At 46.0% G+C, this 115,871-nt stretch overlaps 2 protein-coding genes across 2 annotated transcripts; one reads left to right on the forward strand and one right to left on the reverse strand.

Annotated features, from left to right (window-relative positions):
• Positions 1-8,853: 8,853 nt before the first annotated feature.
• On the forward strand, positions 8,854-32,416 carry DOC2B (double C2 domain beta; the record flags this gene model as incomplete). Its single annotated transcript, XM_084238786.1, has 9 exons — positions 8,854-9,226; positions 17,150-17,229; positions 19,827-19,901; positions 21,463-21,572; positions 21,761-21,887; positions 24,375-24,532; positions 30,807-30,888; positions 31,638-31,734; positions 32,280-32,416. 9 exons carry the CDS (start codon positions 8,854-8,856, stop codon positions 32,414-32,416), a joined length of 1,239 nt encoding a protein of 412 aa, XP_084094912.1.
• A 15,803-nt stretch (positions 32,417-48,219) lies between these two features.
• On the reverse strand, positions 48,220-88,327 carry YWHAE (tyrosine 3-monooxygenase/tryptophan 5-monooxygenase activation protein epsilon; the record flags this gene model as incomplete). The annotated part of the gene is made up of 6 exons (XM_084236155.1): positions 48,220-48,564; positions 53,234-53,370; positions 57,927-58,133; positions 58,763-58,869; positions 61,793-61,992; positions 88,264-88,327. The coding sequence occupies 6 exons, from the start codon at positions 88,325-88,327 to the stop codon at positions 48,512-48,514; spliced, it is 768 nt and encodes a 255-aa protein (XP_084092281.1). The 3' UTR covers positions 48,220-48,511.
• Positions 88,328-115,871: the final 27,544 nt, after the last annotated feature.

Raw genomic sequence — 115,871 nt, forward strand, 5'->3', positions numbered from 1 at the left:
AGTGCTGAGACTTAATCCCTAGGCCACCAGAGAGGCCCGGAGGGCCTATTTTTGTAATGATTAATATATGTATGTATATTAGGCATGTAAAAATACACACAGCAGAAGTTTCTCTGTCCCCTAATTCCCTTCCCATGTGAACTATATCAATTTTCTGTTTGTTCTTTCAAATGTATCTTATGCATAAATAAAAATTGTGTACATAGTTGTTTTTTTGTATGCAAAGGGAATACACTGTTTTATGCCTTTCGCTTTTTTATTTAACAATACATCTACTAAAAAAATACATCTAAGATGAAAAGAGTTTTACTGCCTCAGAATATCAACACCTATTTCAGTGTGCACAGAGTTGCCTTGTCCTTTGTAAGGCTACGCAATATTCCATTGCACAGAAGAATCATGCTGCATTCAACCTTTTGATAGAAATTCTTCCAGTTTCCATTTGCTACATTTATCTATTACTAGCACATGTCTACCTGCCTTTAGGAGGCAAAATGCAACAGCATCTAGTTAGCAAGAAGAAAAAGTAAACAAAATGTGATGCCCTTCCTGGGTCAGGAAAAGCATCAGGCCAGCAAGACTTCAAGTCTGGCTATACACAGCTGGTGGGAATGGAAATGGTTATAATCTGGACTCCCTGGTAACTTAGGGGTTAAGTCTCAGCACTATCACCCCTACCATCTGAGTTGGATCCCTGGTCAGGGAGCTAACCCACATGGCGCAGCAGAGCTCTTCTGTCTCACCCACTGCTCCCCTCAGCAGTGTATTTCAGTACATCAGCCTGTTCTGTGCCCCACTCTGTCTCTGGTGAATCCTCTCACCTCCCACACTTCTGGCCTATACCCCAGTTCTATGAAAAAAAATTACTAAAAAAAAAAAAAAAAGAAATGGTTATAACCACTTTGGATAGCAGCTTGGCACTATCTGCTTAAACTAAAGATATGTATGTCCTTTGGTCCTGCAGATCCCACCCTCTGAGGCTATAAAAACCTTCCTCAAATGCAAATGGCCAACAGGCATATGAAAAAATGTTCAACATCACTTGTCATCAGGGAAATGCAAATCAAAACTACCATGAGATACCATCTCACACCAGTGAGAATGGCACATATTAAAAAAACTAGCAACAACAAATGTTGGCGAGGATGTGGAGAAAAAGGAACTCTCCTGCACTGCTGGTGGGAGTGCAAACTGGTCCAGCCACTATGGAGAGCTGTGTGGAGATTCCTCAACCTGCTAAAGATGGAGCTTCCATATGATCCAGCAATTCCACTCCTAGGTATTTACCCAAAGGACACAGAAACATCAATTCCAAAGAGCACCTGCACCCCTATGTTTATAGCAGCACTGTTTACAATAGCTAAGCTTTGGAAACAACCCAAATGCCCAAAAATAGATGACTGGATCAAGAAGACGTGGTACATATACACCATGGAATATTACTCAGCAATCAAAAAAGATAAACTCATGCAATTTGCAGCAACATGGATGGAGCTGGAAGGGATCATGTTCAGCGAAATAAGCCAGAAAGAAAAAGAAAAATCTCGGATGGTCTCACTCATAGCAGGAATTTAGAAAACCTAAATAAGGGACCAGGAAAAAGAATAAATGTAAGAAAGAAAATATTAAAATCAACAAACAACTATGAACCAGAGACACTCTATGGGGGTGGGGGGTGGGGAAAGGCGGGCTTGGGGTCAAAATAAGGGGGTTGTAATTGTAAGGGGAATATAAAAATAAAATTTAAATAATAAATAAATAAAAAGAAAAAAAAAAAACCTTCCTCATTTGGTGCAGGAGAGAGGAATATCCATGGCAATAGGTTTATATGATTTAGTATGGGAATCAACCTAAATGACTAATAGGAGACAGGAGAAATAAATTGTGGTGTTTTCACAGAATGGAATATTATACAATAATGAAAACAAGTAAAAAATTACAGCTGTATGCACAAACAGGACTATTTCTCACAAACAATGGGAAGTGAAAAAATTGGTTAAATAAGGATATGTACAGTATGATATTACTTATGTGAAGTTTTCAAATATGCAAAACAATACCATATGTAGTAAACATAAAAATGAATGTGTGGAGTGGTAATTATCAGTTTCCAGACAGTAATTGCCTCTAGAGAAAGCAATGGGATGGAGGAGGAATATCAGGGGATTTGAAATGCATTTGCAGTTTGTTTTAATTGTGGCAAAATATATGCAACACAAAATTTCCATTTTGATGTTTCTAAGTATATAATTCAGTGACAATAATATTCATGTTGTGTATTCTGACCACTATTTATTAAGCATTTTAAATCAACATTTTTCCCAAAGAGAAGTCTGTACCTATTAAGCAATTTAGCTCCCAATTCTCTCCTTCCCCCACACCCCAGTAACCTCTAATCCTCTAATCTCTAACCTCCAATCTCCATTCTGTCAATAAATTTGTCTATACTCAGTATTTCATGTAAATTGAATCACACAATTTTTGTGTTTTGTATCTGTCTTTTTTCACTTAACATACTTTCAAAGTTCATCCAGGTTGTAGCATAGATCAAATCTTCATTCTTTTTCAGGACTGAATAATATTCCATTATATGGATAGACCATATTTGTTTCTTCTTTTTTTTAAGATTTATTTATTTTATTTATTTATTTATACAAGCACTGGGTACAGTCAGAAGCGCGGGAGGGTGAGAGAATTCACCAGAGCCAGAGCAGGGAGGAGAACAGGCGGAAGGACCGAAGTACACTGCTGAGGGAAGCAACGGGCGGCAGCAGAGGTCTGCGCGCCATGTGGGACCCTCCTCTGGTGGCCGGGGAGCAGCCAGGGATTGAACCGGCGCTGCAGAGGCTGCGGGCAGCTTCGCAACCCTGCGCTCAACCGCTGCACCACTGGGGAGGTCCTCTTCTTTTTTTTTTAAAGATTTATTTTATTTATGCATGCAAGAACTGGGGTACAGGCCAGAGGTGTGTGGGGTGAGAGGATTCACCAGAGAGAGTGGGAGCAGAACAGGCAGATCTACTGAAATACACTGCCAAGGGAGCAACGGGTGAGACAAGAGAGGTCTGCAGCACCATGTAGGTTGCTCCCTGTCCAGCCAGGGATCGAACTTGTGCTGCAGTGGCTGGGAATAGCTTGATAGTGCTGTCTTTAACTACTGCACCACCAGGGAGGCCCCTGTTTCCTCTTTCTTCTGTCTGTGAACACTTGGGCTGTTTCCCTTTGAGCAGTTCATGGACTGTGAACGTTGATCCACAAGTATCTATGTGAGTGCATGCTTTCCATTCTCGAGGTATGTACTGTACACAGTAGTTTCTAAGTCATATGATAATTCTAGATTTAGCTTTTTTTTTAAGATTTATTTATACAAGAACCGGGGTACAGGCCAGATATGCGGGGGTCAGGGGGGTGAGAGGATTCACCAGAGACAGAGCAGGGAACAGAACAGGCAGACTGACTGAAACACACTGCTGAGGAAAGCAGCGGGTGAGACAGGAGAGGTCTGCTGCACCATGTGGGTAGCTCCCTGGCTAGTCAGGGATCGAATTCGTGCTGCAGAGGCTGCAGACAGCTTCATAATACTGTGCTTAACCCCTTGTGCCACCAGGGAGGCCCTATTTAGCTTTTTGAGGAACTTGTAATTTTTTGCTTTTAAGCTGCTGATGGGTACATGTAATCTTTACATTATACTCTAGACTTTTTTTATATGTCTGAAATATTTCACAAATTTTAAAAGTGAAATGTGTTAAAATTGGAAGTCACATTTACATTGTTAATTCTTTCAAAATTGCATGATTAATTCAAAGCTATCTGAGGGAACATTTGTAACAGTTGACTCTAGTTTTCCAAATGACCAGTTAGAATTCCTGCCCATTCTAACCTGTTCATACACTAAATTGTTCACTGCGTCCTGATGGCCTTGAACGAGATTAGTGGTCACAGATCTCTTGGGGGCCAGAATTGGGGGGAGGTGGCACTGCCTCATCTGAGCTATCGCCTAAGGCTCAGGCTATATACCTTGTCCTCCAACAGGTTATTTCTGGAGCTTCCCCTAAGGATTCAGCATTATCCCTCACTGGGATCTGATCTCCTGCCAGGGGCAGCCTGATCCCGGGCTAAGCCCCTCCTGGCAGGTGAGCCTCCTTCCATCTGCCTGCCTAGACCACAGCGGCCTGTGTGGACTGGGAGAGAGCCGGAGTCCTTCCAACAGCCCCAGTTGTGAGTCCAGGCCTACCTCACGTGAGCCAGAAATTCCACCTCTACAGGCCTCAGTTTCTCCCCCAGAATGAGAATGGGGGGGTGAGGTGAGGGGGTCCCAGATGTGTGTTCTGCAAACCCGAGATAGGCATCCCAGGAGGGAAAGAGACACATCTCTTTGAGCCACTGGCCCATCAAGGCAGCTCCGAGGGCATTTAACATCTGCAAAACAACATCATTAGGTAAGTGTTAACTCTTCCCCACTGGCAGGCCTAGTGCTAGTAAATGTGCTGTGACTAGTGTAATGTGTTTATGAGAATGTGCTTCATAAATCATCAGAAATAGCTGCATTTTTAATAGAGCTTAATACATCAAGTCTGCCCCTCAGTAGCTACAGGCTAGAGTGCACTGATGTGCTTACATTCCCATCCACCCCACCACCCGTGCCAAGGCCGGGAAGACCCAGGGGATAGCCCGAGTGGCTGACCCTATGTCCCTTACTGATTCTCCTCTGACATTTGACTCTAAGGGAAGTGGGACTTGGTTCCTCACCAGGCTCCCTAGAAAACACAGCTCAGGGCCAATCACAGGGTAGGTATTTGTTAAAGTAGATTCATAGATAAATGAATGGACAATAGCCCCTGGAAGGGCCTCCTCCGTGAAGTGCCTGGAATTCCCTTCTTCGGGTTAAAATTTCATATGTGTACAGAGAAGGTTCTGTCAGAACAGCAAGCCAAGATCTCAGGAATCAGGGAAGGGTGGAAGCCAGGATACATGTTAGGCCAGGGCCAGGGAGGCCCCTCCCCCCAGGGCATGCAGACACCAGCCAGAGACTCTGACCTAGCCAAGTGCAAGGGAGAAGTTATTTCCTCTAATACGCCTGTCCCTTACTGGGAGGAAAGACTTTAGCTGGTCATTCTCAACCAGAGAATCAGACTCCCCAGTGGGACTTTGCCAGCACAGGCTAGAAATTCCAACAACCTCCACCCCTACCCGTGAGTGTCACACATTGAGTGTGGAGGCAGCAAAACAGGTGAGAATCACTGTATTAAAACATTAGCACCTTCTAACCCAGCGATTCTCATAAAAATAATTGTGTATAAAAATAATTCAGGGGAGCTTGGTAAAACGCATCCTGAGTCTTCACGCACAGGGCTAAGTCAGTGGATGTGAAGACAGGGCCTGGAATCTGCATTCTTAGCAGACGTCCTGGTGGTACAGATACTTGGGCCGTCTTTCCAGGAACCCACTCCTATGTTACTGGACAGAGGCCTTTGAAGGGGGGGAGGGCAGACACCCACAGGGAGAAACAGGTGAGGGAGAAGCCAGGGCACAGGGCTCCTGCGGCATATGACCAAGAGCAGCCTACCCACTGTATTCTTCCAGGGGCCGACCCAGCTGCACAGCATCCGCCTCAGCATGGAGGACAGAAGTGACTTGGTTGCTGGGATCTGGACACATCCAGCTGTTGAAAGGTCCCCACATATGCCAGGCACCACACCAGGCACAGCATCAGGCACTTTTTTTTTTTTATATTTATTTATCTATGCATAACAAGAGCTGGGGCACAGGCCAGAGATGCGGGGGGTAAGAGGATCCACCAGAGACAGAGTGAGGAACAGAACAGGCAGGCTGACCAAAATACACTGCTGAGGGGAGCAGCAGGGGAGACAGGAGAGGTCTGCTGCACCATGTGGGTTTCTCCCTGGCCCGGCAGTGATCAAAGTCATGCTGCAGAAGCTGCAGATTGTTTCACAGTGCGGTGCTCAACCCCTTGCGCCACCAGGGAGACCCAGCCTCAGGCACTTTATAGCCATCCTCATCTTTGATTCTCAGAAGGTGTACGTGTGCTATTCCACAGATGAGACCAGGGGCCTAAGTTAAGCCATTTGCCCAAAGTCAGACACAGGAGGAAGGAGACCACTGGTTTTTGAATTCAGGTTGGCCTGACTCCCCATCCTCTTTCTAGAAACTAGACACCTGCCCCATTGTCCCACTATCTCCCTCCAAGGACCCCACCCCATCTCACCTGGGCTCATAACCAGACAAGCTCAGACCTCGGGGTAACTCTCAACTCCACCACCTGCCAGAGGTTAGCCCTACATACATATTTCTCCAGCAAGCATCCTGAGGTTCCCTGGCTCCATACTCTGGAGGCCCTTCACCCCATCTTTCCAGACTCTCCCTAGAGCCAAGAGGATCTAATGGATCCTCCAAAAAGCCAGAGCCACAGAGAGTCAAGATCAGAGGGGCACAGTCAGCCCCTTCTTTGTGGCCACCTCCACCAGTGAACACAGGGGCATAGCCTTGACATTGAAAGGGCACATTGGGGTCAGGTTGCCAGATATCCAGGATCTCATTCCCAGTCACCTGACCTCCTGAAGCTTTGGTTTCCCCATCTGTAAGAAGAGGACAACAGTTTCTTGCTCTTCAAGTGAAGGAATAAGGAAACAAGTTTCAGTGTCTGTATTTTAATACCTCGTGTAAGTATGTAATCACTTAGTGATGCAGCCACCTCTGGCACAGGAGTCACTCTGTGCCTATTTAACTATTAATCCCCTAAAACATTCATAGAAATGAGAGCCCACTGTGTTAGGCTTCCAGGCTCTTCCCTTGGTCTCTGACTCTTGGAAAGCTGGATTTTTCTCCCACCAGCATCTCAGATTGTCCTTAGGGAGACAATCCATTCCCACTGAAAACGCTTGGGCTCGTGGGCTCTCTGCTCTTTCCCTCCTTTGCCTCCTCAATTGGGCTGTCCCTGTTCCAGAAGCCTCAGGAAGAACTTTGGAGAAGATTTTACCTGTTTTCCTTTCTGTTCTGACCTGCCCAGCTCTGTAAGGGTTTGGAGGGAGAGAGGAAGGGGCAGCGGAAGCATCAAAAATGTCAGGACTCCTAGGTTCTAACCCCAGCTCTGCCTCCAGCCTGTCAGCCTGAGTGGGCTTTTATTACCCAGCAAAATGGACCAGGCAGCCTTGCCTACCCACTGGGGAGTGTGTGTGTGTGTGTGGGGGGTGTAATCAGAGCAGTTCCTGACACAGCACGTAGGGCTGTTCAAAGTGGGTGTGACTGTCACCACCCTGTTCTGAACTTAACCCATAACAGCATGTGGTTCCTTTCAATTCTTACCGGTGAGTCTTGCCTCCCAAGGGAAGGGAGAAGAGAGCCATTCCTGTCACCCCTTAGATGCCACACTCTGCACTGGAGGGCCTCGTACCTTGCTTGAGGATAGACTGGACCCCACTTCAGGAGATTTGGGGAGAGTTAATGATCTGCCAGAATGATGCAGCTGGAGGTGGGGAGGGCTGAGTCTCCTCTCTTGTCTCTGCTCCCCGCCCCTCCAGGGGTTAAGGTCAAGGGCAGGGCAGACTTGGAACCCCTCATTCAGACTTTACACAAAAGAGACTCAACCAAGAAGACAAGTGTTGCTTGTAGGTCAGTGGAAACCTGAGAGTAAACGGGATTCCAACGATGCCCAGGGCTTTCTGGGGACACAACTATGTATGCTGCAGCCATTCCCAACGGAGCTGATGCCAGAAAGGGCACAGCAGCGGGGCTGTCGTGGGTTTATTTAGTTATCCGACCATGTGGGAGGCTGAGCAGGCCTTGCCCACACCTCCACCTCTGCATGGCCACCGTTCACTGGCGACTTCTGCTCAGACCCCGCGGGTCCTGTGCCCTCCTGAACACAGCGTGTGGACAGGTTCTCACCAGACCTGCCCCGAAGGGGGGGGTGAGGAACTGAGTCCCTCAAACTACTCACCGCCCAAGTGAGGGACTGCCTTGATATTACAGTGTGTGTGTGTGTGTGTGTGTGCCCTGAGAGGAAGTGTGAATTGACTGTGCCAGCAATGACCTTGGGCTGCTGAAGATGTGCGTGTCCCGCTAGTGTGGGAGCAGTCTGTCCCCGCTTTCCTAAGAGTGTGTGTTCTGCTCAGTGGGGATGTGGGGAAGCTCCCCTGAGACTCCAGATCACTCCTGTGGGTGTGCGCTGGGGGTGCATAACGTCTGTGCCTGATCCTCCCATCCCCTCTGTGTGTGTGTCTTTTAAAGGGGGTGTGTATTGTGGGTGTGCTGTGCCAGAGCATCCTCATCCGACTCCGTGTGGATACATGTTTGTGTGTGTGTGTGTCCTCAGGTGTGAGCCAGTGTTCACACACGTTTGCGTGTGCCCCGTGTGTTCCGCGAGCGTCCTGGGAGGGGGACGGAGCCCAGCAGGTGCCGGCAGGGACAGGAATGTGCCGGAGTGGATCCCTGCTCGGCTCTCCGGCTGTCCAGCGAGCGGGCGCGCGCGGCAGGCTCCGGGGCGCTGCCGCGGGGTGTGCGCGCGCGGGGTCCCGGGCCGGCGTGCGCGCCGGGGTGAGTGCGAGTGAGTGCGGCGCCGCTCGGCTCGCTCCGCTCCGCGCCCGCCCGCGCAGCCCGCACCCTCGCACTGCTTGGCTGCTGCCGGGTGACGCGGGCTGGGCCCGCCCCCCGCCTGCCGGCCCCCGGCACTCACTCGCGCCGGCCGCCGCCGAGCAGGCAGCAGCGGCGTCAGGGCCGTCCGGGGGCGCCGCCGGCCATGCCCGCCGCCCCCGCCGCGCCCCGCCGGGCCTGCTGAGCCGCCCCCGGGCCGGGGCCGCGCCGGGCCGGGCCGCGCCCGGGCGGGGCCGCGCTGCCTGCATGACCCTCCGGCGGCGCGGGGAGAAGGCGACCATCAGCATCCAGGAGCATATGGCCATCGACGTGTGCCCCGGCCCCATCCGGCCCATCAAGCAGATCTCCGACTACTTCCCCCGCTTCCCGCGGGGCCTGCCCCCGGACGCCGGGCCCCGCGCCGCCGCGCCCCCGGCCGCCCCCGCGCGCCCCGCCGCGGCCAGCGCGGGCCGCCGCAGCCCCTCCGACGGCGCCCGCGACGACGAGGAGGATGTGGATCAGCTCTTCGGAGCCTACGGCGCCAGCCCGGGCCCCGGCCCCGGCCCCAGCCCGGCGCGGCCGCCCGCCAAGCCGCCGGAGGACGAGCCGGACGCCGACGGCTACGAGTCCGACGACTGCAGTAAGTTTCCAACTCGCCGGCTTCTCGCCGCCCCCCCTCGCGCAGGCTCCCGCGCGCCCCGCGGCCTCGCCCGGCCCCTCGGCGCCCCGCGGGCTCCGCTTGTCCCTCCGCAGACACCCCGCTCCGCGCGCGGCCCCCTCGCCGGCTCCGTGCGCCCTCGGCGCCCCGCTCCGACACCTCCCCCGGCCCGGACTGGAGAGGTGGGAAGTTTGGGGGCGCCCCCTGGGGGTGTCCCATTTCCGGGGCCCGGCCCCCCGGAGCCCGCGCCGCGCCCTCTCTCGGCCCGCCGGCCGGGAGCTCCGGCGCGGGCGGCCGCTTTTGTTCCTGGGAAGGGCGGAGCTGCGCCCGGGGAGACACCAGTTGCTGCCGCCGCGCGGCCGCTTCCCGCCCGGGAGCCGCCGCGGCTGACCTCGCGGCGGGAGGGCGGGAGGGCGGGGGCCGGGCCCGGCGGGCTCCCCGGGCGGGCCGGGCGGCGGGCGTAGCGCGGCGGCTTTGCTGGTGCGCGGCCCGAGAAGCAGAGGACCGCGGGGCCGCCTGTCCTTTGGAAAAACCTTGGTGGTTCCTCCCGCGTCGGTGCACACTCCCGCCGCGCTCGCCCAGGCGGGCGACCTTCTCCCACCTGTTACTCCCAGCCCCCCACCAGCCCCCGCCTCGCCAGCAAGCCCCCCCCATCCCGAGCCTGCGCTCCCCAGGGCCGAGCCCCCAGCCTCAGGGAGCAGGCGAGCGACCGGGTCGCCAGGGCCAGGCCGGGTGGGGCTGGGGGACGCTGTTGGTCCTTTCCGGTGTCGGAGGTGCCTGCCCTCCCCGGAACTGCAGGGGAAACCGAGGCTGAAGAGGTAGCGGCTCCATGCGCCACGGGCTTGCACGGGATGGGGGTGGAGATGGGGCGGGCGTGGGGAAGCGCCCCCTGCCCAGCTGTGGCACCAGCCTTGACTCTCTCAGACCTGGAAAACCAGGGTCAAATGAAAGCCCAGTCCAGGGAGGTGGACCTTTTGGAACAGGGGTCGCAGTAGGTCTGGCCAAGATCCCACCCTCCCCACCCGACTCGCGCGCGCAGGGCAGCTAGGGTTCCGGCAGGGACATTCACCCGGGCCCTGGACCAGCGTCTTGGTGATTCCTAAGCATAAAAACGTGCCTCTTAAAGACCAAGGTGTGGGCTACCAGCACCACTGGGTGTGGTTGGTGGGGGGCATACCTCTCAAGCCTGATCTAGGGAGGCCCAGGAGGAGTGAGCCTTAGGAGGCCCTTTAGCTGTGATAGGGAACTGCCTGCTGTGTGCTTTCTTGGGGCCTGGATCACAGCCCTCTGGCCAGAGCCTGGCATATTGAGGTCCTACCCCCAGGCATCAGGACTAGGGAGCAGTCCTCTCCCTCCACATTTTTCCTGCCAGCTTGGAGAAATTGGGTGGGGAGAATGTATTGCCCTCAGGGCTGTACCCTGGATCTTTCCTAGCCTGAGCTCTGGGCACCCCTGGTAAAATGCACCCCCTCACTAGCTGCACCTCCGGGCAGGCCCTGAGACTCAAGTCCTCCCTTTGGATACCCTGAATTCAAAGCCACCTCCAGAAGAAGGGGTGGGGAACCCCATTTCCAGTATCTTCTGGTATACTAGAGTGAGCACACAAAGCAAAGCTTCTGCCTGCAGCCCTTCTAGTGCCTCCACGGGCCTCTGGGCAACGTTCAGCCAGAAGGTGAGAAATCTGGTCATTTCTTTTGACTAGCCCTGAACCTACAGGCGAGGAGGGAGCCAGAAGGTCCAGAGCTTTGGCAGCAGCCCCACCCCTAGTCAATTCACAGAGCACAGTCCTAGCAGCAGAGAGGAAACAGGAGCCCCAACAGCTCACATGTCCTCACAGGGGACAGATTCACTGGGTTCAGCAAGACCAGGCAGCCTGGACGCAGCCTCTCCAGCCTGGACGGTGGGCTGACCACACTGTCACAGACCCCCTACTGGAAAGAACACAGGGGCAGGGTGTGTGCACCTGGGCTAGCGTGGGCCCCTCCCTGCCTTCAAGGGGCAGCTCAGCCCGGGCTTGGATCCCATCAGAGTCTGAGCGAACAGACCAGGTCTGGGACACAGAAATCTCGGCTCCTGCCTGTGTGGAGCCCTGGTTCTGGGGTGGAGCTGCTCTCCACCCGGTCCCTCGGCCGCTCCCTCCTCAGCTCTGACAAGCAATCTCTCTAGCAAGCCTAAATGAATGATTCAAGGCAGATGGTTCATTACAGCTTTAGCCAGGGTTATGCTATTTGCTGCCCTAATTATTGGATTATCTCTTCTGACAAAAAGAAATTAGGGCGGTTGCTCTGTTGTCCAAAGCTGAGAGTAATGTTTATTTATTTGGCCTTTATTTTTCCTTCTCTTTAAACCTCATTCTTTAAGTTACCTCAAGGGACAAGCACAAATTTTACATGGTGCGAGGGGTCTAAGAGGAGTGAGGATGGAGAGAAACGGGTGGCACTGGCATGAGCGCCGCCCTCCTTTGCCCGCCCTCCCTGCTGGGGCTCCCCCCTGGGGATTACCCACATGCGCCTGACTGAGCTGGACTCCACTCTCCTCCAGACCTGTGTCTGCCCACCCCCGCCTGAGAACCCCTTCCACCCACCGGGCTGTGGCAGCCCCTCAGAGCTGCCGTGACTAGAGTGCTTTGGGTCGCAAGCAACAGAAAACTCAAAGTGCTATAAACCATGAGGGTGGGCGGCAGCTCGGCAGCAACATCAATCACGAAGGTTCTGTCCATCTTTCCAGTTGACCATGCCCTTGCTGTCTTCGGCTGGCCTCCCTCAGGGTCCAAGATGCTGCTGCAGGTCCAAGCATCCCATGTTAATTGTGACATCTAGCTGAGATCCTAAATTTGATAAGGACCATTTTCCCCTCCCATGTATCAATTTAAGATCAGACCTTGCCCAGAGTCCCCAGCAAGCCTGGCCTTCTGTCTCATTGGCCAGTCCTGCATCACACACCCATCCTTAAACCTGCCCCTGCATGATTCATTCTGGGCTGGGTCAGGACGGACACCCAGTGAGGCTTGGAGCAAGAAGAAGTAGAGGGATCACAACCAAGCCTGCCCCAAAAGTCCTGAGCTGGGCCCACTTCCCAGTCCCCACAAAAATGTGATGCTCCCATTTTTGAACCTGTCATCCTCTTTTTATGCTCGACATTACAAGAGCAATTGTATAGCAATTGCTGTGTACAGCAATTGTACAATTGTACAGCGATCTCTGTGCTGGGCACAGAGATTCAAGAATGTCTGAGACCATCTCCGATTCCAGGGAGTTAATAGACATTGAGATGCAGTGAGGACAGCGAGACAGGACCCCAAACGGGTTGCCCAGAGTTCACCCAAGGAGAGGGTTCAGTTCAGAAACTGGGGGGAGAAGGAGCAGCCTGGCGGAGGAGGAGGAGGAAAGGAAAGTGCTCCTGGCAGACGGACTTCGGTGTACAGACGTACAGCGGTGGAGGAAACGCAGCTCAGTGGAGGCCACGTCAGTTCAAGTGGGTAACACAAGGGGAAAAGATGATGTGATGAAAGGGGTCCTGCCACAGAGGGTCTTGAACCTCACACCAAGGAGGCTGAACAAAGTCCAAGATACAGTGGCGAACCTTTGAACAATTTAAGGTGGGGGAGTGAATAGATGTAGAAATGTCCTAACCCTTTGCTTCTGCCCTCCTGGGATGTAGGGACATATGACTCATTTCTCTCTGTAGCCCCTGGAGTGCCTCAGTTTCCCCAACTCAGCTTTCAATTCAAACTTGATCATTTCCTGTGGTTCTTGCCATCATTTTTTAAAAATCTTTTTGAAAGGTTAACATTTTTCTTCAAAAAAAAAAGGGAGGGCCTCCCCTAGTGGCACAGGCAGTTGAGCGCCACGCCGTGAAGCTGTCCGCAGCCTCTGCAGTACCAGTTCGATCCCTGCCAGCCGGCGAGGGTCCCACATGGCGCGCAGACCTCTCCTGTCGTGCCCACCGCTCCCCTCAGCAGTGTATTTCATCAATCTGCCTGTTCTGCTCCCCACTCTGTCTCTGGTGAATCCTCTCACCCTCCCACACATCTGGCCTGTACCCCGGTTCTTGTATAAATAAATAAATCTTTAAAGAAAAAAAAAGGGAGGTTTCCTATTCCCAAGGGTGTATGGATGAGGAAAGTCCAGGTGCAGTCCAAGGTCAAAGTGATGCTGTCCGTCTCCACCAGCAGAGCAGAGGGAGGTGCAGCCTTACAGGAACCGACAGGAATTTGAGCTTAATTTTCTCTGAATTAGCCCCATTAAAGCTCTATAATTACCAACAAGCGGGTGACAATTCTCAAAGGCCCATTAGTGACCAACCGTCATTATTTTTCCAAAGATGTAAACTTTAGCCGGGGCATGTGATTTGAGTGGCAGGGCCAGGACCCTGTGGCTCACACAGACAAGCCTTCACCTGCCCTTGGGGACCCCTCGGCCATACCACAGGCCAGGGTGCCCGAGAGACTCTATTTTTCTGTCTTTTGTTTCTCCTTTACATCCTCCTAAGATTTCGGCTAAAAAAAGTGGCAGACAAGAACAATGTGTCGCCACTAGGCTTCAAGGCAGAAACTACCAGGATGGAAATGAGGAGCCTTCATTTCTGGGTCCTGCTCGGCTGTGCCGCCCTGAGCAGGACGCCTCCCCCTCTGAGCCTCATTGTTCCAAATGGGAAACGAAGACTTAGACTATCCGATAAGCTCCTAAGAGACCACCACCAAGCAAGTCTCTAAAATTGATGACCAACTGTAGGATCAATGGGAGTTGTCAGGTTTTCCCGCCCTCCCGCCATTAGCATCAATGACCCACACCTGTGCACTCACACGCGTGCCTGACGGCGGCCCCTGGAGCGGGGTGTGCGCATGCGTGAGTGGGCACACCTGAGCCGGGAGGCTGAGCCTGTAAGGCCGGCGTCACAGAGGGCGGCAGCAGAGGACGCCTGGGGGCAGACGACCGTGCGGCAGAGTAGCAGAGACCAGCGGAGAGACCGCGAGAGAAGGCCAGAGAGCCCAGAAAGAGTGAAGATTCGCCAGGGACTGGGAGGCCTGCCAGCCTCCCTGCCTGCCTCACTACAAGTGGTGTGGAAAGATCACTAAAAGCCTGAAAAAGCCATTGAGGGCTCCAGGACTCCTCCCTCACCCATCTGCCCGGATCATAGAAAACCTGCTCTGTGCCTTGCTGGCTCTACACCAAGGCTGTATTTGGAAACTGGCATTTCTTACAAAACTTCCATCGGAGTTCATAGAAATTCATCAGTCCCATCCTGGGGTGGCCCCAGGTTTCTGTTCTCCTTGGGAAGTGAGGACAGGTGTTGGTGTCACCACGCAGCATCCAGGCTCCTTAAACAGATGTCTATAGAGCCAGGGGAGGGGCTCCACACCCCTCTTGGATCTGAGTTCCCCAATGGGCAGCAAGTAGCCCCTCCACCTCCCTGCCTTGTCCTGTGATTAAGCAACAGACAGCGATCATGGAGTGTGTGTCTTACACGTGGCCTCGCACCCACTGCCCACTCCTGAGAGCAACTGGAGAGCTGGTTGCCTGACGGTCCCAGCCACCTGTTTTCTGCTGGTGTCACAGGTATGAGGCCTGGTCCCTGCCCAGGAAGCTAATGTCAGGAGTGAACGAGCCACAGTGGGCCTAAACTGGATCGATTGATAGTCCTGTGAAGTCAACAGCTTTGGAGACTTGTTAGAAAAGTATAGACCCAGAGAAGCTTGGGCCTGGGCTGTGTTGGTTGTTACGGGCACCTGGTGATCTCTACCTTGCTTTCTGCACCCCAGGTGCCTGCCCCCACCCCCAAAGTTGAGAGCTAGGAAACAGCAAAAGGCAGGACTACCTGCTCTACCCAGGGAAAAGGGCTTCAGCCACCATCTGAGGCCCATTGACTCTTGATTTGGACACAGTTCTAACAAGTATTTTCACCTGGTTTCATAGAAGAAGCGTTAACTATTGAATAGGAGGGAGAACTGTTTGTGCTACCAGAGGCAAGAACGCTAACGGCAGTTGCAAGTCAGGAGGTTTCAAGCTGATGGCAAAAGAGGAGGAGGCATTAAAATGAAGACCTCAAAAAGAGTGGCCACCTGGGAGTCATCGCACACCCGTTCCGTGTCTACGCTGTGCCCGTGACATACGGAACAATCACGTGGTTGCAGCAATGGTGCGGGTTTTTCGGAAAAGTAAGTGACCGTTTGTATATTCTATTCACAAAGGCTGTAAGATGTGACCCAGTTTGGAATAAGGCGTCTCAGAGGAGAAGTACAGCTTTCTAGCAAAATCACCTAAGTGAACCTGCTCCTTCTATAATCTGCTGAGCTCTTTCTGTACCCCATGTGCTGTGTGAAAGCACAGTGCTGAGGTGGGTGCTATTGTATCTCCATTTCGCAGATGAGAAAACTGAGGCACAGAGAGGCTAGGTAAGCTGTCTAAGGCCAGCAAGAAAGTGCAGTCAGGATTTGAACCCAGAGTCAGACATCTTGCTCCCCACACTGCCTCCCCCTGCCCCACTCCCAGCAAGGACAGACACTGAGCCATGTGCCTTGTGCTGTGTTACAACCTGGGGGGCAAGACAAGCTCAACTCTACACTCATGGGCCTGAATACATCCGTTTCTCTGCAGACCGCAAACTTTGCCATGCCTGGGCCCTACGCTGACCCAGGGATCTGCGGGCCACGTCGTCCCTGTAGTAGCCACTCAACTCTGACGTTGTGGCTCACAGGCAGCCGTGGATGAGATGTGAACAGATGGACCTGGCTGACTTGGCCAGAGGACCACAGCTGCTCTAGACCCATGTTGGGCACCCCTGGCCTGAAGAGTAGAACTCTGCCCTCCCCCCAGCATCATTCCAGGCACTCAGTACCCCAGGGGTCAGTTTGGCCTGTGACTGAAGTGTTTCCCCTCCCCCAGCCCCAATGTGCACTGGCCAACTCCTACTCATTCTTCATGGCTCACATAAAGTGTCACCTCCTCCAGGAAACCTTCCTTGATGGCTCTGTTTCACTGTGTTACCAAACACCCCTCCCCCCATTCCCCACTACTCCTGGCCCACCGGACGTTACTGTGGCAAATTCTTTTCGTCTGTTCCTCCCATTAAGCCGTGCTTTCCTGCAGAGCTTCATCCCTAGAGTCTGGTGTATTGTCAACACTTGGTAGAGAAAGGGAAGGGAGAATGAAGGGAAGGAAGGAAGGAAGCTGGATGGATGGGGAGGCAGGGAGACGCAGCTGGGCCTCTGAAGACATCCCGTGAATCATCTTGCTATCCTGAGACTTGCCCCGAGGCTGGCCCTGCCCACACCCCAGGTCTTTGTGCCAGGAGCCAAGTGTTCGTAGCAGGCACAGCTGCTGTGTGATTGCCCCTGCGGGTGGCAGCTGTGCCCAATAACGCCCCTGCTCTGCTCCGCCCTTGGGAATCGCCCGGTGCCTTTAAGAAGCTCTGGACCCGCATGAGGACCCAGCTGCTTGCTCCCCGCAGCCTGCACAGGTCCCGCCTAACAAAACCCATCACCTCTGCCTTCTCTCAATTCCTGTAACATTTAACAAATGAGAGAAACTGAGGCGTGGAGCTCAGACTCGCATGGGGCAGGGGGGCATGAACTTGGCTGGAGCTGAGGGGCCAGTGGACATGGCCACAGGCAGTACTGCCCCAGCGGGGTGAGGGGCCCTGCTGTGGGGCCAGCCTGGGTGACGGGGAACCAACCTAACCTCTCTGAACCTCAGCTCCTCCTCATTGGGAAAATGGGGACAGCCCGACTCGCTTCCCGGGGTTGCTGGGACTGGAAGGTGGATGCAGAGGCCGCGTGCGGTGGGTGCGCCATGGTGGCAGTCACCACAGGCTTGCCGCGGCTGACTGCACAGGGTTGGGTGGACCTTCTCCCCGGTCTGGCCACACGTCTGGCCACACGTGACCCGGGCCCTCCCTTGTCCACAGCTGCCCTGGGCACACTGGACTTCAGCCTGCTTTACGACCAGGAGAACAATGCCCTCCACTGCACCATCAGCAAGGCCAAGGTAGGCCCAGGGCCCTGGCTTGTGGAGGGGGCCGAGGGAGGTCAGGAAGGCCAGTTTCCTCTCCAGCCTTCATGGTGCGGGTGCGGGTGCAGAGCCAGGAGGGAATTTTGCCTCGGTCAACTCAGCTGAGAAAGTAAAACAAAGGGAAGGGCCTGGTGGGAGAGCCACGGGGCCTGTCCTGCAGGCTGAGGAAGGCCTGCATGTGGAAGCCTCAGTCCCAGGCTTGCAGTCCCTGGCGTGAGTGGGCACAGCTCTGGAGGCTGGCACCACGTGGGGAGGCTGACCCCTCTCCAGGCAGGGGATCCATCTCTAGTGTCAGGGCCTGAGCCTTGCTCTTGGGGGTGGAGTCAGGGGCATCTGTAAACCCCACTGTGGCCTGGCCCCTTGGGCCGACACGTGCCAGCTCTGTGTTCTCAGCTGCACTGTCCTCTGTCCCCACCTCAGTGTTCCGCCTGGAAGGTGCCAAAGTTGACGTCCTCTCGCAAGGTCAGGGCCACTGTGAGACCTGGTAGAGCCTCCTGGAGGGGTCTGGGCCCAGCTCAGAACTAAGAGCCTTCTGCCTGGGCCCAGAACCCTCCCTCCTACCCCAGCCCCTGACTCCTAGCCTGTGAGCTTTCCTGTTCCTTTCTCCTCCTCTGCCCTTGACTCTGTGCCACAGCTGGCACTGCCCAGCTGAGACCCTCAGCCTGGATCACTACACCTTGGCTGCCCTGGTCAGGGCTGAGTAGTGTCCACAATGGCTACCTAGAGGCCATCCCTGCCCTCTCCTTTGGCAGCTGTTGGACTAAGACGTGGGCCCCCCAGCCTTGCCATGAGAGAGCTGTCCACCTGCCCCAGGGACAGAGTTGAATATTTGGGGACCCCTCACTGCACCAAGGTGTGGGACTGGGCAGATCCCCTCTGCTCTCCCTCTACCCAGCCTTGTAGAGGTTGTCCAGGCTTAGGGACTCTGAGTGGACACTGGCCGTCAGACCACTGGCCAGAGTCATCCATTCCTTGTCAGAATCCCAGGCACCAGGACCCCTCCCTCTGCTGCATGCCCCCCCTTCCTCACCTGCGCTCCAGGTGTGTGCCCCTAGGGGTGTGTCAGTCAGGGCATTGGAAGTGGGGGATAGAAGGACCTTGAGCCATGGTTGCTCCCCCATTCCCCAGGTCATTCCCTGTTTACATCCAGTTCTGCCTGGGGAGAGCGGACGCAGGCATGGGCTTGGGATATGTGAGAAACCCCAGGGAGTAGGAAGGCTGAAGCAAGGCTGACAGTCGAGCCCCGGAAGTGGGAACAGTGGCCTCTGGGAGGAGACTAGAGGCCTGGGGCAGGCCCTCCTCCTTCTGGGTGGGCAGAGCAGCCTCAGTTTGCGCCCCTGGTAGTAGGCTTAATCATACCCACCTGTGTAGGGTAGCACTGGTGCCCCCACAGCTCCAGGCACAGCTCAGATGCCCCACCCCACCCTCAACCATTTCCACGACATCTTCCAAGGGGCCTGCAGTGTTGGGAAGGGAGAGCAAACCCCTGCCTGCCAGGCCCTGCATTGGTATTACCTCCTCAAGTCTCCAGCCTGAGAAGTGGGTACTTTATTGAGCCCCAGAAGCTTGTGGGCAAAGTAACTCATAGACTCCCCAGTAATTGCAATTGTTACCTCCAAAGTGCAGAAGCTGAATGAACCCAGGCCAGCCTGGCTCTAAAACCTGTGTCTCCCTTCCCAACACAGCAGTGGGTGATTGGAAGCCCTCACCTCAAATCTCAACCCCCTCCTGGGAGGACCTCCAAACGGGGTGGGGGGAGAGGCCCAGCACCCTTTGGAGGGGGACCTGGTGACAAGCAGCCAACTTGCAGCTCCTCTGCCAGTGCTGGCACCGGGTTGCTGCTCTACCCTAAACCAGCCACAGCCCCCTGCCAGCCACAGCCCCACGCCAGCCACAGCCCCACGCCAGCCACAGCCCCACGCCAGCCACAGCTATCCCTATATCCCCAGGCACCATCCCAGAAAAAAATGCAGTGATCAGAAATGAGCAGGCATGAGGTCAGCTAAGCCCCTGTCTGTTCTCACTTCCATTGGTTCCTGGGCATTGCACACTTGACTCTGCAGAGTTGGTGAGGGATGCCATCTTGTGGAGGGACCCTCCACGGCCAGCCAGCTTGTGTGGCCTGTGTGGACACAGACTGGCAGGCACTGTGGCGAATCAGGAGAAACTGAGCCTGGTCCCCAGGACATGGGGCATTTCCCTACCACCCCAAAGGGAAGCGCATGGATGACTGTGCAGGGCTATAGGGATTTGGGGCAAGTGAGGGAAGGACAGGCCTCCCCAAAGGGGCCACTGGCTTCATTCAAAGCACTGCAAGTCTCCTGGTCTCAGTGGTGAAGAAAGGCTGGCCTGGCAGGCACATGACACCTGCCCTGGGTCAGGACTTTTGGGTGGAGAGAACACTGCACCCCTCTGAGCCCTCTTCACTCCCCCACTAGGGGGAGAGTTCATGCCCCACTAGGGGGCTCCCCTAGTTCATGCCCCACTAGGGGGCTCCCCTGAAGAGGGTCGGGGCACAAGGACTGCCTGTGGCTCTGTGTCCCACTTCACACCCTTGGCTGTTCTCTGCTCAGGGCCTGAAGCCGATGGACCACAATGGGCTGGCGGACCCCTACGTCAAGCTCCACCTGCTGCCAGGAGCCAGTAAGGTGAGGCGTCCTCCTGGGACCTGCAATTAGCACTGCCCCCTGTGACTGGGACCCAGGCTGGACTTGAGGCACCAAGGAGACCCCCAGCTCCCCCATCCCCTCAGAGCCCAGTCAAACTGTGGAACCTCAACCCATGTGCTCCAGGCCTCCCAGGGACCTCCAGCTGGCATGTCTGCCCGGAAAGCAGCCTCAGTTTGCTCACTTATAAATAGGCTTCGGTTGAGTTAGGGGAACCCCAAGAGAATTTCCAGTCAGGGTTTTATAAAAAGTCGTCACCACTAGAAATTAATATTTCATGCTAATAAAGGGTCCCAGGCAGGTCTCCCTGGTGCAGTGTCCATATATGTCTTAGGCTGTTGAGATGCCTGAGACATCAGTGATCGCAGTTACCTCTTGGACCAAAATGGCAAATAAGCACCGTGTTTTTGGTTATTTCCTTCCATTGAATGTTAAATACTTCAGGCTTTTAATTAAAATATTTAACTTGGGAAAAAAAAAGGGTTCTGTGGCCAGATGACACTGGGAAACAGGTTTCTCTACTGCGAGACTTATCAGAGCCTTTAATGTGTAGATGGGCTGCTCTGTGAGGCTCACTGCGTACAGAGTGGGCAGTGTCTGCCCATTTATTTGACCACAAAATCCTGTTCCCATGGCAGAACACCCCCAGGCCGACCCTGCTCCATGTCCTCATGCTGCCAGGGGACCCCTATGGCTTTGCAGGCTCAGGAGATGTTCTCCACTCAGGCGTTCAATAACCGTGATTTCTTAGACACATGGAACCCAGCTGCTGGCTCATAGGGAGCCCCCATGGGATTTCCTGTATAAGGCGACATTTTACAAAGTGCAGTCCTTATAAAGAATTTATATGCAAGGCTCCTAAAAACTGCTGAGAGGTGTTTCCTGAACCACAGCGCTTATGTATGTGGTAGAGTGGGGATTCAAACCCAGGGCTTCCTGACCTCAAACCCTGAGCTGGTATAGCAGGTATCAAAAGGAATGGGGCAGAACTCAGAATCGGAGGGTATAAGGCCCATCAGGGCTCTGAGGACCAAGATTTCCAGAAGCACAGAGGAAGGAGTAGAGGGCAGACCTCCCCACAGGTATTCTCTAGGAGAAGTGATATTCCAGGCACACAGGGAACAGCCTGAGCAAAGGCAAAGAACTATGAGGGTGAGGATCCAGCCCCATAGCCCAGGCCCCAGCAGCTCCTGGAGAAAATGCACACACTGTGGGGCCTGGAGGCAGGGAGCCTCCTGGTTAGTTTCCTTGGGCTGCAGTAATAAGTTACCACCAGCCGCTGCCAGAAGCTGCCCACATTCCCTTGGCTCATGGCCCCTTCCATCGTCAAAGCCAGCCTTGCGTCTCGCTGACCTTCCCTCACTACATCTCTTCTGCACCCCCCTTCTGCTTGTACGCACCCTCGTGATTAATTCCATCTCCATCCAGAAAGCAAGCTGACAGACACAGCCACTGGTTCTAGGATCAGGCCCTGGCATCCTGGGGCCACTGCCCAGCTTGCCACACTCCTTCATGTTCACAGGCTCGTTTTTGCTTCCTCCAGGCAAATAAACTCAGAACAAAAACTCTCCGAAACACTTTGAACCCCACGTGGAACGAGACCCTCACTTACTACGGGATCACAGATGAAGACATGATCCGAAAGACCCTGCGGTGGGTGAGCGCCCCGGGGCCACAGGCTCCCTCCCACCCCCTACTCCCAGTCACAGGGCCGGCCCTGAGCATGCTGCGCGCGCCTCCACACACACAGCCACGCTCACGCCGTGCAGATCCTCCGTGACCGGGAAGCAAGTTGAGGGCACCCAGGGTCTGTAGAGCTGGCCGTGTTCCTTGCCCTCCAGGATCTCCGTGTGTGATGAGGACAAATTCCGCCACAACGAGTTCATCGGGGAGACGCGCGTGCCCCTGAAGAAGCTGAAACCCAACCACACCAAGACCTTCAGCATCTGCCTGGAGAAGCAGCTGCCGGTGAGTGGGCCGGGGGCTCCCTCCAGCGCTGGGCTCTGCAGGCGTCCTGGGCCAGCCCTCCCTGGGGAGCGCAGCACCTGAGGGCTGGTGCCCCTACTGGGCGCCTGACATGGTTGCATGTGCCCAGGGAAACAGACAAAAACCCCCGCCTTGGTGAAGCTTGGACAAAATGAGATAAATCCCCCAAACACAGCATGCGAGGCAGTGATCAGGGCCAAGAAGGCAGGACTGAGAAGCGGGGGGCGGGTGATGGGTCAGCTGGGTGCTCTGGGAAGGACTCGGGCGGGTGGAGACTGTCCCAGGGAGAGCAGCAGGTGCCAAGCCCCGTGTAGGCTGGAGGAGGCACAGGCATTAGCCCAGCTGGCGAAGAGAGGGCAGGGAGGTGTCCTGGCAGCTGAGATCAGAGGTTAGAGGGGTGGGGGTGGGGCAGGAAGGACTCGGGCCTTCGACCTTAGTGGGGCAGGCAGCAGGAGGCGCGGGCAGGGGCTCAGCGCATCTGACCCATTTTAACGGGCTCGTCAGGCCCAGAGCGGGATGGAGAGGAGGGAAAGCAGTGAGGTGAGCAGGCCCTGGCCTGGTGGGGCCACAAGGGAAGGGAGGCGTGCTGGACTGAGCTTCCCGGCCGTGGGACGGAGCGCTGGAGTGAAGGGTCATTAACTGTGAAGCTCGGGAGGAGCAGCTGGGGAACGCGGGAGCTCAGCTGGAACACGGTAGGCAGGTGATGCCTGTGACACACCCGGAGGAGACAGAAGATAATTATTTCCTACAAATCACTAATGTTTGGAAATGATATCAAAACCGATTTTGCCCCCGGCCATCTGCAGCACTGGCCTCCCAGAGCCTCAGTCCACTAGTCTCTCACCCGCCCTACCTTCCTCTTTCTTCCCTCTCTTGAGGCCTCAGCTGCTTCAGAAGGCCCAGAGGGCTTGGCCAGGAGACCCCAGGACCCCAGGGTCCCGAGAAACCTGGATCCTCTGGCAGGCAGCCCACTGTTCAGGGCCCAAACACAAGCCCCTTTGGGGATGTCTTGCCCCCCCGCCCCCTTCCTGGGCAAGGGAGACAGCTTGGAGCACGCTACCCGGCGACCCGGGCCTGGCCCAGACACTCAATGCAGCCTGGCCTGGGCCAGCCCTGGGAACTGGTCAACCTGCAAGTCCCGCTTCCTTCTGAGTCCCAGCTGTCTTTTTGCTCAGCTTCATCAAATTTGATTCTTTTGTCACATTCTCTCCCACTCATAGACATTTATGTGAAGGATATAACCTTTATTTTAGTATTAGTCACTAACCACAGGTGACCCAGTTTTCTCAAATGATCTATGTCAGTTATAAAAGGCAACACCGACGCCTACTTAGTGGTGCTCCACTGAGTTTTGATCCTTGGCATAAACAAACAACGGTGCGGGGTTGGCGGGGGTGGGGGGGTGAGCACTGTGCACGCGTGTGCTCACGTGTTCAGGCACAAGGCCCCATGTGTGTCCCTGCCTGTGTTGGGGGGCATGTCAGGTATTGCTGAGCCTTGCTTGAATCTGCCAGGAATCCACTTTGGGGGATGCAAAGTGACCCCCACAGTGCCACTTGGGATAGCTGCTCTGCCAGTCAAGATATTTGGTGTAGTAGATTTTATATCATCTGTAACCTTATCCATTCTCAGCAAGCACTGAACAATGTGCCTAGTTCCATGGTCTTCACAGGAAATGATCCAAAGGGTATCCCATATTTTTAGTTTTTGATTGATATTGTCTCATTCTTACATTATCACACCAAAGCCCCCATCCAGAGTGGCAGATAAATTCAGTCTCACGTTCCTTAGCCTGACCCATTGGCCGTGGCGGACCGAGCACTGTTGAGAAGGAAGCTGAGGCTGCCTTTGAAGTCAGGGCGGATGCTGTGCTCATCGATCACCGATCACCGTATCTGCTGCGGCCGCGGGAACTGGGGGAGGCGGCCCTTGCACGGGAGCCCCTTCGTTATGCGCAGCTGCTCAGGGCATGACTTCCCCACCAGGCAGAGGACAGTCGTGGGCAAAGGAATGCGGCCCAGACTGCATGAGAGAGGAGGCTGGGGTAACGCCTAAGGAGGGCCCTTGGGGGTCACGAGGCTCCAGCTGGGCGGTTGGACAGAAGGTAAAGGTCAGGGGGCGGTGGATGAGCAGCTGCCAGAAGGTGGAAACAGGTGGTCTCAGAAGGGTGAGGAATAGTCAAGCGTTCCGCTGGCTGGAGGGGAGGCCAGACGGTGAGGTCTAAAATTCAGGTACGACCCCAGAGTCAGAGCCTGGGCAGCTGCAGGGGCACAGAAGGGGTCCTTAATGACAACAGCCCCCCCCCCCCATCCAAGCTGGCGCTCAGCTCGGAATGTGGCTGCCCTGCTGTACCAGGAGAAGCTCTGGAGTTACTTCAGTGTGACACCTCACCATCTGGTCTGGGCCCGTGGACAGACTTGGGGGCCGGTAGCTGACGGGAGGACCATTGAGTGGCTTCCTGCCTCACAGGTGGACAAGACGGAAGACAAGTCCTTGGAGGAACGGGGCCGCATCCTCATCTCCCTCAAGTACAGCTCACAGAAGCAGGGCCTGCTGGTTGGCATCGTGAGGTGCGCTCACTTGGCTGCCATGGACGCCAATGGCTACTCAGACCCATACGTGAAAACGTGAGTGTGTGGCCCCAGGCCAGCCCCTCCATCCTCCTCCTCTCCTCGAGAGACAGGTCTGTGGGACGGAACAGTGGTGAGTGTGGTGGGCACTCAGTTTGTTGCTGAAGCTCGTCGGGCACTGTGTTCCCAGGAATGCATTCTCTTCCACGTTCCTTTGGCAACACCATCAGTAAAATCTAGCCAACCCCATTTGACAGGTGAGGAAACTGCGGCCCTTAGATGTTGAATGGCTTCCCAGGCCATGCTGACAGAGTAGCTCTCTCCTGATGTCCTGTTCAGGCCTTTCCATGATGGAAGGGACCAGGCAGGGCCATGGAGTAACCCCATAGAGGATTACTCTATGGGGAGGGGACAGGAAGGGACAGGGGCCATGCCAGCGGTGACCAAGAACCCAGGACTTAGTGCTGCTCATGTGCCCGGTCCAGCTGGCACCACAGGTGCCACCCAGCCCTGCCAATGGAGGCTCATGTTGACATTAGAGGCACTAATGCCAATGTGGGGGGTATGCCAGACCTGGGTTCTGAAGCTGTGACTGTGCCAGGAGAGGCTGTGATCTTCACTTCAAGGGCCAGGTGGGAGTTGGGGGGCCTTTGGAGAGGGAAAGGCAGGTGTCACAGTTGACTGTCAGTGTTTTGTGCTCTTCACTTACAAAAGACTTGGGGAGCAATTTGACTCAGCAGAAAGGAGGTGCTTCTACTGAGGCAGAGTCAGAGGGTTAAGGTACAGAGGTAGGGAAGGGACAGTGAGGAGGCCCAGGTGACAGAGTCTACGCGAAGGTCTTGACCCCACATGCAGGCCAGCACTGCTGCACCACACGACTCTGAGGTTGCCACTCCTACTGGCCACTATCGTATTTCTGTTGCTTTTAAAATCAGAGGACAAAATGGTGTAGCTACTTCAGAAAAGTCTGGCAGTTCCTCAAATGATTAAACATAGAATTACAATTTGATCCACTCCTAGGCATACACCCAAGAGAACTGAAGATGTTTGTTCACACAAAAACTTTTGCATGAACATACTCAGTCGTATTTAAGATGTTATGAACATCTTAAAATAGGCTCAATGCCCACCTACCAGGTTGACAGGTGGATTATTTGGTCATGAAAAGGAGCAAAATACTGATTTCTGCTACAACCATTTTTTTTAAAAAGATTTATTTACGCATACAAGAACTGGGGTACAGTCCAGAGGTGCAGTGGGTGAGACGATTCACCAGAGACAGAGTGGGGGGCAGAACAGGCAGATCTACTGAAACACACTGCTGAGGGGAGCAGCGGGCAAGATGGGAGAGGTCTGCAGTGCCATGTGGGTCACCTCCCTGGCTGGGGATCAAACTCATGCTGCAGTGGCTGGTGATAGCATGATAGCACTGACACTTTAACCCCTGCGCCACCAGGGAGGCCCTGCTACAACAAATCTTAACAACGCTATGCTAATCCACTCACGCAAGGCCATGCATCGTATGATTCCATTAATGAAAAGTCTGGAATGGGCAAATCCAGACAGGAAGTGGAGTAGTTGTCAGGCACTGGGGCAGGAGTGACTAATGGAGACTAGGTTTCTTTCTGGGGGCTGAAGATATTCTGCAATTTGTTGTGGTTGATGTTTGAGTCTGAGTATACTAAAATGCATGAAATTGTGTACTTTAAAAAAGGTGCATCACACAGCATGTTCATTATAGCTCAACAAAGCTGTTATTTTTAAAACCTAATGCCGCCAGGCCCCAGAAGCAGTGCCCAGACATAATGGCAATCTGACTAGGGCCCACTGCATTGCAGTGCAGATTCCCGGTAAATAGTACAGGAGTTACTGCTTTTCCAAATGAAAAATAAGGAATTGGCCCCCAGCTTCAACATGAGCAAAACAATGCTGCAAACATTTAGGAGCTAACCAGTCTGTCTGTATGGCTGGAGAGCAAATTGGCAGGAGCCAGTAAACTAGGAAAACGTGTGGGCACCGAGCCGCATTCTTTCCCTTCCAGGATTATAGCCCCGAAACCCACGCGTGGGTGGGCGGAGAGCTGTTGATGGCAGCATGGCTTGTCTAGCAACAAGCTGGGTAGCAGTCGTCAGCAAAGGAAAAGATGAATAGAATGTGGCATGTGCATATAATGGAGTACTATGCAGACAAAATGAATAAATGAGGACTGGCTGAATTAACTCGGACAGCTATGCTGAGCCCAGAAGCAAACCGCAGGAAGGTGCACGGGTGATACTGTTTCTGCACATTTCTTAACTCTTGCAGGGCTTTGCAAGGTGGTGGTGGTGGTGGTGGTGGTGAGGAAGGAGGAAAGTGCCTCTACCTGTACCCATCATGCTAGAGTTCTCCCATGGCAGGGCGCAAATGCAATCTGAAGCCAAATTGTTATGAACATCTTAAAATAGGGTCGATGCCCACCTGCCAGGTTGACAGGAATCCCAGGGTCCCATGCTTGTTTAGCCAGAAAGCAGGGTCTCACCCAGTAAAACGAACAGTTCTGCCAACCCCCACAGCCAGGCAGACCCTGTCCTCCGAGCCTGGGGCTCCTCCCTGTCAGTATGGGAACTGCTGGGCCCACGCAAGCCATGTCCACCTCCGCAGCTGGGTCAGCATGACCTTTTAAAAATGGGCAGATCTGTAGGTGGTTCCCTGTATCAGAGCCACACTTGCCCTGGGGGCCCCACCCTGGCCTCAAAACCCCCTTGTCTGATTATAATTCTCTGGGTGAGAAGAGGCCCTGTTTAGGCCGTTCAAGCCTCGCTGCCTCTGAAAGGCCCTTTCATGGACCATGGTCCTCTTCCTCACAGAAGGCAGACGAAATAAGGGCCCTGGTTAGATTCTGGGTGGTGTGGCCCTGAGAGTGTGTCCCTGGCAAGGACCCCAGAAGAGCGCCAGCTAGGGACACGCCATGGTGAATGCTAAAGGGCAGAGCTAGATAGAGCAAAGCCTTGGGTCAGTACCCTTGCTCTTTCTCGTTTTATTGAGAACCAGCAGAGGTTACTGTAACCACAGCATGATGCTTTGCCTCATTTACACCGAGAAGCGATGGCGCATCCATCTCCTCATAGAGATACAACAGAAAGGAAAAATTTGCTCCTTGTGAGAACGCTGAGGCTCTACTCTTTTTTTTTTTAAAGAGGCACGTATTTTATTTATTTGTTTGTTTGTTTATACAAGCACTGGGTACAGTCAGAAGCACGGGAGGGTGAGAGAATTCACCAGAGTCCGAGGCTCTACTCTTAACTCGCCTGCATATCATCAGCGGGGCTGCAGTCACCTCTGGCACAGCACCTCCTTAGGACTTTATCTCGTCACTTTTAACTACTTTCCTCCATCCCGCCCCACCTTTCTGTGGGACCCCCTTCCCTGGTTAACCACAAGTCTGATCTGAGCTTGGATCGCTTGTGTTTAAGATTTACCTCTGCACACAAGAACTGGAGTGTAGGCCAGAGGTGCGGGGGTGGGGTGAGAGGATTCAGCAGAGTGAGGAGCAGAGCAGGTGGAGCTACTGAAAACACTGTCTGGCTCTGAAACCGGACAATTAGATGGTTTCTGTATCTCAGCTGTTGTGAACAATGCGGTGAGGGACATGGGGGTGCAGATAGCTTTTTCCAGCTACTGTTATTTCCTTGGGATATATTCCCGGAAGTGGAATTGTTGGATACTGTAGTAGTTCTGTTTCTCCTTTTTTGAGACTCCTCCATACTGTTTTCACAGTGGCTCTACCAGCTAGATTCCCACCAGCAAATGCATGAGGGTTCCCCTTTCTCCACATGCACCCTCTTTTATAAACTTCTTCCTAGGTGACACCTGCCCCAGTTCCCCTTTTCCAGGCCAGAAATTGACCCCAAATCCAGCTATTCAGGGTATGATGGGGGAGAAGCAGTAGCATGCTGGTAATAGAATCACCAACTCATACAGAGTATCCCTCAGGGGCAGTGCTAGGCCTAGTGAGCCTCCCGCTGATGCTCTGCAGTCACTTCTGTTATAATCTCCATTTTATACCTAGAACTAAAGGAACTGGAGGCACCGTGCCGTGCTGTCCTGTACAACTCCCTCCCTCCAGCCACCTGGGCTCTGGCCTTCAACAAGCAGCAGTTACTGTGCAGAAGGGACCAGAGGGGCCACTGCTGGAGAGGGTCTGTGAGCCTGGGTGGCCAGAACAGAGCAAGGGGGAGCAAAAGGCCACGGGGGCTATGCCAGAGCGGGTCCCTTGCCTGCAAATGTCACACCTGCAAAGGGCACTGAGGCAGCTCACCCAGGATGGTGAGGAGAGGCAGAGAGGGTACTCCAGACAGAGAAACCAGCACGGACAAAGGCCTGGAAGCAGGACAGGAACAATGCCTAGTACCCTGCTGTGGGGGCCCAGTGACTGGGTGAGGGGTCACTCGATGAATGTGGGCCATGCAGTGTGCTGAGGATGTGGGGATCCCAGAAAACTCTCCTTCCCAAAGCAGGGGTAGGGAGACACTCCTACTGTGCAGGACCCACAGTCGCTCCCTTTGCAAACTGCCAAAGGGGAACAGGCCAAGAACAAGTTGAAGCGACAAAAAACAATAAATAGCAAAATGGTTGGCAAGCGTATGAAAGCTTTATAAGGAAATGAAATAAAAAAATTCACCATCTCTGGGTGGGAGCTTTAAGATAACACGCCCTTAGCCAAACTTGTTTTTAAAAGTCAAGTTTGAGGTTCTGACTTCAAATTTTGAAGTTTGACTGACATACAATCTTATTACTAACACCACAGTCAAGATGTAGAATGTTTTTAACCCCAGAAAGTTCCCCCAGCCCACCGTGGATTTGTTTTCTATACTAGACTCTCTCATAATGGCAACAACCACACAGTACGTGGCCTTTTGAATCTAGCTGCTCTCACATCACATAAGTGCATTAGTCATCCACGTGGCTGTGTGCGTCAGTAGTTTTGTTCGTCACTTCACTTGTTATCAAATTGCGTTTTCAATAATTGTAAGCAGCTGCTTAAAAATCAGGGCTTTAGGTGGCACAGGGGTTAAAGACAGTGCTATGAAGCTATCACCAGCTACTGTAGCAAGAGTTCAATCCTTGGCCAGCCAGGGAGCAACCCACATGGCGCAGCAGGCATCTCCTGCCTCAGCCCGCTGCTCCCCTCAGCAGTGTATTGCAGTACATCTGCCTGTTCTGTTCCCCACTCACTCTGGTGAATCCTCTCACCCCCACACCTCTAGCCTACATCCCAGGGCTTTGTGTGGACCTATGTCTTCATTTCTCTCCCAACACAACTTTTGTCAATACATATTTTCTAGTGTTTCTATCATGAACTTGTATAAATTGTTACAAAAATAATGCAAAGTCAACCAACAATGATACCACTTTCTCCTCCCAAACCAACAAGGATTTTCTAAGTAGTCAGCTTTGTGAGGACGTGTGTCAACCAGTCTTTTTGGAGGGCAGTTTGGCGAAATGATGCAAGAAGTTTGACATGTGTCTCTGGATGGTAAATTCACTTCTAGGAAAGTATCATTTGTTCAAAAGTTTATGGAGTTACCCAGGGCCAGGCAGTAAGCTGGGTCGGGAACCTGGTGGTGGATAAGAAAGATGTGGTCTGCACCCCCAGAGCACTCTCAAAAGAGGCAGGACAGCTGTCCTGTCATGAGGTCTACAACTGAAGAGGTGTTGTCCTGGCTTCTCACACCAGCCCTATGGGGACCAGCTGTGTGACCTTGAGCAATTCCCTTCACTTCCCTGATCCTCAGCTGAAGACAGCTGTTCTGCAGCTAAGACTAAGGAGCTAATGAAGAGGGAGGGAGAGCGCTTGAAAGTCCAACTTCTCTTCCATGTGGGAAGAACTGTTACTGCCCACAAGGCCTTCCTCAAAGCTCCAGTGATGTTGCACTTACTAAATTTATTAAACAGATGAATTTTATGTGATTCAATAAACCTACTTTAAAAAATCTCTAGCGAGGAGCCAACTCTGCTAAAAATGCTTTTCTGTTGGGGAGATAAGTTTTGTGAAAATGAGACCTCCAGGAACAAGGAAAAGTCCGCTTTCTAGGGGGATGGGGTGGGGGAAGGTCTGTGGTAAACCTCACAAGTGGGCATGTGACGAAGTCCAGTAGATGAAGAAACCACTTGTTTCTCACCACACTGACCACCCACCTTAGGCACAGTAGTGCCAGGGAATCCGAGAATTAGGATGAATGGGGTTGTCCAGGGAAAGTCCTGCAAGGATAAAAAGCTCTTCTAAGCCCTGCCGGCTCCCTCTGAACCTGGTTCTCTCTACCCTCACCCTGTCTGTGGGTTATAATTCCAGATACCTGAAGCCAGATGTGGACAAGAAATCCAAACATAAGACGGCGGTAAAGAAAAAGACCCTGAACCCAGAGTTCAATGAGGTAGGAGGGGGCTGGTGAAGATACTGGGAAGCTGCTCAGTCTCCCCCCAAACCCTGGAGTGTTGACAGAAGGTGGGCAGGGGTTGACAGGACAGCCCCTCGATGGAGGGGAGGGGTAGGAAAGGCCTGGCTGAACTAGGTCAAGGGGGTGGGATGGGGGAAGAAGAGAGGCCTGGGAAGCACTTCAGAGGATCTGAGTGAAAGAATGGTGGCCATGTTTGATGCGGAGGTGTGAGGAGAGCGAGATGGTGGGAGGACTGGAGCTGCTCCAGGCTGCAGGTGCAGAGCCAGATCCTTGGGCACCAGAGTGGGTGCCGGTGGAGAGGACCTCCAAGGAGAGGAGCCAAGAAGCCTCAGGCAGAACCTGAGCCATTAAAGGTGGCAGAAGAGATACTGCCAGAGAGTGAGGGAGACGGCAGATGTTAGAACACTCTGGAAGCTGTTGAGATAGATATCCACAAAAGGAGTGGTCAGCAGGGCCAGACCCAGGAGAGAGCAAGCACACTAAGGCCACCAAGTGTCTGTTGATTTGAAATAAAGAGCTTCTCTGGCATCTTGAGACACTAGCTTCAGTGGCAGAGAGGCGTGGACCCCAGCCCGGCTGTCAGAAATAGATGAGACTCCACCATCATCCACCACCGTGCCCTGACCACCCTCCCACTCACTCATCCTTCCTGAGTCATGCCCTCGCCACACCCGAGCCCTTCTAGTCATGTGGCATTGACCCTGATTATCCCTTCTGGCCACCAGGAGTTCTGTTACGAGATTAAGCATGGGGACCTAGCCAAGAAGACTCTGGAGGTCACCGTTTGGGATTATGACATTGGAAAATCCAATGATTTCATTGGTAAGAGGACGTGATGAGAATACCATTTAACCACGTGCGTTCAGCCAAGGGAAGTAGACTTGAATCAGGCCATAGCCTCTCCTGCAAAGCCTTTGGGGGAAAACTGGGTTCAGAGACCACCTACCGCAAGATGTGAGGGTCCTCACACGTTGTGCAGCCTGTACCTATGTGACAGAGGCAGAGACAGACCTAGAGAACTAAGGAGGCCTGGGAGGGTCATACCTTGGGATGGACTGAGGCCTTGTGGCTCTGAATTCCAGGTGGGCTTGGTGGCTGTGCGCAGAGGGGCTAGCCCTTTCTTCCCCCATCTCTTCCCCTTAACACTTACCACTGAGCTCCACCCCCAGCAGTGCTCTGGTCCTGGATAAAGGGCAGGACCAGGGCCCTGATCTGTGAAAGCCTAGAGTATGGCTTGGCGAGCAGGCCACTGTCCACCCTCAGAAGCCAGTGGGCAGGGCAGAGTCAGGCCTTGAAGCACAGAATTACAAGGTGCAGCAGGAGGTTGCTGTGTCCCTGACTGCCCCCCCCCCGTGCCCCTCTTGCAGGTGGTGTGGTTCTGGGCATCAATGCCAAGGGCGAGCGGCTGAAGCACTGGTTTGACTGCCTGAAGAACAAGGACAAGCGGATTGAGCGCTGGCACACTCTCACCAACGAACTCCCTGGGGCCGTGCTCAGCGACTGACAGGCCCCCTCCACCACCACAACCAGCCCAGTGTGGGCCTGGCCCTGGGCTTCCTCAACTGCCACCAATGGCCTCAGCTCCCACGTTGGGGAGGATCCAGGACATCTACTTGGACATAGAGCCTCTGCAGCCCTTGTTTGGTGGCCATGGAGGGCCCAGCCACAAAGTGACACTGAACTGCGTGGACAGGATTGTGGCCTCACCACCTACCTGGAGGAAGGGCCTAAGGCCATCCAGGGGGGCAAGAACCCTACTAGGTGTTGGCAGTCACAGGGGACCTCAGGCTGAAAGGAGTGCAGGGGTGCCAAGGCAGTAAGAATATGACTGGTAGGGGGAGATTAAGGGCAACAGAAGGACAGGACTCTGAAGAACATTTATTCCCAAAAGAAAACCCTGATTTACCCCTTCATCTTTGGTATTAATGGGCAGGTAGGGAAAAGGTGACGTTAGAGGCAGGACCGATTCCACAGTCCCCTGGGACGGAAAGATACCCAGGGCCTGCCGTCAGGGAGATCCCCATTTAGCTAGAAATAAAATATCACAATGGGGGGGGGGGGGTTGAGTAATGCCAAGGCCAGCCTGGCCTTCCTATAGGTGCTGTGGATTCTGCTGACTGCTAGGAGGGCAGGGAAGGCTTCCTGGAGGAGATAATGTTTCCGCAGGACCTTGAAGGGTGAGTCAAGTTTCTATGCAAACAAGGGGAAAACAGTGTAGGGAATCAGTTACAGGACCTAAAGGGGGAAAAGGTGATGTCAGGGACCCTTTGAGACCCAGGGTCCAAAGGGGTAGGTACAAGAAGCTCAGAAGCCAGATTTGTTACAACAGGAGGGGGGCCCAGTGGCAATGGCACCCGGCCTTGCCTAGACCCCACCCCTGGCTGTCAGAGCAGCTGAGCTTATGGTGGGGCCATAGGGTATGTGAAGTGTGATGGAGAAGCTAATGTTGGTACCGAGTCAAGTTTGGTCCTAGCCCTAGCTGCCCCACCTTTGAGCTCTCGTCCCGAAGAGGCTGGAGAATGGATTCTGCCTCCTTCCCAGCGAAAGCATCAGGTCAGCTGTAATAGAGAAAAGGGTCCCTTATACATGGAAACAAACAGCTCTCCTTGTCCTTCCTGACCTCCCTCTCTCCCGCCCTCCCCCTGCCTGGGCCCATCTGAGTTCAGGGCTAGGTATTAGGGGGACTCAGGTGGTTGCCCATGGTTACTGGACCACCGATGGCTTTTCAGGAGTACTTGGCAGCAGTCCGGGACCTTACTTCTGGGGAGGTATGTGAGCCTAGCTGAACCTCAGGTCAGTCTCTGGGAAGGGGTTAAGGACTTCAGAATCCTCGGACCAAGCATAAAGCCCCACACTTCAACTGCCGACCAAGCGGCCTTCGGGAAGGCTGAATGAACACATGCAGAACCTAGGAATTTCTGTGTTGACCCCAACACTTCACTGATGGAAAACAGAGCTCCAGAGAGGTAAAGTGACCTGCCCAAGGCCTTCCAGCCCTACTACAGTTGAGACAGACAAAGCTCCATGGCCCCTGCCCACCCCCAGCCCAGAGCTCTAGACACCTCACTTCCAGGGAAGTAGGGTGCTAAGCTCATACATCAGACATATGTGAGGTCCTGTTAGCTGTTTGGGGGTCACCCCTGTGTGGTTCCTACCCAAGCCAATGCTAGTAATAGTAGATGCACGGGGGAAAAGTTGGACCTTCTGCTGCAAACACAAAGCACATCACCATCTGAGGCCTGGGGTGATGACGCAAATCCCACCAAGTGCCCATCAGCCCTTTCCCAGTTTGCAGGAAAAACAAGACTCTAGCCCCCCACAATACCTGGTGACTTTCAGTGGTCATGGAGCCTTGGTTTTTCTCTTTAAGCCTTTGCAATTACATGTGGTGGCAATGAATCTTCACTACACTGTGAAGTGCGTTTGTCATCCCTATTTACAGATGAAGAAACTAAGATTAAAGCTGGAAGAGGTAAACCAAGACTCAAGCCCATGTCCTCTTAACTGCCACATCCACTGGTTGTCTAGGGGCTGAAACTTGCCCTCCCCCTCCCTCCAGCCAGGGGCTGAGCAGAGATACTCAGACGAGAGCTTGGTAAGCTTTGGTGCATGATGGAAGTGGGGTCTCTTCACTATCCTGCTGCCTCATCCTCTAGATGGCTTTGAAATCATTCATGCCACTTAGGACTCACCCAGAGGTGCGTGTGGCTCAGGCCTTGCCTTGATGGAGCTGGAATGGGAGAGCTTGTACAGACTTCAAGTGAAAAGAGGGAATATTTTTGCGCGACCTTGTGTCTGGGTGAGCTCTTGGTATCTTAGATTTGCCTTTTAGAGGCCATCTTTTGGAGAGGAGCTTCCATTCTATGAAGACATGGACATATTCCTGTGGCAAAGCTAGAAAGGGATGTGTGCCTCCCCCTGTACAACTTCCTTATTAGAGAAACTGAGCCCCAGCAAGTGATGGGGCCTATACAGGCCCAGCTGAGACAACCCAGGTTTCCTGGTACTTCCCTGGCACCCATTACAGGGTGCTCTACTGCCCAAGGCTGTGCAAAGTAGACTTGGTCCTAAAAGGTGGCCCAACCCAATCCCAAGGACAGAACGGGGAGAGGGTCTTTTAGACAGCCAGTCCACCCAACTGGAGGTTGTGCACACACAGCCCCAGTATAACAACCTTCACCAGGACCCTGGCACTGTTCCGTACACCTTGCAGATTGTCTCTGTTAAAAAAAAAAAAAAAAAAAGCTCTCTGATATCAGCTCTGCCTTTGACCCCAAACTGGCATCTTTTTTTGCTGACCCATCAATCCCACAAAGATGGGAAATTGGACACCAAGAAAAGAAGTTATTCCAAAGTCCGGTGCCAGAAACCAGGGGGTCATCCAATGCGCTGCATCCACCTTTCACCCTGCCCATCGCCACTAACTAGCCAACCCTGACGGGCCCGTCTTCCAAACCTGAAAGCGGTCACCTCCTGTCCTCTAGTGGCGAGAGCGAGGAACTGCACCTCCCGGCCCGTGCATGCCCCGCCCTTTGTTCCTTCTCCAACCGAGAGAACCTCCCAATGCATGGACTCTGGCTGTCGTTGACGCAGACTCGTGCACTGCTTAACACCGTTTTGCTACCATGTGATGGCTGCAGAAACTGTCCTTAAACTGCAGCTCCACACACAATTTTTGTACCCGAAAGTGTCATTTTTAAGTCTTACTTGTTAATATTTATAATGACATAATCCAAAGTAAATGCGTTCGTTGCGTTCATACTGGCTTGGGGGGCTTATTTTAACAAATTTGAGTGGGTGGATAGAAGAGAATGGCCACTAGGGCCTAGCACATTCTCTTATTTACTCTTTACTAAGAATCCATTTGAGGCAGGTTCCCCATTCTGGATGGTAAGACTGAAGCTAAGAGGCGTTATTTGTGCAGAATCACAAATAACTGTGACAAATAGGATTCAACTTACAGCGCTCCAAGATATTCTACACCAGGTTCAGCATGCACCCCTGCTATCCCCCACTCCTCCAAACTGTGGAGTATTAATACCAGGTAGACAGTATGTAGACAGTATTAATACCTGGTATTAATACTAGTAACTGGTATTAATACTAGGCCCCCTGGGGCGAATTCCTCCAACAAGACAAACAGTATGTTCAAAGATAACAAGGAGTAAAAAGGGCATAAGGATATCAGGTAAGTGGGAGACTGTGCTTACATAGGAAGGCTGAGGGGGCTTCCAGAGTGGGTCTGGCACAGGTAAGGAAGAGATCTGTGGGGATATCTGGGGAAGTGTTGCAGGTAAAGGAAACCGTGCTCCCAGAGGACCATGGGGGCAGGCTTGGCACAACTGAGGAATAGGAGTCAATGCAGCCATAGCAGGGTAGGACAAGGGAAGGGCAGTAGATGAAGGATTGGAAGAACAGAACATGTGGGGGATTACGGCTTTCACTCTGAGATGGGAGCAGACTTCAGTTCTAACAGGCAGAGAACAAACATGCAGCCCTGGGCAGACCAAGCCCAGTTTGGAGGCCCCTCTGGTGATAGTGTGCCAATGGGTTCAGGACTCATGGCACAAATGGTATCCAGTATCCAAAATAGTGGCTGGACACTAACAATGGTCTACTGTGGCATGACTCTCTGGCTAAGGTCTGGCTTCCAGCCTTCCTTAACAATTGCCTTTGTGCTGGCCTAATTTTCCAAGTCTCCTGCCCCTACTATCTAAACTACCGATGCCCTGCCCGTACATTCCTCTTCTGCTTACATTCACGAAAGTCAGATTTTATTTCTTGACAAAGACCCCACCTGCCTGCTGTTTTGGTGCTATCTGATCATCTAGGTTTTCACTTGTGTCTGCTATTTGTGAGAGCTATTCTGAAAACCTTAGTCACCTTTCTTTTCTTCACAGCACTTTATCATCAAAATCACCTTGTGTATTTGCTTATTCCTTTCTCCCCTCACTAACCTTCAGGAAGAGTAGAGGCCACATCTTATTTACCCCAGTAACCCGGGCCTAAACCTGAATAGAGTAAACCTGTGCTTACACTGTATTAATGAATGGATGAAATCTGCCAACATGGGCATTGTTTGAAAGGAACCAAATCTATGTGCCTTGAGCATATAATGATGCTGTGCACACTCATCCAAACCCAGATGACTGTGCACAAGACTCCTACATGCCAGAAAACTGATAGGGGACAGATGAGAAAGGCCCCCACACCCCCGACCCCAGGTACCATAGGGTTATCCTGTGTAAAGAAAGGAAGAAATGGGCCTCCCTGGTGGCAACCTATGAAGCGATCCCCAGCCGCTGCAGCACAAGTTTGATCCCCGGCTGGCCAAGGAGCAAACCATATGGTGCAGCAGACCTCTCCTGGCTTGCCCACTGCTCCCCTCAGCAGTGTATTTCAGTCAATCTGCCTGTTCGTTCCCCACTCTATCTTTGGTGAATCCTCTCATTCCCCCCCTACCTCTGGCCTGTACCCCAGTTCATGTATGCATAAATAAATCTTTAAAAAAAAGAAAGAACGGGGAGGGGTCAGGAAACAAACAGAAGGCAGGCTGAGAGAGGCTGAGAGAGACTGAGGAGAGGAATGAGGCCAGGGAAGAGACTGAAAGGCAATTAGGATGTCAGGAAGGCCAGTCACACACTGCTGCACAGAGCCCCAGCTGAAGTGGTAGCCCAGGATGACCAACCCAACACATCCACCACAAAGCAATGCACACAAGGGTAAAAAGAGATAATTTGGGCCTCTCTGGCGGTACAGGGGTTAAAGTCAGCACTATTAACACCAGCCACTGAGGCCTGAGTTTGATCCCTGACCAGGGAGCTGAACCATATGGCGCAACAGAACTCTCCTGTCTCACCCTCTGCTCCCCTCAGCAGTGTATTTCAGTAGGACCACCTATTCTGCTTCCCATTCTGTCTCTGGTGAGTCCTCTCACCCCCTGCACCTCTGGCCTAGACCCCAGTTCTTGTTTGCATAAATTGAAAAAAAAAATTAAAAAAAAAAAAAAGACATACAGACTGCTTTAAGTGCTGTATTCATCTAATTCTCATTAATTGGGATACCGGTTTACGTACCCATTTGACAGATGGGAAAACGGAGGACTATGTTCAAGGGTAATTAAGGGGCAGCGATGGGATTTGAACCCTAGTATTAATAGCTACAGAACTCCTTCCTTTTCACTGCTATACCATTATAGTGGAAGCAGATGGTGTTCCAGGCCTAATGGAAGACTCCAGATCCCTTGAAGGTTCAGTCCCATTCACCCCCAAGCACCCAGAACTAGCAGGATACCACTCTACCAGGAAAGATTTTCCAGGGCTCTCCTTTAGGGCCCCTGCTCTCATGTCTTCAACGAATATAGTGCTCATCTTTCCCCAACAGGCTTCCATCTGAAACACCACCAATGGGCCTCCCTGGTGGCGCAGCGGTTGAGCGCTAGGTTGCGAAGCTGCCCGCGGCCTCTGCGGCGCCGGTTCGATCCCCGGCTGCTCCCCGGCCACCAGAGGAGGATCCCACATGGCGCGCAGACCTCTCCTGCCGCCCGCTGCTCCCCTCAGCAGTGTACTTCGGTCCTTCTGCCTGCTCTGCTCCCCGCTCTGGCTCTGGTGAATTCTCTCACCCTCCCGCGCTTCTGACTGTACCCAGTGCATGTATAAACAAAACAAACAAACCAACCAGCAAAACAAATAAAGCATGCCTCTATAAAAAAAAAAAAAATTAAAATTGAAACACCACCAATACCGTGTCCCCTGGCCACAGACAACTTACCTGGAGATGTGGAACTGGGGCAAGCTTTATGGCTTCCCAGAACTAACTGAAACAATAAACTACATTATGGGAAAGACAAAAACAAATGAGATGCCAAGGTTTGTGTGTTTGGATTTTCCTGTCTACCACCATGTAAACCACACCCTCCCTGCCCCTCCTAGCACACTCACTTTCTCAGCTTATTCCCAAGCACATAAATGATCCAAAGTGGTAGCCTTGTAGCTAGGTGCTCCACCACTACCTAAGAACATTTTCTGACTCTTAGTTTAGCTTAGTTCATCTCTCAGGAGATGAATCAGTTCAGGTTGTAACTCTACACCTTGGGTCAAAAGCAAGGGTTCAGATGACATAGTAAAACCACAGCTTCGGGCAAGGCATACCGGGCCAACCATGTCTTACAAACCACCCTTTTCCATTGCCGACACCGCTGAGGTCACATGCATGAAGCCACTACACCAAGATGTGCCACCACCAAGATATGCTGTCACCTCCTACCTGCTGGCTGCCCTCAGGGGTGATGCCTCTTCTCAAGGCCAAGGACATCAAGATCCTAGACAGCATGGGCATCGTGGCTGATGACAAGTGGTTTAACAGTATTATCGGTGAGATTCTGAAAAAATACTTATTTGCTAGACGGGGGGTATTACAATGACAACAAAATTACATATGTGGGTCATCTAAGGGACAACCCCCATTGATCCTCATGGGTCTCTCAGTCTTGTTTCTTTATAGGCTGAGTAATTTTGGATTATATTTGGATTGTTATGAATGATGGCATTTGATGAGATGCCATATTTTGCTAAGTTCCTCTGAAGGTTGTAAAATTTTATCAGGCACTTGGGCCTCCCTGGTGGCACAGGGGTTCAAGTCTCAGCATTATCAAGCGATCACCTGCCACTGCAGCATGAGTATGACCTCAGGCCAGGGAGCTGACCCACATGGCACAACAGGCCTCTACTGTCTCACCCACTGCTCCCCTCAGCAGTGTATTTCAGTAGATCCACCTGTTCTGCTCCCCATTCTGTCTCTGGTGAATACTCTCACCCCCGTACTTTGAGCCTACACCCCAGATCTTGCATGCATAAATAAAATAAATTTAAAAGAAAAAACTTTTATCAGGCACTTACGTGGCTAAAATTAAGCTGAAAATTCTGTATCAATGGGAGTAGATGGCAGCTGAAATAGTTCAGTCTGCAAAGTTTACTATTATTGATTATATTATATAGTATATTGATATATTAATACATTATATATTGATATATTTTTAATACTTTAGTATTAAAAGTATTTCAAAGTATAACATGGTCTAATCTGCATGAATTCTTAAAGGATTCATTTGCAGTATTAACAAGGCTGAGAAAAGTTTACAGCCATCAAAATTCAAAAGTTCCCAACTATCAGAATTAGATCTTGCTGAGCTCCAAACTTCTCATTGAGATTGGCAGCACAGATACATTTAGCCTCCTCTGCCTTCCTGAATTGAACATTTTTCAGTCTTTCTACAGATTCTGGGTTATATCTCTTTGCATTGCTTTTATAGTGATTGCCCTAGATATAGCCGTTTCAAGGTCTATTTAGAATTAATGTTTTATCACATCAAATAAAATTTAAGAAACTTACAATTAAATGGATTCATGATGTGTCTATGAACTCGAGAGTCTGGTTATAATTTTTGCCTTAAACATTTTTAGATTTTTTAACTAATCTTTTATATTTACTGTTTTTTCCCACTCTTTCTTCAAGATTATGAATGATGTCAACTTCTCTATTTTGTCCTTTCGTATCACATGTTGAAGAAAACCTTTTGGTGCTATTAACCTTTCTTTCACTACCCACAACTTTCAGGCCTGGATTCATAATTGAATGCAAAATGAATAAATTGAAAACAAAGTCATAGCAAACCAAGTATTTTCAAAGGATAATACATAACTAGAGTTTATCCCAGGTATCCAGGAATAAACTCAAAAAGCAATCAACACACTTCACTGTATTAACAAGGTAAAAAAGAAAACCCCTATCATCTTAATAGATGTAGGAAAAGATTTGACAAATTCAACTTCCATTCCTGTCAAAAATTCTCAGCAAACTAGGATTAGAAGTAAACTCCTCAATCTGACATCAGGCATCTATAAAAATAACGTCATACTTAATGGTGAAAGATAGAATGCTTTTCCCCATATAAGATCAAGGATATCCACCCTTACCATTTCTATTCAACAATGTACTGGATGGGTTCTGTCAGAGCAATCAGACTAACAAAGTCTCCAGATGGGAGAAAAAAAGAAGACAAAGCTTAAATTCAGACATTAGTATTCATGAAGACAATCTGATGAAATCTACTAAAAAACAAAACTAGAATGAGTTTAGCAACGTTGCAGTATGTAAGGTCAATACACAAAAATCAACTGTATTTCTATATACTAGCAATAAGCAATCTGAACTTGAAATTAAAAAGCTAGTATTGACAAAAACATCAAAGATTATTAAATAATTAATAAATCTGACCCAAAAAAAGTGACAGATCTCTCACTGCACAGAACAAAATACTGCTGAAATCAAACAAGGCACAACCTATTTTACATACCTTGTTCATGGATTTCAAGACTCAATATTTAAAGGCACTTCCCCAGAGAAGATATACAGGAAGCAGATATACACATAAAAAGATGCTCAACATTAGTAGTCATTAGCAAAATACAAATTAAAAGCACTGAGATGCCACTATGTACCTATTAAATATTTAAAAAAATAGGCAGGCACAAATACAGAATATTTCTCCTGTTTTACTTATATGATTATGCACGTTCTCTTACTTTTCCCCTGTATAACAATGCATTTACTCATCTGTACTAGCAAAAAAGACTGATCATACCAAGTGCTGGTGAGGACTTGGAGGAACATTCCACTTAGCGTGGAATGTAAAACAGTACAAACACTTTGAAAGTTTGACCATTTCTTCGAAAGCTAAATACACACCTACTGTCCTATGCAACCACTCCATTCCTATGAAACAAAAAAAAAAGGTCATATATGCCCATATAAAGACTTGCGCACATTTATATCAGCTTTATTCATAACAAAAACTGGAAACCCAAATGTCCATCAATAGGTGAATTATGGTTTAGCATAACAAAGGAGTACTTCACAGTAATTAAGAAATTAACAAACTACTGATACAAGCAACACAGATGAATCTCAAAACTATGCTGGAAGAAGCCAGACACAACCCCTAAAAGAACATATACTTTGAAAATACCCTTTGAGGAATACCACGTACAGAAAACTCTAGAAAATGCAAACTAATGTAAAATAACAGAAAGCAGATTAGTGGTTGCTTGGGGATGGAGGAAGGAAATTACAAGCTAAAACAAAGGAAACTTTTGAGAGACTGTACTATCTTGATTTCACAGGTGCATACATATGCCAAAATTTATCAAACTATATAGTTTATATACAAATACTTAACTTTTACATAGCAATTGTACCGTAACAAAGCCTTTCATAAGTTTTACCTTTCAGAATTTTTCTAAAGATAAGCAGGTACAAACACAGCTTTTTCCTGTTTTACCCATATAAGATTATGCACGTTATCTTTTCTCCTTTAACACTGCATGCAGGAAATCTGTACTAGCCGAAAATTGTTAACTACAACCTTTTTTAACAGCAACACAGTATATGTAGTAAGGATGTGCCATGACGGAAGGGCATTTAGATTATTTCTAATTTGTCATTATGATGATGAAATGAACATATTTTACATATATTTGTGAGCACACACAAAAAGGATGCATAAAACTTTCATTTGTATCAACTGTCCTACAATCCACATCAAACTGTTAGAATAAATTAATTCAGCAAGGTCACAGAAAACAAGGTCAATATACAATAATCAATGTTTACTGTAAAACAATTTGGAAATGACAGTTTAAATACCCTCAAAATAACATGGGAAAAAAACCAAAACCTAGAAATACAATGAAAGATTCCAGGCCTCTATATAGAAAACTACAAACCATATTTTTTAAAGATATAAATAAATGGACAAATATACTATATCATGAATTAACAGACACAATGGTATAAAGATACTAATTTTCCCCAAGTTTATATTCAATAAAATTCTCAGGATTTTGTTTATGCCATTCTATTAAAATTGAAACTGACTATAAAATGTGTATGTAAATGCAAGGTCAAAAATAACACAATCATGAAAAGCAACAAGAAAATTGGACTTACACTACAAGATAAACAATTATCTTCAATCTACAGTGTTATACCAGCATTAGAACAAGTAGACCAATGGAACAATAAATGGGTTTGAGTCAATTTAATATCCATATGGAAAAGTGCTACTTCAAACATCTCCCCATTATCATGCACAAAATAGATTCGAGATATAAATATGACAGGTCAAACAATGCTTCCTTCTAGAAAATGAAACAAGAGATTAATGGTCTTGGGGTGAGCAAGTATTTCTTAAAATAGGACAGACACATAAACACTTACCTTAAAACATAGGAATAAATTGAACTTTACTAAAATTGACAATTCCTGTTCACCAAAAAAAAAAAAAAAAAAAAATTAAAAGGCAGGGCGCAGAATGGAAGAAAAGGGCAGTAACAATCATGAAAACACTCTACTCCCTATACCCTATAAAGGCTTCCAATAAATCCAGAAAATGACAATCCAATAGAAACACAGGCGAAAGTGGGTATTTAACGAGAGGCTACCCAAATGTCAATAAACATGTTTTATAGTGCTCAATTTCAGTTGTCATCAGAAGATACAAATCCAGAGAGACACCACTACATGCCCACCAGGAGACAACTAAAATGAGTGACCAATACCAAACATGCCACTAAGAATGCAGAAAACTAAAAGTACCACTTCTAAAACTGAATGTTTTCCCTATGACTAACTCCATTCTTATATATGCAACATTTTAAAGCACACATGCATATACCAAACGACAATAATTTACAACATCCAAAAATTGAAAATAGTTTACATCCACCCACTGACTATATAATGGCACACTAATGTGACAAAGTACCATACTGCCATGAAAACAGGAAATTATACGTACTCTCGCAAACATAAGGGAAAATAAGGTACATTTATGATTCCATTTATACCAAATTCAAAAACAGGCGAAACGGATCAATGGCATCAAGATACTGGTTTCAGTTTCAAGAGTAAGAGTAATTAATGACCAAGGGGCCATGATGTACTCTTCTAGGATACTGATCCTATTCTCGTGGCTAATTTGTGGAAATTATGCTGTACACGTTTGAATTATGTATTACCTTTATACCCAAATGGTAACACTGGATCTCTTCAATGTTTTTGGCTTTTATTTCCTTCATAAACAAGGTTGACTGTATAAAAAAAAATTTTTGTTTCTAGAATTTTGTTGAAAGCAAATTCTGAGCGAATTCAGCTCTTGTGGTCTGTTACTACAGCTTCACCATGCCATCAATGGACAAATGCCTTAGATGTTAAAATAGGCCGTACCACAACCATATTGCACCAAAACTTTAAATGCCAAAAACGGGTCTTGACTGAAGACTCAAAATATAATAGAAGCAAGAAAGCTGATAGTTTCAGCACAATTGAAAAGACAGCTTTAGACTGGGAAAGTCTGTGGAAATGATTCATACCACCTAGGTTGGACAGTTGTATTTTTAATTTCAATTATGTAAGGGAAGAAAGTCTGAAAAGCAAAGGTCTTTTCAACTATTTTCTACCTTACACACACCGGGATTGTTCCTACAGCATGGCACAGTAAATTAATGCCACAAGAGTACCAAAGCAGTAATTGATAGTACAGGCACGTTTCTTTACAAGCAGTAAATATATTTTAGAAATAATGTTCCCCCACAAATGGGGGAATAAGTTAGACCTTAAAGTATCAAGACTTAGACTCTCCTAGAAATTAAGTCACAGTACTAAGGCAACTTGACAATAATCATCACCAGTTACCTATGTGGTTTTTGGCTCTACTTGCCCAAGCTAAACTCTTTAACAGTGGAAATGGTGCGCCAATGTTTAAAGAAAAAAAAAAGTTACTTTCAAAGTGCTAGTTTAGTAAGCTAGCGATTTTTAAAAAAATTGCCGTAACTATTTAAACAGTAAGACATTCTCTTTTCAAACAGCAACCCAAGTACCCTAAATATATCATAATTTCCTCTATATTATGAATAATAGCTTTTGAAGACATCAATTATAAAACATGCTAATCTCAGAAATATCCGAATATATTTCTAAACCATCACTTTAAAAGAGAAAAATATTTTAATTAAGACTTAATAAGGGCTTCCCCGGTGGCACAGCGGTTGAGCGCTGGGTTGGGAAGCTGCCCGCAGCCTCTGCAGCGCCGGTTCGATTCCCGGCTGCTCCCCGGCCACCGGAGGAGGGTCCCACATGGCGCGTAGACCTCTCCTGCCGCCCGCTGCTCCCCTCAGCAGTGTGCTTCGGTCCTTCTGCCTGATCTGCTCCCCGCTCTGGCTCTGGTGAATTCTCTCACCCTCCCGCGATTCTGACTGTACCCAGTGCTTGTATAAATAAATAAAAATAAATCTTTAAAAAAAAAAATAAATGGACTTACTTTCTAAAAAAAAAAAAAACTTAATAAATAGTAAAGACAGGAAACATAGCAGTTTTGAGTATGCTGACTTCAGTCATAAAAACTTTTGAATCCTGTTTGGATATTACTAGACATTAACTTTGCACAAGCTCCTCAATTTCCCATATCCCAGTTTTCCTATTTGCAAAATACAAGTGAAAACTCACCTAATTATTGGGAACCTTTGCATTAGATTGCAAATACTGTTTAGTGAACAGAGCCTGGTATATAGTTGATACTAAACATTAGGTAAATATTAATTACTATCAACAATTAGAAGTCTTTGTAATGCAAAAAAAAAACAAGAATAGGGATTGATTTTGGTGTTCGGGGGGTAGATTCAGTATAACCACTTTTTCTAAAAACCAAGATCCCTTGCTCCATCTTAGAATTTTACCAGTGATTCCTGTGAACTATGGTTACAATTTTCAAAACAAAGATTCACCTTTATCTCAACTTTTTAGCATGCTCACTCTCTACTGTCCAATCACATAGACTCTCAAGTGGTAATCAATGCATTTGCATTTGTTCCATCAACTTCCCCTTAGAATCCAATTCAATTCATGCTCCTCTTCCTAGCAAGATTTAGGTGACTTGCATTTCTGGTCATCCAACCCAGAACCCACAAATGGATATATACCAGTTTACTGGTGGCCCATAACATTTTAGAAATCCTTTGGACTTACAACTTTTTTAAAGCAAGTATGCGTAAGTGTAATTAAAACATAAACTGCATTTAAGTTGTAGTGGTAGCTCATTCCTATTGAAATCAACTGACTTAAAGCAAGAGCTGAAAAGGATTAACTCCACCTCTCATACCCACAGATACAGGACTAGGAATGAAAAGTCCTTACAGGTTGTCACATTTCTGTTTTGCCTGTCGTACACGCTTTGGTAAGGATCTCACGACCTGTACCAATCTTCACTCCCATAAGTGCCTCCATTGTTTTCAAGCAGTAATTTTTCCTCCACACCAAGACTGACTCATCCTTGAAAATAAATGCTCAAGCCTCTAGTCTCCTGAACACATCTAAGAAAGTAATCTACACATCAAACTAACGAACCTTTCAACAAAAAACTCAGTAGACAACCTAACTTACAGAATCACCTCAAATCAGACAATTTTGGGAAAACATTAGCACCTACTTTGTGTTTGTGTATTATCAAATCCAGCCATACATGATTTAGTGTGGGAACAGCCTATAAAACTCTATATCCCATTAGCGGTTTTCCTAAACCACTTAGAACCACCACAATTTTATAAATTCCTTCAGCTTTGGATCACTATGCTGCAAACACCTGAACAATTTGTTGTGGGGAAAAAAATTGAACTTTAGATCTCTTGCAGGTGGTTCCATGTGGAGAGAGGATGATTTATATACAATCATCTCCAACTACCCATATATTTATAAATGTTAACAACATATACTACAAGGACTTAATTTTCTAAATCTTCACTATCAAGACCAAGAGCACAGAATATACTTTTGGTGTCAACATTTAGCAACAAGTTTAAAGTGGTGATAAAGTTGGTATTCTCATACACTGCTGATGAAGCTATAAAGTATAACCACCCTTATGGAGAAGACCGTATTTACCAGTTGAAAATGTTTTCTGACACAAGAAATCTAGAAATGTAACACACAGATACACAAGTAGGCATTTAAGTAGAGACCACTACAGAGTATTACTGTAGCACCACAGCAAGGCTTAAACAATCTGAAAGTCCAAATGCAGTCAACTGGTTTAAAAATCTAAGTACATTAATGTTAGGCAGTCATAAATACCTGCCACAGAATGGTCTTTATTAACTAAATGTCTACACACATAACTATATAGACTATCTAAACACACTGTTTCTGGTAACCACTGTACTATTATTTTACTCTGTGTACATGTATTACTGAGAATGAATTTAATTATTATTCTCTGCCCCTGCTAGTGATAGTAGGGGTGGGGGGGTAACCTCAGCCAAAGAACAATTATTCTGACACATTCAGCTTATACAACTCAAAATTCCATGCTAGAAAATAATCCATAATTACACTTTGTATTAAATTAAATGCATGTTGTACTTTAATGATTAAAATAACATGTTGTTACCTGGTTTAGAGGACAAGCTACGAAATGCATTGACTTGGACCACTGAAGAGTTCTTCACAAGCAGGTTACAGTAAACTTCTCCCCCCAAAAAATACATCATCTTTGAAAAACAAATGATTTATGGAAGGAAAAAAGATCTTTTCACATTCAGGCAAACAGTATCATCAATGTTTTTGGACTAGAGATTTTATTTTAGGATAAAGGATGGAGGCGCAATAATGTTTGGCATTTTTAATTTAGGTTTGTTTTATTTAAGTTTAATGTTAATTCCATGCTGTGTTTCAGTAAGAACAATACAGATTCTGTATCTGTGGCTCCAGTCAGATATCCAGTAGTACAAATTAGCTTCAAGTTACACATACTGAACAAAAGAGGTTGAGCGAGCGAAGGAGGGGAGGGGAGGACCCTAGGGGAGAGGGAAGGAGAAGAAACAAAGAATTGAACACGCATGCAGGCTTTTCCATACCACCTTCAATGCTAACCTGCTTCAGAGGGAGAGTAAAAGTAGGCAAGAATGAGCAGCCACGGATTGTTGAACTGTTACCAGCACCATGCTTTTCAGCAACATTTCAGCAGAGTTTGAAACACTTTTTACAGGAAAACCATTACAACAAACTCCCCAAACAACCTTTAAGCTAAGACCCAATTAATTTTAAACATTGGTATAAAACTCGATTTAAACAATTAGAAAAAGGAAAAATGATACCACATATGCCTCTATAGTGTGATTAACCTCTCTTAGATGCTTATATCACTTAGAAGTCTAATGGCTTTCAAATGTAATTCCCATTTCTATGTGATCTTGCCACATCTGGCAGGAGACAATACAGTAATGCTGAAAAAGCCTCTATGCAGTCCTGTTAGTGTCTTAAAGAACCTAAAAGCTGGGACCAGTAAAATCCACAGAAATTCACTCTTGCCTTTAAGAACTTTTGAAAACTGTTTTTAAAAAAAAACCAACAGGGTGGGAACCTAAATTCTGAGACCAAATGTAAAAGTCAGATTTGGTGGTTCTCAGTGACAATGGGGGAATTTCCAAGGGGAATGGGATGGGAAGGAGTGGGGTGGTCAGAGATGGTTTCTCTTGTTGGCTTTTATGTCTCACTGATTTTCATCTTCCACATCCTGCAGCGCTTCTTTATTCTGCTCTTCACCTGCAAAGAAGAATGACATAAATTATTTCTTACCAACTAAATTAAATGTTGTGATCAAAAAGGTATCAATCCAAGCATAAGGATTCCTTATGTTGCTACAATAGGTATTAATAAACACAGACAGGCAATGGACTTCTATTGTTCTTGACACCAAAGATGTCTAAATCAAGAGGTGCTGCTGAATCCAGGTCCTGAATGGTCAATAGTAAGGATGGGGAAAAAAAAACAACACTGATGCATAGTAAAAACTTTTTTAAGCTAAGTAAGCTCTTAGACAGCCAAAGTAACAATACTATTAAAATGCCTGTCAAGCTTTCATGTGTACCTTGGGTCAAAATACTCTTCTCAATAACCTCATCTCTTCAAGAAACAAGTATATTTTCCCATAGGCTTAATATCAGAAACGTGCCATAAAGAGAACTGAGCAATAAAATGCTCCAAAGAAGTTACACCATTTTGAAGGAAGCTGAGTTTTGGCGTTTGCAAATGAGTATTTACATTTTACCTTGGCAAGTCACACCAAAGCACATGCAAAATTCTCACTCCAGAGTGAGAAATGATACTCAAAGTAAAGCAGACCACTGAGGTTATTAAAAAAGGGCATTTAGACCAGTTCTCTCATGCCATTTTTCTTTACCCTTTGAACATGATTAGCCTGAGGAGTGTCAACTGCATTATGACATGCAACAGAAAGCCAGCCTATTCATTGAAATAACTTTTATTAAGCATTAAATAAGTCAGCCATAATAAGAAACATGCAAGCTTTTGCTAAAAAATAAAAATGTAAGTTACAATCTTTTCTGCCTTAATAAACCACTTATATAAAAATTCCTAGTTATAATTTTAAATCAATATTTAATTAATCCAACAATCACCATTTGACAGTTCAAGACCATCCTTTAATATTACTTATAAAATTACTTAGGATGGACAAAATTGGCTACCTACCGACAAAGCATTTATCCTGAGGAATGCTTTTAAAGTCTTAAAGACCTTGGTATCAAAGATGATAAATGCTGCCATGGCAATAACAGTTAAATAAAGATGACCTTAGTCATTGAAAAATTTTCTTTAGTGAAAAAATACTTGACATTAAAATGTGACTATCAGGTACATAAAGATTTTGACTTGTATACTGAAAAAGACATCCAAAGAAAGACAAGAATAACCACTTACTGAGGAAAGAATTGATAGACCACCAAATTGTTTCCCAAAGAACAAAGTGTTCAAACTTAGAAAATGATAGGAACATTCACTCTCATTTTTAAGAGCAATACACTGCCAAAATATAATTAACAGAGCACACACTAATCCACTCAGAAGCAACCATTAAATTTGCCAAAAGTTCCAAGTAACTTTGGCACAAAAATATCAGCTATACGTCACACCCAAACAGAGGTAGACAGGGGTAGCAGCAGATCATACATATTATGTCTTAGAATGTTTCACATCCTGGAATGTTGAACAAGCACTTTTGTAAGCAACAGGATGATGATATGCAGGCATGATTAGTGAAGAACCAAAACTAAATGCAGAATTCACTGTGCCATGATAATGACTTACAAAGTAGAATTTTTAGGAAAGAGTTGGATTTTCCTTTAGGAATCTATATTGCAGCGAGAAAGGGAGGGAGAACAATCATATGAAAGCAACATCACAAGAAAAATAAACCAAGAAAGCAGGACAAAGGAAAACATCAATGATTTGGAGGAGTCAAGATTATGGTTATTTTACTTTCTACAAGTCTCACTCTAAGAAATCTGTTCTTTTCTCCTTATAGAGGATGAAATAAAATCCTCTCAAAAGGTATAGAGAAGGGAAAAAAAGATTTCCTTGGATATGTATTTCTTTGTCCAATGTTTAGAGATTTGGGGGAGAAGGGGAGCATGTTAGAGAAGACATACTTCCTCTCTCTATGGGCTTGTGTAAGAAAACAGTCATAGGTAAAGAGAAAAACAGCAAGAATGTGATAAGAAAAAGTGCCAATCCCTTTAAAGAATTACATTTCAACTTACTGGGCCAAACAATAACATAGTTCCCAGTTAAAAGCACAAATGTATGTCAATAAAAGCTGGTGAACCACGTATTTCTTCTTTTCGAAACCCCCCATTGAAATGTTCTGTGACACCATTTTTGGTAGTAAAATAAAAAAGACAATTACCAATTAACTCTTTAAATGCAGGTAACATCCTAGAAAACTGTCAATTCCATGACAGCAAACCTTCTGTATGAGCATTAATTCCAAGTCATAAAAACCAATTTAATTAAACATGTAATACTATACTTTTAAGCAAAACTTTTAAGGCCCCACCAACAATATATAAATCTAGATTTTTTACTTTTACTAAAATGGCAAGAAACTGGAATTTTCACTGTTAAATTGTATCCTAATTGCAAATATTTTATGACAAAGATCTTAAATGAAAATTAGTGTTTCAGCTCAAACCATTCAACTTACAAAGTGATTAAAGAATTGGATTTCACTGAGAAATCTATATTAAAGTTATAAAAACATCTTTATACAGAGAACCTACGCAAATATGAGACCCTAAATAATTAAAAAATATCCCATTTTCAGGGGGCCTCCCTGGTAACTCAAGGGGTTAAGTCTCAGCACTATAAAGCTATATATGCAGCCACTGTAGCACAAGTTCCATCCCCGGCCAGGGAGCTGACCCACATGGCACAGCAGACCTCCCCTATCTCACCAGCTGCTCCCCTCAGCAGTGTATTTCAGTAGATCTGCCTGTTCCACTCCCCATTCTGTCTCTGGTGACTTCTCTCACCCCCTGCACCCCAGGCCTATACATACCCAGTTCCTCGAGGCAAAATAAGTAACGATAAAGGAATAATTCTTTTAAAAGGGGTCAAAAAGGGGTTAGAGGGGCAAGGGGAGGCATCTCAACCTAGGTCACTTTCTCAGTTATTTTCACCTCAAAAAAAAATGTACCCAGAGGTCAGATACAGCTTACTTAGGTCAATACCGCTTACCAACTCTCCACATGCTTTCCTTTTATCTCCCTCAAACAGGCAGAGATATTAGTCTTCTCTGTGTTGGGGGGACTGTGAAGAGACCACAGCTGTTTGGTGATTCTTCTTAGTAGTAATTGTTAGAAAACAAAAGTATTTTAAAACTAGAAGGAACCTTAAGTCATTAGTTCAGAGATGATAAATTGGTTTTGAGTCTCACTAACTGGTAGTACTTGCCAGGGATACTATCGTTAAAAAGTATTTTGTAGCTCCAACTGGCTTTGTTGGGAAAGTGTACAAGCAGATCACATGTGCTACATATCTTATGCCACTCCTGGTCAAATATCCAAATACTTCAGGGAACTAGTGAATTTTAAACCTAGTCACTTAATTCTCACTTTAATACAAAACCCAAGAAAAGTAAAAAATCTGACTCCCTCTAGAGTAAGAAACTGACAACATATATGTCCTATTACTCATTTTGTGAAACACTTTCATATAATGCCTCCAAAACCAGTACAGCATGTTGGTTTGACCAACAGAATACAAAGCTAGCCTCAAACACTGCAACATATGCTTTAGCTGGGTATACCACTGAAATGGTCGCCAGCTGAAACTGACATTTTGTTTCCATTCTCCACAGCATCCTCTCCACCAATCAAAACATCAAGCAAGCTTATACTCCCCCTTTTCAATGACCTTGTGGAATGGACAGTCTAAAAATCTCCTTGAAAAAAAAATCAGGGCCTCCCTGGGAGCACAAGGGGTTAAAATGCTATCTGTGAAGCTATCCCCGGCCGGCTAGGGAGCTACCCACATGGCGCGGCAGACCTCTACTGACTCGCCCTCTGCTCCCCCTCAGCAGTGTACTTCAGCTGATCTGCCTGTCCTGTTCCCCACTGTCTCTGGTGAATCCTCTCCCCCATCCCCACACCTCCGGCCTGTACCCCAGCTCTTGTATGCCTAAAGAAACAAATCTTAAAAAAAAAAAGAAGAAAAGGAAAAAAATCAACAAAAATGAGACATATTTGGGCTTTAACATTTTGAACATTAAAAATGTCCCTCCTCTATTATAAGACTAAGTTTTATAAAATACTCTGGCAACTGTTTAAAACTGAAGCTCTAAAAAATAAATTGCATGTGTTCTAAAGCAGGACATTCCATTTGTTCTACAGAATCCAAAGATAAACAACTTCCTTTTTTAGAAGTTGTTAGAAGTCATCTTTCCTTACAAAGATGATACTTTATAAAAATCTATTGCTATCATCTAATTTTAACATTAGGATACACTCAACCAAAGCCATGATTATGACATTCAAATACAATTAACCTCAGACTCCTACAATTTAATATGAAGATAAAATGAATTGTTTTGCTCTCCCTTCTATTTTTCTTGTTCCCAACCTTCAAAACGCTGTAAGAGGTATACTCAGCTTAGCAAATAATATAAATTAGAGGCAAAACTTTAAAATCTTGGAATAGTAAGAGATTTTCTTTTTCCAAACAGGTCTTTTATCATCTCATAGTTCAAAATACCAAACTGTACTGTTAGTACCATTTTCTATAAAGACAGTAGTTAAAATTCTAGGACAGATTGTGAGTCCAAACTTGAAGCTTAATGTAAAGATATATCAAGGAATTTCTACAAATAAAAAGATCCAACGATGGAAAAAGAAATAGTTAATTGCAGTTTACTTACCATCACCCTGCATGTCTGAAGTCCATAGTGTCAGATTATCACGTAACAACTGCATGATAAGTGTAGAGTCCTTATAGCTTTCTTCACTCAGCGTATCCAGTTCTGCAATTGCATCATCAAAAGCTGCTTTTGCCAACCTGTATTTTTAAAAATCAAACCCAAAAACAGTAAGATATATCACAAAGTAGATATCAATCTTTTCTTCAATATGCAATAATGACAATAAATAACTAGTAGTAAGCACTACTATAAAGGAAAAGCAAATATGTAACTAATGGAAATGAACTTTCCAATTAACTCTGTAATTTAGCAACTTTGGTGCTAAAGGAACTTTTAAAGTAGTACACTTCTTTATGCTTTCAAACAAGCCTATCGGTAAATAAAATACACAGACCAAACTCTACCCTAAATCACCAACAAAATATACACATAATTAAAGTATTTCCATGTTTGTTCAGGTCATTCATTTAAAGTTTTATTGCCAAAAAAAATCTTTAGGCAATGTCTTAACATAAAACCCCTGTCAATATGACCATATAAGCCATTTACCATAATTAACAAGAAATAAAATATACATTTATTAACTACACACAAATCGCTGCTGGACACTTATGGTAAGAAACATGAGTTCACAATCAACTTAAAACATCAAGATAGAGAAATGACATGTAAATAACTTATAAAAGTAGAAGACAGTGGTATTTAAGATGGCAAATAGGGAAATAAAATCTTAACAGATGGAAAAAGAGCACAACATGGGTTCATTTAAGACTAAATTCAAAAGTAAATTGGGGGCCCCCCGAGTGGCACAGTGGTTGAGCGCTGGGTTGCGAAGCTGCCTGCAGCCTCTGCAGCGCCGGTTTGATCCCCGGCTGCTCCCCGGCCACCGGAGGAGGGTCTCACATGGCGGGCAGACCTCTCCTGCCGCCTGCTGCTCCCCTCAGCAGTGCGCCTCAGTCACTCTGCCTGCTCTGCTCCCCGCTCTGGCTCTGGTGAATTCTCTCACCCTCCCGCATTTCTGACTGTACCCAGTGCTTGTATAAATAAATAAATATTTTTAAAAAAGGTAAATTGGCCTGGAAAACAATGAAATATTTAACCATTACAAGGCACAGCAGGCCTCTACTGTCTCTACCACCGCTTCCTTAGCAGTGAATTTCAATGAATTTTCTGTTCTCCACTGTGTCTCAGGTAAAAACTGTCACCAGAGCCTCTAGCCTACACTCCTATTCTTCCCCACAACTTGAATTACAGTTTGTGGATTTTCTGTCTGTAACTATAAATTAACAATAAATTAGTCATTAAAAAAGAAATATTTAGAGCCTCCCTGGTGGTCTAGGGGTTAAGTCTCAGCGCTATCAGCGCTGCAGCCACCACTGCTGCAGACTGAGTTTGATCCCCAGCCAGGGAGTTAACCCACATGGCACAGCAGACCTCTCCTATCTCACCTGCTGCTCCACTCAGCAGTTTATTTCAGTAGATCCGTTTGTTCTGGCCCCCATTCTGTCTCTGGTGACTCTTCTCACCACTCCCCACCCGCACCTCTGGCCTGCACCCCAGTTCTATGCAAAAATAAATAATTTAGCAAGAAATATTTAACCAATACCATCAGCTGCTAGCCATTTAAAATGTTTATAGCTGAATTAAAGCTGTTTGCATTTAAATAAAACACAGAATACCTGGTTCTTACATACTCAAGAATAATCAGCTTACAAAAGCTAAGCTTCCTACAACCTACAAACATTTTGATTTAAAACTCCTTTTAGGGTCGGAGGGAAGGAATTGGGGTCAGAATGGGGGGGTTGCAACTGTATGGGGAATATAAAAATAAAATTTATTTTTTTAAAGATTTTTTTTATTTATGCATAGTCTTTAAAAATAAATAATTAAAAAAATCTCTTGTGCAACAATTGAAGAGAGGGGCCTCCCTGATGGCACAAGGGGTTTAAGAGTCAGCACTAAGAAGCAATCTGCAGCTTCTGTAGTACAAGTTCGATCCCTGGCCAGGGAGCTAACCTACATGGCGCAGCAGACCTCTCCTGTCGCACACACTGGCCCCCTCAGCAGGGTATTTCGGTCAATCCACCTATTCTGCTCCCCACTCTGTCTCTGGTGAATCTTCACCACCACCCCCACCACTGGCCTACACTTCAGTTCTTCTATTAAAATTAAAAAAGTGAAAAGACTGAAAGGGAGATAGTATTTGCAAACTATATATCTGATTAAGTGATTAATATCCAGGATACGTATCCTAACAATGAAAGAAAGCCTAATTCAAAAATTGAGAAACAACTTTGAATACCAATAATCAACAAGCATATGAAGATATGCCTAATCACACTAGTCATGAAAATCAATACCACAATGAGATTCCAGTTCACCTTCATAATGATGTTATTACAGCCCCCCAGCAGGGGGTGGGGACATTTTGGCATGGATTTAGGATAAAGGAACCCTACTGCACTGCTGATGAGAACATAAAATTGTTGTGGGAAGAGGATATCCTGAAGAACTCCACAAACACAGGTTTTATGCACTCCACCTCCACACCAGACCAAAGAGATCCAAGACACCGAAGACTACAAATCCCATAATGTTATCTCCATTGAAGGGAAGACTGCTGGGAACTGAGGGTGTAGCTAAGCAGCCAGGGTTGGTACATAACCAGACATGTGGGCCTTGGTGTTGCTTTGTTTTTCATCAGCTTTCAGCGTGCTATTGGGGTTCAGTTCAGCGGAACTGGTAGGATGCATTCACCAATTATCTTTCCTTCTCCCTGAGTTATTAATTTCTTCATTTCCCCTTTTTGTAAATAAACCCTTTATGTGTGTGCCCGCGGTTGAGCCTCATTATAAGTCCATTAGAAGCATGTGAATGAGGACCCACAGTCGGGCCAACCCATTTCATATTGGGGTTGCCTTGTAACAAAATCATTCAGTTGCTCTGGAAAAAAGTTTAGATAGTTCCCCAAAAAAGTTAGAATTACCGTGTTCCGGTAATTCTACTCCTAAATGGAATTGAAAACAGAATCACAGATACTTGTATGCCATTATCCAAAGCAGCATTATTTACAATAGCCAAGAGTAAACAAACTCAAGTAACCAGTAAAAGATGAATGGATAAACATATTGTAGTAATACAAAAATGGATTACTCTGGCATAAAATGAAGTTCTGATACATGAATTTGAATACATTATCCCAAGTAAAACAAGTCAAATACAAAAAGAAAAATGTACGATTCCAATTAAGAGTTATCTAGAGTAGGGGGCCTCCCTGGTGGCACAAGCTACTGATTAATGGTTAGTTTCAGATGATGAAAAAGACAGTGGTGACAGCTGCACAATATTGTGGATTTAGGGCCTTCCCTGGTGGCACAGCAGTTGAGTGCTGGGCTGCAAAGCTGCCCGCAGCCTCTGCAGCACCGGTTCGATCCCTGGGCCGCCGGCGAGGGTCCCACATGGTGCAACAGACCTCTCCTGCCACGCCCACTGCTCCCCTCAGGAGTGCATTTCGTCAGTCTGCCTGTTCTGTTCCCCCGCTCTGGTGAATTCTCTCATCCTCCCGCGCTTCTACACCCAATGCTTGTATAAATAAATAAATAAATCTTTTTTTTTTTAATTGTGGATTTAGTGAACGCCACTAAATTATACACTTGAAATAGGTAAAATGATAAATTTCATGTTATTTATCTTTTACCACAATTTTTAAAGTTAAAGTACAGCTATTCCTTAAATTAATATATTAAAAAAAGTAGGAATGATCTGAAATATGAGAAAATAGTTTAACATACATCAATGGGATGGAAAATAGAAAACATTTACACACTGGGGCATCCCTGCACTATCAAGCTATCTGCAGTCACTGCAACCCGAGTTCAATCCCCATCAAGGGAGCTGACCCCCATGGCACAAACCTCTCCTCCCCTCAGGAGCAGACCACTGCTCCCCTCAGCAGTGTATTTCAGTGGATCTGCCTATTCTGCTCCCCTCTGTCTCTGGTGACTCCTCTCAGCACCCCATTACCCGCCCCCCACCTCTGGCCTACACCCCTGCTCTTACATGCATTAATAAATCTTTTAAAAAAAAAAAAACGTATACACTAAGAGCATAAGTCATAAAAATATGATTACAGGGCCTCTCTGGTGGTGCAGGGATTAAAGACAGCGCTATCAAGCTGTCGCCAGCCACTGCAGCACAAGTTCAATCCCCAGCTAGCCAGGGAGCTAACCCACATGGCGCAGCAGACCTCTGTCTTGCCCTCTGTTCCCCTCAGCGGTGGGGATCTACCTGTTCTGCTTCCCAGGTCTGTCTCTAATGAATCCTCTCACCTCCCCCACACCTCTGGGCCTACACCCCAGTTCTTGTATGCATAAATAAATAAATCTTTAAAAATAAATAAAAACATGACTACAAAGACTGAAAACAATACAAAACTGAATTTCAAAATTCACTTCCTTCCTCTACTCTCTAACAAGCTGTATTCTTTTCAACTGACCAACAAAATTTTCCCCATCAACATAATTATCCTAACTGCTATCCTAGTTTAACCAAGAATGATGTAGCTTTGTACCATCCAGAGCAGTTTCATTAAGAGCCAAAAGAATTCGTAACATGACAAAAGCCAATGCCAGATAACAATACAGAAACACAAGTAGCTCTTCTCCTTTGTAACCTGTTCTCTTTCATGACTTACCTGCAGGCACGGTCAGGGGAATTAAGAATTTCATAGTAGAATACGGAAAAATTGAGAGCAAGACCTAAGCGAATGGGATGCGTTGGTGGAAGTTCTGTCATTGCAATATCACTAGCAGCTTTATAAGCCACTAGGCTGTTCTCCGCAGCTTCCTTCCTGTCATTTCCTGTGGCAAATTCAGCCAGATACCTGTGGTAGTCCCCTTTCCTAAAACAAAAAACAAAACACAGGGAATTAGGAATGCTTTTTAAATGAAAATAAAGTAATAAAATTTCTGTTACATAAAATGAGATATATGACAAAAACATTTAATAGGTATATGTGAAAAAGCCTCCTTCAGGATGACAGACTCCTTGATTTCTTCCTAAAAGATGTCATATTGCTACACACAAGTAAAATCCTAGAGCAATTAACTGGAATGTCTTCTAAAAAAAAATCAACCAAGCTATCACATGATTAGAATTAAACAAGAAAAGTAATTCCAAAGAATGGCACAACAGGTTACTTAAAGTTTCTCTATAAAATATTAAGACTGAATTCTATAATGCACTGCTGGCTACGACTGGGGGGCAAACCCCACACAAACTGATGTTAAATAGGTAAAGGAAAGCCTAAAACATTTTTACAGTAATAGTCTGACCATCATAAATGCAACAATATTAATTCTTCATTAATGATGACTTTGCAAATGAGTATTCAAAAATTAAGTTTTGAGACCCACTCCTTCAATGTTAAAGTCATTCTTAAGTGAAAGCTAAAAACTACAAAGAAAAAAATGTAATTCTAAAGAGGTCAATTATTTAATTTTACATTTTCCCTTATAGTATAGAACCTACATTTTATAATAGAAAACCTTGGACTCGCCAGTGTTAGCTGCTGGAATGAGGTGTTTGTCCAGTACATCCAGAATGTCACAACAGATTAACTTTAGTTCAGTCTCAACCTGAAAAAGAATCAAAAATTGGTTTTGTGTCTAAAATAAATATTTGAGATCCATAAATTGATTTTTGAAGGAAAAAAAGTCTAAGAAATTACATAAATTAGTACACATTCTACCCCTGGTTTTGAGAAAGAGCATATTAAACAGAATTTATTGATACATCTCTTTTCCCCTCCCCCTCTCAATACAAAGCCAAGAAAAATTAACTCCAGGTTATGGAAATTCTTTTTTTTTTTACACCTATTCAGTGTTGGTTTTTTTGAAAGTTCCTAGCTAAGCTTTTAAAAGTAGTCTGACTACTTACTAAATGCTGCACATTTATGCTAATTTATTTGATAAAGTAGCGACTATTGTCTCCTTTTACAATGGAAAAAAAGGTATTTGCCCAAAGATCTTCAATTTAAAGCTGAGCTAAGATTCAAACCCAAGAAGACTGCTTGTCTAAAGTCAAGGCATTGCATAAAAATTCAAACTCAGGCAGTTTGTCTCCAGTGCTCACATTCCTAACCACTACTATGCTGAACACTTTAGTAGTGGACAATCCATAGCCAGTTTTGGCACCAAAATCTCTATACCAAAGGAAATACTGCCACTCATCTCTATAGGTTTATAATGCTGAAAATGCACACATACCCCTCTACCCCCTCTCAACATGCCTCTTGCTCTTTGTTTTCTTCATTAATTCAGCGACATTACTGAACCTTTCTAAATTCTCATGTGCTCTGGGCACCTCCTTTCCAATGTAGATAATTTCCCCATTCTCTTTTCTCAAATATCATTATGATCCTAAGTAAAACTAATTTTTTCCAAGGAAAGAATGCTCTAAAATTCTGTTCATTCCTCACTGACCGGGTATCAACTGCTCCATTACTCCAAACCCCTTCTCCTCTTTAGAATCATCTTATACTTTGTAATATCTTTTTTTTTAAAGATTTATTGATTGATTGATACATACAAGCACTGGGTACAGTCAGAAGCGCGGGAGGGTGAGAGTATTCACCAGAGCCAGAGCAGGGAGCAGAGCAGGCAGAAGGACAGAAGTACACTGCTGAGGGGAGCAGCAGGCGGCAGGAGAGGTCTGCGCGCCATGTGGGATCCTCCTCCAGAGGCCGGGAAGCAGCCGGGGATCAAACCGGCACTGCAGAGGCTGCGGGCAGCTTCACAACCCAGCGCTCAACCGCTGCGCCACCAGGGAGGCCCTACTTTGTAATATCTTAACTTGTCATCAACAGATCTTCCTGAGCCCTCCATCCACGCTGAGTACCTACAGCCTACACCTCCAATTCCTGTATCACACCAAGTTATTGATATTATCCACATTTGTTTCAATACAGTTCACTGGATCCCAAGTCCACGAACTTCACTGTCAATATCATTAACTATGCTGCTCTAGTCTAGAAGTTTTAAATTCTAATATTTCACTACTAGACTAAATTCTTGTTTTAGTTCCTTTACTCCTATTATTTCTACTTCAAGGACATATCAAGATCTCCAGCCTATTAAATCTTTAACCATCCAATTTATCAGTCCTACTTTGCACACAAATTTCTCTAGCACTTTTAACTTTCTCATTTCTTCATTGTTCTGACACCAAACTTGTCTACTGACAATCCATGTTCTTTATTTCAACATATTTAATAGCAAAGGTTATACTCATCAGCCTTCCAAGTAACCCCAAGTATGTTAATCACTCAGACCCTCAACTTTCCAGTCAATGAAATGGACTAATATCTACCCTTTACAGGGTAATTAAAGATTGAATAAACATATATATTATAAATACCTTTCCACTCAGAAGAGTGCCAAACACACCTAGAGATAGTCAATAAATATGGTTTCCTCTTTCCTTCACCCTACCAAGTTAGTTCCTCATACTACTCTGTGCCTGGCTTCTGTAATCTCCCTCACTATACTCTGTTAATATGCCTCTCTTCAACCAGGATCACTTTCTCAACAGAACCACTAGTGACATTTGGAACTGTCTCTATTGTGGAGGGGCTATGCTATGTACAGTAGGATGTGGATATTTAACAGCATCCCCATCTCTACCCATTAGACAGGGATCAGCAGCACCCTCCAAGTTGTGACAACCAAAAATGTCTATAGACATTGCCGAATGTCCTGAAGAGCAAAATCACATCTGACTGAGAACCACTACACAAGATCAACAGGTTTCAAACTTTTCTGATCAAAACCTACAGAAATAAAACTTGTATTTATGTACAGATATATAATGCCTAAAATAACTTCATGAGGGCCTCCCCTGGTGGTGCAGCGTTGAGCGCTGGGCTGCGAAGCTGCCTGCAGCCTCTGCAGCGCTGCTTTGATCCCTGGCCACCAGCGAGGGTCCCGCATGGCGCGCAGACCTCTCCTGCCACCCGCTGCTCCCCTCAGCAGTGTACTTCGTCACTCTGCCTGCTCTGCTCTCTGCTCTGGCTCTGGTGAATTCTCTCACCCTCCCGCGCTTCTGACTGTACCCAATGCTTGTATAAATAAATAAATCTTTAAAAAAAAAAAAACTTCATGAAATAATACCCAATGTCCTGGCACTTTCTACTCTTTAATAAAAAAGTGAATGAGAAGGCTGAGCCTCTAAAAAGATATGTTTTATCTTTGCATAGTTAATTACATCATACATAGGAGACACACAAATATGTGCTAAATTGCCCGGAGTGGCAATTTCAAGTCACTCAATGAAGTATTTTGTGGTCACTGCAATAACAAAAAAGATTAAATTAGTTCTCCACTTGTATGGTTCTTTATCTTAAAATATCATATAGACTGTAATTCCTAATGTAGAGGTAAGCTAATTAGTGCAAAATGTAAAAAGCATATTGCACATGGATACACGTGTTTTAGGATAAAATCTAAAATGCCCGACATTCCTAAGGCATTTTTTATGATGTCTAGAATACAACAATCTCACCATTTGCCGATATTCCCGAATCATTTTTAATTTCTCATCTCCTCCCTTGTTTTCTTCTTTCTGTTCAATGCTGCTGATTATTCTCCAGGAGGCTCTTCTAGCGCCAATCACATTTTTATATGCAACAGATAGGAGGTTTCTTTCTTCAACTGTCAACTCCACATCCATACCTGCTACTTTCTTCATTGATTCCACCATTTCTGTAAGGAAAAAGTAAAGCAAGACCTTAAAATTAAGTTTCAATAACATGTACCTTCAAGTTAGTGTAAAATAAAGTACTTTTAACAAAAAATAAATTCACAATCATCAAAATTTATGTGAGAAACAAAAACATGCAAAAAAAGTAAACAAAGAACACAGAACAAGAGAATCTAGAATTTAAGTTGAATGGAATCAGAACTTCAGAGTATCCAGATTATAAATTTAATATGGTTTGGAGGCATCCCTCTTAATAAAAGAACTAAGAATGCACACTTACCCATTAGCTAGTAAAGGCAACCAAACTGGAGCCTCCCTGGTGGCGCAAGGGGTTAAGACGCAGCCTATGACGCTGTCCACAGCCACTGCAGCATGAGGTCGATCCCTAGCCAGGGAGCTACCCACATGGCACAGCAGACCTCCCCTAACCTGCCTGCTGCTCCACTCAGCAGAGATTTCAGTCAATCCACCTGTTCTGTTCCCCACTGTCTCTGGTGAATCCTCTCACCACCACTCCCCACCTCTGGCCTGTACCCCAGTTCTTTTATGCATAAATAAATAAATTTTAAAATAAATAAAAGGAACCAAGCTGACAGTTTAATAACAGTTCAAAATTTAGAGGCTCAGCCAGCGGTATTACCGCTCATGTTTCCTAGTGTTATGGAGACCTTCGTATGCCTCTGTTTCCTGGGAAGTTAGGCAGCATTGCCAGCCCAAGCAGAGGTGATGGAGCTGCTAGCTCTCAGCACCCTGGCCCTGTTAGTTACCACTGTCAATGGGCACTCACAGCTTGGCGTCCCATTCATACACTTTTTCCGTCTCCAAGTTTCAGTAAAACAGTTACTTTGTTAAAATGTAAAGATTCTAAAGTGCATTGAATGACTTTCAAAAAGTGAAAAATCCAGAACAAAGATATATAATTCCACTTAAGTTATAGAAATTTAATTACAATAATACTTCCCAAAAACCAATCATGGAAAGACAGTAAATTCATTCTTATAGCAAACATAAGCTAAGTGTAGACTAGTCACAAAAACAAACTTGTATTTGGATGTTTCCATCATTCATCATTTAAAAGGGCACTTTGAATTTATTCATTCATTGGTACAATTTGCTATGGTTCTATTTTCCACCACTAGGTGGCGAGCAAAGAATGGGACCCAGATAAACTTTGGGAAATCCCCTATATAGGAAATAGGTACTACAATGGAATGTGCATACAAAGGAAGAAGAATCAAACACAGCTCAATAAACACTGAATATACATAGTAATTACACGTTAATGAAGTTTTTTTTACATAAAAGGACTAAATGCCATGTTACTACAGAGTTCTACACATTTACTGATTCCAACGTTTGTTTGAAGTGACCCAAGGAATCGCATTTTAACAACCCTTATTAACACAATCATAAGCATACCTGACATCGTATGACAAGTATAATTTATTGAAATACTGTTTAATAGTATGCTAAACTGTCTGTAATTACAGGAAAATAAAGATTTAAAAATTATTTTCAGGAGGGCCTCCCCTGGTGGTGCAGCGGTTGAGCGCTGGGCTGCGAAGCTTGCCCAAAGCCCCTGTGGTGCTGGTTCGATCCCCAGCCAAAGGCGAGGGTCCCACATGGCACACAGACTTCTCCTGCCGCACCTGCTGCTGCTCCCCTCAGCAGTGTACTTCATCAGTCTGCCTGTTCTGTTCCCCACTCTGGCTCTGGTGAATTCTCTCACCCTCCCGCACTTCTGACAGTACCCAGTGGTTGTATTAAAAAAAAATTATTTTCCAGAATATCAGGATATTAATAGAAATACTAAGATAGTAACTTCGGCCATTTCTTTCTTTTTTTTTAAGATTTATTGATTTATGCATACAACAACTGGGGTGTAAGCCAGAGGTGCAGAGGGGTAAGAGGATTCACCCGAGACAGAGTGGGGAGCAGAACAAGCAGACCTAGTAAAACACACTGCTGGGGGAGCAGTGGGCAAAGGGGAGGTCTGCTGCACCATGTGGATTGCTCCCTGGCCAGCCAGGAATTGAACTCGTGCTGCAGTGGCTGGCAACAGCTTGATAGCGCTGTCTTTAATCCCTGCGCCACCAGGAAGGCCCAGCTTTGGCCATTTCTTACACAGTAAAACATAAGACTTACCAGTAATCCCACTCTTAGGCACCAACCAAGAGAAATGAAAATGTATCTTCACAAACTTTGTAAACAAGTGTTCACAGCAAGTTGGGTTTTTTTTACAATAGACAAAAAAGTGAACACAGACCAAATGCCTATCAAGAGAAGAATGAATAAACAAATGGTGGTATAACTACACAATATTCAAAAATAAAAATGAATTAACTAACAATGATACAAGGTACACTGAATGACTTCAAAAACTGAAAAATCCATAACAAAGATGATGTTTGATTCCATTTAAATCAAGTTATCAAAAATGCAAAACTACAAAGACAGAAATCAAGTAAGTGGGTTCCAAGGTCGGGGTAAAGTGAAGGGCTTGTGTTACAAACAAGTACACTGGAAATGGGGGAGGGGGGGACGGAGGATTGATAGAACTGTTCTACTTGTATATTTCATCAAAACTCCCTAAATTACACATGTGAAAGTGGTATATTTTATGATAAATTATACCTCAACAAATCTGACTTTTTAAAAATTTTTTAAAAGATTATTTATTTATACAAGCACTGGGTACAGTCAGAAATGCAGGAGGGTGAGAGAATTTACCAGAACCAGAGCAGGGAGCAGAACAGGCAGAAGGACTGAAGTACACTGCTGAGGGAAGCAGCGGGTGGCAGGAGAGGTCTGCGCGCCTTGTGGGACCCTCACCTGGCGGCGGCCGGGATTGAACCAGAGCTGCAGACTGTGGGCAGCTTCTCGACCCAGCACTCAACCGCTGCGCCACCGGGGCGGCCCAACAAATCTGACTTTTAAAGCTTCAATTCTGAAGCATTAAAAATCAGAAATAGAAAGGAAAACCTGAAAGCATTTAGTAGAAAAGTCCAGTTATTTAAACCAGTCGTGAAAAAAGTTTAACTTTTTGGGGTGGGCGGGAGAGTAGCAACAGGGCCTCCCTGGTGGCACAAAGGGTTAAGACGCAACCTATGAAGATGTCCTCAGCCACTGCAGCACGAGTTCAATCCCCAGCCAGCCAGGGAGCTACCCACATGGTGATAGCATGACTCTACCACTGTGCCCCTCAGCAGTGTATTTCAAAATCTGCCTGTTCTGTTCCCCACTTAGTCTCTGGTGAATCCTCTCATCCCCCACACCGCTAGCCTGTACCCCGGTTCTTGTATGCATAAATAAATAAACCTTTTTTTTTTTAAAAAAAAAAAAAGGCAACAAATGAGACATGCCACAAAAGTGAACGAGTAATTCAGATTTTCTAAATTGGCCAAACAGTGCAATTTTAGAAGTAATTGAGGTAACTACAAGGAAAAGACCATGAATTCCTTTAAAGGGCATTGCAGCAACATTATGTATGGAAAAATCAGGTGTAATTTAAATATCTATAATACCATCAAACTGTTAGAAAATAAAAGTCTCTGGGGTACTATTCCAGGTCATTTAGGCTTTCCTCACTTTTTATATTTTACAAATTTCAACAATGAACATTTAATAGTTTTTCAATGAGGTGCCAAATATATTTAAAACACTGATATTCTACCATCCCAGGTTCAATAAGGTATGTGTGCCCCCTCAGAAAGCCATAGCACAATACACAAAAGACTGTGGAAAAACACAGAGGCAGCAATTATCTGCTTTCATTAAACAACAGTTTTATTGATCTATAATTCACATACCATATAATTCACCCATTTAGAATGCACAAGTCAATTGTTTTTAGGTATATTCACAGGACTGGGCAACCATCAATAGTCAATTTTATAATGCTTCATCACATTAAAAAGAAAAACTCCATAGCCATTAGCAGTCACACCCCAACTAACCCCAACACCCTCCTCAATCCTATGCAATCACCAATCTACTTTCCCTCTCTAACATTTACAAATTCTGGACATTCCATATAAACGGAACCATATGTTGCTTTTTGTGACTGGTTTCTTTCACAGCATGTTTCAGTGCTCCTCCACAGTGTAGTACCTATCAATACTTTAGGAATATACCCTATTTTATTTATCCATTCATTAATTGACTTTTGTGTTAAATTTTCATTTATAACTAATGCTGTTAGGAAAATTCATATAAGCATGCTTTAAAATCTCAACTATACCTAGAATTGCAGGAACAGTAACTTTTTGGAGGAAAAGAACTGCCAAACTATTTTTCACAGGGGTTGACCATTTTTACATCCACCAGCAATGTAAGAGGATCCTATTATATCTATATCCTTGTCAACACCTGTACTCTCCCTTTTCCTTACATCCTAGTGCGTTTGAAGAGGCATCTCATGATTTTCATTTATATTTCTTTGATGACTGACTATGCTGAGCAACTTTTTCTGTGCTTATTGATCATTTGTATGCCCTTTTTTTTTTTTAAAGATTTATTTATTCATTTTTTTAATTCATTTATTTAATTATACAAGCACTAGGTATAGTCAGAAGCGCGGGAGGGTGAGAGAATTCTCCAGAGCCAGAGCAGGGAGCAGAGCAGGCAGAAGGACCGAAGTACACTGCTGAGGGGAGCAGCGGGCGGCAGGAGAGGTCTGCGCGCCATGTGGGACCCTCCTCTGGTGGCCAGGGAGCAGCTGGGGATCGAACCGGCGCTGCAGAGGCTGCGGGCAACTTCGCAACCCAGCGCTCAACCGCTGCGCCACCGGGGAGGCCCTTGTATGCCCTTTAGAAAATACCTCTTTAGATACTGTCAATTTATTATTTGAGTTATTTGTCTTATTACTGTGTTGTAGTAGTTATTTACTTTTGAAATCCCCAATTATTGCCTTTAGCTCCCATCTTTAGGTATTTCTCCATTCCTTAGGTAGATTAAGGGAAAATAGCAGGAGTCAGAAGTACAAAACCCTGAAAGTTCTATAACCAGTGCTTTGTACAAATTACAAGTACAATGAAGGGTTCTCACAACACCAGTATCATCCTTTTCCTTTTTTAACATCAGCAACAGAAACATGAAAGCTTACCTATTCAAAACTCTAGACTGGCATTCAGCAAGAGTAAGACCGATAATATTCACGCAAATTTCTTAACACTAACTTTTTAGGAAATCATCATTATAGCAATTATTTTATCAATGTTATCTGAGCATTTTAGGGATAAGGATAGGCTGTCAAAATTTAACCATGAGACTCATGGTTAAATTGCTATTTGTGTGGGCCTCCCCGGTGGCACAAGGGGTTAAGATGCAAACTATGAAGCTATCTGCAGCCACTTCAGCACAAGTTCAATCCCCAGGCCAGGGAGCTACCCACATGGCGCAGCAGACCTCTCCTCACTCGCCCACTGCTCCCCTCAGCAGTGTATTTCAGTCAATCTGCCTGTTCTGTTCCCCACTCTGTCTCTGGTGAATCCTCTCACCCTCTGCACCTCTGGCCTGTACCCCAGCTCTGGTATGCATAAATAAGTAAATTTTTAAAAAAGAAATCTTACAATAAAGGGATTATTTAAAAAAAAATTGTCCTAAATTGCAACTGAAATTTTGTATTCCCAAAGGATAGGATAGTTGTGTTCGGGAATCAAATTGCTCCCCAGATTTCAGAGGCTGACACAATAAAGATTTATTTCTTGCTCAAATGTGAGAGTCCGCCATCTTGAAGGGTCTATCATCCAGTATTTAAGGCTTCCCAAGTCAATGAAACAAGGGGAGAGAGGAATCACTGCCTACACACACAGTTTTTGCTCATATTTCACTGACCTAAACATCTTACATAAGTACAAAAGATTTTGTACTTGCTCCCGAAGCACATAAGATTGGGGGGTGGGGGACAGTAGGAAAAGCAGTACATATATCCAAAACCAAACACATGCCAATAAAACTACACTAACATTAAAAATGCTGTCATGTGGGGCCTCTCTGGTGGCAGAGGGATTAAAGTCGCAGTGCTATCAAATTAGCACCAGCCACTGCAGTATGAGGCATTGAGTTCAATCCCTGGCCAGGGAGCTAACCCACATGGTGCAGGTTTCACCCTCTGCTCCCTCCCTCAGCAGTGTATTTCAGTAGATCTGCCTGTTCTGCTCCCTACTCTGTCTCTGGTGAATCCTCTCACCACCCCCACATCTCTGGTCTATACCCCAGTTCTTGTATGCATAAACAAATCCTTTTTTAAAAATGCTGTTATCAATAAATCAGACTTTCTAAAAAAAAGATCAGATAACACTTATAAATTATAGACAATTCATGCAGATCACAAATTAACCGTGATCAATAGCAACTGAAGCAACAGTTTAAGTATTGCAAGTTAAAATGTTTTTATTCTAGTCAGTAAAAAGCAAGTATATAAGCTTGACTTGGAAAATTTCTCCAAGGTACTAAACTTAAGAGTTTACCCATACAGGGCCTCCCTGGTGGCGCAGGCGGTTGAGCGCAGCGCTGTACAGCTGTCCACAACATCTGCAGTGCAGGGTGGATCCCCACCTGCCACAGAGCAACCCACATGGCATGGCAGACCTCTCCTGTCTCGCCCACTGCTCCCCTCAGCAATGTTATTTCAGTCAGTCTGCCTGTTGTTCCCAGCTGTCTCTAGTGAATCTTTTCACCCTCCCACACATCTGGCCTGTACCCGGGTTTTTATATAAATAAATAAATCTTTAAAAAAAAAAGTTTACCCATACCACTCTACACCCTCCTGCAAACATGGGGTACAGAACGTCAAGGAGGAAGCCACCTACAAGGAAGTAGATGATGGGCACCTAGGGACGTGGTTTACCTACCCCATGTGCAATCACAGGACTTATGATGTGAAAATGAACTCTGCCCATAACACCAGAGTCATTTCTTGTACCTTACTTATGACAACAAAAGTCCAGACACCCATCACAAATCTGTAAGAACCAGTGGATGTATAAAGGGATTAGAAAGACAGCCAATCAGCAACTAAGAACTCACTCACCATAAACCAACGCACAGGATACCAATCCAGAGATTTTGGGATCCAGAATATAGATCCAGGTCCTGTCTGTGTGGTTATGTGAGTAATTACAAGTGAGGCCCTGGGGAAGTGTTTTTGGCCGCCAAGTAGAAATGAGGGGTTACTGAGTCCTGGGGCCTGAATTGCCTCCCTTGGCTCCAAAACCATTTTTTCCCCATAAAGATGTATTTATGTATATAAGAACTGGGGTACAGGCCAGAGGTGCAGGGGGTAGGAGGGTGTTGAGAGGATTCACCAGAGACAGTGGGGAGAACAGGCAGATCGACTGAAATATAATGCTGAGGGGAGCAGCAGGCGAGTCAGGAGAGGTCCACTGTGCCATGTGGGGGTGATGGGGATTGGACTCTGGCTGCAGAGGCTGCTGATACTTCACAGTGTGGTCCCTAATCCTTTGTGCCACCAGGGAGGCCCACAAAACCTTTTGACTTGATCCCTGACATTTTGGGCAAGCCAAATGGACTGCCCACCTCCCCAGCAGCTTGCCCATTTATACTGATTTCCAGCCCTTCTTCCCCACCTTACAAGGCCTAGGGTTCAAAAGGCTACAAGTCCCCTGGCTGGAACTTGGCAAAGGAGCCCAGTTCATTTTAGCAGACTTTGTAGAGGGAAGGAGGAACTGGGTCAGGCTCAGTTCTGTTACAAACCCTTAAATAAAGCAATCAGCGCGGGTAGCAGGTAGGCCACTAATAGAAAATGTCTGACCAGAATACTCTAGACTCTGTATCTTCAAACAGACACTTCTGATCTCAAAAAACAGTGAAGGCATTTCTATAGAAAGTTACATGTGTTGCCTTCTGACTACCTTGACACAATAAGGAATGAGCAAGAGTATTCAGTAAAATTTGGACAACCAGGGCCTCCCTGGTGGCACAAGGGGTTAAGACGCAACCTATGCAGCACAAGTTCGATCCCCGGTGAGGGAGTTACCCATATGGCGCAGCAGAACTCTCCTGTCTTGCCCGCTGCTCCCCTCAGCAGTGTATTTCAGTCAGTCCACCTGTTCTGTTCCCCACTGTCTCTGGTGAATCCTCTCACCCCCCACACACACACCTCTGGCCTACACCCTAGTTCTTGTATGCATAAGTAAATAAATCTTTAAAAAAATGTAAAATTAAGTGGACAGGATTAATAATTTTAGCACTCTGTAGTGAAACAAACAGGATGTAAGAAATAGGAAATACAAGGCCTGGGAAGTCTCCCTAAAAGGGGCCTGGTTCTAACACATTCACTATTGTCCTACCTATATAACCACTTACACTTTTTTACATGGACCAAAAGACACTCTTTAAGGAAAAAACAAAGCATAGTGGGAAAATACCACTTTTATAGTCAGGAGGACTCAGATCAGATTTTTCATTCTGGCTTGTTATTTATGTTCATGCTATCTGATCTATCTCACTTAACCTCTAAGAGCTTGTTTCCTCACCCACAACTTGGGAGATACCCACCTCTCACTGAGTTATGAGCTTTCAAAGGATATCACATAATGAATTGTCTGGCACATAACAGGAACTTAACAATACATTGAAAACCTTATCTTTGCTTGCCTCTATTCCAAGATGGGGGGAGGAGGGAGAGGCAGGAGGATGTAAGCACTTAAGAGTGCTTGATGCATACAGTAACAGGCTAAATAGAAAACAGGCTAAATAGAAAACAGAATTTCAGGCTAATAATGAAACTTTTTCTGTAATCTGGTTCCATTTTTTCTTTCTAACCCAAATATTAAACTCTTAGACCTCATATGCCTAATCCCTTACCTGTACCTTCAATAATGTTTCTTTTTTAAGAAGATTTTTTTATTGGGGGCCTCCCCGGTGGCGCAGCGGTTGAGCGCTGAGTTGCGAAGTTGCCTGCGGCCTCTGCAGCGACGGTTCAATTCCCCGGCCACCGGAGGAGGGTCAAGGAGGGTCCCACATGGCGCGCAGACCTCTCCTGCCGCCCGCTGCTCCCCTCAGCAGTGTACTCGGTCCTTCTGCCTGCTCTGCTCCCCGCTCTGGCTCTGGTGAATTCTCTCACCCTCCCACGCTTCTGACTGTACCCAGTGCATGTACAAACAAACAAGCAAATAAATAAAGCATGCCTCTATTAAAAAAAAAAAAAGATTTTTTTATTTATGCATACAAGAGCTGGGGTGCAGGCCATAGATATGGGAGGATGAAAGGATTCACCAGAGACAGTGGTGAACAGAAAAGGCAGATCTACTGAAATACACTGCTGAGGGGAACAGGGCAAGACAGGAGAGGTCTGCTGTGCCATGTGGGTCACCTCCCTGGCTAGGGATTGAGCTCGTGCTGCAGTGGGTGCTGATGCTTAACCCCTTGTGCCACCAGGGAGGCCCCACGACAGTATGTTTTAAAAGAACCTCCCTCTCCAACCATCTAGATCTTATACACCCCAATGAATATCACACCTACTATTTAAATTTTTCCTAGCTGCAGTCCATAACAACACTGATTCCCCTTCTCTATTTCTATTACAAAAGTTGGCAATAATCTTTTTTTTTTTTTGGCAACAGTTCTAAACTAGACTGTAAACAACTGTACATTAGGTAGTAATTTTTTACCCAAGGAGAAACTGATTCCCAAGACATGCAAAATAAATATGCAGCCTTAAAAAGTTCAAGAGAGGGCCTCCCTGGTGGTGCAGCGGTTGAGCACTGGGCTGCAAAGCTGCCCGCAGCCTCCGCGACGCCGGTTTGATCCCCGGCTGCCGGTGAGGATCCCACATGGCTTGCAGACCTCTCCTGCCATGCCCACTGCTCCCCTCAGCAGTGTACTTCGGTCCTTCTGCCTGCTCTGCTCCCCGCTCTGGCTCTGGTGAATTCTCTCACCCTCCTGTGCTTCTGACTGTACCCAGTACTTGTATAAATAAATAAATAAATCCTTAAATATATATATATATGTAAAACAAAACATATCTATAAATGTAAAAACAGTACAGGTGAAATCCTTGGAACACTTTTGAAGGAAAACTCCTGATTTTATTAACTAATCAAAGTGTTATATAAAAATAAAGACAAAACTATCAAAGTATAACATAAAAATACACAGATACAGAGAGAAATGATAGAAATCAAGGAAATAAAAGAAACATTAAGTTCACAGGTATGCAATGCAACCCTAACAATAATGCAACGCTAAACCAGTAGCTGACATTTTTAAAATGATGTTAAGGTATTACCATTTATAGCTAAAATTTTAAGCCTACAGTTACATTAAGTATCATCATCTGCACCAACAGTTATAACCTTTAATAACACACTTGGGAAATATATACCCATAACCATTAGTCACTGTCTGCTAAAAGCTTTGACAGACAAAAGACTTTATGGTACTATTGCCATAAAGCTTCCAAAATTCTTAAACTCAGGATTTTTTGGCAATTACTTAACTGCTTTAAAAAAAAAAAAAAAAGGCCAAGCTGAGACAGCCTCTAAAACAAGCTTCAAACGGTCATCTAGTCAGGCTCAGGTATATATGGGGAGAGCTAGGCATTAAATTTGAATACATATCGAAAACCTAAATGTTTAACAAGCATCCCCACTGACTCTAATTCAAGCGGTAGTAGTTCCCAACCCTGGTTATACACTAAAATTCCCTGGGAAGGTTGTCCTACTTTAAAGGAAGAGTTATCTACGTGAACAAACCAGACATTTTTAGTTTTCACTTTACTCTGGCTAAAACCGTCAATTTTCCTTTTAAAGTGTCTCTATTTTTTAAATTTTCTTTTAAGATTTATTTATTTCTATACAAGAGCTGGGGTACAGGCCAGAGGCGCAGGAGGGTAAGAGGATTCACCAGAGACAGAGCAGAGAGCAGAACAGGTAGACGACTGAAATACACTGCTGAAGGGAGCAGCGGGTGCGACAGGAGAGGTCTGCCTTGCCATGTGGGACTCTCCCTGGCCAGCCGGGAATTGAACCCTCACTGCAGAGGCTGCAGACAACTTCACAGTGCTGCGCTTAACCCGCTGCACCACTGGGAGGCCCTAAAGGATCTTTTTATTTTTTTTAAGATTTACTTATTTATTTATTTATACATACAAGCACTGGGAACAGTCAGAAGCTCGGGAGGGTGAGAGCCAGAGCAGGGAACAGAACAGGCAGACCGAGGAAATGCACTGCTGAGGGGAGCAGCGGGCGCGGCAGGAGAGGTCTGCACACCACTCGCCAACGGCCGGGGATGGAACAGGCACTGCAGAGGCTGCGAGCAGCTTCGCAGCCCAGCACTCAACCGGTGCACCACTGGGGAGGCCCTAACGTATCTTTTTATATTCACAAAGCTTTAAAGGAAAAAAGGCAAGTTGTTGAATGATATGTTCAAAGTTATTTATAATCTAATCTTAGGAAACTTTCTTACATTGCCTCTGAAATCCAGAATTTTCTTAGTCAACTGTATCATATTGCAACTGTAACATATATTTGTTACTATTATATAAAATGATGTACATTACATCCCTGTATATTGATATGTACTGGCATTTGAGCAAAGAGAAACTTCTTAAATATTCAGATAATCTGGGCCTGGTGGTTGTGGCATGGCGGGTTGACAGGCACAGCCTGTGAAGCTGTTTGCAGCCTCTGCAGCGCCAATTCAATCCCTGGCCTGCTGGGGAGATTACCACATGGTGAGGCAAACCTCTCCTGTCTCGTCCACTGCTCCCCTCAGCAATGTACTTCCATCCTTCTGCCTGTTCTGCTCCCGGCTCTTTCTCTGGTGAATTCTCTCACCCTCTCGCGCTTCTGGCCTGTACCCCAGTGCTTGTATAAATAAATAAATCTTGTTTTTTTTTTTAATGGGAGACTGATCCTCTTTTTTTTTTTTCTTTTTAAAGATTTATTTATTTATTTATACAAGCACTGGGTACAGTCAGAAGCGCAGGAGGGTGAGAGAATTCGCCAGAGCCAGAGCGGGGAGCAGAGCAGGCAGAAGGACCGAAAGACACTGCTGAGGGGAGCAGCGGGCGGCAGGAGAGGTCTGCGCACCATGTGGGACCCTCCTCTGGTGGCCGGGGAGCAGCCGGGGATCGAACCGGCGCCGCCGAGGCTGCGGGCAGCTTCGCAACCCAGCGCTCAACCGCTGCGCCACCAGGGGAAGCCCAATAAATAAATCTTTACGAGAAAAAGAAGACTACTCGGATACTAATAATTACTTCTGGTAGAATGGAATAGTATTTACTTTATATGGTTGTGCCTTCTGTAGGAAAATTGCATTTCACATTTTAACTGTTTAAAATTGTTAAATGCATGATTTTTTGTAATGAAAAAATTATGTAATGTGCAGTAAGTTGGTGGTACTATAAATTTTGCTCTCCTTTCAGAGAAGTGTGCAAAGCAGACAAAGCTTTGTGTTTATTAACTCTGACCAGTAAACTCTAGTTCTTAGAATGTCTTAAAATAACACAAATAACAGAAAATCAGACAAGTATTTCATTAGTGTTACTAACAACATAGTCAGAAACTCCAAACAACTTACTTTTGGATAATCAATGAAAATATTTACAAACAGTCCATGACAGAATATTAAAACCAAATATAGGGCCTCCCTGGTGACGCAAGGGGTTACGACACAACCTATGGGGCTATCATCAGCCACTGCAGCACGAGTTCAATCCCAGGGAGCTACCCACATGGGTAGGGAGTTCAATCCCACATGGGTAGGGAGTTCAATCCCAGGGAGCTACCCACATGGCGCAGCAGACCTCTCCTGGCTCACCCGCTGCTCCCCTCAACAGTGTATTTACATCAATCTGCTGTTCTGTTCCCCACTGTCTCTGGTGAATCCTCTCAACCCCCCCCCCCAATACCTCTGGCCCTTGCCACAGTACTTGTATGCATAAATAAATGTATCTTTTAAAAAGATCAAATATACATATAAAACATAATGAAATGGTGAAGGAAAAAAAAGTTTCCATACAGGAAATACCAATACAAGTCTTCTTTATACCCCTTTTTTCTATTTTCCATTAATGTTTTCCATGTAGGGGCCTCCCTGGTGGCACAAGGGGTTGCCTCAGCACTATGAAGCTACTGGCAGCCACTGAAGTCCAAGTGAGATCCCCAGACAGGGAGCTAACCCACAGGGCACAGGAGGCCTCTCCTATCTTGCCCACTGTTGTCCTTAGCAGTGTATTTCAATGAATCCATCCACCTGTTCTGCTCCCCACTGAATCTCTGGTGAATCCTCCCACCCCCTGCACCTCTGGCCTACACCCCAGTTCTTCTATTCATTAATAAACACACCTTTTTAAAAAATCCTATTGCTGTTGTAATATTGTATAACATTGTATAACATTAAAATGCAAACATCTTACAAGTGCACATTACCGCCTTTGAAATACAGCACTGAAATTAATTCTTTTCTGGAAAGAACACAAGGGCCTTTTCTATTCTCTTTATCCTGACAACTAGCAAAAAAGGTCTCACTTGTTATTTTATGTGAGAATAGTGTATTACTTTACATAGTGACTTTCTCCAAAATGATGGCTATACCTGGGGTGCCCTATAGTTACACATTCCAGGAGAAATTATACTATAAAGTGGCCCTGACAGAACTGCATTAAAAGAATTGCAAACAGCAAATTTGATTCATTATTCTGAGAGAATAAGCAGGAGACAGACCTAAAGTAAAAATAGGTAAAATCAATTTTGTTAACTACAGAAAGCAACACCAATCAACATGAAGAAGAAAGTACACACAGTCCCAGAATAAATCTGGTGCTTACTAAATCTTGATGCTTTTTTGGGCATGTGAGCTTAGCCACCATGTGAAATGACTTTGGTGGGGGCCTCCCTGGTGGCGCAAGGGGTTAAGCGCCAGCACTATGTAGCAATCTGCAGCCACTGCAGCACGAATTCAATCCCAGGCCAGGGAGGAGACCCACACAGCGCGGGGGACCTCTCCTGTCTTGCCCTCCGGTCTTGCTGCTGCTCCCCTCAGCAGTGTACCTCAGTAGATCTGCCTGTTCTGCTCTTCACTGTCTCTGGTGACTGCTCCCACACCCCCCATACCTCTGGCCTACGCCCCAGTTCTTCCATGCAGAATAAAAATCTTTTTTTAATAAAAAAAGGAAAAAAGTTTCAACCTGCAAATTCATCACATAAAAACTACATATCACAAAAGAAAGCTCATTATACAAAAAGCTTGGAATTGAAGGGACAACAGTCGAGATAAAACCCAGACTAGGGCCTCCCCGGTGGCACAGTGGGTTGAGCAACGCGCTGTGAAGCTGTCTGCAGCCTCTGCAGCACGGGTTCAATTCCCAGCCAGCAAGGGAGATACCCACATGGTGCAGCAGACCTTTCCTGTCTTACCCACTGCTCCCCTAGCAGTGTTTTCAGTCGTCTGCCTCTCTGCTCCCCACTGTCTCTGGTGAATTCTTTCACCCTCCCATGCCTCTGGCCTGTACCCCAGTTCTTGTATAAAATAAATCAATCTTTTTTTTAAAAAAAAAAAAAGATTGATTGATTGATTTATACAAGCACTGGGTACAGTCAAAAGTGCAGGAGGGTGAGAGAATTCACCAGAGCCAGAGTGGGGAACAGAACAGGCAGACCAACGAAACACACTGCTGAGGGGAGCAGCAGGTGTCAGGAGAGGTCTGCGCGCCATGTGGGACCCGCACCATGTGGGACCCTCGCTGATGGCCAGGGATCGAAGTAGCGCTGCAGAGGCTGGGCGCTGCACCACCAGGTGAGGCCCAAAATAAATAAATCTTAAAAAAAAAAAAAAAAACCTAGACTAGGCAGATCTCTGCTAAATTTAATGACCTCTGGCCCACTACTTAATCTACTATCTTCTTGTTACCTCACCACTAGAAAATATACTCAACCTAAATAAATACCATTCTGTCCTCATATGTAAAAGGTGATAATAATACTATAAAGAGAAATTAAGCCAACGTCGATCAAAGTTAACTTTTAAAATGTTATAAAATTAAAATCTATACTGATACAACAATCGAAAAATATCAGCTTCATAATGAAACAGACTGAGCTGTCTCCTAGGGGAATTTACTCAGTATCTGTTGTCACCTTACCTAAGGGTCTTCATTTATACCCTACTTTGTAGGGTTGTTACTGAAGATTTAAAGATTTATTTTTATACAAGAACCGGGGTACAGGCTAGATACGTGGGAGGGTGAGAGGATTCACTGGAGACAGAGTGGGGAACAGAACAGGCAGACTGAAAAAATACACTGCTGAGGGGAGCAGCAGGCAAGACAGGAGAGGTCTGTTTCACCATGTGGGATTCTCGCCAGCCGACCGGGATCGAACCCATGCTGCAGAGGCTGCGGACAGCTTCACAGTGTGGGGCTCAACCACCTGCGCCACCAGGGAAGCCCTGTTACTGAAGATTTAAAGAATGTTGAAAAGTACATGGCATAGTGGTCAAAGAGACTGCATTATATTGTAGAATTCTATTATCAGAATCAGCGAAAACTTTTTCACTGTATTTTTCAATTTGCTAGCACCACTTGACACCATTAGTCAATGAAGAAATCATGTAACTTTCTACTGTATTGGATATGAGAGAGGGACCATCTACCATACTGCCCAATGTTATAGCATATCAATATCCACCAATTCAAGCGAATTCTTAATTACCCTTAATTAAAACATAGTAACAGAATTATTTTAAAAGCATTTATAAATTCACTAGACTAGAAGCTCCTTAAAGAGATCCCCGTGTATTTTGTTTACTGATAGACACCAAATGTCTAGAATAGTGCCTGGTACATAATTGGACCTCAATATGTATTTGTAAAATTCATATGCAACTTACTTTTATTACTCTGAATATTAAGGTTTTTCAAAACACAGTAGTCTTGACACTGAAGTACATACAATTTTTCTTCCTCGTGTACCAGCCTAAAAACTGATGCCACTCTTTGTTTAGCCTCTCAAAAAACTCTGAAACCTTCCTAATAAGCTTCTGCTAGGTTGAACACCAAAATGGTCTTTTACCCAGATTTCCACAATTCTGAGTGCAGAAGTGACCCATCAGTCTCAATATTTAAGGATTTTTTTTTTTAAGAGAATTTTTTTTTTTAAAGATTTATTTTTATTTATTTACACAAGCACTGGGTACAGTCAGAAGCGCGGGAGGGTGAGAGAATTCCCCAGAGCCAGAGCCGGGAGCAGAGCAGGCAGAAGGACCAAAGTACACTGCTGAGGGGAGCAGCGGGCAGCAGGAGAAGTCTGCGCGCCACATGGGACCCTCCTCTGGTGGCCGGGGAGCAGCCGGGGATCGAACCGGCGCCGCAGAGGCTGCGGGCAGCTTCGCAACCCAGCGCTCAACCGCTGCGCCACCGGGGAGGCCCGTAAGGATTTTTTTTTAAAGACCTCTCACTCCAAGATATATTACTTCTTTTAGAAGTTAAGACACTCCCCATCAGCATGGCAGTGAAACAAGTTCATAGATACAAGAAAACCAAGATGAGGTTCAAAGGAAGTTAAAGGTAGAAAGTAAAAGGATGAGGAGGTAAACGATTTAAGACACTGAAGTATGGGGAAAGAGCAGTAAGTTTCAATAACTTTTACAAATTTTACAGAACTTGAGAGAAAATGAGGGTCTCCCTGTTGGCGCAGGGGTTAAAGTCTCAGGGCTATCAAGCTATCCCCAGACAGGGAACTAACCCACATGGTTCAGCAGACCTTTCCTGTCTCCCCCGATGCTCCCCTCAGCAGTATATTTCAGTGGGTCCACCTGTTCTGCTCCCTGCTCTGCCTGGTGAATCCTCTAACCCCCCACACCTCTGCCCTGGACCCCAGTTCTTGTATGCATAAATAAATCTTTTTTTTAAAAAATGAAACAAAAAAAGTTTTCTTTTGGAACACATCACTTAAAAATGAAGACCAGGCCCTCCCCTGGTGGCGCAGCAGTTGAGCGCTGGGCTGCGAGGCTGCCTGCAGCCTCTGCAGTGCCGGTTCCTTCCCTGGCCGCCAGCGAGGGTCCCACCAAAAAAATAAAAAATAAAAAAAGACCAAAAGGGTTCTCCCAGGCGGCCCAAGGGGTGAAGACGCAGCACTATGAAGCTATCCTATCCGCAGCCACTGCAGCAATGTTCGATTCACAGCCTGGGAGGTGGCCTACAAGGCACAGCAGACTTCTGCTGTGTCACCCGCTGCTTGCCTCAGCAGTGTATTTCAATCAATCCACCTGTTCTGTTCCCCACTCTGTTTCTGGTGACTCCTCTCATCCCTTCACCCCACACCTTTGGCCTGGACCCCAGTTCTTGTATGCATAAATAAATCTTAAAAAAAAAAAAAAAAAAAAACCTCGAGGGCCTCCCCAGTGGCGCAGCGGTTGAGTGCTGGGTTGTGAAGCTGCCCACAGCCTCTGCAGCACTGGTTCGATCCCCAGCTGCGGGGCGAGGGTCCCACATGGCGAATAGACCTCTCCTGCCGCCCACTGCTCCCCCCAGCAATGTACTTCGTCAGTCGGCCTATTATGCTCTCCACTCTGGCTCTGGCGAATTCTCTCACCCTCAAGTGCTTCTGACTATACCCAGTGCCTGTATAAATAAATAAATAAATCTTAAAAAAAAAAAACTCATCTAATTTTCAGTATTTAGGGCCTCCCTGATGGCACAGGGTTATAGTCTCAGCGCTATCAAGCTATAGCCAGCCACTGTGACATGAGTTCCAACCCCAAGTCAGGGAGCTAACCCACATGGCTCAGCAGAACTCTCCTGTCTCGCCTGCTTCTCCCCTCAGCAGTTTATTTCAGTAGATCTGCCTGGTCTGCTCCCTGCTCTGTCTCTAGTGAATCCTCTTACCCCTCACACACACCTCTGGAGTGGACCCCAGCAGTTCCTGCATGCATAAATAAAATGTTTTCAGTATTTATATTAATACTTTTAAATTGTGGGGGAATAAAGCCTACTCTGCAAAGTATTTGGCATTAATGAATGCTAATAAAAAGAATCTTGGGGGCCTCCCAGGTGGTGCACTGCCCACAGCCTCTGCAGCGCCGGTTCGATCCCCAGCTGCTCCCCAGCCACCGGAGGAGAGTCCCACATGGCACGCAGACCTCTCCTGCCGCCCGCTGCTCCCCTCAGCAGTGTACCTCAATCCTTCTGCCTGCTCTGCTCCCCGCTCTGGCTTGGTAAATTCTCTCACCCTCCCGCACTTCTGACTGTACCCAATGTTTGTATAAATAAATAAATCTTAAAAAATATATATATATTGGGCCTCCCTGTTGACGCAAAGGGTTAAGCATAGCACTGTGAAGCTATCAGCAGCCTCTGCAGCACAAGTTCAATCCCAGGCCAGCCAGGGAGCTACCCACATGGAGCAGCAGACCTCTCCTATCTCTCCCGCAGCTCCCCTCAGCAGTGTATTGCAGTACATCTGCCTGTTCTGCTCCCCACTCTCTCTGGTGAATCCTCTCACCCCCACACCTCTGACCTGTGTCCCAGTTCTTGTATGCATAAATAAATAAATCTTTAAAAAAAAAAAAACTTATTTGACTTCACATTAGAATTGTTCACAATAGTACTTAGGTTAGTATTACAATCTCCAATTCAGACCCCACAATTTCATATAGTCCTATAAATTAGCAAACAAGGCAGGTATCATTAATCCCCATTATAAAAGAGGAATTCAAACTCCAAAGCCTTTATATTACACATCGGAAGTATAAAAGTCATAACTTCCCTTATCTGATACAGCCTTCAAATTACATACATAAATGAGGTAGTTAAACACATTTCGTACACCTTTCACTAGGTAAAATTCTAACTGATCCCAAATCACGTCTAGCAATGAGAGATCTGTACAGCTCTTGCGATCAATCACTAGAAAAGTAATATATTCAAGACTAAATTTCAAAAGCTGAACTAGAATCATGGCCATTATGTTTTCTAATCTATACAGGATTCAGTATTCTAAACAGAATGGTCTTAACAAGGTATGAGTAGTCAGACTCTTAAAATGTCTTAGGACAAATTTATTAGTACAAAAATCTACCGCATTTTAAAATACAGATCTAAGGCAAGGTAGACATAACAAAACCAGCGTCCTAAGCTTTGACATTGTCAGAGTGACTATCTGATATGCCAGTGAACTATTTTCAGCAATTACTATAGCCTTGACTTTTTTCCCTTCACATTTGAAAGGAGGAAACTGGAAGGAAGAAATCATTCCCTTTAAGTCTTTGTCTTATGTTCTGACAAATGTTAAAATCATTTGAAAAAGAAAAGCAATCTTGTAGGGACTTAAAGCTAAGATACTTCCTGTGTTAGAAATGGATAAAGTTTAGGGAACTTTTATATCTAAAGGACATGACTGAGGGCCTCCACGGTGGCGCAGCGGTTGAGCGCTGGGTTGCGAAGCTGCCCGCAGCCTCTGCAGCGCGGGTTCGATCCCAGGCTGCTCCTTGGCCACCAGAGGAGGGTCCCACATGGCGCGCAGACCTCTCCTGCCGCCCACTGCTCCCCTCAGCAGTGTACTTTGGTCCTTCTGCCTGCTCTGCTCCCCGCTCTGGCTCTGGTGAATTCTCTCACCCTCCCGCGCTTCTGACTGTGCCCAGTGCATGTATAAACAAAACAAACAAACAAACAAATAAATAAAACATGCCTCTATAAAAAAAAAATAAAAAAAAAAAATAAAGGACATGACTGATCTGCCTGTTCTATTCCCCACTCTGGCTCTGGTAAATCCTCTCACCCTCCCGCACATCTGGCCTGTACCCTGGTTCTTGTATGCATGAATAAATAAATCTATACAATACAATACAATAAAATGGACATTACTGATAGTAACAAATGCTCTTTGGTAGGATGAACATAGGGCAAGTTTGCAGGATAATCCCAGTTTAAGCCTATTGTTGATATAGTCATTTTAAAGCATTCTGATTTCAAAAAATTATGACCCTTTTATTATTATGGCAATTGTTACTACAATTCAGTAAATTTTAAGGAGTCTCTCAAATTGTTCCTAGGGACATGACTGATGTGACTATTTAAACTCAAAATCAAAGTTATGTTAGCAAACCAATTTTCAACTTGGATGTATCAACATGAAACTGTATCAAACTATTAGTTGCCCATTGCAAAAAACAGCAAAAACAAGTTTTTGTTGCTATTCCTCACCTCACCTTAATACAGTTTGACATCTAGGCTACTGTTTCACACATCTGCACATCATTTGCCAACTTTCCCCCTCAAAGTTTTATGACTACATCTATCAGTTATGAGTTGTATTCATTAAGACAAAAATTGTGGGCCTCCCTGGTGGTGCAGGGGTTAAACACAGAGCTATGAAGCTATCCACAGCCACTGCAGTACGAGTTCAATCCCCGCCAGGCCAGGGAGCAACCCACATGGTGCAGCAGACCTCTCCTGTCTCACCTGCTGCTCCCCTCAGCAGTGTATTTCAGTACATCTGCCTGTTCTGCTCCCCACTGTCTCTGGTGAATCCTCTCACCACCACCCCCAGCACCTCTGGCCTGTACCCCAGTTCTCATGTGCATGAAGAGGTCTGCTGCGCCACGTGGGTTGCTCCCTAGCTGGCTGGGGATCGAACTTATGCTGCAGAGGCTGCAAATTGCTTCATAGCGCTGTGCTTAATCCCTGCGCCACCAGGGAGGCCCCATGGATAAATCTTTAAAAAAAAAAAAAAGTTCAATATAAATATGGCATTATATACTTTAAAAAATTAACCTTGGGCCTCCCTGGTGGTGCAAGGCGTTAAGACACAACCTATGAAGCTATCCACAGCCACTGCAGCACCAGTTAAGATACCCGGCCAGCCAGGGAACTATCCACATGGCACAGCAGACCTCTCCTGTCTTGCCCACTGCTCCCCTCAGCAGTGTATTTCAGTCAGTCTGCCTGTTCTGTTCCCCACTGTCTCTGGTGACTCCTCGCACCACCCGCATCTCTGGCCTGCACCCCAGCTCTTGTATGCATAAATAAATCTTTAAAAAATTAAAACTTAACCTTTACTTTGAGCCTATCATTACTGTTTAATACCCATTTTTCTTAAACATTCCTGTCATCCTTAAAACACTCTTTAAAAAAAAAAATCTTACTTTCAGATCTGCTTCTAAAACTGATTTGTAAAATCAGATGCATTATTTTACTGGGCTGAAATTTCACTTGCTACACCAACCTAAAGTGGAAAAAACTTTTTTCAATTTTTTTCCTTAAAGATTTATTTATGCATAGAAGAACTAGGGTAGAGGCCAAAGGAGTGGGGGCGTGAGGGAAATGAGAGGATTCACCAGAGACAGCAGGGAACAGAACAGGCAGACTGACTGAAATACACTGCTGAAGGGAACAGCGGTCGAGTCAGGAGAGGTCTGCTACGCCATGCGGGTCACCTTCCTGGCCAGGGATCAAACTTGTGCTGCAGTGGCTGCCAACAGCTTCATAGTGCTGCATCTTAACCCCTTGTGCCACCAGGGAGCCCCCTTTTTTCAGTATTTTATGTTCCTTTGACCAAGTTATAGAACAAATATGAAAACCTTTTTGTCTGTATGGATGTTTAGTATGTTTGCCTATACTTACAAATCCAAAATTTGCTCAATTTAATACCTGCTATGTTTACCTCCCTCATACCAGAATGGAAATTGAGATATTCTCATATAAAAGTGAAAAACATGCCTATGAATACCCACCATAATAAAAATTTACCCATCACCTCAAATTGCAATGATGTGTGATCTCATATTCCACTGTATGGTAAGCCAACAGACTAAAATATATCCAATAATACATGAAAGTCTAAAGTATACACAAAAAAGAGTATTTGCTTTAAATAGTGAGACTAGAAGCTACCTGTAGGATTTCTTTTTTTTTTTGGGGGGGGGGCATATAAGAACTGGGGTATAGGCCAGAGGTGGGGAACAAGATTAACCAGAGACAGAGTGGGGAGCAGAACAGGCAGATCTACTGAAGTAACAGGAGAGGTCTGCTTCACCATATGTGGATTCGTTCCCTGGCTGGGATCAAACTCAAGCACTTAAGCCATAGGTGGATAGTGCTGAGACAACCCCTAGGCCACCAGGAAGGACCTACCTGTAAGATTTTTAAAACTGCATTTATTGCACAATTCTGCTTATGTTTAGACAGGAAAAACAGAAATTCAATAAGGTTAAGTCCACTAATTAAAATAGCAATTTCAGCATTAATTGAAATAGCAATAAAAAGTATTACTGGTTATAGGGCTTCCCTGGTGGCACAGGGGTTAAGACGCAACCTATGAAGATGTCTGCAGCCACTGCAGCACGAGTTCGATTCCCGGCCGACCAGGGAGCTACCCACATGGCGCAGTAGATCTCTCCTGCCTCACCTGCTGCTCCCCTCAGCAGTGTCTTCAGTCCATCTGCCTGTTCTGCTCCCTGCTCTGTCTCTGGTGAATTTTCTCACCCTACCGTGCCTCTGACCCAGTTCTTGTATAAATAAATAAATCTTAAAAAAAAAAAAAAAAGTAGGGCCTCCCTGGTGGCCCAAGGGGTTAAGCACTGCACTCTGAGGTAATCCGCAGACTCTGCAGCACGAGTTAGATCCCTGGCCAGCCAGGGAGCTGCCCACATGGCACAGACCTCTCCTGTCTTGCCTGCTGCTCCCCTCAGCAGTGCATTTCAGTCATTCCACCTGCTCTGTTCCCCACTCTGTCTCTGGTGGATCCTCTCACCACCACCCCCCGCCCCCGCCATCTCTGGCCTGTACCCCAGCTCTTGCATGTATAAGTAAATAAATCTTCATTTTTTTTAGAGGCATGTTTTATTTATTTATTTTGTTTGTTTGTTTGTTTTGTTTATACATGCACTAGGTACAGTCAGAAGCGCAGGAGGGTGAGAGAATTCACCAGAGCCAGAGCGGGGAGCAGAGCAGGCAGAAGGACCGAAGCACACTGCTGAGGGGAGCAGCGGGCCGCAGGAGAGGTCTGCGCGCCACATGGGACCCTCCTCCGGTGGCCGGGGAGCAGCCGGGGATCGAACCGGGGCCGCAGAGGCCGCGGGCAGCTTCGCAACCCAGCGCTCAACCGCTGCGCCACCGGGGAGGCCCGTAAATAAATCTTAAAAAAAAAAAAAATTACCGGTTATAGTTGAAAAACTGACAATCTGCTTTTGAATTTACTAATCAATTTACTGTTACCCATTTTTTCCTAAAAGATAGTGAGGATTTAATGCAAAACATGCCTCACACCCTTCTTTGTCTGCCAGAGTAAGCCAGAAAAGAGAACAATGTAGTTTTAAAAGGACAGTTCTCAAGTGACACTAAACTGACTCTTGTTGATGCATTCACAGAGTGAACCAAAAATGACCATCAAAGCTTTCATGGACCCAATCCTCAGCAGAAAGTGAGAAAAAAGAAAATCAGCCATTATCCCTAACAAATCTAAATGTAGTGTATACTGATACTCTACTTTCAAAAAATATGAAAAGCGCTCATTTTTCCCTATCTATATATATTCCCCGGTTTTCTGTAATGTACTTGATATAGATGGAAATGTAAGATTTGGTTCAGGAATGCTAAAAGGTGATAGATTTGCTTATAAAATGGCTGCAAATAAAATAAAAACTATTTCCTATTTCTTAATCTACTGACTTAAGTGGTAAGACTAGATTTAATCATCAAGGTGAAGAGTTCTAGCCCCAAAATTCAGTATTTCCTATCTGCAACCCAAAATTGTCCTTTTATAGCTTAGTTCTTCCTCCAGCATCACTAAATAATCCATATGAACTGGTCCAACTCCCCAGCACTGAGTTAAAGGAAGATTAAGTTAGGCTGAACACAGCATGCAAAGAAAGGAAGGTACTGCTGGCAGGAACAGACAGAAATAATTTACATCCAAGTACCCAAAATCAAACCATTCAAATTGCTGCTCACCTTCTCCCATTTCCCACACCTGATATATTTTGATGACTAAAACTGTGGAATCATTTTTTTTTTTTTACTACAAAGCTAAATCACTGCATCCAATAAAAATGGACAAAGGTTGAAGCTGATTCTTGGGGAGTCTTCCGCTCTCCAATAAATCCCACCCTGTATTATGCCCAGCAATCATAAAGTTCCTCCCCACCTAATAGAATTCATATTACCTTTCCATTTAGTTCCTGAATGAGATCCTAATGTTTAGCAATGTAGTGATGTGCCTCTTTCTACAGCGTATTACTAAAATAACCAAGAGCTTTGGTCAAAAACCTTCAGGACTCAACTCCAAAAATCACTAAACGTGAGCTTGCAAATCAATTTTTATTAAGGAAGTTAATTAAAAAAGTAAATAAAACCTTCCTCCACATTCTTTTTGGTCTTCACAAGTCTACTCACAATCTAAATTCCCATAGAAAACAAAGCATGTTCCAGTAGAATTTTTAATTTCCTCCCAAGGACAGCGGCAGATTAAAAGGGGAACCTATTGGGGGCATGAGAGGGACGCAGGGGGGAAAAAACTTCCATTACAAGCACACCTACACTTGTCTGATTTTTAAACACTGAAAAAAAGACAAACCTGACCTTGAACTGTACTTCCCCATCTTATTCCCTTCCCAACAGAAACCTTGTTCAATGCAAATAACAATTTTAGACTTCACAAATCTAAAACTTGGTGCAGCACCTTTCCCTAAGTTTGAGTTTTCTAAGTTTGAGGCTTTTCTAATTTTCAAATTTCTGAATCCAAACTTATGATACATTAAGAGTGGCCTTGAGGCTAAACATAACGACCCAACTGACATCCAAGAAACGCCAGGGCGCTACAAATCATTTTTGAAAAGTGACTTAAGCAATTAATAAAAATTAAGAATCAACAGCACTCAACTCCAACCAGGTCTCACGTCTCACCCTACAAAAGCACAGAAACCACATACGATTGTTTTTATACTACATCTTAACGAACGGTGGGATAATCCAAGGACCTAGATCCAAAATGGAGATGAGGGGAAAATTCAAATAAGCAGCCTGGGATGGGACTGACTAAACAGACACAATGGCTATTTTGATAAAGTTCTGAACTATGTCTTAACGACCTTTAGGGGAACAGCAGCAATGAACAAAGAAGAAATGTCCACATCTGTACATAAAACCGTTTACTCAAAATGGAAAAAAGCAAACAGGCTCTACTGAGCTCCTCTGTTCCTAAACGCAAAAACCCACGCCTCAGTTGAGTGCTTGGGATAGGTTAAGCACCCGATGAAGTACGAACATGCATTCCAAGCCCCGGGAGTCAACTAAAAAATAGTCACTAAATGTTATTTCAAATAACTTTATTTTTCAACAGGTCCTTCAATTTGTCATAACGGTGCGTGTAAGAAGGAAAAGCCATTTTCACAAACTTGAAGACTGAATTACAGGGACTACAGAGTCATGTCTCCTTGTTTCCTGCTCAGGGTCTATCCACAGAACCCAGAGCTTATGGGGCCAGAAAATGATTACAGGAACTTCAATCTCTCCAGGATAAGCCCGAGGAAAGTGAACGTGAGTGAACCTGAGTGAGATTTTTCTAGATCTCCCCAGAAAAAGGTTGAACGTAAAGCCCCCAAAAAACCTCAGTAAAAGGTCTACTGGCCTACGGGAAAGAAATTCGATCGCAACATTTCAGCTGGCCTCCGCCCAAAGATGAACTGCAGTGATTCCTACTGTGCCCTCTCCCAACCTCATGCAAGACTGCCCCCCACCACAAGCTCAAGGAAGCCCTCGGTTCACAAGGGTTCTCCTTTGTGAGACTCCACAGCCGCCGCCCCACATTGGGCCTCCGGGGAAAAGCCACCGCCCCCACCCGCCATATTTCCTTGAAAGGCGCCCGCGCTACAGCTCCCAGTCGCCACTCTGCCCCATGTGGCGGGTGTTTCTTCACCCATCACCTCATCCAATTGTTATCCACACCCCAAGACTGGCCCAGAAGCTCCCCTGGGGATTGCTCGCCCGGAGACATCACCCGCTATCTCCTCCCCCTCCCCCGCCCCAGGACTCGCCCTCCCTCCAGCCGCCATTTTACAACCAACTCCTCCACCCCAACGCCTAAGCCTCCAGGTTCACAAGAGTCTACAGCTGAAGACGCCGAGGGGGTAAATCTGCTGAGCCTGGAGCCTCCCACCGCTTCGAGAGCCCACAGGTCAGTTCCTGCTTCCCGAATCCACGTCCCCGAGCCAGACTCGGAGTCGATGCCGCCATTTTGTCTACTGCTCCCGGCCTCCGTGGGCGGCGGCAGAGGGTCCGAGAATTCCAGCCCCCCACTGCCCCCCCAACTCACCGTCGTATCGCTCAGCCTGCTCGGCCAGCTTCGCCTGGTACACCAGATCCTCCCGATCATCCATAGCGGCAGCGGCTCCGGCAGGGTCTGCGCGACGGATGGAAGCGGATAGCGTCTCCGACTCTCTCAGCCTCTTGCTCCGCGTCCGGGCAGCAAAAATGGCGGCGCCTCAATCCGGGACTTCCGCCTGCGCACGCGGACAACTGCTCAGCTCTATGGCAACCGCTCCCTGGCAACTGGCGCGGGGGGCGGGACCGGGAGCTCCGCGCCTGAAGAGGCTGGGACCGGCTAGACGCCCCTCCTCCTTGGGCTCAGCGGGCGCCCCAGGGCCAAGGCGGGAACTGCGACTGAAGGGAGAGCAACCCGGATGGATCTGGGAGCCTGGAAGCCAGCCTGAACCTCTCCTGAAGAGCGAGCTGAGCGAGAGAACCTCGGCCCTTATCGAGGACCTGCGCCTGGACTGCGGGCAGAGAAAGCAAGAGACTGTAACGGTTTTTGTAAAGGCAGCGCTTCCTCACTGAAATCAACTTGCTCTCGCCTACCTTACCATTTCCCAGCCAGCCCCAGTCCCAGGGACTCCAATTTTCACACCTCAGCATCACCCTCGCACTTTTTTTTTAAAGATTTCTTTATTTTTATACAAGAGCTGGGGTACAGGCCAGAGGTGCGGGAGGGTGAGAGGATTCACCAGAGACAGAGTGGGGAGCAGAACAGGCAGACAACCGAAATACACTGCTGAGGGGAGTAGCAGGCGCTACGGGAGAGGGCTGCCACGCCATGTGGGAATCTCCCTGGCCGGCCGGGAATCGAACTCGAGATGCAGAGGCTGCAGACAGCTTCACAACACTGCACTCAACCTGCTGCGCCACTGGGGAGGCCCGCACTTTTTTTTTTAGAGATTTATTTATGCATACAAGAACTGGGGTAAGGCCAGAGGTGCAGGAGGTGAGAGGATTCACCAGAGACAGAGTGGGGAACAGAACAGGCAGACTGACTGAAATACACTGCTGAGGGGAGCAGCAGGTGAGACAGGAGACATCTGCTGCGCCATCTGGGTCATCTCCCGGCCAGGGATCAAACTCATGCTGCAGTAGCTGTGGAAAGCTTCATAGTGGTAAGACTTAACCGCTTGTGCCACCAGGGAGGCCCATCACCCTCACTTTTCAATCTTTTGCTTCCCCTCAGCCTTTTGTTCCCCTATTCCCACCACTGAAAAAAACAGGGAAGTTAGGAGTCTGGTCTGCAGTGCAAGGTGCAGAAAGTTGGGGCCAAGATCAAGTGCAGATCTGAGGAGGCAGAAATGGAAATTGCCTCACAAGGGAAAGCACCTGGTCTGTCCTGTGGCAGGACTGAAGCTTAGAAAGCTTAGAAAACTAGAACATAGTCAGTGTGGCAGAGTCTGTATTAGATTGTGGAATAAAAATTAGGTTAAAATCCAGTTATGAAAAAGCTTGGATGACAAGCCAAGAAGTTTAAACCTTATTCATTGGGCAAAGAGATATTGTTGTTGTTAAAGATTTATTTATTTATTCATACAAGAGCCAGGGCACAGGCCAGAGATGCGGAGGTGAGAGGATCCACCAGAGACAGAGTGGGGAACAGAACAGGCAGATTGACCAAAGTACACTGCTGAGGGGAGCAATGGGGGAGACAGGAGAGGTCTGCTACGCCATGTGGGTTGCTCACCAGCCAGCCGGGGATCAAATCCGCACTACAGAGGCTGCGGATTGCTTCATAATGTGGTGCTTAACCCCTTGCGCCACCAGGGAGACACTGTTTGTTGTTTTTTTAATATCATTTTGCATGGAGCATGACACCATCATAGTTATACTTTAGAAAGATGAATAATATAGTGGCGGTTAAAGAAGTGGGTAAATTATCAGGTTGTGATAATAAACCAGAAAAAAGTTATATAGATGGTAGCCATGAAAATAAAGAGGGTCTCCCTGGTGGCGCAGTGGGTTAAGCGCAGCGCTGTGAAGCTGTCCACAGCCTCTGCAGAGCGGGTTCAATTCCCTGCCAGTCAGGGAGATTCCTACATGGCATGGCAGACCTCTCTTGTCACGCCCGCTGCTCCCCTCAGCAGTATATTTCAGTAGTCTGCCTGTTCTGCTCCCCGTTCTGTCTCTGGTGAAATCACCCTCCTGCACCTCTGGCCTGTACCCCAGCTCTGATATGCATAAATAAATCTTTAAAAAAATAAGAAGGAAGGACAAATATGAATAGCACTACAGAGAGAAATCAGGTATAAGAGTTTGCACCTAATCATATGTGAAGATCTTGTGAGAGGAAAGTAAAATTTACTTTCTTCCATCCTCCTACTCATCACTGGGATAGTGAGTAGCAGTACTTAACAAAATAAAGGATTTTGTTTATTTTAATACTTAACAAAAAATAGGAGTACTAGGAAAATATGCTGAAGGAAAACAATGACATGAGTTCTTTTCACACATCTTGGTTCTAAGATTCCAAAAGATCACTTATGCAGAAATAACAGCATGAAATTGGAATAAGGGACTAATGGGAGGCTGCCATAGGTGTACTTGAAGGTAGAAGAGAACCAAATACAAAACCTTAGAGAATATACTTTTTTTTTTTTTAAGATTTATTTTATGTATACAAGAGCTGAGGTGCAGGCCAGAGGTGCAGGGGCGGGGGTGAGAGGATTCACCAGAGACAGAGTGGGGAACAGAACGGGCAGACATACCCAAATACACTGCTGAGGGAAGAAACAGGCTAGACAGGAGAGGTTTGCTGCGCCATGTGTATAGCTCCCTGACCTGCCAGGGATCAAACTCATGCTGCAGAGGCTACAGATAGCATCACAGTGCTGTGCTTAACAGATAGTTTCACAGTGCTGTGCCACCAGGGAGGCCACCCTGCTCTCACTCTTGAGTGTGTACTTTCACCTACAATAAAACTTCATTTAAAAAGAATAAAAAAGTGGGGACATCACAATTGACCTTACAGAAATAAGGAAATAAAGATTGTAAGAGAGTATTATGAATAATGGTACTCTAATATATGGATAACAAGTGAAATGGACAAATTCCTAAAAACACACTGCATTATGATAAATATTTATTTGGGGGCCTCCCTGGTGGTGCAAGGGGTTAAGCATAGCACTATGAAGCTATCCACAGCTTCTGAAGCACAAGTTCAATCCCTGGACAGGGAGGTGACCATGGTGCAGCAGACCTCTCCAGTCTAGCCCGCTGCTCCCCTCAGCAGTGTATTTCAGTAGTGTATTTCAGTGTATTTCATAACAGGCAGTAGCCTGTTATGCTCATCACTCTGTCTCTGGTGAATTCTCTCACCCACCCCCTGCATCTCTGGCCTGTACCCCAGTTCTTGTATGCATAAATAAATAAATCTTTAAATAAATATTTATTTGGCTTTATCCTTGCTTTCTCGCACAAAACTCCTAAATCTCTTATTTCTGACTGATAAAGGTGAAAATCTTCTTTTGTTATTCGTAATAAACCCCTTTCAGTCATGCCTGAGTTTATACTAATTTGGTGACTCCCTATATAATTTTAGGATAGCAGCCGGTTGCCAAAGGAACCAACTGTATGATTAGATGATTGGAACTTTACACCACACCTATCCCATTCCTGACCTCCAGGAAAGGGAGAGAGGCGGAGATTGAGTTTATCACCACTGTCAATGACTTGATTATACCTAAGTAATGGAACCTCCATATAACCCCAAAACAACAGGATTCAGAGAGCTTCCAGGTTGGTGAGTGCATGGGAGGGTAACACACCCCAATTCACACACAGACAAAATCTCCTGCACTGTGGACTTGGTATCAGAAGTATTATGAGTAGAGGGCCTCCCTGGTGGCACAAGGGGTTAAGACGCAACCTATGAAGCTATCTGCAGCCACTGCAGCACAAGTTCAATCCCCAACCAGGGAGCTACCCACATGGTGCAGCAGACTACTACTGACTCTCCCGCTGCTCCCCTCAGCAGTGTACTTCAGTCAATCTGCCTGTTCTATTCCCCACTCTGTCTCTTGTGAATCCTCTCACCCTATGTCCTGTACATCAGTTCTTATATGCATAAATAAATAAATCTTTAAAAAAAAAAAAGTATTGTGAGTAGAAACAGATCATAGTATATATAAACTACTGAAATGACTCAGAAGAAATAGAATAGATGGTAAGAAGTAAAAAGACTGAATCAGTAAACAAAATCTCTTAACAATGTGAATTATGTATTTATGCCACTGAACTGTGTACTAAAAGTGACTAAGTGGAAAATGTTATGCTTATTTTACCACAATAGAAAAAAAATGTTCCCAACAAAGAAGATCCCAGGACCCGCTGTCTCTTCTAGTGAATTTCACCAAGTATTTAAAGAGCAATTAACACCAATCCATCTCAAACTCTTCCAAAAAATAGGAATACTTCCTATCTCATTCGATTAGGCCAGCAATACCTGTGCTCTAATACCAAAGTTAGACAAAAACAATATGAGAGAGGGCTTCACTGGTGGAGCAGGGGTTAAAAGACACAGCATTATTAAGCTATCCCCAGTGGCTGAAACACCAGCCACTACAGCACGAGTTTGATAACCAGCTTTCTATCCCCAGCCTTCCAGGGAGCAACACACGTGGTAGAGCAGACCTCTCCTGCCTTGCTAGCTGCCGGCCTCAGCAGTGTGTTTTAGTCTGTCTGTTCTGTTCCCCACTCTGTCTCTGGTGAATCCTCTCACCCCCCGCATCTCTGTTGTATGCATAAATAATCTTTAAAAAAAATAAATCTTAAAAAAATTAAAACCCACACTCTCACAATAAAAATAATAAACTAGGAATAGACGGTATCTTCATAAACGCCATATATGAAAAACCCATAGCTAACAGCATACTCAGTGGCAAAAGACTGGAAAATTTCCCCCTAAGATTATGAACAAGGTAAGGTACTCCCTTTTGCCACTTCTAGCCAGAGCAATTAGGCGATAAAAAGAAATAAATGGGGGGTCTCCCTGGTAGTACAAGGGGTTAAGCATCAGCACTATGAAGCTATCCTCAGCTACTACAACACAATTTGGATCACTGGCCAGGGAAATGACCCACATGGTGCAGCAAACCTCTCCTGACTAGCCCGCTGCTCCCCTCAGCAGTGTATTTCAGAAGATCCGCCTGTTCTGCTCCCCACTCTGTCTCTAGTGAATCCTCTTACCCCCTGCACCTTTTGCAAGTACTCCAGTTTTTGTATGCATAAATAAATAAATCTTTAAAAAATTATTTAGGACTAAACCAGCCAAGGAGGTTAAAGACTTGAACCTTAAATACTTCAAAACATTGCTGAAAGAAATCAAAGACCTAAATAAATAGAAAAACTGTGTTGGAGAGGAAAATTCAGTATTCAACTAACAATACTACCTTAAAAAAAAACAACAATACTACCTTAAGTGATCTACAGTTTCAATGGCTCCTATCAAAATCCCAATGACATTTTTTTTTACAGAAATAATGTGAAGAAGCTAGATTTGTTGGCCTTTGAATTTTTCTTTTTTTTTTTTAGAGATTTATTTATTTATGCACACAAGACCTGGGGTACAGGCCAGACACGTGGGTGGCGAAACAATTCATGAGAGACAGAATGGGGAACAGAACGGGTAGATCTACTGAAACACATTGCTGAGGGGAGCAGCAGGCTAGGCTGGAGAGGTCTACTGCAAAATATGGGCAGCTCCCTGGCTGGCCAGTGATCGAACTCATGCTGCGGAGGCTGTGGATAGCTTCATAGTGCTGTGCTTAACCCTTTGCGCCACCAGGGAGACCCTGACATTTGAAAATTTCTTCCAAATCTAAGCTATATCACAGCACTTAAGGTCATGGACTCTGATTTAGATGCTTGGGTTCAACAGTTCCTTATCCTATGGAATGGACATGGATTACTCAACTCCTTTAAGCTTTAGTTTCCTTGCCTATAAAATGGGAAAGATATTTTCCCCATGTAATGAGAATTAAATGGGAGATTACAATAAAATTTCCTGATACTCAATAAATGTTAGCTATATTAATTTTTTAAGAGTTATTTATTTATGCATACAAGAACTGGGGTATAGACCAGAGGTGCAGGGGGTAAGAGGATTCACCAGAGAGAATGGGGAGCAGAACTGAAATACACTGCTGAGGGGAGCAGTGGGCAAGACAGGAGAGGTCTGCTGCACCATGTGGGTTGCTCCCTGGCTGGGAATCGAATTCATGCTGCAGTGGCTGGCGATAGCTTGATAGCGCTGTCTGCAACCCCTGCACCACCAGGGAGGCACCTATATTTATTTTTATATGGCTCAAGACTGAGCAAAAATCAGGAGAAGGAAGTGTCATAAAATACAAGTGAGAAGAGGGGTCTCCCTGGTGGCGCAAGGGGTTAAGAGGCAACCTATGAAGCTATCTGCAGCCACGGCAGCATGGGTTCCATCCCCGGCCAGGGAGCTACCAACATGGCACAGCAGACCTCTCCTGACTCACCCCGCTGCTCCCCTCAGCAGTGTACTACTGTCCATCTGCCTGTTCTGCTCCCCACTCTGTCTCTGGTGAATCCTTTCAACCCCCCACACCTCTGGCCTGTACCCCAGCTCTTACATGTAAATCTTTTTTAAAAAAAAATGGCACTGAGGAAAAGCCATTGGACACAGCAATTCTGTCATTAATGACCTTCAATAGCAATTTCCAAAGGATGTTCGAAGTCAGACTGACAAAAGCACAAAGACAAAGTGCAGGGTTCTCTTGAGAACCAGTGAAGGTGAGGGCTGGCATTTAAGAGAAACGAGTGGTTTATAGAGGTGGTCAAACAATAGACTTGTTCCACATGATCACAAAATTGGCCCCCCCAACAAAGAAAGTTCTGCTATAGAGTTGATTGAAAGGGATATGCACAGATTAGGGGTAACCTTTTAACTACAGGGTCTTCTTTCCTGAATAGTGTCTCCCCAGACTGGCTGAGATCCACCTGAAGGTGTCTTTTTCCTAAGAAACTGCTGAGAAGGCAGAAATATTACACCTAAATTGATTTTCTGACGTACTGCCTGTTCTCTCACAAACAGTTCAGGGAAATTGTTGATAGGGCAACCAAAATATACGCAGAAACTTTTCTGATAGACATCTGGGATTATAAACAGACATAAAAAGTCACAGTGATGTACTGAGAGAGCTATCCTCTTGTGGTCCTGTGCTGACGGATACTTCTGCTGAAAATCCATTGAAATAATCACCAGGTTATTAGGTCATATCTTTAAGTATGTCTTCCAATTTCATTAAAGAATTTGTTTTAATAGAAACAATTTCATTAAAGAATTTGTTTTAATAGAATTTGTTTTAATAGAAACAATTAAAGAACTCGTTTGACCTGTCTTGAGTATCCACAGATACATGGCAGTGTATTAAGCATTACAAGAAGTTTAAAAAAAAAAATGATTAGTCATTGCCTCCAAAGCCTGCAGTTTAGTGCTTAAAAAAAAAATATTGTGTGGGACCTCCCTGGTGGTGCAAGAGGTTAAGACGCAACCTGTGAAGCTGTCCACAGCCACTGCAGCACAAGTTTGATCCCCGGACAGGGAGCTACCCTCATGGTGCAGCAGACCTCTCCTGACTTGCCCACTGCTCCCCTCAGCATTGTATTTCAGTCATTCTGCCTGTTCTGTTCCTCACTCTCTCTGGTGAGTCCTCTCACCCCCCACAACTCTGGCCTGTACCCCAGCTATTATATGTATAAATAAATAAATCTTAAAAAAAAAAAAAGGTATTGTGGACCTCCCTGGTGGCGCAAGGGGTTAAGACACAACCTTTGAAGCTATCCACAGCTTCTGCAGCACAAGTTCAATCCCCGCTGGCCAGGGAGCTACCCACATGGCGCAGCAGACCACTCCTGTCTCACCCGCTGCTCGCCTTACCAGTGTATTTCAGTAGAGCCTCCTGTTTTTTTAAATTATTTTTTTAAGGTTTATTTATTTATACAGAGCAGGGAGCAGAACAGGCAGACTGACTGAAGACAATGCTGAGGGGAGCAGCGGGTGAGGCAGGAGAGGTCTGCTGCACCATGTGGGTATCTCCCTGGCTGGCCGGGAATCGAACACATGCTGCAGAGGCTATGGACAGCACTCAACCTGCTGCGCCACCGGTGAGGCCCTGATCCACCTGTTTTGCTCCATACTTTGTCTCTGGTGAATCCATTCACCCCGGTACTTCTGGCCTATACCCCAGTACTTCTTCACAAAAATAAATAAATAAAAATTTTTTAAAAATAAATAAATAAAAAGTTGAGTAATGGCCCATACTTGGCAGGTTACTCTGTTGACAGTGTTGACAATCGGTAAGCACAGTTTGGAAAGCAGTATAATCACATGTTTCAATGGACATGACCTTGTATCCTAGGAATTCAATCTGACCAAAATGTTATTCAAGAAAATATTTCTGTTACTTTCCTATTACTATTGTAACAAATTACCACAAAATCTGTGGCTTAAAACAATACAAATTTGTTACAGACTTCTGGGGGATATGAAGTCTTAGAATCAAGACTGTGCTTCTGGAGACTCTGTGAGAGAATCTGTTTCCTTGCCATTAACAGTCTCTGGAGCCTGCCTGCATCCTTGACTCTCCCTTTCCTCCATTTCCAAAATTTCCAAAGAGTTTCATGGCATCTCCTGGTTCCATGGTTGCACCTCCTTTTTCTGACTGACTGCTTCATCCCTCTGTCTTTTTTTAGATTGATTTATTATGCATAGAAGAGCTGGGGTCCAGGCCAGACGTCGAGAGCGTGAATCCACCAGAGACAGAGTGGGGAGCAGAACAGGCAGATCTACTGAAATACACTGCTGAGGGGAGCAGTGGGCAAGGCAGGAGAGGTCTGCTGCACCATGTGGGTTAGCTGCCTGGCCTGGGATGGAACCCATGTTGCAGTGGGTGGTGATAGTTTGATAGTGCTGAGACTTAAACCCTTGCACCACCAGGGAGGCCCTTCTGCATCTCTCTTATAAAGACACTGTGATTAGGCCCACTGAGATAATACAGGATATTTCCCCATATCAAGAACCTTAATTTAATCACTTCAACAATAACCCTTTTGGGCCTCCCTGGTGGCACAAGGGGTTAAGACGCAATCTATGAAGCTGTCCACAGCCTCTGCAGCACAAGTTCGATCCCCGGCCCGCCAGGAAGCAACCCAAATGGCGCAGCAGACCTCTCCTGACTAGCCTGCTGCTCCCCTCAGCAGTGTACTTTGGTCAATCTGCCTGTTCTGTTCCCCAGTCTGTCTCTGGTGAATCCTCTCATCCCCCACACCTCTGGCCTGTACCCCAGCTCTTGTATACATAAATAAATAAATCTTTAAAAAAAAAAACAAACAGGGCCTCCCTGGTGGCACAAGGGGTTAAGCACCGCACTGTGAAGCAATCTGCTGCCTCTGCAGCACGAGTTCAATCCCCAGCTGGCCAGGGAGACTCCCACATGGCCCTGCAGACCTCTCCTGTCTCACCCGCTGCTCCCCTCAGTGGTGTATTTCAGTCAATCTGCCTGTTCTGTTCCCCACTCTCTCTCCGGTGGATTCTCTCACCCCCCACATCTCTGGCCCATACCCCAACTCTTGTATGCATAAATAAATAAATCTTTAAAAAAAACAAAAACAATAACCCTTTTGCCATATAAGGTAACAAATTCACAGATATCCAGATATGGACATCTTTGAGTTATTATTAATTTGTCTATCACAGTATCAGTAACAGATTATGTCAATATAACTATAGTATCATTGTTGTTTTTTTAATTAAAGATTTATTTATTTATGCATACAAGAACTGGGATACAGACCAGAGATGCAGGGGGTGAGAGGATTCACCAGAGACAGAGTTGTGGAGCAGAACAGGCAGATTGACCGAAATACACTGCTGAGGGTAGCAGCAGGCAAGACAGGAGAGGTCTGCAGCGCTACATGGGTAGTTCCCTGGCTGGGAATCTAACTCATGCTGCAGAGGCAGCTGATAGTTTCACATTGCCGTGCTGAACCCTTTGCACCACCAGGGAGGCCCTACAGTATCATTGTTATACCCCAAAAAATTAACATTTAGGTCCTCCCTGCTGGCGCAAGGGGTTAAGACTCAGCACTATGAAGCAATCTGCAGGCTCTACAGCATGAGTTCGATCCCCATCCAGGGTGCAGACCCACACAGCAGAGCAGACCTCACATGTCTTGCCCACTGTTCCCCTCAGCAGTGTATTCAATAAATCTGCCTGTTCCGCTTCCCAACTGTGTCTAGTGAATCCTCTCATGCCCCACATCTCTGGCCTGCACCCCAATTCTTGTATGCATATTTTTTAATTAACATTTCTTTTTTTTTAAGATTTATTTATTATACAAGAGCTGGGGTACAGGTCAGAGGTGTGAGAGGATAAGAAGATTCATCAGAGACAGAACGGGGAGCAGTACAGGCAGACAGACCTAAAGCACTGCTGAGGGGAGCAGCGGGTGAGACAGGAGAGGTCTGCTGCACCATGTGGGTATCTCCCAGGACAGCCGGAAATCAAACCTGCACTGCAGAGGCTGGGGACAGCTTCACAGTGCTGCATTCAACCCGCTGGGCAACAGGGGAGCCCCAACATTTCTTTTTTTCTTTCTTTTATTTTTTAAAGATTTATTTATCTATTTATACAAGAACTGGGGTACAGGCCAGATGCGCGGGAGAGTGAAAGGATTCACCAGAGGCAGAGTGGGGAACAGAACAGGCAGACAGATGAAATACACTGCTGAGGGTAGCTGCAAGTGAGATAGGAGAGGTCTGCCTCGCCATGTGTGACCCTCGCCTATGGGCCTGGATCAAACCGGCACTACAGAGGCTGTGGACAGCTTCACAGTGCCGCGCTCAACGGCCTGCGCCACTAGGGGAGGCCCCCAACATTTATTTCTTAATAACATCTAATATCCAGTCCATGTCCAGTTCCTATAATTATCCAACTGGGAGCCTCCCTGGTGGCTCAAGGGGTTAAACACAGCACTGTGAGGCTAACTACAGCATCTGCAGCACAAGTTCGAACCCAGGCCCAAGTGCTATCTCAGTTCTTGTATGTATAAATAAATAAGGGAAGCAACCGGCAATACAGGACAGGTCTCTGCCTTGTGGATTAGCTCCATGGCGGGGGATCAAACTCAGGTCATATTGCTGGTGATAGCGTCATAGTGCTGAGATTTAATGCCTTGGTCCACCAGGGAGGCCCTGTTAAACAGCTTTATTTATTTATTTATTTATTTATTTTTTATTAAGACTTATTTATGTATACAAGAACTGGGGTACAGGACAGAGGTGTGGGGTGTGAGAGGAGTCACCAGAGACAGAGTGGGGAACAGAACAGGCACTACTGAAATACACTGCTGAGGGGAGCAGTGGGTGAGTCAGGACAGGTCTGTTATGCCATTTGGGTATCTCCCTGGCGGGGGATCAAACTTGTGCTGCAGTGGCTGCAGATAGCTTCACAGGCTGCTTCTTAATCCCTTGTGCCACCAGGGAAACCCTGATTTCTCACATTAAATCAACATTTTATAATTTTGTGCATGTCAATGTGTAATCATGTTTTGATATCTGTCACATTCACATATTTATATGCACATATATGTACTTGCATATATACATCTACATACAATATGAATATTTAGATAAATGTTTGCATTTCTAATTGGAATTTACCTCATTCTGCTCATCCTGATTTCATAGAATTCCACTTTATTACTTTGCCAAATACAAATTTCAAAAGAGAAAGTACCACAGAAGACATTATGGCACTTCATAAACATTGATATAGTCATTGTAAAATTATAAAAAAGCATAGGTCACCAGCAAACTTTTTCCAGCTACCTTGATGTTCGCTATTTTCTGTATGCTAATTTAAATCGTTGTTCTGTTTTCATGTTAACTTACCAGTGATTAATTATGTAATTATGTAATAAAAATATTTTCAAGCATAACTTTAATAATCATTAAATGTTTTAACTTACACTTGAAATACTTGAGCTTTTAACTTTATTTTTATTTTTATTTTAAGATTTATTTATTTATACAAGCACTGGGTACAGTCAGAAGCGCGGGAGAGTGAGAGAATTCACCAGAGCCAGAGCGGGGAGCAGAGCAGGCAGAAGGACCGAAAGACACTGCTGAGGGGAGCAGCGGGCGGCAGGAGAGGTCTGCGCGCCATGTGGGACCCTCCTCCGGTGGCCGGGGAGCAGCTGGGGATGGAACCGGCGCTGCAGAGGCTGTGGGCAGCTTCGCAACCCAGCGCTCAACCGCTGCACCACCGGGGAGGCCCCCGAGGGTGAGAGGATTCACCAGAGACAGAGTGGGGAACAGAACAGGCAGAAGACGGAATACACTGCTGAGGGGAGCAGTGGGCACGACAGGAGAGGTCTGCAGCGCCATGTGGGACCCTCGCTGGCCAGCCGGGATCAAACCCGCGCTACAGAGGCTACGGATAGCTTCACAGCGTGGTGCTCAACCGCCTGCGCCACCAGGGGAAGCCCATGTTAACTTTAAATTCAATTCGCGGCTTCCATTCAAAACCCTTTATTCTCAAGATTTTTCTCCCAAATAGAAGCATCTTAACATGTTATTACTTTTTCCCTTGCGCCACCAGGGAGGCCCTAAACAGCTTTATTAAGATATAACTTAAAAAAAAGATATGACTCAATATACCATAAAATCCACCCATTTAGGGGCCTCCCCAGTGGCGCAGCGGTTGAGCGCTGGGCTGGGAAGCTGCCCAGCTGCCCGCAGCCTCGGCAGCGCCCGTTTGATCCATGGCCGCCAGCGAGGGTCCCACATGGCGCTCAGACCTCTCCCGCCGCCCGCTGCTCCCCTCAGCAGTGTCCTCCATCTGCCTGCCTGTTCTGCTTCCCACTCTGGCTCTGGTGAATTCTCTCACCCTCCCGTGCTTCTGGCTACCCAGCGCTTGTAAGAATAAATAAATATTTTTTTAAAAATCCACCCATTTACAGCATACAATTCAGTGAATTTTAGTATGCTTGTCATTATACAAATATAGGTACAATTTTTTTTGATATTTTGCTTTATAAATTAGTTTACAACACTGTACATGATTTAGAGATATAGGGTCACACCCTTTAAATGTATGTTACCACACTACACCTACCATTGAAGAGATAGTATTTAACTTTAGAACATTACCATCATATTAAAATGAAACCTTTGAGTCTGTTTACAGTCAATTCCTATTCCTACTATGGGTCTTAGGCAACCATTACTCTATTTTCTATCTCTATAGATTTACCTTTTATAGAAACAAATCATATTTTGTGTGCTTCACTGTTCTGGTCCTTTTGTTAATTCTCAGATAGTCTCTGATTTCAATTCAGACATGTTAACCTAACTGCCTTTGTTTTTTCCTCCCTCTTATTTCTTTCAGTCCATCAGTCATTTATCTAGATTCACATATAAGAAGTGTCTCTAGTCTTGTGCTTAATTTTGTTCCTTTGCACATTTTGTACCATGTCGTATTTCTCAGTAACCAGTTTTCTGCTACCTAAGATCCTGTCATTCCATAGAGAAGTTTTGTAAGATATAAGCTAAGTGCCTTGGGATTCCTGGTGGCACAAGGAGTTAAGTCTCAGCACCAGAAACTATCTGCAGCCACTGTAACACTAGTTCGTTCCCTAGCCAGGGAGCTAACACACATGGCGCAGCAGACCTCTTGCATCTGGCCCTCTGCTCCCCTTAGCAGTGTATTTCTCTTTTTTTTTTTAAAGATTTATTTATTTTTGTACAAGAGCTGGGGTACAGGCCAGAGGCACGGGAGGGTGAGAGGATTCACCAGAGACAGAGCGGAGAGCAGAACAGGCAGAAGCACCAAAGACACTGCAGAGGGCTGCTGTGCCATGTGGGAATCTCCCTGGCCCGCTGGGAATCAAACCTGCGCTGCAAAGGCTGCGGAGAGTCCCACAGCGCGGCACTCAACCTGCTGCGCCACCGGGGAGGCCCAGCAATGTATTTCAGTAGAACCACCTCTTCTGCTCCCCACTCTGTCTCTGGTGAATTCACCCCCCACACCTCTGGCCTGTACCCCAGCTCTTGCATGCAAAAATAAATAAGTCTCTTAAAAAATAATAATAAGGTAAGTCCCCTTTCACATAGCTATAGCCCTAGGGGCTTGCCGATTAGGAAACACAAGCAAAATGTGCCTTTATTTGAATTTAGAGCCTTGTCCCCTGCAGACAGGCAGAGCCAGGGACCAGGATTTCAACTTAGCCAAGAGTAGAAGTTGAATTTCAGCTCCACTCTCCAGTGCCCCACTTGTCCTTGGGTCGGGATTAACATGCAAATCCACATGCAGCAGCACTGCTAGTAAAACTAAGCTGTCAATTCTCCTTTATAAACAGTAAAGATTTGTGACTATTCATTCCACAAATGTTGTCTGAGTGTTTTCACTACCTGGGAGGCCCCTGAGATCAACTTCTGGTTGGCCAGGAGCTGTCTGTTTTCGATGGCCCTCAAATGACAGTTTATCTCTGCTTTCATGTGATCACCCATCCTCGAGCAGGGTAGCTTGGACTGGTTCTCATGAGGGAACACGGTCTCTTAAAGGCTTGGCTTACAACTAACACAATGTCAATTTCACTGCATTCTCTTCACCAAAGCAAGTCATAAATTCAGCTAAGATTCCAGGAGTGAGGAAATAAACTCTCTTGATTGAAAAAGCTGTAAAGTCATATTACAAAAGGAGTGTGAATTTAGGGCCTCCCTGGTGGTGCAAGGGGTTAAGTCTCAGCACTTTGAAGCTATCTGCAGCCACTGTGGCCTGAGTTCCATCCCTGGCCAGGGAGGTGATAGACATGACGCAGCAGACCGCTCTTGTCTCACCAGCTGCTCCCCTCAGCAGTGTATTTCAGCGGATCTGCCTGTTCTGCTCCCCACGATCTCTGGTGAATCATCTCATCCCCCCTGCACTTCTGTCCTGAACCCCAGCTTTTGCATACAAATAAATAAAATAATTTTTTTAAAGAAAAGGGCCTCCCCTGGTGGTGCAGAGGTTGAGCACTGGGCTGCGAAGCTGCCCGCAGCCTCTGCAGTGCCGGTTCCATCCCCGGCCGCCGGCTAGGGTCCCACATGGCGCGCAGACCTCTCCTGCCGCCCCTGCTGCTCCCCTCAGCAGTGTATTTCGTCAGTCTGCCTGTTCTGTTCCCCGCTCTGGCTCTGGTGAATTCTCTCACCCTCCTGCGCTTCTGACTGTATTCTGTATGAATAAATAAATCTTTAAAAAAAAAAAAAAAAGGAGTGTAAATCTAGAAAGAGTGAAAGATTGTGGCTATTTTTCAGATCTATACAGCTACGTCATAATAACCAAAGAAACTATTTGTCTAAAATGTGTGAAAAGCACACATTATGAGGCAGCTTCATCACTGGATGAGACAATGCCCAAATGTTCATAGTTTTTTTACTTTATTTTGTAGCTTGAAAATTATGCATGTTCAAGCATGATTTTTAGTACCTCCGAATGTAGGTGTTTGGAACTGGGCCATTGGGACTGTTTGAGGAGAAAGGCACATGAGAAAAGGTCACTGAGAATGAAAACTCTCACAGGTTCATAATGGCAGGGGTTGTGTACACTTTATTTATTTATTTTTAATTTATTATTTATTTATTTATTTGTGGGACCCTTGCTGGCGGCTGGGGAACAAACTGGCGCTGCAGAGGCTGCGGGCAGCCTCACAGCCCAGCACTCAACTGCTGCGCCACCAGGGGAGGCCCGGTTGTGTACACTTTATTAACATTGATCTGTAGCATCTCACATGATTAACATAAATAAATCTTTTTTTCTTTTTTTTTTTTAAAGGTTTATTTATTTATGCATACAAGAGCTGGAGTACAGGCTAGAAGTGTGGGTGGGTGAAAGGATTCACCAGAGACAGAGTGGGGAACAGAACAGGCAGATTGACTGAAATACACTGTTGAGGGGAGCAATGGGCAAGACAGGAGAGGTCTGCTGTGTCATGTGGGTTAACTCCCTGGCTGGCTAGGGAACTATTGCTGCATCAGCTGCAGATAGTTGCTGTGCTTAACCTGTTGCACCACCAGGAAGGCCCCAATATAGTAACTTTCTTTTTTTTCTTTGTAGAGGCATGTTTTTATTTATTTGTTTGTTTGTTTGTTTTGTTTATACATGCACTGGGTACAATCAGAAGCGCGGGAGGGTGAGAGAATTCACCAGAGCCAGAACGGGGAGCAGAGCAGGCAGAAGGACCAAAGTACACTGCTGAGGGGAGCAGCGGGCGGCAGGAGAGGTCTGCGTGCCATGTGGGACCCTCCTTCGGTGGCCGGGGAGCAGCGGGGGATCGAACCTGTGCCGCGGAGGCTGCAGGCAGCTTCGCAACCCAACGCTCAACTGCTGCGCCGCCAGGGAGGCCCAATATAGTTAACTTTGTTAAGCCCCACTTTGCTTTTGGTGACCTCTATCCATCTATACTACGTTTTTATTCTATTGTTAAAAATACATACCCCTGGGGCTCCCTGATGGCACAAAGAGTTAAGATGCAACCAATGAAGCTATCTGCAGCCACTGAAGCATGAGTTCAATCCCCGGCCAGGGAGCAACCACATGGTGCAGCAGACCTCTCCTGTCTGGCCCGCTGCTTCCCTTAGCAACGTATTTCAGTCAATCTGCCTGTTCTGTTATCCACTCTGTCTCTGGTGAATACTCTCACCACCCCCACACACACCTCTGGCCTGGACCCCAGTTTTTGTGTGCATAAATAAATAAATCTTTTTAAAAAATACATACCCTGGGTATATGCAGTGGCAAGCAGGGCTGGGTGTTACAAATACAACAATATGTATCTTGGTCTTCTGATGGATGACAGGTAATTTCAGTTTAGTATGTTACAACTGTCCATAAGCACACGTTGCTTAGAGAACATGGGACAGACAGATAACCCAAATTAGGGTCAGATAAACATAGGATTTGAAGATGAGGGAGAAGGTGTTAGCTAGAGGTAAGGTTATACAAAAGCCTGGAGAGGAAAGCAGCCTTAAAAAGGGCAAGAAATGTATGGCTGCTAGTGGGCCTCCCCTTCACAGGCGGTTGAACACAGCGCTGTGAAGCTGTCCGCAGCCTCTGCAGTGCTGGTTCGATCCCGGCGGGCCCAGGAGGGTCCCACATGGTGCAGCAGACTCCTCCTGTCACGCCCGCTGCTCCCCTCAGCAGTGTAGTTCAGTCAGTCCACCTGTTCTGTTCCCCACTCTGTCTCTGGTGAATCCTCCCCCAGCACCTCTGGCCTCTACCTCAGTTCTTGTATGCCTAAATAAATAAATCTTAAAAAAAAAAAAATGGCATCCCTGGTGGTGCAGTGAGTTGAGCGTGGCACTGTGAAGCTGTCCGCAGCCTCTGCAGCGCAGATTCGATCCCGGCTGAGAATCCCATGCAGTGCAGCAGACCTCTCCTGTCGCGCCCACTGCTCCCCTCAGCAGTATAATTTGTTCCTTCTGCCTGTTCTGCTCCCCGCTCTGTCTCTGATGAATCCTCTCATCCTCCCGCAACTCTGACCTGTACCTCAGTTCTTGTATAAAAATAAACCTAAAAATAAAAAAAGGAAGGTGATGAAGGTGAGGCTGGAAAGAAAGAGATGCGAACTAGAACATGAAGATTTGTTTCCTTTTGCAGGGAATTTATTGAGAGATATCTGTCAAAGGAGAATCTAATATAAAAGAAAATGAATTCTAGAGAGCTCACTAGAGCTGAAATGTGACAGAGAAATTGTAGGCAGTTAGGTGCATGTTGAGGTTATCCAGATAAGAGATGTTGTGATTTGAAGTAAGGTAGTAGCAGAGGTATGTAGATAAATGGATTAATTTTAGATGTGCAAGAGTCAGGATTTGGTAAATAGAAATGGGATGGAAGAGGAAATGAGAGAAAGGAATACTGATAGTCCCCAGAATTTTGGCTTGGCTAAAGAATGACAGACACAGTGTTAGTGAGTTGGGATGAAGAGCAGAGGGGAATGGGATGATGAGTTCAATTTTTTTTAAAAAAATATTTATTTTATTTATGCATACAAAGCTGGGGTACAGGCCAGAGATGTGGGGGGGGGGGTGAGAGGATTTACCAGAGACAGAGTGGGGAGCAGAACAGGCAGACTGACTGAAATACATTGCTGAGGGGAGCAGCGGGCCAATCAGAAGAGGTCTGCTGTGCCATGTGGGTAGCTCCCTGGTCGGCCGGAGATGGAACTTGTGCTGCAGGGGGCTGGGGATTGCTTCACAGTGCTGTGCTTAACCCCTTGTGCCACTAGGGAGGCCCCCTTTTTTTAAGATTTATTTTTTATTTATACAAGAACTGGGGTACAGGCCAGATGCGCAGGAGAGTGAGAGGATTCACCAGAGACAGAGCTAGGAACAGAACAGGCAGACTGATGAAACACACTGCTGAGGGGAGCAGCAGGAGAGACAGGAGAAGTCTGCTCGCCATGTGGGTTGCTCCAAGACCGGCGGGGATCGAACTGGCACTGCAGAGCCTGTGGACAGCTTCACAGTGCTGTGCTCAACTGCTGCGCCACAGGGGAGGCCCTGATTTCAATTTTTTTTAAAGATTTATTTATGCATAGAAGAACTGAGGTACAGGCCAGAGGTGCGGGGTGTGAGAGGATTCACCAGAGACAGAGTGGGGAGTAGAATTGGCAGATCAAGTGAAATACACTGCTGAGGGGAGCAGCAGGAGAGATAAGGAGGTCTGCTGAGCCATGTGAGGGTCACCTCCCTGGCTAGGGATCAAACTCCTGCTGCTGTAGCCGACAGCTTCATAGTGCTGATGCTTAATCCCTTATGCCACGAGGGAGGCCAGATGAATTCAATTTAGAGTATAGACTTTGAGACGCCTCCATGACATTCAAATGGCGGTGTCTAGAGGCAGGCAGTTGGATATACCTAACACCTGTCGACACTTTATATAATCTGCTTATAACTTGAAAAAAGGAAGGCTAGGTAGGAAGTGACTGATAGTTGAGGAGTTGCAACAGGGTGGTCCCCAGGAAAGGGGGAGGTTCCAGGTTTGCTGCCCCACACAAAGGAGGGTGGAGCTGAGCAGGAAGAGAAGAAGCTGCAGAGGAAATGAAGGAAGGAAGGATAATGGAGAGCCAGAAGGAGACATGGAGGAGGCACATGGAGCCAAGAGACACATGAAGAAACTGCACTTGCCTTTTGGTCGTGAACTGGTTGACACAGATGTGGGTGAGAGACCCGTGGGGAAGTAACAATGGCAATTTTTGTCAATTTTGATTTTGCTCTTTTCCTTCCAGACTTGTCTGGTTGTTTCTGATCCCTTTCTGTGGGTCCCCACTGGAGGATGTTTTAGACATGTGGCAGGCTTTGAGGCCTAACTCTGGGCCAATCCCATTTGGATGGACTTTTACCAACGAGGGGACTGGTTACTTGGGGTGCTTGATTTAGACTATATTCTTTGCCTTTCCTGTATTGTTCACTAATTATATTAAAGTTCCTTCTCATTAAAGTCTCATGTTTTGTGTTGATGTGGCGGATGGCAGAACCTATTTAGAGCAGGCAGGTTTGTGGGTTCTGGGGTGCCCCTCTCCCTGCCCTGTAACAGATTCTAAGGACTAGAAGGCGTCTCAAGATGGAAGAATAAGGGCTTTGGGGAAAAGTGAGACAACTGGAATGCTTGAAGAAGTGGGAAGAAAATAAGATGTTTAGGATTCCAGGGATGTAACAAATTTAAGATGATCAAAAAAGTGAGAGGCCAAAGTGATAGGTATGTCACTCTTAATGATAACAGATTTTGCTGTAAAGAAACACTGGGGCCTCCCAGGTGGCACAGCGGGTTAAGCGCAGCGCATTGAAGCTGTCCCCAGCCTCTGCAGTGCCGGTTCAATTCCCGGCCAGCCAGGGAGATACCCACATGGCGTGGCAGACCTCTCCTGTCTTGCCCGCTGCTCCCCTCCGTAGTGTATTTCGTCAGTCTGCCTGTTCTGTTCTCCGTTCTGTCTCTGGTGAGTCTTCTCACATTCCTGCGCCTCTGGCCTGTACCCCAGTTCTTGTATAAAAATAAATAAATCTTAAAAAAAAAACCCCACAAAACACTAAGCAGGACCGCCCTGGTGGCGCAGGGATTAAGTTAAAGTCTCAAAGCTAAATTACTAAAATTTTAGTCTAAGGGTTTATTGTTGTGAAGTGGAGGGGGTAAGGTGCAGTGGAGGGGGTAAGGTAACTGAATTTGTTAAATTCAGTTACAAAGATGGAATAAAATGGAGGTATGTATAGTCAGAGAAAGCCCAGAACTACTTGAGAATGCCAGTAACAAAATGAGATGCAATTAGCAAAGATGAAAGGAATGTGAGGTATGGAATGAACTGGTTGGGTCCAGCTATTGTGGTAAGAAGGAATTCACTTCCCCTGGAGGAAAAAGCAACAATCTTGTAGCAATGTTTTTCTAAAGGGCAAGCCAGCAATAAAGTTGCCAGATTTAGCAAATAAAAATACAGGATGCAGCCAGTGGTTGTGCAGGGGTTAAAGTCTCAGCACTATCAAGCTATCAACAGCTACTGCCCAAGTTTTTGACTCCTGGCCAGGAAGCTAACTCACATGGCGAAGCAGACCTCTCCTGTCTCCAAGACTGTTTTCCTCAGCAGGGTATCTCAATCTGCCTGTTGTGCTGCCTCCCCCTCTGTCTCTGGTGAATCCTTTCACCACCACCACCACCCCCCACCCCGCACCTCTGGGCTATACCCCAGTTCTTGTATGCATAAAATAAAAATAAATCTTAAACAGAGCCTCCCCTGGTGGTGTAGGCGGTTGAGCACTGTGCTGTGAAGCTGTCCGCGGCCTCTGCAGTGCTGGCTCGATCCCGGCTGGCCAGCGAGGGTCCCACATGGCGCGGCAGACCTCTCCTGTCGCGCCCGCTGCTTCTCTCAGCAGTATATTTCATCAGTCTGACTGTTCTGTTCCCTGCTCTGTCTCTGGTGAATCCTCTCACCCTCCTGCGCATCTGGCCTGTACCCTGGTTCTTGTATAAATAAATAAATAAAATCTTTAGAAAACAAAAACAAAAACAAAAACAAACAGAAACATAGGGCCTCCCTGGTGGCACAAGGGGTTAAGTTGCAGTACTATGAAGCTATCTGCAGCCCCTGCAACACAAGTTTGATCCCCGGCCAGGGAAGTAGCCCGTAAGGCACAGCCCCCCCTCAGTAGTGTATGTTCACTGCCCCCTTCAGCAGTGTATGTCAGATCTGTCTGTTCTGCTCCCCGCTGTTTCTAGTGAATCCTCACACCTCCCCACACCTCTGGCCTATATGCCAGTTCTTGTATACATAAATAAATCTTTTTAAAAAACTAGGATGCTAGGGCCTCCCTGGTGGCACAAGGGGTTAAGCACCGCACTATGAAGCAATCCGCAGCCTCAGCAGCATTAGTTCTATGCCCCGTCGGCCAGGGAGGGAGCATCCCACATGGTGCAGCAGACCTCTCCTGATTAGCCCGCTGCCCCCCTCAGCAGTGTATTTCAGTCAGTCTGCCTGTTCTGTTCCCCACTCTGTCTCTGGTGAATCTTCTCACCTCCCCGTATCTCTGTACCCCAGCTTTTGTATGAATAAATAAATCTTTAAAAACAAAAAAACTAGGATGCTGAGTTAAATTTCAGGTATTACAGGGGCATACTTGCGTTTTTTTGTTTTTTTAAAGATTTTATTTATTTATTTATACAAGCACTGGGTACAGTCAGAAGCACGGGGAGGTCAGGGAATTCACCAGAGCCAAAGTGGGGAGCAGAACAGGCAGACTAATGAAATACACTGCTGAGGGGAGCAGAGGCTTGCGCGCCATGTGGGACCCTCGCCCAGCGGCTGGGGATCGAACCGGCACTGCAGAGGCTGTGGGCAGCTTTGCAGCCCAGTGCTCAACCACTGCGCCACGGGTGAGGCCCAGGGGCATACTTATGTTACAAGGCAACCCCAATGTGAAATGGGTTGGCCTGACTGTGGGTCCTCACCGGTGGGCTTAAAATGGACATATGAAACTCAACTGCAGGCACACACAAAAAGATTAATAATGGGTTTATTTACAAAAAGGGAAAATGAGTAACTCAGGGAGAAAGCCAATGAAAAACCAAGCACCCCCAAGGGTACTTACATCCCAAGCCTGGCTGCTTAACTCCACCCTCAGTTCCTAGCAGTCCTTCCTTTGGTGGTGATGACATTATGGGATTTGTCTTCCTTGGTGTCTTGGATCTCTTTGGTCTGGGGTAAGGGTGGGGTACATAAAATTTATTTGTGGAGTTTGTTCAGGACATCCTTTCTTCCCAACAATTATACCAAAAAATTATTTATCTGAGATGCCTGAAGCATCTTATTGAATTTTACTATTCATTCAATTCTATTGACTGAAGAATTGTTATCATGTGGGCATAACTTGCCAGTTGATTAATCTTTCACCTATCAAATTAAACACCTTGTATTAATCAGAGTAGGTGAACTGCTATAACTACTAGACATTAAAACATAATAGGCATAAGTAAATTTTTTTTAAAGATTTATTTATGCATACAAGAACTGGGGTGCAGGCCAGAGGTGCAGGGGGCTGAGAGGATTCACCAGAGACAGACACAGGTGGATTGACTGAAATACACTGCTGAGGAGAGCAACGGGCAAGACAGGAGAGGTCTGCAGCACCATGTGCATCAGTTCCCTGGCTGGGGATAGCTTCATAGCTGATGCCTAACCCCTTGTGCCACCAGGGAAGCCCCAAATATATTTCAGGCCACAGTGGCAATAACTTGACAATGCTGTGACTTATTCCCTGCGCCACCAGGGAGACACTTTTATTTCTGTAACATTTTATTTTATTTTATTTTATTTTTTTAATAGAGGCATGTATTATTTATTTGTTTGTTTGTTCATGCATACAAGCACTGGGTACAGTCAGAAGCGCGGGAGGGTGAGAGAATTCACCAGAGCCAGAGCGGGGAGCAGAGCAGGCAGAAGGACCGAAGTACACTGCTGAGGGGAGCAGCGGGCCGCAGGAGAGGTCTGCGCGCCATGTGGGACCCTCCTCTGGTGGCTGGGGAGCAGCCGGGGATCGAACCAGCGCCGCAGAGGCTGCGGGCAGCTTCGCAACCCAGCGTTCAACCGCTGCGCCACCGGGGAGGCCCTATTTCTGTAACATTTTAAAAGAACAGGCTTAGGGTCGATCTGGTGGCACAAGGGGTTAAGTCTCAGCACTATCAAGCAATCACCAGCTACTGCAACATGAATTCGATCCCCTGCCAGGAAGGTGACTCACATGGCGCAGCAGACCTCTCCTGTCTCACCAGTTACTCCTCTCAGCAGTGCATTTCAGTAATCTGCCTGTTCTCCTCCCCACTTTGTCGCTGGTGAACCCTCTCACCCACCACCACCTCTGGCCTGTACCCCAGTTCTTGTATGTATAAAAAGGACAGGCTTATTAGGAAAAGAAGACAGGAAGCTGTATAGTCACAGGTGGACAGAAGAGCTGCCTGATTTTTCAAATTCTATCCAGTAGTCCATCAAGTTGTTGCTTTGTTTTTCCATTACAATGAAATTTATCACAAATCATTCCAAGTAATAAGTATTTTCCCCCAGTTCTTGCTTATGTAAATGTCAGTTGCCATGACAGCAAAATACTGCCCTTGATTATATGGCAGAGCTTGCTAAGGAACAAGAAACAACTAGCTGGTTCAGACATAAGCCTAATCCCACAGGCATGTCTATCTAACAAGGGAAAGGAGAAACTGGGGCAATTTTTTATTCAAAAGAAAAAGTGAAAGTAGAGACTGATTCTAGTGGAGAAAAGATGTAGCTGAAGAATTTAAATAAACCACTTCCTCTTGTTAAATTCTCTTTTTGCCGATGATGTGGTTGTTTTTCATTATATCACAAGGTTCTTAAAGGGTATGGGGCACAATCTCAGGTCAATTTTTTCTTTACTTCCAACCCTCCTTGACATTAAAATGGGGTCATGCCCTTTACCCCTACTATTTGCTTGCTCCAGTTGCTGCCTCTGAGGTTTACACTACTGAAAAATCTAAGTAACAGGCTAAGAATTACTTTGAATTGTGTTTAGGATACATTATACCATTCCCATTATAGTTGGCTTTTTTGTCCTTCCCTCCTTTCCTACACAGTGGCATTTTATTTTTTAAAGATAGATTTATGCATACAAGAACTGTGGCGTAGGCCAGAGATGCAGAGAGAAAGAGGACTCACCAGAGACAGAGTGGGGAGCAGAACAGGCAGATCCACTGAAATACACTTCTTGGAGGAGCAGTGGGCGAGACAGGAGCGGTCTGCTACACCATGTCGGTTAGCTCCCTGGGTGGGATAAAACTCATGCTGCAGTGGCTGGTGATACCTTGATAGCGTTGAGATTTACTTTAACCTCTGTGCCACCAGGGAGGCCCTACAGTGGCTTTTTAATCATTATTATTTTTTAAAGATTCATTTATTTATGCATACAAGAGCTGGGGTATAGGCCAGAGGTGCAGGGGGACGGTGAGAGGATTCACCAGAAAGAGAGTGAGGATTGGAACAGGTGGATTGACTGAAATACACTGCTAAGTGGAGTAGCTGGTGAGAAAGGAGAGGTCTGCTGAGCCATGTGGATCACCTCCATGGCTGGGGATGAAACTCATGCTGCAGTGGCTGCAGACTGCTTTATAGTGCTGCCACTTATCCCCTTGTGCCACCAGGGAGGCCCTACAGTGGCATTTGTTTTATTATGCATATAATAACTGGGGTACAGGCCAGAGGTGCGGGGGTGAGGGGATTCACCAGAGACAGAATGGGAAACAGAAAAGGCAGAAGTACTGAAATACACTGCTGAAGGGAGCAGTGGGCAAGGCAGGAGAGATTTGATGCACCACATGGGTCAGCAACCTGGCCAGGGATCAAACGTGCTGCAGTGGCTGCGGATAGCTTTCATAGTGCTGAGCTGTAACCCCTTGCGCCATCAGGGAGGCCCGACAGTAGCATTTTAAACAAAACAATTTGGACATAATCTTGACATTTCAGATAAGTATGGCTCACTAGAAATTAAAAATAAGATATAACCAGGGCCTCCCCTGGTGGCGCAGCGGTTGAGTGCTGGGTTGAGAGGCTGCCTGCAACCTTTGCAGCACCAGTTCAATCCCAGCCACTGGCGAGGGTCCCACACACACAAAAAAAAGATATAACCAGCAAAGAATCTTCATTGTATTCCCTCTAAGTGATGAAGTTACCTCCCCTTCTAGGGAGTCTTGGTGACAAGCAGCATCCAAACCGGAGACAGGACTTTGAATGCATTTCATGTTTCTGAGACAGGACTTTCCTAAATGGGTTTTACTCTGACCTTTATCAAAATGAACCTGCAGTTTTTCCATATACACAGGACCAAATATGGTGGGGACAGCATCTCAGAGGCAAACAACTAGGTCCCTGTTCCCCAGCACCCAAACCCTGCTGAAGAAAATGTTTTTCTTTCAACAAATATGTATTTGTCTGCTTTAAGGCAGGCTCTATGCTGGGCTCTGGGGATATGATGAACAAATCTGATGTGGTTCCAGCTCTGCTGGGGTTGATTTGGATATGGAATTAAAGCATTTCAGAAATATGTAATTACAATCTGAGAGGAGTGCTGTGAAAGCTAAGGATGTGATAATCAACATGATTTGGGGGTTCAGGGACGGCATTTCTGAGAAAGTGGTATTTAAACTGGAACTAAGAGAGAAAGTCAGAGGTGGGGGAGCGAGCTTCAGAATGAAAAGAGCTTGCCCATTTAAAAAGCTGAAAGTCAAGTCTGCTAAAAGCTTAGAAAGAGACCTAAGTTGAAGGAAAGGTCACACAACTATGTAGGTTTCTTTATGGAATATGAAGGTTATATTTTCTAATCAAGAGGAAGTGCTTAGGGGCTTCCCAGGTGGCGCAGCGAGTTGAACACAGTGCTGAGCTGTCCATAGCCTATCGGGTTCTATCCCCACCGGCTGGCAAGAATCCCACATGGCACAGCAGACCTCTCCTGATTGGCCCGCTGCTCCCCTCAGCAGTGTATTTCAGTCAGTCCACCTGCTCTGTTCCCCACTCTGTCTCTGGTGGGTCCTCTCACCCTCCTGCGCCTCTGGCCTGTACCCCAGCTCTTGTATTTAAAAAAAAAAAAAAAAAAAAAAAAGAGATCTCAGCAAAATAAGCCAGAAAGAAAAAGAAAAATACCACGTGATCTCACTCATAACAGAAATATAGAAAACCTAAATAAGGGACCAGGAAAAAGAATAACTATACAAAAGGAAAAAAATCAAAATCAACAAACAACTATGAACCAGAGACACACTTTGGGGGGGGGGCAGGGAAAGGAGGGATGGGGGTCAAAATCAGGGGGTTGCAATTGTATGGGGAATATAAAAATTAAAAAAAAAAGAGGAAGTCATTTAAGTTTTAAACAAGGGAATGTCATAATCAAGTTTGCCTTGTGAGATCATTCTTGTTGCTTTATAATGAACAGATTGGGTAAAGTGCACTAGTTAGGATGTGGTCTCTATAGTTCAGAAGATGGCTGTTGGGAGTGGTGAAAACACATATTAGTGCTAGTGGAAGTACTTTGGGGGTAGAACTAATGGGAGTTGGCGCTAAGCTGGATGTGAGAAGAGGAATACCTATCAGTGGGCAGCCAATGGTACAATAAACAGAATAAACACAGCTAGTTTACTGAGTGACATGTTTAGTTGTGCCCCAAACAAGGGCACTCAGTTGAGACAAGAGGGGCTGAATACAAACCATTTAGCTTTAACAACTAGCCAACAAAATATAGTCACATACTCTTTTGGTGATGATCGATGAGTTTGGGACAGAAAAGGCACCCTTGGGTCAATGTGATACTCTAGCAAAATAATTAGAAAACGGGTGAGGTTAAGGTTGCTATTATCCCATTGCAATAACTTCTAGACTCTGGCAACAGATGCCAAGACTTTGTTAGTTCCCTGCGCCATGAAGAGTTCATGAGAACCCATGGAGTCAGGCTGGAGGCCTGGGAAGGCAAGGCAACACTGAGTCAATGTACGAACCTACAAAAATGGCAGACACTCCAGGAAGCTCACTCCTGCATCACACCAAATGGAAGGGAAGCCTAAAGGTACTGAACAAGCAGTATTACTATACTTACATAGTACCAAACTCATTTTACTCCCAGCATAAAGGAGAAAGGAGGAGCCCATTTTAGTGCTACAGAGCTCCATTTTCGCATATTTCCTTGCTGATACTCAAAACCTTGGGAAAGTCTCCCTGCTCTACCAGGTTGAAGTCAAGGCCAGAAACTCCATGAAGTTCTCCCAAAATGAACAGATGGGGCTTTGGTCAAGTCTATTTGCACATACCTGATCATTTTCCTTCCTATTCCCGGAAGGCTACATTATCAAAAAACTTCTCTATCTTAAGTGGGAGGGTAAAAAAGTCTGTCCAAACTGGTTTACCTTTGACCATTTGGTTAAAACTTGAGTGCCCAATCTGCTAGAATTCAAAGTGCGTCTAAAAATCTAAGTATCATGCTGGGCATAAAACACTGTAAGCATGCCCTGGAGCAAAAGTCAGCATTGGTATACATTTACTTCTGCTTGC

This window comes from Talpa europaea (genome assembly GCF_964194135.1).
Source record: "Talpa europaea genome assembly, chromosome: 7".
Lineage (NCBI taxonomy): Eukaryota > Metazoa > Chordata > Mammalia > Eulipotyphla > Talpidae > Talpa > Talpa europaea.